We start from the raw sequence: 144,179 nt of genomic DNA on the forward strand, positions 1-144,179 counted from the left end.
CTTATGATAGCTTGGGTATTTTAATTTCAGATATTCGATTGTCATTTTCTAGAAATGAGTCTATAGTAGCTGCTTTTCTTGACATAAGCGCCGCTTATGATAATGTCTTAGTCTCAGTGTTACAAGCAAAACTTCACAAATTAGCTATACCAGTAATGTTAACCAATTTCATAATAAACCTTTTATCAGAAAGGTCCATTAGCCTTCTCATAGATGACAACAATAGGATTTCCCGTTTAGTGTGGAGAGGTCTTCCCCAAGGATCCGTATTAAGTCCTTTGCTATATAATATCTACACATTTGATTTAGAATCATCCTTAAATGACACGGTTAGAGTCTTGCAATATGCTGATGATTTATTATTATATTCGCCAAACCTTTCTATTGAACAAGCCAGTAGATCAGTCACTTCTTCTTTGGGCTTATTGAAGTTATGGTTAGATTCAAATGGTCTGGAACTTTCAGTGCATAAAAGTGTTGTAGTTTTGTTTACTAGAAAAATGTTTCCTCCTCCGATCAATGTGCAATTTAATAACTGCTCCATTTCCATTAAAGATAAAACCAAATTCCTAGGTGTTATTTTAGATAATAAATTAACGGGTCTTCCACATTGTGATTACATAGTTTCTAAATGTGAAAAAAATATTAATATCCTCAGGTGCGTTTCAGGAGTTTGGTGGGGTTCACATCCTTTTTGCATGAAACTCATGTATAATGCCTTGATAAGAAGTATTTTAGATTATGGGACATTTTTGTTAGAGCCAGGATATGTAGCTGGCTTCCAAAAACTAGATCGTATTCAATCCAAAGCACTCAGATTGATTTGTGGGGCCATGAATTCAAGCCCTATCAATGCCATGCAAGTTGAGTGTGTTGAGCCTCCACTTCATTTACGACGCCAATATCTTAGTGATAGATTTATTTTCCGTTGTTCCCAATTCTCTAATCACCAACTCTGGATTATCCTGTCTAACCTTGTGCTTCAAATAACTACTTCCAACTATTGGAAACACAAAAGTCCTCCTTGTTTAGTAAAAAGCTTTCAAAAACTTAAATCTATATCAGCTCCCACTGTTAGCTCTTCAACACTTCCCATTTTCCAATATGAATATGATTCTCTGACACTTATTCCTCCAGTTCTCCTCGATATTGGAGTCTCCAAGAATGATGTTGAACAAAATCAACAATTCCTGGGATTCATTGGAACAGATGGCCTGGGTGCTCATCATATGTACACAGATGCTTCTAAGACGTCAGAGAATGGTTGTGTTGGCGTTGGTGTTCTCCACACCCAATCTAATATTTACCAAAAAATAAAGTTGCCACCAGAATCCTCTGTGTACAGTGGTGAGTGCTTTGGAATCCTGAAAGCAATAGAGTTCATCATTATAATGCATCTCAAAAAAACAATTATTTTCTCAGATTCCCTAAGTTCACTACAGGCAATATGTAAATTTCCTTTCAAATCTAAATCTAATAACCCAATTATTTATCAAATCCGTAGCCTATTGTTAAAATGTCACATTAAAGGGTATTCGGTTTCCATTGCCTGGATCCCTGGACACAGAGGGATTAAAGGTAATGAAAGGGTGGATGATTTAGCTCGAGATGCCATTAGTTGTGGGGACATGTTTCCGTTTAAGAATGTGTCTGAAGACCTGTTGGCACTGCCTAAATTATACCTACGAAAGGAATGGAGGAATTTATGGACATCTGGTGCAGGTGCTGCTGCGTTACATTATCGAAGCATTCAAAAATCAATTCCTGCCAAACCTTGGTTTGCTAAAATCTCTCTGCCAAAACCTGCAACTAGTATGTTAATTCGAATGAGATTGGGTCACGTATGTACACCGGAACACCTCAAACTACTAAATCGCGTGGCCAGTTCTGCATGTACTTGTGGAGCTGATCCCGCTGATCTTAACCATATATTCTTTGCATGTAACCTTTATGATCGTTCTATACTATTAAGACAGCTGTCAGATTTTAAAGTTCCGTTTCCCACATCTATTACAACACTCCTGTATATTAATGATTCTTCTCCATATATATTTAAATCATTGTATTCATTTATTTCACGTCATAACATTAAACTCTAACTGCCTATAATTTACCTTTTCCTGATCCTTTTCCAAAATTCCGTCTTACCCGTTATAATGTAATCCTTTAATTCCGTTTCCCTGCTTTACTCGTCTGGCTGAATGCGCCAGGAGCGCGATGCCATAAAAAAAAAAAAAAAAAAAAAAAAAAAAAAAAAGTGTCACAACACGCACACTAACACATTTTCGTTGAAGTATGTTATTGTATTCTGAGAGATGAGTAGTCGGATTTGTCGCTCGACCGATCCGCAATTTGTACTGAGCGAGCAAAATCGATAAATCCAACAATTACATGAGACTAAAATATAATAATTGTGTTTGAATGTAATTAAACGTATGATATGTAAAAAAAAATATTACATGTGAAATGTAACACTTTCTTTTTGTAAATTTGATGTCCCCGACCTCTTTTTATAACAAAAAACCGAGCAAACAGGCATTTTTGTGCAGCAGTGTTCACGCGCGCGTCTGGACTAGGTCTAGTGAAAAATCCAAGTGCAACTAGTTTTATTACCCGCGCTAGATTAGATTGACGCGCTAATCTTGTACCTCGGCAGAGGGGAAATATTGCGAATGCCGCCTCCCTTCCGTGTTGCTCGAAGCGTCAATGCTACGAAGGAGACATAAAATGATCACAGATAAAATCTTACAACCAGTACTTTGATTTACTACTTACACTTACCCTTCTACATCTTGAGAAAATTCTGTATTCTACGTAGATGTTGATCTCGGTTATTTTTCGCTTATTCGACTTCATTGGCTCACAAGCGGCGCAAGTAGCATAGAGCCCCAAAATTTGAATGTATTCACAACGTGCACATGCAATGGGGTTGGCAACTGTCAAAGGTTTTTGTTTTCTCTCTATTCATTAATTATTATTTGTTATTTTAATTAACGTCACCATCACGAACATGCCGTTATTATCGTTTTAATTCAATCGAACTTTACTTTTTTTTTAATCTAGTCGGGATCCCGGAAATTCCGGGATTAGAAATATTAATCCCGCGGGATCTCAAATTTGCAATCCCGAGTCGGGATTGCATTCACTAATCCCTAATAGTTACCCCTTAACCCCGCTTTTGACTACAGTAACATGTCATTGTACCGTTTCTTCTACTTTCACTGTGGTACAAGCTTGCGTCGTATTTCGTCTTTTGTTTATTCGGGAGTCCAATAATAAAAGATTTGTATCCAGTTTATTTTTATTGCGCATGACATGACAAGTGCGGTGACGAATGGCCGGCGCCTGTCGGGCTGCGCGTGATTCACCCAAGTCTTTAATCCTATAATTGAGTACGGGTTAAAATTAAACTGTATCTATGTAAGAAGTGAATCACAGGAAATCTCGCCTGGATTAAAAGGTTTTGTTTGATATATGAATTTAAGATTAGGTACTGGAGTAATCCGCGGTACCTAGGTACCTACTAATAATTTCTTGAATCAAAAGCACGCTAATTCTTTTGCAGTTAAGTTTAAATCGTCGGTGTTATCTACATTGCACTTTTTTACATTTGTACACAAATGTTTCTGTAATTTGTATTTTTATTGTTTTTACCGTGGGTAGGTGGTACGGTCAACCAAGAAAGTGGTCTACCACTTTTCGACTCTATCAATCAGATGATAAATAGAGTCGAAAAGTGGTAGACCACTTTCTTGGCTGACTGTACCTACAACTTAAGTACATCATTTACTTATTAGTAAGTACATTACGATATAAGTGCGAAAAGTAGGAAATTCGCAACGTGTGGCGACAAATTGAAACACGACCGAAGGGAGTGTTTTAGATCGACTCGAGTTGCGAATGGGGTTGGCCGGTGGAAGTTTTTAGCAGATGGCGCCATCATAGCTTGCCCCGTCAATCCCTAGAATTGTGTCAAATTTTTGTTTTTTTAATACCCTGGATGCCAGCTCTTTAAGCCAAATCTCATAGAAAAAGGGGCAATCTATGATGGCGCCATCTAGGCAAACCTTTGACAGTTGCCAACCCCATTGCGAATTACCTTTTCGCACGTGTATTGTACAACGTTTTATAGAACTACATAATGGCCCTTTAAGTTTTCGACATAGGCACGTATTGTGCTAATTACCGCACTAGGGCGGTAAAGTAGCACCATTTGTACTGTGTTATGTAGGTACTTCGTAAAGACGCGCCTTACGACACTACGAACTGGGCCAGTTTGTCCGTGCGCAAGAGGCGTTTGGGCACATTTTCGTTGGTGCGCATGTTCGCTCGGCATTATATGAAAGGGCCTATCCTTACTTTTGAAATCTTTGGGGTACACGGAAGAATGGCGTTCGGGACATTTGGAGGGCGTGCGCGAAGCCAAAACTAAAAACGCCTTAGCCAATTTAATGAAATGTACTTACCTAAGGTAGGTAAGGTAATTCAATTTTATTATAAGTAACTATGTAAACTTTGATTATAAGTAAGCAATTTTTAATCACATAGGTACATAAATATCAATTGTTTGAAAGTTAAAAAACAAAGTCTATAAATCAAAGGGACATTCGAGATACTTACCACTTCCTGTATCTGAAGTTTATTATGTAAGTCAGTATACCTACTTATCTAAGTTTCACCGTGTATCAATGTGAACTAGTGGTTCTGTAACCACTGTGGTGTGTGTCTGTGTGGACCTCGCGATAAGCTTAAACATTTTAAAATAAAAAATACTATTTTCAACTATTTTGAGTCATTATCACAGGGAACTCACAATTAAATAGTCTTAAGTGCAATAGACCTAATTTTTTCATAACAAAATTGTTCTCCCAGAAGGAGGTTCGTGGGGTATTTGAGTTTGGTACGGTCGCATAGAGGGCGGTTTGGTGACCGCCAGAAAAATCCGACTTTTGTTCTACCGTTTCCGGTCAGAAAAATGTTGGACGGCCCGGCCAAACGGTCAGATCTAGGCACAGACCAACCCCTATAGACCGAGCTTATAGGACGACTCGCGGTCACCGCCCGTATGGTGTATAGGTCAAATATAAGATTGTTCGCGCGCCGCTCCGATCAGTTGCGCCCAAGGTTACGACCTGTTAGCAGTGTGCACGAGTCTAAGAAAATAAATCGTAAACTATTGAATTCATTGGGAAATCATGGGATATTGCAGCGTAAAATGGTGTGGCAAGTCATCTAAGACATCTACATACGAAACAGATGGAAAAACATCCCACAGGAAAGTCAAATTCATTATTTCATTGAATAATGTTTCTTGTCCGCGGGGTTCATTTTATACTGGTCGGAAGCAGAGGCGAAGTATGTCCGTCCCTTTTCGTCAACTTGAAAATGCAATGCGCTATCCCTTTCCCTTTCGACTAGTGATGTGACGATGATGGTTTTTCAGTTGCGGAAACTTGCTCGTGCTTCGTCATACCGTATTGTACCATTTTAGACATAATATATAGGTAACATGTCGTGTAAGTTTTTTAGAATCTTCTAGGCCAGCGGAGCAGTTAGGCCGCATGTCACGAGATGGACCTGATGATGAACTTCAAAGAAGCACGAGGGAACTCGGTGTTGGTTTGTGATAGACATATGTTGTATGGGTTATTTAGAATCCTCTAGGTGAGCAGTTAGGTCTCATGTCACGAGATGGACCTGATGATGAACTCCAAAGAAGTGCGAGGGAACTCGGTGTTGGTTTGTGATAGACATAGGTTGTATGGATTTTTAGAATCCTCTAGGTAAGCAGTTAGGTCTCATGTCACGAGATGGACCTGATGATGAACTTCAAAGAAGTGCGAGGGAACTCGGTGTTGGTTTGTGATAGACATATGTTGTATGGGTTTTTTAGAATCCTCTAGGTGAGCAGTTAGGTCTCATGTCACGAGATGGACCTGATGATGAACTTCAAAGAAGTTCGAGGGAACTCGGTGTTGGTTTGTGATAGACATATGTTGTATGGTTTTTTTAGAATCCTCTAGGTGAGCAGTTAGGTCTCATGTCACGAGATGGACCTGATGATGAACTTCAAAGAAGTGCGAGAGAACTCGGAGTTGATTTGTAATAGGCATATGTTATTGGTCCATTTGAATATGTTTTCAATACAACCTTCAATGACCTTAATAAAACGGACAAAAGAAAATAATTGTATGAGATTTTGGCGACACTTTTTTCTCGTATCGAAAGAGATTGCGATTCTGAGTGGAAATAATATAAAAATTCTAAACTTTAAAATTCATGTTCTGGGTACTTTAAACAGAAATGCCCTAATATGTTAAGTAAAAATTTCAGGTACATTATTAAATTACTTAATGAAATATTAAATTAATCAATATAATTATTAAGTAAGTTTACTCTAAGTATAACTACTTGTAACAATTTTACCACAATAAATTTCGATATCACTGGTAGCAGTACCCACTACCCACTACCTGTAATGAACATGTCCCATCCCTACACTTACACGTGTCAGCGCGCCATGTTTGAAACGACCAATTGCAACGCCGTGAGCACCCCTCCCGCACCTCACAGTTTGGTGATTTGCGTCGGGAACAAAATGGCCAATATTAGGTTTCTAGAGGCGGTGTTCTGTGGATCTAGGTGGGAGGTGCTCGACCATATGTCATAGAGGGACTCTGGCAGTTTTTGAAGCCACTATTTTTTTCAATATGGGCGTTTTTTTTTAATTTTTTCAAGTTTGTCCTAGCGCGCTGATATTTTGCTCACGGAATCTCCGGGTCCCCTAGATTCCTATGAAAGAAAAAAAAATTGTAAAAATGGTACAATTGTGGAAAAACTGGCCACTATTACTGTGTATGGCAATTTTTAAACGGTGCGTGATAGGTGGGGGGTGCTAGACAAAATGTCATAGAGGGCCTCGAGACAAAACAAACTACATTAAAAAAAAATCAAAATGGCTGACTTTTTATTTTATTTTTTCAGGTCGGTCCGAGCGAGCTGAGATTTAATTGGCATGGCGGGAGGCGGCCTCTAGATTCCTATGAAAAAAAAAAATTTTTGGAAAAAACTCAAGATGGCGGAAAATATGGCAATTTTTATTTTGTATGGCAGCTTTTAAACGGTGCAAGATGGGTGGGGGGTGCTCGACCAAATGTCATAGAGGGCCCCGAGACAAAACAAACTGCATTAAAAAAATTTCAAATGGCCGACTTTTTTTTTTTCAAGTTGGTCCTAGCGCGCTGAGATTTGGCATGCGGCGAGCCTGGGGGCTTGGGCCAGATTACCATGTGAAATTTTTTTTTGGAAAAATCCAAAATGGCGGCGGACACGGGTAAAATTCAAATTTCCAAGTAGGTTAAGCGAGCCCGAAGGGCGAGCTACAGGCTGGGAGGCCGAAAGCCGACCCCGCGGAGGGCCGTCAGGCCCGGAGCTTCATCCCGAATGTCCAAGCGTGCCCCACTCCCAGTAATTTTGGGCGAGGCCGAAGGCCGAGCTGCGGGAATAACGAACAAAGCAAAATCCTATATAAAAAGAGTGTTAAGCGAGCCCGAAGGGCGAGCTTCAGGCTGGGAGGCCGAGGGCCGAAGGCCCGGAGCCTCCACCCCGACTCCCAAGAATGCGTGAATGCGGTGCTTCCAAGCGTTCTATCAAGTCAACTGTCTTGATAAGCGGAGCCGGCGGGCCGAGGGCCCAACGGCGAAGCGTCGAGGCATGCGAAGGCCGAAGGCCGAAGGCCCGAAGCGTCACACGAGAGGGCCGAAGACGACCGAAGGCCGAAGGCCGTAGGCCCGACGTGAGCTTGTCAAGACACTTTTACTATTGGGTCGTGTTTAAGCTCCAACTTCCCGCTTAAGCCCCAACGCAAAACCAACCCCCCCAAGTGTTTTAATAAGCGAAGCGACGGGCCGAAGGCCCGGCGCTGAACTTCGAAACCCAGCGAAGGCCGAAGGCCGAGCTCCGCGTAGGGCCGAAGCCCCGGAGCGTCCGATTCGATTTCCCAAGCACGCGAGGCCGAAGGCCGAGCTGCGGGAATGAAGTGCTCGCATGCGGATCTTTTCGTCCTAGCAAAAATACAACTTTATTTCTTTTTCCCTTTGGAAAACAAACCATTACACAATTACAACAGCACAAAGAACATCACCATTAACAACAACACATAAACAACAACACCAACAATAACAGCACAAACAACAACACGCGCACCGCGGGGCCCTCGGGCTCCGCGCACAGAGCAAAATCTAGTTTATATCTAACTACCGAACCTGCTCACAAAATTTCACAATAATCTGCAGAGGGCAAACGAAAGCGTTTTTGCATTAGCCTGAAATGGTCGGTTAATAATACTTATTTACGATACAAGTGCGGAAAGTAGGAAATTCGCAACGAGTGGCGATAAAATAAATCGGCACGAGTTGCGAATTACCTATTCGCTCGTGTATCGTACAATGCTTTACAGTAGGTACATATGGCCCTTTGAACTTTCGACTTATGCACGGAAAGTGCTCATTCCTGCACTAGTGCGGGAAAGTAGCACCATAATGTAGGTACTGTAAAATAAAATAATCACTCTCAGCTTCGTCAATAATACCTATCAAAACAACAAACGGGCCAGTCTAAACTCAACTTTAGGACAAGTTCTCAACGGAAGCTCAAGAAAGAGTGCGTCAGCGGCGTTCTGGGAACGCGATATCAGCATCCCTGCCTCAATGAGTTTCCATTACGGCCGACTATTAATACGCACGTGACGAATGCACTCGTTCACCACACTAATTCATTCATAAACTCAATTAAACCGCATTAAACTGAGTAATGCATCTTTAAATAGGATATAGAAAATTGGCATTGAATAATTTAAATTATTTTATTTATAATTTATTAAGTATCTACTTAGTGCTCTGTTTTGATAGATGTTTAATTTTAATTTAGAATTGTTAGTTAGGGAAAATAGCGTTCAGTAGGTAAAAATAAGAATCATGCTCATTAGGCAGGTACCATCATGAAACTAGGGAAGGAAATCTCGATCTCTCTAGATCTCGAAACTCCTAACTGCGAGATCTCGAATCGCCAATCTTGGTTCGAGATTGCATTATGATTATTATGAAATTAATGAAGGTACAATCAAGTGTACAAATATGGGTGCTCACATTATACTCAAAAATATGTCCGCGTATAAGAACTATACATATTTTAAATAAGTTATAATATGCATAATTTGCAACCATATTTTTGTGTGCTGTTTTAAGATTTAATTTGTCATGATAAAGTAAAGGCATAAATTTTTATGAAGGTGCTACCAAAGTATAAATTAGTTCTAGTTTCGTAGATAGGTATGAGTAAGTCAGGTAAACGTCCCAGTGCTCGACATACCAATGCCGAGTAGTTGACACCTTGCTGTAACTTCTACTCGTATTACATAGATACTTACAGACTGACTAATGTAAACTTGGTCAAGCAGATCTTGTCAGTAGAAAAAGGCGGCAAATTTGAAAAATGTAGGCGCGAAGGGATATCGTCTCATAGAAAATTTAAATTTCGCGTCTTTTTCTACTGACAAGATTTGCTTGACAGTCTATATGTCCCAGTATGTACCCACTGGGACAGTGACGAGAACAAACCTTATTTGCGAGTACAAAATAAAAAAAAACTTCATTAATATTTAAAAAAAAATCTTAATTATTTAAAATAAATACAATTGAATTACGTAGACTTATTAGTGGCTATTCCCAGCTTGTAGAATTTTATTTGTTATTTATGTTTAGTGGAGTGGTAGTAAAAACTTAATTATGTAGGTATGTACATAGTTTTACCTTATTACTGTCGTCATTAAAACTATGCAGGTACCGGACAAATTATCTTCTGCGCGAGATAAGTTAATAAACTACGTTATTTTATGCACGTTTAAAAGATTATTCAGGGAAAACAGACAAATAGACCTAAGCATGTACTGATGTCAGTAGGTACAGCGAGCTTCAAAATTGTATTGACATATTATAAAATAGTTATTTCTATTACCTAGTATTTTCTCTGACATTTCGAACCTTTTACATCTCCAAATTTAATGTATTATTATCAAGCTTCGGATTTTTCATCGCAAAGGTACCTCCTGCATCCAGGCAGGGTCGCCATGTACGGACGGCGTTAGTCAAACAACAGCTTCGACGAAGATTATCATTTATTCTGATTTAATTAGGCAAGATACATGTTTTTTTTTATACAATGCTTACGTACTAATTATAATATATTACACCACAGTAAGATGAAAGAAAACTATGGAGTCGATATTAAAACTAAAATTTAACTCATATTCATACTCATACTCATTAATTTAATTAATACCGAAAGTAAATGGAGCTTTTGTTAATTTCGGATAATTTCCATAATCTGGGTTTCCAAGTTCAAACCCGTACTACTGGAATTAAGTCTATCTGTTCTCTTTCTTCCCATTTCCTTAGCTAACTAGAAAACGACAAAGTACCTAGGTAAACTACCTATAATTTTCAAAAATATTTTCTTCTTTTTAGCATGTGTTTAAGCAGGCTGTGTACCGTTTATGCGCCTAGGTCTAAGAAACTTGCATTAAATTTACGATAAAACCAATTTTACGACACTACAAGGAAGGTGTATTAAACGTTGTAATTGTAAGTTCGTTTATTATGTCTCCTTACTAATAATATAGCCTTTATTTCCATTACTTTACATAGTTTTACATATTTTTTTACGGTTAAGGCGTGTACTTAATTGAATCATTATTATCATCATCATCACATTTCATCATTTCATTTAATTTCTTCGTAACAGGCATTTTATATAAAACATATTAAAAAAGGATTAGGCTTGTAATAACTCAAAACTATATTCAAAACGAATTAACCACTAGTGATTAGGTATTCATAACGATTCGTTCGAGCATATGTTAGCGCGCGTGGCGCTCGCCATGTACGGTTTAAAGTAGTTTCTATTAACACTATTAGGTTAGAGTTTCAGGCACGGTTTCACACGATCATTTCGAGTCAGCTCTAGCTCGGTGTACACACGAAAACATATTCGGAAACTTGAAATTAATTTGCGAAGGCACAACACACTGATATTGATATAAAATAATTATAATAATTTAGGATTCGGGACGTGCCTTAGTAGGTACAGGTACTACCTACTATTTAGGATCGTTAAAATTTAATAGTTTAGAAATGTGGCCTGGAAGAAGAACTTTCACCACGCCACGCATAACAACCACGAGTGATATGTAGGTAATTAAAAACTTATTCAATTGTTTATTTGTTATAGAAAAAAATACTAATGGTTGACTTAAAGCCTAATGGCATTCTTTAAAAAAAGCATTGGCATTGGTCATAACGTTTTTTTTAGAGTTAGACCAAGAAAAGTCTGCAGCGATTTAGATAGCCCACGCAGTGCAAGTGTTATTTTAAACGTCAAACTTCTATGAAATTATGACGTATAAATAACACTTGCACTGCGTGGGCTATCAAAATCGCTGCAGTCTTTTCTTGGTTTAACACTAATAATATAAGCTAAGGTCTCTTCCGTGCACATCATAAAATAAACGGTGTTTATAGCCTAATTTTCTTACTTTATCCTTAAAAGTATGTTAAAACATTTTGCTTCTCTACAAGTTTTATGTATCCTATACCTAATTAAAGTGTTAGAAAAATGTTTCCAAATCGTTAACTTTTGTACTGTCTACATGACGTCTACAAGAAAACTCCGGTTTCCGGTTCCATTAGGAAAAAGTTGAAAAAAAATTATGATGCGTACATTTTTTGTATATGGAAGGTTGGACGACTTGGACGACCTGCCCCATAAAAAAAAACTTCTACTTTTTCCTAATCAGAACACGATACCGAATACGCCCTTAAACCCCCACTATTTTTGTTTCATCCTGTACAGTCGCCATCAGATATATCAGAGCGGCCATGGTGTTCACAATATCTAAACACGCACTCTAACGCCCTGACAATAGAGGCGTGTTCAGATATTTGTGAGCGCCTTGACCGCTCCGTTATATCTGATGGCGAATGTATGTACCTTCGGTTGATGCGTGGACTACGTGCGAGTAGTAAGTAGATGTTCAGTTGGAACAACGGCTCGTATGTCGCCAACGATTAATAAGAATGAGTGCGACGCGACAGGGGCAATTGGCTGGCGACGAAACCTAGCCAATTAGTTAATTTCAGGCTTACTTTGTACTATACACGCTTCGAGCACATCTGTTCTGCATGGCTACCGGGGATCGATTTGACTTCTTTGAATGGCAAAGCATAACACAGCATTCGTGGGACAACTTTATTGACAAATGTAAAGTCATAGTCAATTCAACATAAAAACAGTGACACCCAATTAGCCCTAATAGGCTTTGTTTAGATATTTGCATTCATAATTTCCATTTTTATTAATTTACTAGTTATACACTTACAGTAAACGATAAAAAAATGTCGACGTTGACACACAACTGTAATGCCGTGTGTGGTCGCAAAATATTTAGAAGCTTTTTATAGTTTTTATGTTACTTACAATATTTGTCCATTAATTGTTATGGTCAAATCTTACTTACTGGTAACCAGTTTCCCATGTCAAATTTGAGCTCCTTAGAATAGTCATGATGTGGTGTCTAAAGAAAATAATCTTCAATAAAAGCTTGTATCGGAAAAAATTACAATACATGTTCGACTGTTAATAACCATTTTCTCAGTTGATACGACGTAAATCAATCAGCCGAGTTCACATCTGCGACATCGAGTTCTTAGTATCGATAATTGAATAAACTCATTCATTATCATGGAGTAATAAAACTGGCAGCACAAGAACTTTGGTTGTGTTCTGTTGTTTAACGAGTTCAACCAGCTGCATATCTTAGCTATCTTTATTAGACTGCATGGTGACCCTGGGGTTTCAGTAACCTCACTTGGTTCTCACCAGGGCGCATATTCAGATATGGTACCTAAAAAAAATATTGCGGTGATTGATTCCGCTGTTATGTGTTCCTCTCATTGGGAAAAAACTCTGATATGTGATATAACTAATAGGTACCAAATAATTATCATGTTTTGAAATCTGAATGCACCTCCAGAAACTTATCGGCGTTCTAGACGACAACGACCGTTTAGAATGCCATCTGTTCTAGGACACAAAGACAAAGTCTTCGATAAGAAATATAATACCTAATTGTACAAAGGCGCTAACTGTGTCAGACTTATAATTAGTCGTTAGAGCGTTGACAGGATGCTGGGAGGTGAACACTGGGCGGTATTAGATGAGTGTGCGGATCGCAATGCGGCGCAGGGACCCTTATCTTATCTAGGGAATGTGCCATCCCTTGCAGCGCGCTGTGGGTTGCCACTTAGCGCCAACTTACAAAGGACGACAGAACTTTTGTTACACAGAATCAATAACACTTATCTCGCTCACATTGTAGACGTAACGGGTACTGCTCCTCAAAAAAAAACTTCCCTGCGCATCGTAAATCTTTGATTGCCGAAGGACTTGTTACAAAAATTATAATAATATTATGGAATGTGAGGAATATTTACAACCCGAGTGCAAACACATTTTTTCTTGGGGATCATCTACAGAATAAATTTTGCTGGCGCCGAGAATCCATTACTAGCAACTAGCGGGAAATAGATGCTACTTTTTGCTAAAGGTTTCATTTTACCCATATATATTAATATTTACCACAATCTTCCTATTAATATTTACCAATTCGAATAAGTCGATTCGACTTTGGAATCGTATAAACCTTTAGGTAGCTTTAATTTTAGAACGCTTTTTATGAAGAAATTTACAAGAATACATAGTGCGCATGATAATCGGTACGACGAGCGGCGACTGGAGCGGGGCATTGCACCGTGTGACAGTAAATCGATCATTATTTTCACTTAAGATGCTTCATTCATCTACTTTCAAAAGCGCTGTCGTTTTTTCGAAGTCTACCGACTAACCTACGGACTAACTTTATTTTTATCTCTTCATGTTCATTCATAACTTAATAACTGGGTATGTGCTAAGTTAAGTACCAGTAAAAACATTGCAGAGACGTTTCGTTTTTCATATGGCGTGAGTACATCATAGCGTCAGTATTATATTGGTTTAATTGAATATAATGCGGTAAAAAATAACTCCAAGAACGGGTATGATCGATGGTAAGGCAATTATCATCAATAATTGATCATGTAGGCCAATTATCAAATATCATGCGGTCCAAGATTGTGACTAAATTATGAATGGTTCCTAGAAGTGACTTGGTATAGCACCGTGGGACCGCGCTTCACCGAGCGCGAGTCTTCAGGGTACCGCAGGAATACTTCTGTCATATAAGAAGTGTTTTGAAACCGTACCGATATTTTAAATGTGCATTATAATAATATTTGCGGTTAAATACATTAGATGCCCGATTCGAACTTCGAACGTTTTTGTTTGAAGAAACGTCATATTTGACACTTACATATCTAATCCATATCGTATTTAGCCGTAATATTTGACGTATCATAAAGTTCGAATCGGGCCGTAATAGGTACCTATTTGTAGTATTTCATTGTATTTCAATTATACATCATCCTTATCTCGTTTACTTACTAACGTAGTCTGCGGTTCGTATTACTTAATTCGTTATTAGAATAAATATAAATGAGTCTATATACCGACTAACTCCAACTAACCTCTAAAGTTGCGGTTAGTTGGTCCAGGAAAAATGATGATAAACGTATAAATCTTCCTGTCTAATTATTCAAATTGACATTATTTGCGAGCAATAAATTAACACACTAACATTAGCCCTATTTTAGTTGAGTTGTTTTGAAGTATAGACTGAAGTGGTGGCAAAGGTCTCGATAAGGCATAATTATGTTGGTAGGTAGGATAGATAGTCTTCGGCAATAATTCGCCGTATGTGTTTGCTTAGAACATACCTAGTTATTCTGATTTAAATTAGGTTTCTGTATTCTAATAAGTTTGGAATATTTCCCTAATTATCTAGGCAATATATTTCATGCCTGCTGTAAGTTTGGTGACCTGTTAAAACAAGTACAAAACGGATCTAGAGGAAATGAGAGATAAGACGGGCGTTGAATTGTCATGTTATCACTAGTCATTGAGAGCTGAGAAAAAAGTCACGAGATACGGTGTCAACTTTGGCCTCTAGTATCATCAATGCAACATGTGCTCGTTAAAGTTGTACGTACAGTGTATTGAAAGTGAATCATTCACTGGAACAGAGAGTCTAGCCCAGTATTATTTTCTACTGTCCGAGTAACGAAAGACGAGAAATTCCTAAAAAATACGACTATTTTGTTTAATTAAATAAGAAACCAATAAGTACATTACTTAGAATGGTAAAAAAGGAAAGAATAATATAGATAAAATTAATTTATAATCTGTTTATTCGGTTCAAGTACTAGTTATCCAGTGTGATAAATATAAGAAGGTACATAATATAATCCATCTCATCACATTACGCAGCGATACGTCAAATACTGGCTTCAACATAATACTGAATTGATCTCACTAAATTATTTTTAATTTATTCTATTTTATACATAAGTTAATGGTAACGGAACGGACGCTAGAGATGATAACAAAGTCCGTTGATGTCGTCTTCGATACTTCGTAACGTAACAGCGACACTCCGGTTGCTGGCTGGCCCAGTAGGTCCACTACCGATTTAGACGATACGTAATGAAACATGTCAAAGGCTTTACTTGTAAATTACTTTCATTTTATCGCCAGAGTTTATCTAAAAATAAATCCCGCGTGACGTTATATGCGATTAGAGACTTGTTACTGTGAAAAGGGCGTGGGCGGGATTGCACACCGTATTTACCCGCGCGATCGTGCGTCAATTTGTTTTATATTGTCGTCACAAGCTTTTACAAAGACAGCTAGTACTAATAATGTTTCACCCTTTTGTTTACTGTTACTTCATTTGCTATGGCAAATTGTGAACGTGTGTTCAGAGCACCGGTTGCGTATTTGATACGTCATTCGTTTGTGACGCTGTGCCCTTACCCATACACTACATTGAATTAAAACGGCTATTGTAATGAGTTTGAAACGATCTCGTATCATGTTTTGTTACTAGTCATATGATACACTTTTACGAGCGCTGATGTAGATTCAAAATTAAAGACTGGTTTTTGAATTTGCGTAACCAATAATATTTGAATATAATATGTAATTTCATATTTAAACTATTCAGTATGAACATTTTTAGGTACCTACTATAAAGTTATCTTATGGTGCGTAGGTATTATATTATTACTCGCTTATTTTCCTTAGCTGCTCCACAAAATTTCAATGACATTATCCCACATGTAGGTACGAAACTACATATTATGTTGGTTACAGACCTATTTGTGTATTCCTCATTCGCGGTCCATCGCACAATCAACCGCCTACGTAATCGGCTGATGGAGCCATAAATCACGTCGGCACTGTCCTCAGAAGGGAAATAGACTTTTTGCTGGTTCAGTTGACCTTCCAGAACACCCACGCTTACCCTGCATTTTATCATTCTTCCTATATCATATATATTGCTATTGCGAAGGATTCATCAACATAGCCTGTCTGTTAAGTGCTTCTCAATGAATTCCATGGTGCCTCTTTTAAAGCTTTTTATGCCCGGAAAAAGCAAAAAACTACTGTGTCACGATGCGCACTAGCGATGCCAGCTTTTAATGGCTGAATAAAACAAAGCGTCGAATTTGAAACTGCGTCATTTACTTAGTACAAAAGAGGCTCTGCAAAAGATCTCCTACCTTTGTTCCTGAGTCATGGTTGTTTTCTATGTAATTAAGTATATATATATTATATATATCGTTGTCTGAGTACCCACAGCACAAGCTTTCTTGAGCTTACCGTGGGGCTTAGTGAATTTCCTCCGTAATATTAATTTTGTCCTTAATATTTATTTATTTATTTATACCTACTGACTTAAAATATCCTAGGCACAGTTAAAAAAGTTGACCTATACATATACAATAATACTGAAAAATGACCGTCGTCTGGACGCCAGTCTGGGCCAGCAGACAATTGAATAAGTATCCGTTCTGCTCATGAGCAACGAACCCGACGAAGCGTACACATTTTTATGGATAACCCAACTGCATTAAAACAAAATTTAATATTGACTTGAATTAGAACTGCAATATATTGTGTCGCACAATGACCTAATGACGTTTGACGAGACAAGTAAAATGATCTTGGTCAATTGAAACTTATCAAGGCTTCGTTTCATTATAGCCGGAGCTCGGAGTGACATAGATCTTAAGGTTAATAAGCTGTATGGGCCAATCAGCCCTTTTGTTGGCGTGTTGATGAATGCGCGGTTGGTTGACACATTTCAATTAATTATATTGCTATCAGTTACGCTAACTCCGTTGGTTATGAGATTTTGGTTTCTTCTTATTTATAATGATGTCTTATTGGCAGTAACGCCGCGTTATAACCTTCAATGACTTTTTCACAACACCAGCTCGGAAAGGCTTACTTTGCACTTCAAAAACTGATAGCAAAGTTGGATTTTATTCAAATGTGAGGCAAAGTAATCAAATGCAAATTTTGAGTTGTTTTCTTATGTTTGCTGGTAGAATTGACTTTTAAATGAATTTGGGTCAAACAGATCACTGTGTTATGTCTTTCCTGTAGACATACACAAGAGTTAAGGGCTATAAAGGTTAATTTTCTTATTTAACCCTTATCCACGTGAAAAGGTCCTCCTTTTATTTAGAGAACTATGATAAAATCATTGCTTACATGCCCACAAGCTGTTAACTATTGCCCACAGGAGAGAAAAATGTGCTGTTCGCGATAACACACTAGTTTTCTCTCCTGTGGGCAATAGTTAACAGCTTGTGGGCATGTAAGTAATGATTTTATCATAGTTCTTTAAATAAAAGGAGGACCTTTTCACGTGGATAAGGGTTAAATAAGAAAATTAACCTTTATAGCCCTTAACTCTTGTGTATGTCTACAGGAAAGACATAACACAGTGATCTGTTTGACCCATTTGGATGATAAATATTTAATAACATTCATCAGGGTTTGATTTGTTTTGATTTTGTTTGATATTTTACAGTTAATATTTGCTTCGGGTTGGTGTCGCGAAAAATTTTGTGTTTCACTCGGGGGCAAATTTTGTTTAACCCGTGCTTTGAAACCCTCGCAACGCTCAAGATTCCATTTTTTAACCTCTCGCTACGCTCGTGGTTCAATTTTGGAATTTTTCGCTTGCTCGGTTATCAATATTAGCACGAGCGGTTAAACAACAACTTTGCCCCCTTGTAAAACAAATAACTATTGCCTTCTACTTGTATACGATATACTTTAATGTACCTATTTACGTTGATTTGAAATTGTTTGTGCCTGGTTAGCGACATAAATTATTCTGTATCTTTGCATAGAGCTATAATTGTAGATTATTCGTAGAGGTAACGGGATCAGGTAAATGGTACAGTCAAACATGGTAAGCTTAGTGTCAAATATATTATATTTATTTATCGTATGGCATTACAGTTACTGGATTCAATTTAATTATTAATCTAGAGATTGAAGTTTGCACTCTTCAGATACTCGATGGCCCTTTCACTTAGGTTCGCGAGGTCTTCAATCTTATATATTAGATATATAATTAATCTTAACATTATACATAAAATAATAAACATGAGAATATTCAAACTAGTAAGTTTCAGCCAGATATTTCCACTTATCCAGGACAGCAGCAGTTAACATGTGAAATGGTTTGTGTCAGTGCTCGCGTTGGCAGAGTATACTGAGAATATTACTCTTTGGAGTGTTTGGTCACTTTTATATGCAAATGCGCGTATCATATTTCATGCACCATAAAGCAGTGATGCATGGAGGCTTACTCTAAGGCAGTTTGGGCATGGCGCCATATTCCTACTTTTTGAATTTGTTTGCTGTTAATATATTAACATGTCATGTTGTTAAACATACCTAGCACGAGTGAAATGCGTTTTCCAGTTTATGATCTGAATTACCATGACATAAAACTATTTTAAGATTTTGGGTTAAGTTACCTACGTAGGAGGTGTTGAACCATCGATTTAATTTTCAGTAAAACGGGTAAGTGCGAGTCGGAATATAGCCCCGAAGGTTCCCTGTAACGCGTAAACTCGTATTTTTTAAAGTAGTTTCTGCCTTAAAAGTTATGATATGAAAGAACCAGAGGGATATTATAGATATATATGCATCTATTGCAACTCGCGCACAGTTGCACAAATAGACATATTGTAATCTACGCGAAAGATACATCTAATCTGACACCATGTTGTTATTTGCCATATCAGGATTATATTACAGACATTACAAATATTACTTCTGAATGAAAGATTCTTGTAGTTACTCATAATGTCAATAAGAAAATATTGTAGCTCGGTAAGTTCTCCCGCCCATGGCAGCCGCCCGCCCGAAGAGGCTGCGCGGCTTGGGCGCCGCGTCGCCGCCAGCTACTGCGCCAATCATAACAACAGCAAGACCATGTGCAAACTTATTCCATTATAGACCTTGTGCTCGCGCAACAAAGTACATGTTCGAACGACTTTTAAAATGCGGTTACGATCGAATGTTATGCTAAACACAGCAGAGCCACCGTCATTCACAAGTACTCGTGAATGAATCAGAGCGCCCACGCGATTAAAGTAAAACAAAAGCGTGCAATATGGTGCCAGTAATGGCAACTAGGAAAAAATAAATTGTATAAATATAAGCTGCATTGGTGATTGGAACGGTTATTTATGTTTCAGGATGCGAGATAAAGATCTTATAGAGTACGTAAATGGTTAAAGTTAAATGACTATTTAAATATGGAGATAAAAATAAATTATGTAAAATCAAGTACTAAGCAGAACCGTTACCAAAGGACTAGGTACTTAGAAGGGAACTTTAGAGGAAGTAATAAAAAATACATCGCATTCAACGAGATTCCAACCCGTGATGTACTTACTGAAATATTGGTTCTTTAATTGAACATAAACATATTTATGTATTTTTTATTTATTTTAATGCATCTGCTCTAAAATTCCAATTTGCTATCGTACAGTGTACCTACCGTGTACTCCGTTATACCTACACATCACACAATAATAGCCACTGACAAAAACTTAAATTTTATATTGATTATCAGGTAATTCGATTCATTAGCCATTTCGATCACGGCGCGAGCGGACTGTCGAAGCAATGCACCTAGGCCGCCGATGTGATAAAATATTCTGGAGCAGCAAGAATTAATATCGGCAAATTGATCAGCTATAGGTAATTGATGTAATTAGAGGGCAGTTACGCCGCTGGGCCGCGAGCCTCACAAGTGTCGCGGACTGACACGTCGCCGCCATCCGGTTCACCACACGCGAAATGAATATATTATAGGTCTACTAAAGTAAAAACCAGTTAAATTTAATACTTTGCTAATTGTTTTGCGCTAAACAATCGCGATCAAAGAGCGCGCGAATGGTCGGTGCGCCGATCAATGTAGGCCAGTTAGCATGACAATGGACTCTAACAGTATTTATTTTATGCAATTTTTTACGAAGTTTCTCAAAAGAAGAAAGAATACAACACATGATGATGATGATTTCCATAATTCTTCTTCGTTACGTTTTTGCCATTGACTACGGGACCCTAAAAATTAAGACAGGAATATAGGCATTCGGTGATGTAACCATACATAGAAGTTTTTGTGGCATAAACGAATGTTTGAGAAAATGAATCATTGTACTAACTTAACTTAAATTACCGACAAATTTTAAGACCGCAAATCAATTACAAACTGGTACGTAATCTCTTTATTACCTATTATATTTAGTGTACTTATAAATAAAAACGTAAACTGTAGTCTACAGTGCCAAAAAAATAGAAAACTAACAAAATATCAAAGAAAATATCGAACGTGTTGTGTACTTCGCGGTAGCTAAGATGTTATTATACAGTGTTATAAATATCTATGATAAAGTTAAGGTAACATTGATAACAGACATGTCGATATTTCATTATGTCAATCACTTTATATTGCCACAATAACTTCTATATCTGCTAATAACCTAATAACAAAAAAATTGATACCTATTATTGTTAAAAGAAAAAAAGCTTTTACATGAAAATGATCGTTATTGACTGGAGTAAGATGGTGAATGGGAAAGGCATTTAAGAGATAATGTCGCGAACGTTGAAGCAGCAATGGTACCTGAAAAAGATGCTGCTTTTTATTTGGCTTTTCGACTCGTATACTCCGTGTTACAGGTTTCATTGAAACATTTTCAACATTTCTCGGTAAACAGCTTTTTCCTGTGGCGATGTCGGTCGAGAATACTAAATATTACCTAAATTGGTTAAGAGTAAAAACATTCAGTCCCCGAGTAAGTAGGTACTAAGTACAAATAAATATTTATTACAGGTAAGTTCGATTCTCGTTATATTTGTAATACCGTAAAATGGGGTGAGTAGGTGCAAAACTGACATTCAAACCTCGATAACATTTTGTTTTTACATATGCAAACTGAATGGTGTATATAATAAGTGTTCCGGGCGTTTGTATTTTAGTATTTATTTTATTTTGGGTAGTTCCATTTCATAACTTTGACGATAAACAGGAAATCCCACCTCACCCCGTAGTCCCTCGTATTTGGGGTGAGTTGGGTTTTCATACAAAGGTGATTTACATTTTACGGTACTTATATGAACAAAAGTTGAACCGCTCGATATATGATTGGTTGAATCCTAATTATCAAATAGTTATGTTGACTGAGTTCATTGAATCATATTGAAAACTCTAGTAAATAAATAAACTTATTTCATACACTTTATACTTTGGCATGAGTACACTTTTATTCTATAACTGCAGTGCTATTCTACTCGTATACATGTTGGTAAATGTTTCTATAGTATAAAGTGCCTATAGTTTAATATCTATTATATTTATTTTGTGATCTAAATTGTTCTTTGGCCCCTTACTACTTATACTATAGACATATGTATACTCGTAATTATATACCAACATATTCGTGGGAGCTCGTGTACCTCCTCATATGTATGCAATTCATCTTACTTGGTGTTTGATTAGGTGATCTGTATGTATGCCATGCTCACTAAACTGCTATATTCAAAATTTCGCAGGCATTCCATTGAGATTTGGATCTTTAGTACCTACTTCTTAATAAATGTAGTATTATGTTCTTAACACATTCCAAATATCTGTGTGTACGTGGGTACATCCTAATTGTTACAATTTATGTCTTTCATTACTTCTTTTCCTTCAAGCTTCAACGATCTTTTCCTTGTACTAAAGCCATTTTCATTCATCATTTGTCTTAAATGTGTAAAACTTCATTTTTGTACGTTAATAAAATTATATGTTAGTATTTACATTCCCTTAAACTAATATAAGAAAATATTTTCTATAAAAAGATACATAATTTAATTTATAGTTAGCACATTAAGAATTATGTTTTGCTGCGGCAGCCATTAATATGAGGGACGATCTGTCGAAGGGGCAAAAACAATAGCTATAGGTAGAATTCCTGTTTACGCAACGGAATCCTATAAAAGTATGTGAGCAGAAAATATTTTACTTTCTTATTCCAATACGACTATAAGTCTGTTAAATGGTAAAAAGCGTTGTCCTATTTCTCGGAACACAGTGCCAAGTAAAGTCGGCGCATTTAAGAGATTTATAAACATGCGGACGTGCAAATACGTTCCTAGGCGATCTCAGATTGATTGATTTGATAGGCACAATTACAGTTTGTTTAATAATTTATAAGCTGCTATATGTACGAGAAATGTCGTGTTCAGAAGTCGGTAGTTAGTGACGTATTAGCATTAGCGTCCTTTGCGCAGCCCGCCGGGGCTGGCGCCGCGTCGCGCCAGCCACATTAGTACACGGGAAATTACATAGCTTGTTGAGATAACTATGAATATTATTATACTCTTTAACAGATAATTATAGCACGAGAAAAATCACGACAGGTATTTCGACGCAATTGCAATAGTTCGTCATTCGAGCGCCCCGTTGCACCATAGATAGCTATGGGGACCGTTTTCCGCACTTAGGCCGTAAGTGTTGGACCATTGCGTTTCACCATTTATTGAGAGGAAGTCTGTCCTATGGCTCGTTATCTTACTGAACCTTACTTCCTTGCTTCGTTACATCATTTAATATGTACAAGTAACCTTTGATTAATATGATGCAATAAATAATTTGCTCGATTATGAATATGCGATTTGATTTACCTCGTATAACAAAGTGAATCGATTTGTAGGATTATCTGTAATTGGTTTGAGTGATATAAATTAATTGACGAGATCTTTTGCGATTTCCATTTATGTGTATATGTCTAAATAAACAGTACGATAGAGATATCGATTACAGTAAATGTTAAAGCGTGCCTACGTTTGTGTCATGGTATTTAATCAGGCCCAACGATGAGATACTCGTATGAACGTTTCTGGCTGGGTGCAGATAGACTGTCTGTTGCGCTAAAAGATAACAGCTGCAATTTATTTTATCACAATATCGGTGATTTATGGATAGGTAATCATCGCCGCGCTTAGGTGGAAAATTGTAAAGCAGTAATCACATCCATGCGCACGTTAAGTTAAAGGCAGTTTAATCAAAGTTTTATTGGATATATTATAGGTTTATTTCTACTTTATTGTGGCAGCAATTGCTTGCAGCAGCATTTTTTTGGCTTTCATGGTAAGTGTTGAACAAGTGTCTACAAAATAAAACTTAAGATTAATATTTTGACGATATTTCATGTAAAAAACAAACGAAGGGACTAATATACCTAAGGTGTAGCCCCCCCTACACCTTAGGTACATTAGTCTAAAGTGACGTATATGTCCAGTTAGCGAAAAAGATGTGTTGTGTGTGACTCTAGATAATAATGTAAAACATAGAAGATATTTCGATAAGTTTAAATTATCCCGCAGTCTAAATTGCACCCCTGCACCTTACAATAAATTATGTAAAAATGTTTTCCACAAACTTATTATCCGTAGTACGCGGTTGTCCACTATCGTCTTAAGGGGCCCACTGATTAACAGTCCGCCGGACGGTATCGGTCTGTCAGTTAGAACAAAATTTTGACAGTTCCGAACGACTGACAGGCCGATACCGTCCGGCGGACTGTTAATCAGTCGGCACCTTTAAACTGTTAACCTCTGGCACACCTAGTACACAAAACAGCAATCGTTAAACTGTGTTAAAAACTTTCAAGCCCATTTACTTGACAGTATAACTCTAATAAGGCATATATTATTATCTAATATGTATTACCTACATAATTATATTCTCTTGAGTCCCACCTCACGTTAAGTAAACCATATTTAGTAGGTACAACTTTAACAAGATGCTAACTGGAAACACAATTTGAGATGTGTTGTGTCAGTTTAATTATAATGTGACAGTTATGTATAGAGATGCTTTTTAGGGTTCCGTACCCAGAAGGGTAAAACGGGACCCTATTACTAAGACTCCGCTGTCCGTCAGTCTGTCCATCTGTTTGTCCGTCTGTCTGTCTCCAGGCTGTATCTTATGAACCGTGATAGCTAGCAATTTGAAATTTTCACAGATGATGTAATTCTGTTGTTGCTATATCAACAAATACTAAAATCGGAATATAGGTAATAAATATTTAAGTGAGGCTCCCATACAACAAACGTGATTTTTTTGCCGTTTTTTGCGTAATGCTACGGAACCCTTCGTACGGAGCACTTGGCCGGTTTTTTTTAATTTTCAATAATCTCACATTTCAAAACTAGTATTAGTGACGCACGCGCCGTAGCTGGCGCCCCGCGTAAACAAAGATAATAATGCCGCGAATGATCTATCTCGCTTATATCTCGGTGGCCAGTTATTATAGGGCCATTATCACTTTAGTATAGTTAATCACACCGATCGATAATGTCAGATAATGATCTGCGTCTTACAAGGTATCAGCACAAGTGATTGCTTGACTGCAGCTCGAGGATCTTAAATTAATCATAGATTGATCGAATAACCTTATCGATTTTATCTACTGTTGAGTTTAAAAAAATGGCGAAAGTTTATTTTATACCACTATATAACTATACGAATAAGATTAATTAACCTTTATGTTGTTTTAAAGATATTTTAATTTAAAAATATCTAAACTTACTGGAGTAGACTTGTTGACAGATCGTAATGGAATTTAGCGTCCAGTAAGTCCAGTAACAAATTCACAATTTTTTAATTGTAGCTTATCCACTTCTACAACTTAGTCGAAAACATTCAGGTTTGGCAGTACATGCCAAAGAAATAGGTACATACTTACATTAGAAAAATAACACGCCTCCTTATTTCTCCGCGGGGTCGGAGTTTGCAGGCTGTAGCCTTTAGTAGTGTATTGATAAACCACCAGCTATTTATATTGCCACTAACTAGGCGCCTTGTTGTATGTTTTACATGGCAGGCTACTGATGTTATTCATAATTGCTGTTATTTCTCGTTTGCCGGCGTTGTATAATTTGTTCGTATGAGTGCCCTGTATGGACATTGATTGGATCTGAATCAGGCAGCCGACTCATGCAAACTTGTTAACTTCATCAGGAAAAAGGCGTAGAAGCCATTATTTTATTCCGTGTAAACAAGTCTTAATCATGCATAGTTTTTGCCTCGGTAGTTTATTAAATAACTGTATGTACCTACTAGTGGGCAAAAGTTATAGTATTAATTAAAAAGTATTTGTATTGTATTGTTTTGTAGGTATTTGACAGTTTTTGATTGTTAAATAAGGTTCGTACCGTTTGGGCCCGCTACTAATATACTCATAGGTTTTTAGTCCTGGTATATACATGAACGATTTCACAGTTTCATACACGTGTTCCACTCATTATTTTTATTAAAATGTGTGTGTAAAATTGGTGTCATATTTTTGTTACAATTAATTATTATATTAACCTAACCACGCAACAAAAAATACAAACCGAATGTAAACTATTTCCTCAAGCACAGTAAAGATACCTACGGTTTTTAGCAGTCAGTTTTAATTAAATGGTAATGATGGATCAAATAATGTAGGTTGAAGTCAAGTCGTTCAGTGACTGATCCATGATATCTATGAATACCTACTATAAAGTGATATTTTTCTGAATAAAGAATACATGGGCTACATTGTCAAATTTTTTATTTAGTGCAGATCGCCACACTGTGATTGTAACATCCAAAATTGTCACAAAAAATTACATAACATTTTCATTTTTTGTACAAAAATATTTTTTTTGTATGGAAAGGTATAATAATTATTTCGGAAATGGATTCCCCGTCCCTAAATTATACGAAAATGATATATAACTTGCCCTAGTTGCTAAGACTAGGAAGGAATATATATAGCATAGATTGGGCCTGGGGAGCCGACCCTTTCTCCCTCCCTTTTTGGGGGTTCTGCATGGTACGATCTCCCGGCTACCGGGGCAAATCAGCTTTGTTTGACCTAAGGAACAATCGTGCCAAGCGGCATCGCCTGAGACTAAAGTGCATGCTAAATGACCTTACTCAACCTACTATGTAAGCCGCTACTGGATTAAGTACTTAAAATTGTAAGTAGGGTTTGCAATCCGGATCCGAAATGTATGAAATTATCCGGATCTGGATCCGGATCCGCGGATATTCCCATACATTTCGGATCCGTCGTGCAAACCCTAATTGTAAGAAATGTCTTTTTAAGAGGGGCACTCGAATTGTCACAAAAAAAATATTTCAGAAACCACCAACGTTTTGCACATCATTAAATGGGTCTTTAAAAATAACTGAAATTTTCTAAGAACATTTTTGGATGAATTGAATATTTTTGGAAAAAAACCGTTTCGAAAGGCCAAAATAATGTTTATATCTCTATAACTTTAGAACCAAAGTTCAGAAAAAATATGAAAACATATCGGGAGATTAGCCGTATAATAGAGTACAAAAAACAATAATTCGAACATAATCGGTTAATTATTGTGTTTTTTTTTTAAAAAAACCCTTAATAAAAGGTCGTAAGTGCCGCAAAAACACGCACTTTTGCGCGACTTGCAGTTATCTAGTTCTAGAACATCGATAGAATTTAAGTACCATATTTTTAAAGTAACCTTCTTATTTAAAACAAAATTGTTAACTATGCATTATCACAATTTGCCTCTCACTTATAATTAGCTTTTTTTCCTAAATTAAGCGTCCTATATGCTTTGTATTTTATAGATATTGCTAATATACGTTAGCACTCTTCAATAAAAGACAATTTTGTTCTTAAATCTCACTTTTTGATCTGAATCAGGATTGATAAGCAATAGTTTTTACCCACCTAAATGAGTAAATACGGGTATTTATCGGGTGCTTTGAGTAAATACCGAGTAAATACTCAGTATTTACTCATCCCTACCCATCTCTAGTTATAACTACCCGAAAGTTTACAAATTGTTTGTTTACTTTTATTTAAATACCTAAAGATACAGACTATAGCATAGTCTAATAAAACATGGTCTTCCATTCCCAGAGTGACACGGGCCTACGTCACAACAACATGGCCGCTATATATAGCGCTATCGCATATTATCATATAGCGCTGTCGCATGATGACGTAGGCCCGTGTCAGTTAGGTGACCTAGAAAAGACGGGAATGGAGTACCAGGCGGAGTATATTATTATACCATGGACTATAGTGCCACTAAAGAGGCACTGCACTGCAAGTAGCACTTACCAGAGTTAAATTATAAACGTACCGTCCCTTTGGCAGTATATCAGTGACTAAACTCCTTGTTATGCCAGTAATCAGGTCAGATCTAAATACATTCACATATAGGACTAAGTATGGCAATATGTATCTGTTTATTAACATCTAACAGTTACCTAATTGCCTAAGCTAGGGGCATATGCATATAGGTATTATAATATTTGGTTTGGTCAAAGTCCGTATCCAACATGAAAGATCGGAGTGATAGTGTTACCATAATCAATCATATAAATAATTCCAAAATACGATAAATCTGGTTTCACTTTTGATTGTTAGTTATTAAATAATATTTTACTGACATAGGTATATTATTAGCAGACATCGTGCAGCGGAGTGGTGTTAACGGAATTGGAATAAACAATTTCAACCCTAATGATTAATTAGCGTTAATTACGTTAATAACCTTAATTTAACATTTCAGTTGGAATTATCTATACCAATTCCGTTAACACCACTCCGCTGCACCAAAAATGCTATAAAATTTACGATGTCTGATTATTAGATATTAAGAACAGTGACCTTAAGAGGAATGTGAACCACCTCTATAATATTATGATATGCATGCATAGCATGCACATGATGCCTACACCGCAGTCCTTTGCTGACTGTACCTACTCACGAAAATAATGGATTAGATGGTAAATATTGAGAAGGTACATATATTAAATATGTCGGTACAAATTAAGAGGTTTTTCAGGCGTTCATAGGCTATGGTGACTGCTTACCATAAGGCGGACCATATGCTTGTTTGTATAAAAAAATCTTTTAAGCTTTGGTAAAATTGGATGGATTTGCATAGTAGTTACAAAACTAACTTATGTGTACTAGTATAGCTATAGTAAGTTTAGGTTAGACGTAAGGAAATATACTGCCTATGTACCACAAAGATTTTCAGCTAGTAGATGAAAGTCGAGGCGTGAAAGTTCTTACAACATTCATGTGAGGAGACGACAGGTCTGTTGGTACGGTTCCTGTCATTCAACTCTCGCCAGCGATACCCTCGGGTCGCTGGAGCGATAGCAGGGTGGCGGGAGGCTCTCGGAACTGGTCGCACGCGCGGGGCAGAGTCGCGCCGGCCGCCAGTCGCGGCACCGGCCATGGTCTGCCACTCAGTGCACGGGCCGCCTCGCCGCCGCAAGCCTGTGTGGCCCTCTGTGCGACCCATCCCGCTGACCTCACGTATCCCTACGAACGAACGCTATAACAAAACTTTTTGAGAAAAAAATTCGCAACTTTCGATTTAATATCCGACACGTGACACACGTCTGTTTACATTTTATGTGATATTTTATGTTATTACTTAACTGCATCTTGCTTGCAACTGTGTTTCGCGAGTGAAGTTAATATACTGAACGGTACTGGAAAACCACGACCTGAATTTAAAGGTAAAGTCATTTTTCATAACATCTTGCAGTTAAGCTTGTTTGTGTTTATGCATGCTTTTAATTGGGCACTTAGCGTCGCCTATTGAAGTGAAGAAAAGTTTATGAAAAAAATATTTATTTGAATTAGTTGAAGGGTAAGCATGTTTAGAAAGTTAGTTAAGTAACTTCAGAAATTATAGTCAGGTACATTTTCTCGCACATGTAAATAACAACACAAGTTTCTCGACTAGGACCTAGTAGCCCTTATACCTACGTATGTATTTATCGGGTACAGGACAAAATGTCAAAGTAAAGCCTACTTTAATCTTATTGCACGTGCTTGTATGATATCTCGCAATGTTGTGAGTATCTAGTTGTTTATTATTTGCTTACTGTTATGAAACCAATCAAGTTTTTTATAGCCGCAAGTTCTACGGTACACATACTCATCTCCGACCTGCCCTTAACATGTTAAGCAGCGTCCTCGAATAAGGAAAACATGTAGGTAGTAGATTTGTTGATAATATATTATTTTAAGGAAAGCGCAGGTCACCGCGTGTACCACGCGAGGCTAACTGTTGTTTAGTTTACCATGTACCTCTCAACGGCATTCGTGGGATTCCTAAGCTGGTACGTAGGTGCTTACGAGTGAGTACATGGCCATATGACCACAAACCTAATTAATGTGCCTAATATTGTTTGTGGCATACCAGCGGCAATATTTACATAACTGTAGAAATAAAAAAATCATATGAAATTAATAATGTGTCTAAAACATAACTTTTATTGGCATAGTATAAGTAGTCTGACATAGTTAATATTAACGTCTCGATTTTACCTATTAGTCTTCATCTCATTTATTTTATGTATTGAAAATTTTTTAACAATTGGCAACCGAAATCCAATATAATAAATACGGCATTCCACTTCAGAATATCTCTATCTCTTCTGTAGGTACTTACTTGTATTAACACTAAGCACCTGACAAATAGTCAGACCATTTTTAAACCAAGCCATGAATCATCATAAAACCAAAGATTGACTTACCAGCATTCACTTATAAAATAAATCTTACTTATGAATACCTATGGGCCGATTTTTATTTTGTTGTCGAGTGTTTTTTTCGTTAAATTTTGATAAAATTTAGCTGGTTTAGAGCTCTTCATTCTAGGCGAAATAAATACGGAAAAAAATTTACTTATGTAATTTTCCGTTGAGTTGCGAAAATACGAAACTTTTTTCGTAACTCAGTGGAAAATTTTTAGGAAACACTGTGAAATTGCGCTTATGTACAGAATAGGAAAATCTATCTGTCCACCATATTTGATCGAATACTGATGAAAAAAATTCGGCAATAAAATAAAAATCGGCGCTATAGCGTCTTCTAACGTAACTCCTTTACTTTGTTAGTTATGCCTTACTTTCCAGATAATTAATATAATTGGGCCATTTTATTTAAAGTTATCCCCTACACTTTTTTTTCAAAATTGAGATTTTTTATGTTATTTCTACTCAGAATCACGAGCTCTTTCTATCCTAATAGGAGAAAAAAGTGTCCCAAGGTTTTATTTCCATTCCGTTACCATTTGTTCATAGACTTTGTATGGCGGTTTCGGAATGGAAAGATCCAAAAATGTATGGAAATCTTGGGGCACTTTTTTTCTCATATTAGGATCAAAAGAGCTCATGATTCTGAACAGAAATAACATAAAAAATCCCAATTTAAAAAAAAAAGTGTAGGGGACAACTTTAAATAAAATGGCCCAATTACATAACTTAGTCATAAATGATTGGAACCCGTGAGAAATGGCTACTACTGTACTGTAGGGTTTCTACGAAAACCTAAGTGACAGATTAACAAGGCACATGTATTCAAGAGGATTACACATATAATATGTGTTACATTACAGCCATTAAATTACAATACGAACAGTTAATTGAACCTTTTAAAAAAGGTAATGTTTGCCTATTTATGTAAACATTTCTGCATCTTAAAAATATACCTAACAGAGGTTGCTTCATCGCAGTACCGGACAGTACTTAATCAAACATACTTAACTGCGTAACAGTCATAAAAAACCGGCCAAGTGCGAGTCGGATTTACGCACGAAGGGTTCCGCAAAAAATAGCGAAAAAATCACGTTTGTTGTATGGGAGCCCCACTTGAATATTTATTATATTCTGTTTTTAGTATTTTTTGTTATAACGGCGACAAAAATACATCGTCTGTGAAAATTTCAACTGCCTAGCTACCGCGGTTCATGAGATACAGCCTGGTGACAGACAGATAGGCGGACAGCGGAGTCTTAGTAAGAGGGTCCCGTTTTTACCCTTTGGATACAGAACCCTAAAAACTACAGATTGCGTTGCGGTAATCGAGGGGATACGAGTTCATTTAATAGCCGTGTTTAAGAGTTGTAACCATATTCTGGTTCTTGCATCTACGCAACAGATATTTTTCTATCCCAATTGGTATTTATATCTATAAACTCCTATACATGTTATCAATTACCAAGGCAGGTAACCCCAACAGCTTGTAGCTAAATGAGACCATACGAGACGTAAAAACCTACCGGGCAGGCAATATCTACCAAAAAGGTATATTTAATGTCACTGTTTTTGACAAGATAAAACCATACTATGAGTTGCATTTCCCATTAATAAAATTATAAATTTACTAAATTAAACTCTAGGTCCATGGGATCCTAGCGCGCACAAGTTGTTCGCAGAAACCGCGAAGCGTCTGGTTGACGTAACTGGTGACCGAAGAGCTGGCGGCTACCTCGCACAACGTATCAGCATTGCGATACAGCGAGGAAATGCCGCCAGCATCCTTGGTAAAATGTCTCAGGAGCCTATTTTAGTTTTAAGCTAGTTATTAATTTCGTATAGTAGTACCACTGTATATATCTTGTATGTAAATAAATGTGTTTTTTCCTAAATTACCTAATTACATACACGCCAATTAAATAAACCTAGATACGTAGCTTATAATTGATAATTTTGACATAACCTATTTAGAACATATGTTACAATGTCAATATTTAGATACTTTAAACTTTTTTCAGTAGGTAATTAGTTTTTTATGAACAACTGACACTACTAAAATATTTTGACAGTAATTACCACAATTTTTGTAACGAAAGCGTAGCGCAGTCGTAGCAGTATCGTAGCAAATTAGTATTAAAATTACAATTGAGATAAACATGATTTTGATTAAGTACACACTGTAAAAAAAGGACATATATTTTCAGTTAGGTGACTCACGTTAGACCGGGCCGTGTCCGTTCCGGAGCTTCCGGCGCTTACTTTTCTATGACATGACAGGCGATCACGTGATGCTTTCCATAGAAAACGATGCGCCGGAAGCTCCGGCCCGGACACGGCCCGGTCTAACGTGAGTCATCCTTAATGGTGTAAATCCTAACTTTTGTCTGTAACTTATAACATTTGTAACCATATCGTAGGTAAAAATATAAATACATAGGTACTATATTAGAATCAACGAATACCACATGTGGTTATCGTTTTGTCAATAGTATAAACATGAATGGTTTAAACTTGTCACGACTAGAACCCGTGACGTAAACGTGTGTTTCATAGTTTTCAGCGAAATGGCTATGACTCAGCCCTTCCGTTTACTCACGATTTTTTTACCTATTTCTGTCTGTAATAGCTACAGTAGGTACTTATCAGCGAGTTAGGATGTTTTGACTACCGCCATCCTGAATATGCGGTGGATATTTCAAAGTTGTCACGGTCATATTCATACCTAGGTACAGTCACCTGCAATAATATGTTACACAACGAAGACCGCAAAAATATCTGACACGATCTTATTTGTAGAGCGCGTCACATATTTTTGTAGCCTTCGTTGTGTAACATATTATTGCAGGTGACTGTAGGTAGATACATTGTTCGTTTTACATGCCCACAGTAAAACTTGTGCGGCCAGTGTTATATCAGCAGTTCACAGCAAATAGCTGGAAAAATATACATATTCTTTCTTTTTCTAAGCCTATTTGAGTGTCCCACTGCTGAGCAATTGAAAAATAATTAACCCTTAATTTATTTGAACTTCTGCCGATTAATATTGTAAGACATTTTATTGTTTAGAAAAAAAATCTTAACAGGTAAACCTTAAAAAAAAACCGAATTCTACAACGATAAAATAAAATATTATCCCTTTAATATGAAGTCGGTGCCAAGCCAAATTTTAAAAGCATCAGCACACTGTCGAACTAAATGCCTTTCCTGATGCAGTTCGATAAGAAGGAAAAGATAGCTGTCCATCTATTGTTTGGGGTATTATTGACCGGTATTGTAACTATTTAGCACCGACTTCAAACAAATCAGTGAAAGGATAATATTTCTTTTATCCTTTTCAAAGTCGGTTTTCTTTCTTTTCAGTTTACATTTTATATTTCAATTTTTGTTACGAGTGTCGCAGTATTCTGCATTACCGTAAAATGGGGTGAGTAGGGTCAAAACTGAAATTCAAACCTCGATAACATTTTATTTTTACATATGAAAACTGAATGGTGTATATAATAAGTGTTCCGGACGTTTGTATTTTAGTTTTTATTTTATTTTGGGTAGTTCCATTTCATAACTTTGACGATAAAGAGGAAAACCCACCTCACCCCGTAGTGCCTCGTATTTGGGGTGAGATGGGTTTTCATACAAAGGTGATTTTGGAAGATTGTTGGATCCATTTTTTTTTATTATGCGTATTACTATAGCTCCATTTTAAATTGGAATACATTATTTTTGTAGCAGTAGCCTTAAAATCCCTTCTCACCCCCCTCTCAAACCTTCTCTCCCCATTCATAACCCACCTCTCCCCGCGAAACCTACTTACCCCGTTTTACGGTACTTCGTTCCTGTCAGGCCAAAGATTAAAAAGTTTCGCGCTTCGGATAAGTTTCAAAGTTTTTTGTCCGGATCTGAATCCATGAAATTAACATCAAACATAGGATTAAACCAAAACTGGTAAATTACTGCTACCCAATATTTACCACTTATTTCTTTTTAATTGAAGAAAAATTTTATTGTATTTATTTCAGCAACCTCATAGCAGAAGGAAATCTTTCCTGAAATCGGCTACCTAATAAAATTATGATGATGATTAATACCTAAATAAGAACCCTTGGTCATTTGGATTAAGCTAAGACGGAACAAGGTTTTAAAGCTAAATTATGCATTCAACTATTTATTGTATCTGTTACTTTTATATTCCAATTAGTTTCAGTTTCACTAACACTAGAGAGCGGAGTTCACAGAAAGTGGAAACATTTCCCACGAGACCACGGCCAGTAACTCCAGCGAGACCTAACTAGAGACTAATTAGAGACCTATACCGTGTTAAAAGTAACATGATTCACCAGTCAATCGAATATGTCCTTTATTGCACCCACTTAAGGTCTGACACAAACTTTGGTCTCACTCTCAGGAACCTATGGCTACAGTGCTGTCGCCTGCTCAATTATTACCCGAGGAGATTATATTTACGGCCCTTTTGTTTTAGGAGTACCTACCTCAATAATAAATTAATAAATAATCATTGAATAAGGTAAATATTTCTCGGGTGATTTGTTTTACATATACTTATCTTTATAAAATGTGGCTTCGTTCGAGGAGATATTGTTTTGCGTATTACGTATACATTATGTGCGTAATTTAAGTAATATGAAAAGTGGAATAAAATATGTATTAACATTAATAAATATTACTTCCTTCATTGTTGAAATGTGAAAATAAATTCAAGTTTTCATCATGTTTTGAACAAACATAAATCGTAAATTGATTCTACAATCAGAAAATATTTTCTCTTTTTACGTGTATATAAGGTATTATGTAAACCATTTTTTTTCATATAGGTACCTACTGATTGAAAGATAATTCTTAGTAGTTAGTACCAAAAATGTCAGGTACCTATAGGTATAAGATGCCAGATGATGATGTTTGGAACGAAGCATGTTGCTGATTTGCATTTGTAGCCACCGGACGAAGCCTGCGTTGCGGATTTCTTACATATAACTGATATATATATATGGATTATATTTAACATTAAAATATAGGTAATAGTGAAAAAAAAATATGCCACAAATAGTGGTTTTAGTCGAATACCGAATATTCGGACACACTTTAGGCCGAAGCGCTGAATATTCGGTAAAACCTGTATTATTTTGAGTCACATTTATTATGAAAACTGGTCGCCTACAAAGGACAAAGATTTAAGTTTTGTTTTAGATAGGAGTCAAGTCGACTAATGATATAAATTAAATCATTTGCAAGAGAAATATTCTCTAAAGAAATCTTAATTTATAACAACTTCCTAACTTCCATTTCGAATATTAAATGTAATGGTTTGCGATACACTTTAAATAAGCAGTTTTGCTTCATAAGTAGTGTAATAGGTGTTCGGTATTCGGCTAATTAGTACGCAATATTCGGCTGAATACCGTATATTCGTCAAAGTGACCGAATAGGCCGAATACCGAATAGTTGTTGAATATTCGTGGCATCTTTAATCTAACCTACTAAGTACATATATCGTTCTAATGTGCGAGGGAAAATACAACATCAGTTTCCAAGAAGTGTTTTCTCGTTTATGATAAGTTGATTTCAGTAGAATAAACTGAATACGTCAGAACCTACCTACGATTTTACAGAGAAGCCATTACGAATTCTGTGTTCGACGTATTTAGCAGATGGCGATGGCGCCAGCATAACTGTTTTTTAGGGTTCCGTACCTTTAAAGGAAAAAAACGGAACCCTTATAGGATCACTCGTGCGTCTGTCTGTCTGTCTGGCTGTCCGTCTGTCACAGCCTATTTTCTCGGTAACTACTGGACCAATTAAGTTGAAATTTGGTACACATATGTAAATTAGTGACCCAAAGATAGACAAGTAACGTAAACAAATGAATTTTAAACATTTTGGGGGGTAAATGAGAAAGTTAAAAAATAAAGTTTTTCAAACTATATCGTGTTATATATCAAATGAAAGAGCTCATTTTGAGAATTTCATACATATATTTTTTATAATTTTAAATACATAGGTTAGAAGTTATTTAAAAAAATAGGCAAAAAATGACCATTCCCCCCTTTTATCTCCGAAACTACGGAGTCTAAAATTTTGAAAAAAAAAACACAAAATATACTGGGTTAAGCAGATCTTGTTAGTAGAAAAAGGCGACAAATTTGAAAAATGTAGGCGCGAAAGGATATCGTCCCATAGAAAATTTGAATTTCGCGCCTTTTTCTACTGACAAGATTTGCTTGACCATCTATAGTTGACACTATAACCTATAGATGACAGGAAAACCTATTAGAAATGTGCAGTCAAGCGTGAGTCGGACTTAATGTACGGAACCTTTGGAACGCGAGTCCGACTCGCACTTGGCCGGCTTTTTTAAGGAATTGTATGCCCTGGATGCCAACTCATTTTAAGCCAAATCTTATAGAAAAAGGGGCAAGCTATGATGGCGCCATCTATGCAAACCTTTGACAGATGCCAAACCCATTGTATTACTAAGTATCTGGTCGAGGATCTGAGCAAATTATTTTAAATAACTGACCCCCCCGTATAGAAATTTGTTTGTAGGAGGGGTCAACTATCTCGGCAGCTGTCTGTACCTACATCATGTGAAAAGGATGTACATAAATTACGTGATGTAATGCTAATGATGTATGATTGTGATTTGTTGACAGCTACGATCAATTTCACAATTTGCGAACAAAATAACACTATCTAGCAAATTTAAAATGATTCATTATATACAAGAGATTATCAGCCAATGAATTCACACAAAGGCGTAGTTAATTGTGAAAGTAACAGACGTAACAGTGCATATTCGCTTATCTATGGGTGCGTCACAAGAATGGCATCCTTAGAAAGATGACGTATTATCACATAATCTATGCAATTATTCGAAGAATTCGAATAGTATCGAAGCTCACACCGATTCCTTTTGATATCTTAATTGCTCTCCGATACCGTCGCATACCGAGATTACCAGTCCATTGATGACGTACAGACAGACGGTCCTTATTCGGATAGTATTGAGGGAGGCATCGCACGACAGACAGTCGAATCATTTACGAGAACAAAAGTAAAACCGAAATTGAACAGAGAACAGAAAAACAAATAGGTGAGCACTTAATTAACTAATCAGTTTATGTGAAGCCGGTGTAAATTATAATAGTGCCGCGATCAGTTTAATATAAATAGATACCCGCATAAATTAAATCAGCTTGTTATTGTGAACAAAACTATTAACCTGATTTTATGATTAATCTAGTAGGTGCGAAATAACAGTAGCAAAGCATATTTTGCGTTCAATTTAACTACTATCTGAAATATTAAATTAGTAGCATTTGGAATACTCCGTAGTCCCTGTGGGTCTGGATGAATAGTGGGTACAGTGGGTTAGGTAGCTAGTTTACAGAGGACCGACACATATGGAAATTGCTCCACCAACAAGAGACTTACTCTTAAATATAATTATATTATGATGATGTAATATAAACTTTTCATTATCATCATGATAAAGATAAATCCGGTTTATAACATTCAGAAGATCTGATGATACAAAATTATATTATCAAATCAAAATTATATTATTAATTAATTTATTTAAATTGATTGATTGATTGATTGAAATAGCAGTTTGAAAGTAATGTATAAAAATTGTAAATAATAAATAGGTACTTACTGTAAAAATATCGCATTGTAACGTGAAATCGTTCAATGTTTGTCCGAGAGGACCTGTTGAAGGTCTATCAAGGGTAAGATCGGACTGTGCAAACGTAGACCTGTCCTTTTTATCCTTTATATAAGTTTGTCAAAGTACCTTTGTGGCAAATGGACGGTTATATTTACACTTTATATAGTTCGTTTTTTTTTAGCATTAGAAATAAGGTATTAAGGTATTAAGGTATCTTGATGTGACTTTTAATTGAAAAACACATTTTAAAAATAAGTTACGGCAAATATGTAACAATTATGAATCTAATACGATCATTGATATTCTTCTGTTTTCATAAGTAATAGTTATTGATTTTTAAAAACCGTTTTGATTTAAAAGACATGTCAAGATCGCTTACCTTCTTTCAAGTTCTTTCAAGTTTTGAAGGTACGAAAAAGATAATAAGGTCGTTGACAATGGCGAAATCGTAATAAATAATAGTACATTGTCCAACATGGGGCGTAAGTTGAATATTGCAAACGTGAGTAGGTAAGTTAAATCGCGACGGCTTGCCGGAGCGATTTATAGACTCGAGTTTGCAATATTATTACGCCCCGAGTTACACACAATGTTTTTCACCACACTTGCGATACAAAAATTAAGTATAAAGACAAAAAACTGTTAATTATGGCACTAGAAACTTCATAACTCCCTAGGGAGAACGATTTTTCTATAACTCCCGCTAAACCTGCGTGCAATTCCACATTTACTGAGCGAGTGTAATGAAAAAAACATTTCACACCATCAATTAGAAATAGGCAGTAAAATAATTATAAAAAACAATGAAGTTCATTATTTATCGCATTATTATGTATTACCCACATACCTACGATCACATACAGGTAGCTTACATATCATGAGAGGTGGAAGAATTTGTTTCATATACATATCACCGTATCACGGACGGTTGTCAACGACTACTATGATAAAATTTGGTCCCAGTGACGTTCCGAACAAGTGAAGATTTTTTGCGAATGTTTTCAGGCAATATTTTGCTTAAAAATCGATGCGTATACATCAGTACCGATCAATAAATGCTGTGTGAACGACAGTGGGTCGACATATGCACATTTGGGCCGTTCCAAAGAAACCCTACTTTTTAGATTTGAGAAATAAACTCATGTTATTTAGAAGTATTTTGATTTTCATTGGGCCCATGAAATATAAAAAAAACCACAGAAAGAGACAGAACAACAAATATTAAATTAATTTATGGTACCTAGGTAAACGTCCTAATGTTTCAATTTAAATAGTTGGCGCACTCTTACTCACGTTTGCTAGGGAATGAGATTAAAGGTGTCAACTATTTGGGCTTTGTCAAGGGAAATTTTCGTTACTATTTAAGCTTTTTTTACTTTTAATTATGCTAATTGGTCAATAATATACCTACAGCTGAAACATTTATATGTCAATTTGCCTTGGAACCCTTGACACGCAGTGCTTACTTTAAATCAACGTGTTTCCTCTTTCCGCTTCAATTTGATATTATGAATAGGAAGTAAACAACCTCATTAAATTAATTATATAGTTCACTGTTGTATCCGCCTTCTTCAATCATTTGATGTAACTATATATATATATATTATCTTGTTACTATGCCATATTGGAATACATTACGTTTTTATATACCTAAACTTAATTGTACTCATAATTGTATTTAGGTATACCACAATGCCAATTACTATTTATTTTATATAAACAAGCATATGGCTAGCTTTATGGAAAGCAGTCACCGCCGATAGTGAACAACTGCAACCCTGAGGTGACCCCTTAGAAACCTGTACACTCCTTTTTTGAAAACTCCCATATAAATTTGTTAAAGCTTTAGTTTTAGTAAGGCAGGGAGTTCATTCCATGGTGTTTTAGGGTAATGAAAAATAGGGCCGGATTTTTCCGGCCGACTCAGATTACTGTGTTAAAAAAAAATCCATGGTGCTATTTATGGCCGATAAGATAATTTTATTAAATAATGCAACCTAACATTATGCAACCTGAAGCAATTTATGTAGGAACCGAAGCGGAAAATCCCCAATATCCCAACATCAGCGTCACAGTTCATTGTTAAAAAGTTATCTATAGGTTGTTGTGGAATTGTAGCGTTTAAATCAGTGCGATAGCTCCATCGCTCGGCGACAATCAGACTGCGTGGGCATATCGCTGCGAGGTCGCGCCGCTCACCCCGCTATCGCGAGCTCGTTACCTCTATAATTAAATGCACACCCTGTACAGTGTTTAAACGAACTTTAAACTTACCGATCACAAACAGATTGGGTAAACACATATTTAGGGTTCAAGTGTCGGTAACGGAATTTGCAAGCGTTGTCTGGATTTCAAACCTCAAGTAAGCTCTAGAGCACTGAAGTGTTAAGGATGACTCATGTTAATAGACCGGGTCGTGTCCGGCGCGGAGCTTCCGGCGCATCATTTTCTATGGAAAGCATCACGTGATCGCCTCATGTCATAGAAAAGTAAGCTCTGGAAGCTCCGGCCCGGACACGGCCCGGTCTAACGTGAGTCATCCTTTACGCTTATGAAAATTAACTAGGCCTTGACTAAAAGCGATCTTTGAATCTAACGGCCTGATTCGAACTTTAAGATTACATCAAAGATATGCTAAAGATACGACAAGGCATGGATCGGATATGTCAGTGTCAAAAACGTCACTTCTGACACTGATATATCCGATCCATATCGTATTGTTTAGAAAATTTTTGACGGACGTAACGGGACGTGACGGATCAGGACGTAAGCAAACAAGTGTTAAGGGTGACAGGTGAATGGGCGTGAACAGGTGGGCGTAGTGTCACCCCACCCGATGCACCCCGCCACACCGCCACTCCCAACCGCCCTGCATTCTTAATTTCATCTTAACAATACTGGTTTGAAAACCTCTTAATTTGTGTCGACACGTCATTGTGTTTAGTTTTGCTATTTTGCACGTAGGTACAGCCAACTGTAAAAATATGGGTGTAGACAACTTACTCAAAAATATGTCCCATAGTTCCTAATTCACTGACATAAGAGTTATGTGACATATTTTTGAGATGATTTGTAAACTCACGTAATATGGGTACAGTCCTATATTACGTGAGTTTTTGAGCTGCAAGTTTTCTAAGTACTTACCGTTTAGGGTGCGTAACATTTACTCAGAAAAACTCACCATAAACACAACAAGTATAAAAAATGTATTGTATCAACCAGGGCACAAAGGGTTGAAATCATTGAAAAATTAAATTCTTCTTCTTCCTTGCGTTATCCCGGCATTTTGCCACGGCCTGGGGTCCGCTTGACAACTAAAAAAGGCTTGAAAAATGAAATTATAGCACTAAAAATGTTTGTAAATGAAATGAAGTTGGCCACATGCAGCAGCGCAGGTGGTCCCGGCGTCTAACAGCCTCCCGATTTTTTCAACAGTGAAATATTCATGATGCGAGCGAAGAGCTAACAATGCGCACATAACTCGACAGCTTTGTGTGTGTGATTGTCCGGATTATGTTAAGTTGATTATATCTTTTGTTCTAACTGATGTTTCATGTAGGTAATGCATAAAATAATCGATAGTCATCAGAACTTACGGTCATGGCAAGTCATGTCAGATATCTCTTGCATACATGTTACATATATATGAATGATGTAAAAATTTAAAAAAAAAATGTGGGAACATCAAAACCCAGTTTCTTCTCACATATTCCGCTAATTCAAATTAAAAAAATACAATTAGGTAAGAAGCAAATCCGTTCAAGGATTTAAAGAAAAATGTCTAATTTAATTAAAAAAACAAAAAAGAGTTCTAGAGATATAATATCTGGTAAGAAAGCTAATAAAAAGTATGTTACCAGTTTAAACATTCAAACATCTCCAGCAAGAATGAGCGCGGCACTATAGTTACGATCTAAATAGATGATTGTCTACTTTAGGTGTATAATCTCGGCAAACACAAAATGATTACGTATTCAAATCCAATGTTTGCAGTAGATAAGTGCAGAACAGTGGCAGACGGTAATCGTTACGTATAAGGTAAAATGTTCCGTTCCATATTTCCGTTCAAGTCAAAACCATAGTAAGCAGCTAATGCAAGTACTGTTAACAAACTGAACACCTCGTCTAAGCCAACCTAAGATGACTTTATCGTTTGATGCCAAGGGTATTATCGTTACTACTATAGCGACAGCTTGGTGGCCGTGGACTATATTTATTTATATTGTTGACACGTGTATGACTTATGTACAATTAGGATGACAAAATTTCGTACCTACTAATCGTTTTTTGTCTCGCACTCGTAGGTGAGTAGGTACAATCACATCAGAAAATACTTTGTATAAGGACAATTTAAATAAGAGCATTTTTCTCATGTTCTGTATTGGATCGAGTATCTACACGTATGTAATGTGCATTATGCATTAACATTGAGATAAGATGGGGTGATAAGCCACCAGTGACTTTTAATTGGTAAGTTTTGGTTAATTACTTACTTACCTACCTGCTTGCCATAAAAGTTGATGGGCCATAATTGGTCATAAGTATTCCATCAATTGCGAGCTTTTTGTGTCTCTCGCCTTAATTATGGTATTGACTAATTGATAATTTATTTGCATTTGTTACTTTAAAACTAATAGGATAAATAATGCATGGATTTGATAATATTGACAGATAAGTATAGTTTTTACGTGTGCCAGTAAAACAGTTACATAATTAATTAAAAAGGTAATACTATCTACATTTCGTGACACTTGAGATGTTTTATGTTAATCTAAGTAAACCATATAAGAACGGATACATAGGCTGGACGTTAAACTTTCATCGGGTAGTGCAGACTAAGTGGTCATTGCCGGCGCGACTCTCTACGCGGAACTGCATCCCGGAGGTCCCGCCCCAGTCGAGCGTCGAACTTACTGAGAAAAAACCAGTGTCCACACTGTCCACCTATCTTCTTTCGTTCCGCGTGTACAGTTAGCCGCGCATTGAGTAATCGGAGCCGAGAGCGGCGAGATAATGTTGCGCACGCGTGAAATATATATCCGAGTGTTTTAATTGCGGCCGCGTTCCGCTCCTGGACTGGTATGCGCGTGTCGCTGCTACGAAGAAATTCGGTCGAGGAGTGGTTTGCCTCACGGCGACCTTGCGCTTGCACAGCCTCCGCGCGGCGCTGCGCGGTGCCTCCGTGAAAGTCGCGATCTAGCGCCGCGCGCGCATTGGCGTCTCCGCGTCTTCATGTTTGCCTCGGGCCCTTTGGCCAAAACATGCTTTCTATAAATCCCTTGCATGCTTTTCTGAGCATAAATTAATTGAAATTAACACGTAAGTATTAGACTGTTAAATATTGATAGTTTGCTTGTCAGGTTTTCCGAGAAAATAAAAGCTTGAATGGTTATGAAAGCAAATTGATTTAGAAAAAAGATATGATTATAATCAACCTCTAATTAATAAACTTTGTAAGGAAGACGAGATCGTTCATTAGTGTTTCTTTGAGAGTTAATTTTGCTATGGAGAAATATATATTGGCGAGCTAATTCAAAACGAGTGCATGTGTGACAAAAACAAAGTTTTAATTACTAAGAGATCAGCGTTAATTAAAGGTTGATATCATGAATTACACATGTACCTAATTAAGAGTTATGACAGCGCAAGTGCTGGTTGAACGTGGCCATTTAATTCCTAAAGATACGACACCAATTATAACGATCATATACCATTACTACTTAACAAACAATCGAATTCTCTGCATATTGCTTGGCACTAAATTATATTTAAAAAAAAATTGCATTTTCTTGGCCAAAATAGGGCGGAGCATTACACAGGGTGTAACTGAAGTCGCAGAAAGAAATAATCAGACTTATCGTAGTAACTGAATATTTGTATAAATAATATATAAAGTAGATATATTATTCTACAATGATATAATAATAGTTTTTGCGAACCTAATTGAACATTGTGAATCGTAAATCGTGGAACTGTAGATTTTTGCCCAGCAGTGGAACATTGAAATCGGCTAGTAATAAATTAATAATAAAATAAAGTCGTATTAATTAATCTCCCCAATATTATCGGTCACTTAACAGCGATATTTTTAAAACAAATAACAAACGAAACAAAATCATTTTATAGCGCTACTAATTTAATCCTGTTACTTTATAAATATGAACTTTGACCAGAAAATTTAAATAATGGTGCTCACCTCACCGATACTTCAAATAAATTAGGTACATTTATTTTAAGTATCGGTATAAATAAATAACTTACATTTTGATGATTAATTCTTGAAATGCATGAAAATAAACTAATACAAATCGCAAGACCAGTTGAAACTTAAGAACATCCTTTATTTAGCACATTAATCCGAGAATTCCAATTATCGAATATATGTAATTAGGTGTTCGTAAATTCATAATTAATAATGCGAAAATGCGAACTCAGCACACAATTAATATCTTGCATGGGCTCGATATGCGCATAGGAATGTTTCATTAAGAAATCTATAAAAGTTCCATGACGGCTTATTGTATTAATTTATTTTCAGTTAATAATTATATAATAATTAAGTATATTTTTTTTTAAATAAATTAAATAGTTTAAATTTGGAACGCCAGAAGTTTTAAAACGGAAATGGAATGCATATAATTGTGGTTATTTACCCTTTATATTAGGTCATTACCTATGAAATTGGCGTTTTGTTCGGAGAATTTCAACGAAACACGAATTTCCATACAATTAATTTTGCGGATATTTTTTTGATGGCTAATTCAAACCAAACAAAATTTTTCCAGTAATTTTTGACACCTTTAAGGTATGTTTTCAATATCTCCATTTCTTGAAAATTGGTACCATTAGAAAAATATAAGTAATTTTAATACTCGAACCGACAGCACATGAAAAGACCTATTTTCAAGGCTTAATTCTGAACACTTAACAATAAAAAATAACAATTAATTGCTGTCAAGCAGTTTGGCGAAATCATATTGTAGTTTTATTGTAATTGTGTATGTACTTTTGTAAAAAAAAAAAAAACTAGGATCAGACTTATATCTATGAACAAAAACGCCAATTTCATAGGTAAGGACCCAATATTAAAACACTTGTCACTTCACGGCTTAAATATTAGAAATGTATTTAAGTAGGTAACGATAAAAACTTTTGAAATAACTTCTGTATATTAGTTAGTATAATTTATGCACTTATTTATAACTTTGTTATTTAATATTAACTTTGTTTTCCGCTTACTGCTCCTACACTAGATACTTTAGATTAGAAATTATTTTACTAAGGTAGGGCACTCAAGGTCTATTAACACATATAATATTATCACATTATTTTTGTATAAGACTGTTTGTTGCCTAAAAAAAATCAATTTAAAAAGGCTTAAAAAAGCAAAATAAAGTAATTCTTTCCTTTCCCTTAAGTCACTGTAATTCAGATTTTTGTGTAATAATATTCATGGAAAATTTGTTATAAATATAGGTAATTAGCATTCCGACATAACAGCACCATTGGCATGATGTAAAGTATCGTATGGAATTCTTTTTAAACATTTGATCAATGGCTTACTCAACGAGTTAGGTGAATAAACCGGAGTACATAATGGGACTGCTTAGGCCAGGCTTCCTGGATTGCTCGGACCCACACAAAGCTTTCCCGGAACATATTTAATCAGCGATGACTCAAACTTTTTAACAAGTCATTTTAGTGCTACCACTAGTACAATGTGGAGGGATATTGAGAGACAGAGTTTTAATTCCATTTACTACAAGGTATGTAAATGATATAAAATTATTATAAATACAATTTTTCAGAAGGTATTCTATCATTGAGGTTCATTATGAAATCATTTGTGGCTAAATGGGCAATACCTACCGATGCTTGGATCTTTAATGTTACTGTTTTTTTCATGTTTTTAACGATATAAGAAGACAAATAATTAGTTTTAGAATTTAATAGCGTTTTTAATATGTTAGCTATTCAAATAAAATGATTGCTTGATAATGTCCTACCACAGCGAAATATTTTTTAATTAGAAAAGTTTCAAAAGGTGCTTTAATAAACAAATTAAGCATAAAATTATATAAACTTACTTACACTTAAATAAATATATGATAATCCTTTACGGAAAATTCACGAAAACAAGTTGTTACATTTATATAAACAGTGTTGTCAAAACTCTATTTAGGTAGTTATTTCTATTATCTGTAGGTATACGAATATTTAATTAAAGCAGTTATGTTTTGCGTCTCTTATAAGTGATCTCGTTTATGTAAATATTTCGCGATAGATTTGTTGTTTAGTAACCCACGCGCTAGGGACAGGTACCTACTTCGCCAATTGATTTATGGCCGACCGATTGAAAATCAGGATTTAATTACTTTAACTAAAACACAACAACCTAATTAATTACCTGAGTTTTACACACCTGCGCTGTCAACACCCTTCCAATGGCACTTACGGTTTTTCTTCCGAAGTATGCCCCGCCCGATTTATAATATTTTATTGGATAAAAAATTTACTTCATAGAAAATCGAATCGAAAATTTCACACGCACTGTATAAATCCTCCTTCCTTATACTGAGATGTATTATCACAAAAAATATAGTAATTTGAAAAATAATCGGATAGTGAACGTAAATGTAAATATTTCATACCGTTCAAAAAGTTATTCATTACATTTTCCGAATTTATGTAGGTATTTACCTGTACCCACTTACACTTATTAACATTTTATCATGCACATTGTTGATCTTGGTCATTATCATTACCCATTCTTAGCAAGTAAGTACTTTAACTACTTATAACTTCAAGTAAAAATAAGTAAGTATAATGTCATAATAACGTTTTATCGTTTTCTGCGTACCTACCTAATAGGTATCAATTTAATGTTTCCATTTGTCGGGTAACTTTACGTGGATAAATGCTTTTTCTTATACCCACTTAACTGTTTTATAACTTCATTCCTTGTTTTTACTCTGATAATGATCTGATGTCATTAAAAGTATTTATCTTAAACACGAAGCCAAGTTCTAGTGAAATAAGTTGATGAGTAAATTATTGATATAATTATCAGGGGTTCAAGAATCAGTTAATTATTTAACCCTTAACAGAAGTTAATTTTTCGATTCAGGTTACGACATAAAAGGCCACCCACGATTAATTAGGTATTGTAAAAAAACGAATAGTTTTCTCTGTAATGATATTGATTAAACAACTGTACCGATATTCGAAACCTAAGAATAATATTGAGAATGGCAACATTGTGTTGTCGGTCGTATTGTCCTTTTCTAGCATATACGTCCCTCTCTCTCTCTCACACATTCCCACCACAGAGCAGTTGGTTTTGACAGGTGTTTGACAGTTACCGCCAAAACAAATTTCCAAGACATTGGCTTGCTGTTTTTCCATCTGGAAGGTCGTGAAGCTAAACTGCTGGTGAGTTTTTGAACTTGTACCCCAGTTTAGCTGACTATATTGAAAAACAGTTTCTAACGGCTTTTGCCGTTCGAAATAAATATTTAAATTTAATTGTCCGTTAAACAATCTAGCAAATAAAAACGATCCGGAATAGTGATGTGCAAGTGTTTTCAAAGGCTGCCTGCGCGCACCGTGGCTATGCCAATGAAAATACTAAAACACATGTTAGAAAACACATCGAGCTGGTAAAGCGTGCACGTGTCACCATTATAATTTAATTTTATACCTACATTAAGTCTCTTCAGAGTCTTGTTAGTTTAAATCTTTGTGTGTGTGTATAATAACGGTTGAAATTTTAATACTTAAATGGTGATCTGTGGAGGCATACCCTTCAGTTTTCAAGTGATTTTTGTGTTTTCGAATACGAAAGGATCGGATAGTTAATACGTGTTACGTAGAACCTACGTATGAAGGTAGAAGCTTATAGACGTGTAGGTTTTATCTGTCCAAGTATCTATCAGCAATTTGTCTTTTTATCCCGTTCCGGGTTAATATAATATTTATTGCAAAATTTATTTTTTGGTAATAAACTTGCTGATAAATAATGTGTATCCGCTTAGGAGTCGACGAAGCCCCGCTTCGCGGGGCTTCTATTTCCGCTCTGAGGGACACAAGGTAACGAACAAACCTACATCGCAAACATTGCATTTATTTTTGTGGAAAGTGAGTACTTCGGCAGTACATAAACTTAAATCTGACTAGACATAGAGAGAGATTAGCATGGCTCTGCGCAAGAATGACATGCGAAATCGTGAAGTATTTCACTCTTTATCTACCAACTTATATCTCTCCAACTAGATCATTGATTAAAAAAAAAAAAAAAAAAAAAATGGTTAAAATGTAGGTAATAGGTACCTACTTAAATAAATAACTTAGCAGGTACTTACAGCCTAAAAAGGTTAAGGAAAGAACTCTTGCATGTAGTTGCTATATGTGCTTGTGTTATTTTGGATTTGAATAATTTGATTATTAATTCTATACGTAACTACATCCAAGAGGGTCAATTCTTAAGCCTACCTATCTACCTACATAAATAGTACACTTGTAAACGTTTCAAATAAAATCGGAAGCCTGTGATTTGGAAGGGCATTAACGATACGGGAATCTTTAGATTGATTCATTGACGAAGACGCATGGTTTGGTTCATATTGTCAAATTATATTAGTTAACTGTAGAGTTAAAGTTTAGTTTTGGCAAATCTGCGCGTCACCGTGAATGACACTGTCTAAAAGTGCCTGTTAAAGCCTGCTTAAAGCCTTTTACCTTGTCGAGCAAGGAACCCGCAACTAAGGGAATATTACCCACAGGGTATTTGATTTGAATGATATTCTTAAACCTATGTCTGTTATGGTTCCACCTGCGTGAGGTGTGCCTAAGAGAATCTTTTATTCGTTCACAAACTAACGTCATGTTATTTGTGATAAAACCAATATATTATGTACCTATCTAAGCCTGCGCAAGGCTGCCATGTTTCCACCTGCGTAAGGTGTGCCAAAGAATCATTGATTCGTTCACAAACTGACGTCAAATTATTGATGATGATATTATAACCTATGTAAGCCTGCGCAAGGCATGTCAGACATATTCACAGAAATATAAATGATATGGTTATAACACAAGCGAGCGAGTAGGCCACAATCAGAAAAATATTACAAAGATGAATTTGTAAATATCTCCTCTTAGAGAAAGTAAAAAGGGTTTAAAATAATGTTTTGAGTAAAAATCAGTCGAAATAGGCAAGGCTTCGTTATTAGAGTTTTCATTTCTGTTTACCAATCTATTCTAAGGGTCCCGAACACCCTGTTGGCTAAACCCAAAATTGGGCTAATTAACTGTGGTAAAAGTGAAAACTACTTACTATTTACAATAACATTTCTAAAATCATAAAAGGTAAAAAATAACCTACGATTCCAGGCCTATCTCGACTCATTTTTATTTTAAAGATGATAAAATCTTTGCAACCTAATATATAAATAAAATTGTGGTCTGGAGACGCTAAGCCTCATAACTTGGGCGGCATAGATAATACTAAGAAATTTAGTCGCTGAATTTCGACTATAAGCCCAGGCAGAATATTGATAATTAGAATAAGGAGTGGTCAATCCTCCAAGGTCCAGATAATCTGTGGACTCTAATTAAATCAGGCTCGGTAAGCTCACGACACGACAGAGCTTACGATTCCATTCTGAAATAAGCTATGTTTACAATATATATTACTCATAGTGTGAAACAAACAGCCTGCTCAAGGTGTACAAAAGGTCCGTTTAACGGCCCTATGAATATCTAAAAACCTTTGAAGTCTAGGCCTGCTAAGGCAGACTAGAAATAAATACATATGATCCCAATGTAAAAGCAGCTCACAGTTGCATACATTATATTTGCCTTGAGAGCACTAGTCTTTCAGTTAATATGTTTACGAGTACCTACCTATGTACACGATATGACCAAGGTTACCTACCTATTTAATTATTATATCCCTGACTGCCATGGTATGGGAAATTATTATGTGCTGGCGGTGCTGCACAAGCATGTTTGAAATAAAATATACAAAACTGGCCTAACGGGCCTTTATGAATTATGTATTTTACACCCTTATGTCTGTATTGTGACCCTGGAAGTTTTAAACCACCTGTATCGTAAGTGCTCCCATGCACGGATTAAGTTTATTATAAACTACCCATGCCCTAACCTCAAGGGCAAGTGCTTCTATGCACGGACCAGATACTGTTACCGCTTAATTCACTTATCATGACTTGTCATAGTTTGATACTACACGTTTAACAAATTTAAGAACGTGGAATGTACCCACTACAAAAGGTTTTTAAAAACAGTGACTGAATGGTTTGCACGAAAGGTTCTAGCACAACTTCTGGGCGGTCACGCCTAGGGCATGACCCTCTAGTTCTCAATTTATACAAAATTATAGCATTGTGATACTGTTCGCTTGCACAATAAAATAGAGAAACAGGAGCACGCCTTGCGAAAAGGCGAAGCTATTTTGAAACGCCAAACTTTCAAAAATGGATTGAAATATGTAAATATGTCTTTGGTGTGGAACATGTACACCCAAACAAATGCAGTCATTTATTATATGTTGGCAAAACTCTGCCAAAGTGTTAGTCTGTCTGTACAGCGTAACCTGAAGGCATCAATGCACAATTGCACATGAATCTCTTGAAACATGGTGGATTAATTAATTTACACCCCGCCTGTGTCTTGCTCTTACAAAATCCACAAGTTAAGGACCTCAACCTATCTAGGTACCCTTCTTGCCCGAGACCTGAAAAAAATGTTCACTATAATCTCATGCAGTCAAGTGTCGGAAAACTAGGTCCACACACTTAGCGCTACTGTATATCTAAAAAGTCTGCCTTCCAGGAGGGGGGATGCTAATAGACTACCCTATATAGTAGGCCAGAAATATAGTATTCAAAAGCACACTGGTCCAAATCCAGTAATATTATATGTATTTCAAAATATAAAATAATTGACAATTCGGCGTATATTTGATATCAAAAAGTTACAATTATCCTTAGTTCATAAGGAGGATAAGTATACATAAATATCAAATAGATTCGACAAAGTGTTGACTCTAGCATTGGATGAAATAGGTCCCTCTTAAAGGGCCTCTGCGCTGTTGGCTTTGGGCCCACGGGTGCCCGGCAAAAGGTCGGGGACCCCATGGTCCGCACAGTTATTGCAAATAATGTATGATCACTAAATAAACACACAAATTTGCATTTTGGTTAAAAACACATATGCGATGAGCTAAGGTTTCGAATTAAGTACCTTATTCTTAATAATTTACACACTGGAAAGAGGAAACTGAATATTCAGAATTAAGCAATGCTATGAATGGTTTACATAAATTAAACCACTTTAGCGTTCAGAACCAATCAAGCTTATGCCTACTAGTAGGCACCAGATAAGGTAAACTACTCTTACTGCATATATAGAAATTAATGAGTACAATTAAGGTCACTTGATGATAGCTAAACATGAATATAAGCAGAATGAGCCTGCACCTTTACAAATATAATTGATAAGGTTCTGTGGCATTTCTATATTAACCATTTGAACGCCAATAGCACCAAAAAGCGTCATAACTAGGCGTGCCCACATGAGTGTTATGTTATGGCTTAAGCTCTCAAAGTAACCTTCACAATTTTAAGTAAGGTTTGTTTAGGTACATTAGCTCGCGTTCGCGTTAGTAAAGCGTACAAAGGATTAAATGCATTTTATAGCTATAACCAAGTATATAGCTCACACTGACTCACAGTCATTAAAGGAATTCAGTAATTCCCTATGACATTTTAGTAAGTAGGTACCCAATATTAACTTTGTGGGTAGTGATAGTGAATTATAACGAATATTTAAAATATTCGTCTACTTAATCCCGAGGGATTCTGAAAATAAGAAAGGTCTTGTCCTTGTTATATTCCTGCAACTGCTTACTTTACTAGATGATTATTATCAAATTTGTTAATAATTGGGAGTTATAAATAAAAACTACTCGAGTACTTTATGATTTTATTCTTTTCATACTTGAATTACATCACTCCTTACCACAGATGTTGTATGCTCCTTGAAGAGTAGACTGACTTATCTCATCTTCTTTTACCTAGTTTTCACATACTAATTAAGTATAGCACCATTGTGGTGACTCATTTTTTCTCTTTGAACATTTATAAGTACATTAAGTACGTATATGAAATGTAAAGTTAGTAACATAATATAATGGTATATCAAATTGTATGCTTTACATAATACCTCTCTCCTCACAGGTGTTAAAATAAAGGGTGTACTACATAACTAATTAAACACACGTAATATAATAATATGTATTACATATACATAATAAGTACATGTATAATCACATTGGCTTGGCGTCTTCCCACCACCAGGCGATAACAAACACGTCTCAATATTATTCTTAGGTTTCGAATATCGGTACAGTTGTTTAATGACAGCGTTTTACACAAAAATAAAACGCTAATTAAATAACTTACCATATTCGAAACCTAAACTTTTAATCCTGCCTGGTGTAAATATGTATAATTTTGAGACAATGACTTGGAAATTTGTTTTGGCGGTAACTGTCAAACACCTGTCAAAACCAACTGCTCTGTGGTGGGAATGTGAGAGAGAGAGAGAGGGACGTATATGCTAGAAAAGGACAATACGACCGACAACACAATGTTGCCATTCTCAATATTATTCTTAGGTTTCGAATATGGTAAGTTATTTAATTAGCGTTTTATTTTTGTGTAAAACGCTGTCATTACCTAGCGATTAGTAATGGCACATAACTTCCTGCAGGCGCCAGTAGCTAATGTTTTATTCTCGCAGTAATGGCTAATCAATGTGTAAACAGGCCTTAAGTACTCGTACCATCAACTTTTTTGGTCTTGAGTTAGGTACAGTTTTAAGGTATATAGTATATCGAAAAAAACTTGGCAGAAACATCTTCCGTTTCTTCCAGCAGATTGTTGACACGAAGATACTATAATTATGCAGTATTATGCTCAACAATTCAATTGGAACACTATTAAAATTATTATACTCTCAATTATTTTGCACGTTCCCTATCAATGATTGATGTTGGTTGTTTTGTGCAAGTAGGCGCTCGTTTAATGTGAATGTATGTGCTCCGTTTACGGCAGGCGTTTACAAGTAACAAAAAGTATTAAATTAAAGAGAGTCAATTATTATTTTTTGTATTTAGCTCAAAATGCATTACCAAAGAGGATGTAAAACCGGAACTAGCGTAATTGACAATACGGCGAGACTTTTGCAGGCGGCTGCGTGCGATCGTGTAAACACACTTAATATGTATCACTTTTTGCTCTACTCTATTATTAATGAATAAAATGGTATATGTCCGAGAGTAGGTACTCGAGGTCATCGATCTCGCGGAATGTTATAAAAAATTACGCTAAGGACGTTAGTTCGCTATCAAGCGCAGAAACGGCACTGCAAGGGGTCATTAAATCTACGATTAACATTGAATTATTAATTCTCAATTGGGTATAAACATAGTTTGCAGTTACTAAGGATATTTCGTGTTTGATTGTTGATCAAATATCTCGCAGTCTCGTTTACTTAGATATGTCAACGATTGAATTTAGTGTTTGTACACTTTGTAAAGTGAACCTGTCTACCTAATTGTATTCTTAGATAACTTAGTCAGGTTAAAAATGAGGCAAAACATGATTACTTACATGATTTCTATATGAAGCAAAGTTATTACTTATGTTATTTATTTATTATCTATATTTTTGACTAGGGACATCAATTAGGATTGCAATGACAATGATTGTTTGTCGGTTGCACGTTGAGTGTGAGCACGTTTAGAACATGAACCTTTATGACTGTCGTTGTGGTCATCGTAGTGGTTAAAATGTGTAAGCTTGGTTTCCTAAACGTAGTTCTAAAAGGGAAGGCAGCACCCGCGTCCTACTCTATCGATCACCAACGATGTACCACATATCTGGGTCGGTACTGCAAAAAGTCCCAATAAATAAATTACTTATCGCTCATTTGAGATAATTTGGAGTTCATTGACTGCCTCGCGCTACATTCGACGCGCCAATGTTCAATAGTTTTTGTTGGAATATAATTATCACGATTTTAATTTGAAATCTTATCCCTATATGAGCATTTGTTTTTATAGATTCAGGTGCCTAATTAAGGAGTAGTTAAAATATGATATAAATCTGCACGTTCTGTGTCCCATGGCAAATCACCACTTCTCCGCGCTCTTCAATACCCATATTAACGTGCTCTTCGAATCAGCACCGGAATTTTATGTCTTAGCAAATAGTTGGATGGAGAGAGTGTATGAAGTTCTGTGAGATGATGGATAAACGTGAATCTTCTGTCTTGTATTTTTTTATATAATTATATTTAAGTCCTAACCTATCATAACGATTGATTAACATATTGATCAATTAAGTTTCAGTTTTGACTACATATTATTATTTATGTAGGGCTGGGGCTGTACCTTAAATACATCTTCTTGTAATAAAATTTCGAAAATAGTACACTAAACATTGTTTCAGGTGGTGCGCACTCGTGGCGTAGCGCGAGTGTGTGATGCGAGGGAGGCGGCGCAGCGGGCGCCGGCGCCGGTAGCTCCGATCATGCTCGGCCCGCGCGCTGCCGCTCTCTGTCTGCTCGTGCTAGCCGTCATCGCCGACACCGTGCAGGCGTCCACCGCGGTCATCAGTAAGTAGCATCTTTCCGCACTGAGCGTCGGCGCCGGTATCTTAGGGCTGACTTAGACGGCGCGCGAACTCGCATGCGATTTTAGTTACATTGCGGACTGTTGGTGACGGCCAATTCAACCGACCGATTAAAACCCGCAATGGAATGAAACTCGCATACAAGTTCTCGCATAGTCTAAATCAGCCCTTATTTGTATCAATAATATTAATATGTTTACGATTTTTTCTTGCATCGATTTCGCTTGAGGTGAGAATTACTACTTTACAATTACGGTTTAATTATCACTAAGTGCCTACGTGTATATTTTGTGGTGACCATCAGACACCTCCGACCCTTTCGTTTGATAGCGAATCGCTGACACGTATCGTCCATCAAACCATCTTGATCGTGTTTTAAAAATTAAATATGTATCTACTGAGTTTAAATTTTTAAATTCCCTGCCTGCATGTTTTGTCCATAGGCCGTCGTAATTAACTAGTAGGTTACTTTTTTACTCAATGCTACGGCGTAGCACCTGTAGCGATCAATTACTGATTTTTTGTATTTTCATTAACAAAAAAAAAACACTTTTTTTGTTGCGTTGTTCGAGTAAGATTGAAGTGTTTAGATTTGTTATTTTAATAAAAACGAAATAAGTAACGTTAGGAAAAAAGGATAAAAAAACTCACGACGAAACTGACAACATAAGTATTAAGTATGGCATAGTATTTCCCGTATATTAATAAATGCTGTTTCCCTGGTAACATTCGGCTTTATTGGATTTAAGAGTAAAATAATTATTGTTACATCTAAGTGGTGTTATCTTGCGAATGTTGGTTCCTAAAATCAGATACAAAGGGAATGGTTGATTGTAAACAATAGGGTACGTTTTAAATCGTATGTGCGTATACAACATATGCAATCCAGTGTTTAAGACGGCTCTTGATTAACAATAAATGTTGTTAAGGTGCATACTTTCATTGGTTGGGTTTCACAAGGCACCTCACAATAAACGGGTTGCTCTCGGCGGTTACCGGTTGCACAATGCACAAGGTGCTCGACGACAATTCTTCGGTTGCGAAACCGCGCGGTCCCACATAGATCACAGCCTCAGTGGCGCCCGCGCGGTGAATGGTTCCATTAGATACTACACACGTTTACTTCAAAATCACGATTTAAGATCAGGATTCAAGGATTTAGGAGCGCTTCGTGAGCGAGGCCGTTGTCTTACTCGTATCTTGTTCGTTTAATTATCCTTTGGTACTAAAATTTGTCCTATCTACTGATACTAACCAAAACGCGCTAGGTGTTCATGTGGTAGTACAGCCAGCATGTAGGTAAGTAGTGAATATAGCAACACACCAACAGTATGGTGGTGGTATTAGTGCTCGACGCGGTCCCAGTACATGTCATCTTGAAACTTAAGTCATTGTCAATAGACGTGACAGTAGGGTGTCATCTATTGGGCATTAGCATGTCGAGCACTAGTTACCTTATCAGCTTACCTAAATTTACAAATAGAGAAAAAATCTGTCCGGTTTGTAGGTAGCCAAAAGCATGTGTCACATTCTAATTGTTTTAAATAGGAAATACTACTAAAGTCAGTCCATGAAAAGTCTGCAGCGGATTTGATAGCCCACACAGCAGATAGCATAACGCACGTGTTATTTTAAACGTCAAACTTCTATGAAATTATGACGTATAAATGACACTTGCACTGCGTGGGCTATCAAATCCCCTGCAGACTTTTCTTGGTCCGACTCTATTTGTGTAAAGCTATTAGGTAGATAATGAGTGTGACTGTTGTCGTGTAGTGTCAAAGTATCATTCGCTACTGTTCATGCTGACTGTACCTTCGTTATTTTCACATGGAACGGAAATTGTGGAATTATGCACTTATGCAGTGTATTTACTCTGTCCCTAAGGCAAGTGTATCTACAGGAGCAGCTTTCTAAAACTTATCCTCATCTAGCCGCCATTACTAAAATGACCAATAATCGTGCAGCTTATAACTATTTTATGGATATTTTACGCGAGCCTTTAAAATTAAAACACCGCAATCATACTGCGTGTAAAGTGTTTAAAGCGCCGTATATTTTCAAGATTTACATAATTTCTAGTAACTAGCGTGTGTAATGTAATTCTAACCGCTACAGGGATATTACTTAAGTAAATCGAGTCCTTTAAAATTTAATGTACTTTTATGATGAAAATACGCATATACGTCTACGTTTTTATCTGTTCTTTCGAAGATTAAAGATTCTCGCCATGTTTAGGTTATAAAATTGGTTAAACCACAAATAATTATCACCCTTTTTTCTGCCAAAATGCTTTGCCTAGCTTTCTCGTATCAAAAAGTCAATATTTTATTCCAACTGTGAAGAATACGTAGGTACTTTGCTATATCAACTTATATAAAAACTGACACGTTTGAAGTTTATCGACTCCTTTGTTATAAAAAATTACAACCATATAGATACCTATTAAAACTGGTCGACAAACTATAAATGACCTTCGCGTTATCAAATTAGACATAGTAACTTCAAATCACGTATCGTTGCCTACAATGCTATATTAACGACCAAGTTCAATGTCAATTCTATATTGACATTGATGTGCGATTAAAATTCGTTTATCTATGAATGTCAGGCCTTATCTATAGCACTCTTTCAACACAAACGGCAAAGGCCGGCCGTGCCGCGAATTTAATCGGCATGGAGCCATATTAAGAAATGAAAATTTATACCAATATAATACCAATTCGATATGAATATTATTACGTCGCGCTTGCACATATTACACACGTGGCTACGGAGCAAGCGAACGCACACAACAAATAAGTATTCAATGATATAACGAAAATAAGGCCTCTGGATGTATGTGTATCTGCCAACTATTAAAGGAACACTAAATTAGAAACCACTTCAATATGCCTGTCGCCCGTGCCGCATAATTTCTACATATACATTTGTCAAAACGTCCAGATACAAAGCAAATATTGCCACAACTAATAGTCCGTATAATCTCTAACAATACGAATTACTTGATTCGTTCATTTACTGATTTATTCTTAAATTCGTTTGCCTTGAAAACCACTGGTTGCTATGGGATTAAAAGCGTATTATGGAATACAAATCTGACCACGCACCGAGAAGATACTGGCCATAATGTATGCGAAATATTACGGTTCGTATAGCCAACAATACATATTATTATACTTAATGTCAATCTGTTATAAGTATTCCACTTCTTATTTAAATATAGTGCCTGTGCATAGAATATCGGTAACATTTACATATGTTATAATAAAATATAAAAAATTTAAACAATATTTGACACATAAAAAAAAATCTTGATCATACTATGTATACAACCGACAGTACAGATAATAAGCAATATTCGTATTTATTAAGAAAATATACAAAACGAGCTTACCCTAAACAAAAACAATAGTGAACAACAGGCAGTACCTATTGTATGTACTTAGCTAATAAGCGGTTTCTCTCGCTTGTACGTTCGTGAGAATTATATTAAATCTGTGGGCACTTTTCGTACCTAAGCGAGCACACATTAATTACCAAAATATTGACGCAGGACAGCCTCGGCCGGTGCTGGAGCCGGCTACGTAATAAGAATGCGGATACGCAACGACGCGACGTAACGTCTATGTCATCTCTGCGATACACTGCCAGAGCCAGTGTTTATACTGTGCCACGTGATAGTGTGCTGTGATCAGTATTCAGTAGTCATTGCTATCGAATGTGTATTTTTTGCTGACAAATAAAATCAACTTAAAATGTAATGCAGAGAAAAAAGGGAACTTAGCCCAGTATCAGTAGTCAAACCTATAAATAGACAATCTGCCCGATTCGAACTTTAAGATACGTCGATTAATAGATCTAGAAACGATATGGATTAGATGTGTCAGTGTCAAAAATGACGTTTTTGTTTGAAGGAACGTCACATTTGACACTGACATATCTAATCCATATCGTTTCTTGATCTATTAATCGACGTATCTTAAAGTTCGAATCGGGTCGACTACTTAAGTATTTATCTATTTGAGGAAAATTCGAGGCACTAATATAAAAATATCGTAGGTATATTATAATACCATAATTTTAAGTCGAAATAATCTTACATATATTCTTACTAAACTTTCATGTTGCTTTTTTATAATAATTAAATTGGTTAAATGCGAGGAATAAAAATAGGTTAGCGACTTGATTTATATAGTATTACAATGTATCTTTCTTTGAGTATCCGTGTTTACAGTAGAATACCTACTTTGGATCATTATGTTTATTTATATATTACCGCCAGAGGCAATATAATACTACTGGCGATACAACTTCTTTTACTTAGCGCCGCTCGATTCGCGCGTGGGCGTATTACTACGTTCGATAATTATATTCTATGCATATCATTTGGTTTCCTTGTAGCACACGGAACGTTATAAATTAATACAATATAATAATATGACCAAATAATCGATGCTCACGGAGAACCGCAATTTTAAGAAAAGTAATTCGATGATATTTTCCTTAACACGTTCCGATTCGATAAGTATAATAAAACTTGACAGAAGCTGCTGTGTGATAATTTTATGACACGAAAGTTACTGCCATAAACATTTCAACATTTATTCACCTTATGTCTTTGGAATAAGGAAAAAAGTGTTTACATGTTTATGACGGACGGGACATGGGATCATGTTTGTAAGTAATATAATATAAGAAAAAACATATCCCTGGAATCGATTTGAAATAAAAATCACGCCGTTAAATATTTTTATGGGATTATATGTAGGTAGGTATATCATAAATATTTAAGTGCTGGATTGAATTACCTTTTGTCCAATATTTTTTATGAATGTGGGTATACTTACTCGTAATTCGTTAGAAAGTTTATTATTTCATCGAAGGTAACTAACATGTTTTGTCAATGTCAGATAAACTGTGTTCAAGGTCGGTTGTAAATCCGAACCGTATATTTGAAATGTAAACTTTGGAGATTGGATAATGTTATTTATTTGACTTATCTACATAATCCTATAACACCGATGGTTAGTAAAGACGCAGAAGACAGATCCAGTAAAAGATTTTTTATCAAATATAATAAAGTAAGTATGTTTGTTAATGCATAGGTACCTATATGTAAAATGGAGTTCAATAGAAATGACAAATAATGTAACATATGCATTTACCTTTTTTACTTCATAATATCGCACTTTTTAAGGATAATCAGGATATTATCCATATTTTATCTTAAGTACATACCAATACCATAACTTAAATCTTTTATTTATATCGATTTTTAGTTAAAAAAAACATATCGGTCACGCTTACGCTTACTGAGAGTGAGAGAAGAGCACGAACTCACTGGGCCTTAATAGATCTTCTTCAGTTAACTTTTACACGAATAAAAACAATTGGTGCTCAGAGTCGGTAGAAATTACATTTGACTAAAATGTTGCATTGTTGAATACTTAGGTACCGCATCGATCCTGAAGGCTCGATGTTTTTTTTGTTGTTAACCAAAAAAGTAGTAAAGATAGACGTAAATAATAAATAAAATATGGCTGTTTTCAAATTGTGAAAGAACGCGTCTAAGGGGGCTTTGATTCCATAAATCTATTAATCGATTGCGTCGTAAATGAAATCCTTAAGGCAGAATTGTTTATACTTATCTCTTGTATGTAGACGTAATTAATTAAATTCTAAAAGTTAATTGCCTCAACATCGAAATGATATTATTTATGCACGATTTAACACTTTGAAAATGACTGTTGCATTTAGGTGAACACTTGAATAGGCTTCGACAGTGAACATATTTCAAACGATTCATTTCACAAATCCATGTAACCGCAGCCGTCCGGTATTTGCGTCGGCCAGTGCGGCTGGTGCAACGCTTGCCTGCTATAATAGGACATTCGCTTCCCACGCCGCGACCGCACTCCTCCGCGTGGTCACTGCTAGAACTCACTCCCTGACCTAATCGTGTCTGTCAGCATAGATGGCTCCACGGGTCACTGAATACGCTCTTGTAGCTAAAGGGTTTCAAAAACATGTTAGTTACCAGCTAATACAATTGGCTAAAACTTTAAACAAAAAATGGCTGACTGTCTTTCCAAATAGGTAATATTTAAGTCCTCAAATTTTACAAGATAGTAAGTTTATTCAAAATTATCATTAATGATATACATTTTGTTAACAATGAATGTACCTAACTTAATAATTGTATTAACCATTAAAACCACGCCGGAAGGTTTTTAATTAAATGCTTCAGAATTACTATCCCGTTTGCCAAAAAGTCGGCTAGAGCAGATATCTCGGGTGGAGAGTGTGATATGTTATCGTGTCACTTTCTCACTTTGCATGTCGAACTGCTCCCCAGATGGGTACCTATATATTTTTTTGGAGATCTAAGTAGCTGTTTCAATATTACATCTCTTTTAACTTAAACATGCATCTCGTAGTTATAGACGGTCAAGCAAATCTTGTCAGTAGAAAAAGGCGCGAAATTTACATTTTCTATGAAACGATATCCCTTCGCGCCTACATGTTTCAAATTTGCCGGCTTTTCTACTGACAAGATCTGCTTGACCTTGAAGTTTAGTTGTGCGTGCACTAATGTACGACTAATCTAAGGCTGTGTGCTTGTGTTACAGAGGGTCGGCGCGAGCCGTGCTCCAACGAAGGGGAGCCAGTGCGTCTTAACGACAAGAGGCTGGACCAGAACTGGGGCAACTGCTTTCGGTGCCATTGCAAGGTAGGTAAAATGGCATGCCACCATGTGGACTTACCATGAAATCTTGTCATAACACAAATACAAAATACAAATACACACAACATTAACAAACAGTAAAATAAATCTTTACGAGCGATTCACAACGTCACTGTGACATTATTTTATGATGGTCTCCGGGCTTCACATTACTACATATTTTATAACTGTATTGGGACCTATCTTACATTCAGCTGTGTTTTCTATAATACTGGGCACAGGGCCGGATTAACCCTAAGTCAAAGTAGGCAACTGCCTAGGGGCCCCGGCTCGGCTAGGGGGCCCCGGCGGCTCAGCGCACACCAAATAAAATTTTGTTAGGGTTCCATTAGGGTCAAAATTCATGAGTATATTTTTTATTCTTATACCTAATAATGAGTATTATTGCCTGTATTATTGAGCTTTGTTATTGTTTTTTTTTTCGATCCATTCTTTAACTTTAAATTAATGAAATACTGTAATAAAATTGAAGCAATAGGTACGTTACAGTATACGGCGCGTATTCTGCGTTGTATAAAGTTCTCCTGTTATATAAAGTTGTGAAAGTGTCCCCAGTTTTTTAATAGGAATGCTCGACCTTCAGCCTCACTTTTTACCTCAATTTACCATTGGTTTGTGTTCCACATCTCAACTTCAGCTTAGCCTTTGACCTCGCTGCGCAAAGCTCGGCCTGCGGTCTCGCTTTTTAATACAATGGACATTGGACATCGTGTCTGTGCTCAACTATTTATCCTGAAGCCTGATGAAGCACGGCTTTGACTTCGCATGAAAGCTCGCCTTACTGGGGCACATCGGACTTTTAGGTCCAGATGAAGATCGGTACCCGGCCTTTTAACACGCTTTTGTTAACAAAAAATTTCGCGCTCGCTGCGCTCGCGTTTATTTTTCGTATTTAGCTTGACTGGTGAATGAATGGAGTTAGACCAATAAAAGTCTGCAATGATCTTGATAGCATACGCAGTGCAAATGCTAGTTATACGTCATAATTTCATAGACGTTTTGACGTTTTGCGAGTGCTATCAAAACTGTTGCAGGTTTATTTTGGTCTAACTCTAGTACTTAATAATAGGGGATATTACTGCAATGTTCTGCCGCCAGAGTGCAGCACTACCGACTCAGTAAATTCATAGACTAACTTATACATACTGTGCCTTAAACTGATTTTGACAAGTTTTCACAGACAATAAAATATGACATTGATGCATCAAGGCGGTTTGTTAACAAGGGCCTACCGGTAAACGCGAAAATCGAAATTTAGTTATCTGCCTCTTTATCGCTCGAATATGTAAGAGTGATAGAGAGATTAGATAACGAAATTTCGATTTTCTTGTTTCGCGGTAGGCCATGTGATTGACGTGACGTGTGATGTGTCAATGTGGTTTGTTTACTGTATGTGCCACAAAGGTGCCACCTACGCAGAGCTTTGCCTAATATTCCCTATTTAAGTAATTTTAACATATGGAAATTCTTTTTAATCCTTATTTATTTCTCCTCTTAAGTTAGGTTATTTATAATATGAATATAAAAGTAAAATATAAAAACACTTACAAAACAATAAAAAATACATATAAACACATTATAAAAAACCTAACCTAGGTTGCCGCCGGCAGCGGGGCTTGGCCCAAGCTGCCGGTGGTCAGGGCCGCAGAGACCGACAGGAACCGACGTACTATACGCGCCGTGTCCAATATTACCGCCTTCTGCATCTGACCCTTGATCCATGAAATTCTTTATTATTAGGTTGATTCTAATCATGTGGCTCGGCGTTTGGTCTTATAGTCGGACAATCGCTGTTCAGTCTCGAAAAATATTAACTATTGATAAAATCAAGTTTATGGCACTAGTTGAGCTTAGCCTTTAACCTCGCTTAAAATTTGCCATTAGAGGTAGATAGGAAAGTGACGCTGAAGCTCACATCTTTGATATGCCACTGGGAATTGGCCTTAAGCCTAAGGGCTCTCCCCATACTTGACGAGACGCGGAATCGGCAAAAACCGATAGAATAAAGCTTTATGACAACGCGATAAGAGCGAAAAAGACATCGTTCGATTCGGATCGGCTCGGCCGACGCCTGAAGATTGAAATTAAAAACACAAACTTATTTCCCTGTACTGAATATGCTGTGTGGAGAATTGACTGTAGGGGGCCCCGAGCCTCGCACTGCCTAGGGGCCCCGACATGCTTAATCCGGCCCTGACTGGGCACTGTAGTCATTATAAGCATGTAGTTTATTTTGTGATTTATTATATTTAGGTAATATTATAATTATTATAAACAAACATTCCGTCGTATTTAGGAGGTTAAATAATATCCATGTCATTAAAAGTTTTGTGTAAATTTTTATAAGTATCTACATTGATTATAAATTATAACCATCTTGTTGACACGCTACGCGCTACCTCCAATTAGCAATGAGGTGAGATAAATGGCGTCACGGCATATAAGTACAATATAATTCATAATATCGATAAATTAGAAAAACTTGTCACAGGCACCTCGATGAACACAAAAACATACCTACGCTTTGAAGGACCTAACCCGTCGTAACATATTTAGTAAAATAAACATAATTGTTTAGGAAATATGACGACTGACTGTGATTGTGTCATATTTAAATTACGCAATGTGAACTTTCAGTTTTTTTAGTTAAGTCCAGTAACGTCGCGTCGGTACGTACTAAATGGCAGAAGTGGCCGTGCGCGAATCATATGCTTCACTCAGATCATTGACCGAAGGAGCATAAAGATGATGATTTGAGTATAAATAATTCAAAGTACCGTAAAATGGGGGGGTGAGTAGGAATTGCGAGGAGAGTCCGGTTATGAATGGGGAGAGAAGGGATGACAGGGGGGTGAGATGGTTTTTAAAGGCTACTGCTACCTAAATAATGTATTCCTATTACAAGTGGAGCTATAATAATATTCATAATAAAAAAAATCGATTCAACAACGTTTCAAAATTACCTTTTGTATGAAATCCCATCTCACCCCAACTACGAGGGACTACGGGGTGAGGAGGGATTTTGTGTTTATCGTTAAAGTTGTGAAATGAAACTACCTAAAATCATAAAAAAAACTAAAATACAAACGGCCGGAACATTTATTAATAAAATTAAGTTTGCATAAAATGTAAAAATAAAATGTTATCGAGGTTTGAATGTCAGTTTTGTCCCTACTCACCCCATTTTACGGTAGCGACTTTTTAAAAATAGTTTGGCTTCAACCTAAATCAAAAAATAAATTTGACACTCAAATAAAAAGCTGTAAACGAATTTAGCAAAGCAAAAGAAGAGGCATATTCGACCGTCTGATCATTATGACCCGCTTGGCACTTTCGCAGACGCACTGTCGCCTAATAAATTTATCACGCTTCGTGTTAGGACAATGTGTCTAAACAATACGTGCGACAAATTCACACCCAGACAATAAACATATTTAAGTTGATTAGCACCTATCCACTTCTGGAAAATTCTGTAAAAAATTTGCACAACCCAATTTAAGCATTTCAAATAACGGTACAAATACTTCGCCTACCTTATCAGTCGTAGGTCAATCTTTTTCAGTCTGCGGCGCACTTGCAATTTTAAAATTTAATGACGGCGCTCTAACCTAGCTAGGCTATTCGAAATAGATAGGTAACATGGTGAGGTTTATTGCCCCACCGCGCCCCTCTTACTGTTTATGGCTCACCAAGGCACCGCAGCGCACAGTTTGGGAACCCCTTTTCGTAGGTGGTAGAGTTTTAAGGCTTTGTTTAATATATTGGCGAAATATACCAACTGATTATGCTGGTAGGTTGATCAATTTGCATTTGGAAGCACTGAGCATAGTAAAAATATTTCATGCATTATTTTTTTACTGCATGTCACTAAGACAAAAAATTAAAAGAAAATTAGGTAACAAATGTCATAGTCATATATTTATTAAAAAAAACAATACAGCTCCCATTTTTTATTTGTAAATATGTGTATATAGTTGTTAGAGTTTAGTTTTAGTTTTAATTATAATGTTTAGTTTACTTATTTTGTTAATATTTTTTTTAATAAAATATAATAGCATACAGGTATTGTGTTTGAAATACATGCTTAATTCTTAAAAATTTAATAAAATGTAAAGATAATAATATAACCTAAATCCTAAATCTTAAACATTATCATAAATTTCATACACTGTGTAACAACTACTTTTACCTTACTGTGTAGTGCACAGGTTCGAAGAACTTACCTTACTAGTTACTTAAAATCAGTTACAAGGTAAATGTCCTATCGATAATGAAATGGACCCTATCAATGTACCAAGCCGGAATGAAGGTATCTTACATGGATATCAATATTAAGGGCTATAAGTCCTTCTGGTAGCATTGTTCAAAGCTACGGCGCGATTCGGGAAATGAATTAGACATTAACTAGATACGATATAGTAAAGATATGTGACGTCCCACGAATAAAGGTACCTTATGGCGGTTGGCGCTTACGCTATTATTAAAGCCGCTCCAATATTATTGCTGCGCTATGCGACGTAAGCGCCGGCCGCCGTAAGGTACCTTTTTCCGTGGAACGTCACATATCTTCACTATTTCATTTTTAGTTAATCTCTAATTCATTTCCCGAATCGCGGCGCCTGCCGCAATAAGGTACCTTTTGTAGTGGAACGTCACATATCTTTACTATTTCATATCTAGTGAGTCTCTAATTCATTTCCCGAATCGAGCCGCTAGTCAGTGAACCGGCGAGGTGCCGGCGTGGCGGGCCGGGCCGGCGCGGCGCGTGCCGAGCCGCGCAGCGCCCGCGCAAAAACTCGCAATGCGGAACCGCAATGAACCGCATACACTAGCAATCCGACGCAGCTGCTCCGAGCATTCCATTATTGCTTGGATTCTAAATGCTACACATGTCTAGATAACATTATTCTTATAAATAGTGCCGCTATCTTTTTTACTCTTTCTGTTCAACTAATAATACATATATAGATGTTGTTTTAATCAAAATAAAGGTTAATCGGACGCATCAAATCAAGGACATCGAACGCATTGTTAAATCATTCCGTTTCAGAGCAACCAACAAATCTGTGTTGTCCCAACAAAATCAGCTATTTGTAATCTTACAATATCCTCTATTAAGCATGGATATCTCTTGATAAAAATCAATAGTTCTATAAATCGTTGTGATTAATTTTATTCGCAAATGACACTGTCACATATTAATTCGTTATCACTGCATAATTGTCAGCGACACGACATAAGTATGTATGAGCAAGGTTGCGTACGTAAGTACCTACACGCGAGTGGTATTTCCCAGCCGATCTCACCTCGTCGGATGACTTGCTCGGAATTCGAAAGCCCATCGCGAGATTTATCGCTTATTCTGTATTAAAATATACATTTGCTTAATGGGCTTTTTTGTCGCGTGCCAAATAACGACGATGGGACACCGTACCGTAGAATTTTTATGATTTATCAAGCTGCATATTAGACAAATGCAATAGAAGAGTAAACTCATAAGTTTAAAGCTCAAGAGATTATTTAATTTATACATATATGCCACTAATATGGTTTTTATGGCAACAAAAATTACATTGGTGAAGGAAATATTTAACTTTAGGAGATGGAATCAAAATGTATTTATACTGAAAGGTATGTAGTTAATTTGCGTGAGATCGGTGCGCTAGCGCGGCTGCGTCGGGGTCAAGTTGACCTGGGGGTGCCATTAGCCTTTTTATATACGGCTAGTAGCCGGTTGATAGCATCTCGTGGCTCCCGCGCACCGCTTACTTTAATGAGCCGTGTTATTTATCGAGGCGCAGTTTTACTTCGCGCTGTGTTAAATTCTCTAAAGTTAACGCCTCGTTTTCCATCTCGTAAGCCATATGTATGTTTAATTACTGTTTAAAGTCAAGAATTTTAAGAAGGTGCACGGGATCTAATTCTTTAGTACGAGCTCATTTTAAACTTGATTGTACTGTTAGAAATAAGTACTTACATGCCTCAATGACTTATTTGATTTTAAAAGCGGTTAGCAAATTGCGTTGCAGAATAATTTTAGTCAAGCTCTTGCAAATACAAATTCTAGCGACCACGACAGCTATTATGTGCAAATTTATTTTATGCAACAAAAAGCGAGTTCATAATTTAACAGTAAAATGCCGCTACCGTAATAGTAGTTCTCGGAACCTTCATGACAATTTAATTGAATCCAGTAACCCGGCACGGCAATTCTAACGTTAGATGTGGCTGACGGGGCTGGCCAATAATTAAGTAATGTTCAGTGTCCAACTATTTTTATCGAGGCCCTGCCATCTATTAATATCTCGTAAATTGTACTTTATAGTTACAAGTAAATTGCTAAGTCAAGTACCTGTAATGATCGAACTGCGTTCGCAGACTACGCTTAGCCGCTTCGTAGCTTGTCGTAGGGTACACACTTAAGAATATCTTAATTTAATAATTAGTACATCTAAATATAAAAAAATTACCTACTTAGAAAAAAATCCTCTCTTCTTCTCATTCGACTTTCAAGCTTCTGGCTTTACAGTTTCAATTAGGTCCATGCTTAATTAAAATCTCCGAACTGTATATTTATTTGGCTGCACCAATGTCTTTATTGACGTTGGCACTGTCTGGTCATAATACCTAATTGTTGATGGTTGCCACGCGCTGCATGTACTGCAAGGGGATATTTCGGGAAATTAGTTCTTATAATGTGGAGTGTAAGGTGCAGAAGGGTTTAAGTGTGGAGCGTATGTGGATGTCGGGTCCAAATGTGAAAGTGGGTGAGTGTCGAGAGCGGGTGCGCAGGTGCCCGCGTCGCCGCTGAGCGCCGGGCCTTGCCGCAAGCGCGCGGTATGCGGTCGCACCGGTTCTTCTAGCAAAGCGTATTTTTTACACACCACACATCATCAACATTGTTATTATGTTTTGCTATGATGCAAAAAATCAAGTTTAATGCAAATTCTTTGTATATTAGGATGGTTACTTTACTTATGGCTAGTAAATTATGAGTGCATGATGGTGATGCACGATTTGCCTAATCATTTCGGTGAAGATTTGTAAATCTCATGAATCCTTATTTTCTAGCTCTGCTGCTTAATTTATCTTTCATCGTTTTGCAGAAAATGGATGAGCATGGTGAATAAAACGATTCTGTTAAATTTACAATCAGAGTAAGCTCACGTGATAGGTATATTTGTTCGTATGAGGTATGTGTAAGTAGTCATTAATAGTGTACCTAGGTACTACTTTGTGTCCTTTTTATAAAACTGTTAGCTAATAGGGATTCAGTCACCACGAAGCTTAATTATTACCATTACAAAAAAACATATTTGCATGTAATTGCATGTAACTAGAAGTTTATCACGCCTATTGAACACGTTTAACATTTTCTTCGAAAAATGTAAGCGCCTGAGCCCCTGCGTTCATCATAATGATGGATGGACGTGCGCTAACGAATAGCTTCCTTAAAAGTCTGTGCTATTACCCTTGATGAAGTCGCAGCGGTCTTAATACGATGTTAATTGCTCTGTGATGAAGTGTATAGAATCGATATGCCGCGCGTGTGTTGTGCAAAAAACGTAGTGTCGTGGTAAGAAGCGAGGCGCCGCGCTCACGGAGCCAGCCCACACTCGGCCTTGCGCTGTCGCCGGTCGGGATCGCTTACTTGCCTGGATACAATTACCTCTACTTATTTACCTTTAAACGTATACAATTAGCACTCCATTTAAAATCTGTATGAAGCACAACGAGCTTTGTGCTATCGCCGTAAATATATTAAAGGCAAAATAAAGTTTTCAATAGATAATAACTAAGTACCTACATAATGATTGCGGATTAGTTTTAAAGTGCAATCAGGTTTGAACATTATCAATTTTCTGACTTGTGATATCAAGGCATAGGACTCTAGAGGTACATTCCGTTACTTCTGTACATTTTCAATACTGGTATTGCAAATGTCGGGTTATCGCAGGTTCGAATAGCTTACGAATTTCGAATCTACAATTTCCCGTTCAGTTAAAAATGAAAAATTTCAGTTTGGTTGCTTGTTGAGTATTTATTCTAACCAAGCTTTCAAATTGGTACAAAACAATGTACCTATACCTACTTAATGTTTTTATCGGAAACACCTTTACTTTTGTTTTGGACATAATGTATTTTACTACCGAAAGATAAGGCCGACATTTCGGCTTGAAATATTAGGGTCTATAATCGGAACCGCAAAATATTAGTATGATATCGGTGCCATAAATAAACCTAAAGATATTTACCTACACATTATTTTGTTAGTGTTAAGTAAAAAAGGTATGGAAAATAAATGATGTTAATAGTACAAAACAATTCTTATTTACAACGGTTAAAATAATTATAAGGGAAGGTTTAAAAATCCGCTGAATGGTGGGTTTAGGTGTGGGGATTAATTAGAATTTTGATATAAGATTTATTTATAAATTGATTATGAGAATACACATTGAATTTCGGGCTTGTCATCTCACTAGCTTCTGCCTCATTTCATCTGGGTAGAATGATGATTTTCCTCGAGACTGATACTATCTTCATACCAAATATCATAGAAATCGGGGTTCAGAGGTTTAAGCGTGACAAGAAGTAACATAATGTATACAGATAGAGTCACTTTAAAATTAAAAAAAAAAAAAATAGGAATATTTTACGAAATATTATGGTCAATTTCCTATCGTAACGTGATTGATATTTGGCTTCCATCTGATTACAATGTTGTTCACCGGGCGATTATGAACAAAAACCTGTCTTTAAAGATGTTCTCAAAGTGCAAGTAAATTACTTACAAAATAAAATTAACTTCTATCAAACCAATGCAAATAAAACCGGAGTTTTTAAGTGTGTGGGCAAATTATCTTGCGTCCTTCACGAGATACTGGTGTACGAAAATCAAATGCAGGCGAATATTATCAATACTTAAGTGCTCGAAATGCTACATTAAAGATAACACTTCCATGCATGTGTGAGAAAAAAGCTTATACGCTGAATGTGTACTTATCAGGTATTTTAAATGTATTAAGTATCGCAAAAATACAGCCGGTGCCTAAATGGATATGTGTTCGCCAAGCAGGTATAAGAACCATCGTCCCCGAGCTGTCTGTGCTGTTATACTCCGTAAACTTCATTATGTATGTAAATTGAGAGATAAACATTTAAAATGAATCTTAACTTGCATGTTTAAGACAACATCGTGGAATGCCGAGTTAGTGCCCTGCTACGTGTATCGTAGATGCCACATTATTCAAATTTAACGCGTTTCTTTCTCATTTTATTTTTCATTAAAAATTTAAATTAATCATGTTGGATATGGGTGTTTTAGTTATCTACAAAAATTGTTCAGTAGGCTAGCAACTAGAGTTAGACCAAGATAAGTCTGCAACAATTTTGATAGCACACGCAGTACAAGAGTTATTTTAAACGTCAAATATATTTACGTACCAGTCGCTATAGGCCTGTAAATAGATAAATTAAATTAATGGAAGACCGCATAAAAATCAATTTAGGTAATAAATGCAATTTACACAGCTCATGGGAGCCTGGGGTCCGCTTGACAACTAATCCCAAGAATTGGCATAGGTACTAGTTTTTACGAAAGCGACTGCCATCTGACCTTCCAACCCAGAGGGTAAACTAGGCCTTATTGGGATTAGTCCGTTTTCCTCACGATGTTTTCCTTCACTGAAAAGCGAGTGGTAAATATCAAATGACATTTCGTACATAAGTTCCGAAAAACTCATTGGTACGAGCCGGGGTTTGAACCCGCGACCTCCAGATTGCAAGTCGCACGCAAAATTTTTACAATTTATATTATATAGCATTAAATGATTAATCCAGATTGAAGGTGCCACGAGGCGTTGCGCAAGCTAGGAAGCGCTGAGGACAGAGTTATCACCGCAACGGGAAGTGGCCGGGCGGTGTCGCCCGAAAACAGAGATACCGCGTGCTCGCGTACGCATCATTTCAATTTATGAATTAGCGAATTCTGTTATTTTAACGTAAAATAAAATAACGTAAAAAATAACCATGGTATAACAACATTTATGTTCGCGTATATTGAAAATCCAAAGATTTGCATTAACTTACCTTAGTTGTGTGTAGAGTTTTTAGTTTAGGGACATTAGGGAGACTCAATAGGTGAGCGAAGTCAGAAAAATTATCGAAACTTTTTCCCATATACAAAAGTGAAACACCTAGGGTGTAATACCTAGTTAGTGTATGTGTGTATTACCTATACAAATTATTAGTCAAATACTCCTAGTAATTGTACTCCAATCCAATACAATTTGGCAATAGAATCGTATTATTTTATCAGTGAGGCTGTAACACCCTTTTACATATGCCCATGTGTTTAGAAAATAGAGCTATCCTTCTTACTCTAAGTCAATACATAGATGACAAAAATAATGAGATTGTCCGGTATGGCAGACAAGGAAAATTGTTTAGGAGTTAATAACCCAAGGAGCGATAAGTCGGCCACGGTGCGCCGCCTCATTGGAGCTGTCAACGTGTCATAATTATTAATTACTCATAAATTGATCCGCTATTTTGTCTCCAATGAATGACAGCTCAATCAACTGAAAAATCCATTACAATTTTCAACAAGTGAATTTATGTGTAAAATATAATATTTGATTTCCTAATTAACACATGACTGTATATAGATAGTTATTTACACTGATTTAATTACGTCATTAGGTCTTTGTTGAATTAGCGTGTAACTGTCTACCTATTGCGGTTCTTGAGATACAGCCGGCTGTCAGTCAGGAACGGACGGATAGATGGACAGCAGAGAATTGTAAGTAGGTATGTAAGCCTAAACACAACCCCAACTTATATTATCATTATCTACAATCTGAGTGGAAGGTAGATTAAAATGATATAATTGATAGGTCTTCTTTTACGACTAATAAGGAATAGAGCAGTCTGTTTATGTTTAGTTAGTTATATACTGGACCATTGTAGTAGAAGAGCCGGCCGCAAATTTTGTAACCGACTTGATACCACGATGAAATGCACTAACTGCTGCCATAACTATTATTTCGGTATCAGATGGGTTAAATCGGCCCTTTTTTTCGCACCGGAAGTGGCCTACTTTTTCGTACTTTCGGCATGTTCCGCCGTGGCAGACTATCGAATTCGGACTTAGCATCACTTTTATGGGAAACCATTGTGCATTTCATCGTGGTATCAAGTCGGTTAGAAAATTTGCGGCCGGCTCTTCTACTATTGCTGTGTATCGCTAATTCGCTGGGTGGGTGGATGTGGTGTGAATACAAAGATCTAATTCCCACTATTTATGACCAAGGTAATCGGTCAGGCCTGCTGCTGCGCTGAATATGGAACAGTATGGCATAAAGTAGCGTAACGAATATGTATGTTAGTTGCATTTTAAATATGTCTGAGTGCACGTTAACAGTTATGCCAATTAAGAAAGGATACGTTTATGTTACTTTTTAACTTAGTGATTACTAAATTGCCAAGTCAATTATGGGAAACAATTCTTGGAAAGTGACAAGACTTTGGAAATTGTTAAAAGACTTGGACTTAAAAGATACCTTCGAATATGGGTGTTTATTGTTGTAATTGTATTGGACTTTTGTAATACCTGACAACGGCAGTTTGATAAGACAACCATTTTGTGAAAAGTCGTGACGTCGCGTCGAACAGTCAACTTAAGTACTTTCTACTGTTTCTATTTCAATAAAAATGCAACATTATAAAATTTAAAAACAATCACAGACATATTGTAATATGAAAATCAAAATCAAATAGGTATTGTATATTTATGCGTAAACTGTACTTAGTCTTTCTTCAAATCTTCGCTAACAGCGTTAATATCTGTATATACCGCAATCAACATCTGAGCACACACCTTAAGCTCACCATGATTCTTGAGAATTGGAGCCATGTAATCTGTTCTATTTTATTTGCAGCACGCATTATAGCAAGTAATGGCCAGTCGACAGACTTACAGTTATTTTTATCCGACGTGTAACGTAAATATTTCGCTATGTGAGGGCTAGTTCAAAGAGGCGGCTCATGAAATTCGGCCGAACTATCGAAAAACAATAAACAACAGAGAATGGGTGACCTCGCGTAAAGCATATTAAAACTAAATAGAAGGCACTTCTCTGGAGTTTAGGCTACCGCGTGGTTTATTGCTTGTTATACTGAAGATAGTGAAGATTCGGTTATTCGACCGTCGCTATAGTTCAATGAAATAATCTGGCTAGATACATACTTATAATAAAATTGTTAGCTCTCTGTTGGCTTAATTTAATTGTTGTGTGATGTAGGAGTATTAGGAACTGCCGAAGTCTGTCCTTACAAAGCTCGTAGTCGTGTCGTCGTATGTAGCATAGGGTCAATCCTAGAATTTATCACCAAATTATTATTAACTATACCTAGGGCCCGTTTCTCAAAAGCTTGTAACATGTAATACAAGTGGAAGTCCCTTTGTAACAAAAGCTGTCAAAAAGTAGTATCTGTCTACTGCCATGATAGTATGGCTATTCTTTTGTGATTAATTATTATTGCTTGTAAAACAACTTCACGTGAAAAAGTGCCCTTGTGGCCTATTTGCGAATAAATGTTTGAGTTTGAGATCGCCATAATGTTTGTTATCATTATCAACTAGAGGTACCTTACACCCAGCTGTAAAAGTGTACGGCCACCTTATGAATGAATTCCATTCCATTTCCTTTGCGCTACGATATGGGGTTCTTCAAGAAGCGGGTATTCAGGGTTCTTAAGAGTCGGCAACGCTTAAGTGGCTCCTCTGATGATTATGTGAGCGACGGTGACCGCTTGCCATCAGAAGGCTCGTCTGCTCGTTTCTTGACAATCACATAAAAAAATCTGTCCATACAATTTTACAGCTCGCTATAGTTATATTTATCACGATCTTCAAATACAATAGTCTTAACCGAAGCTTCGGTGGTATCTAATTATGAAACCGAGCGAAACTTGGAATAACCCCATAGAACCACGTAATAAGTCACGCCAGTTGTCAGGTTGTCCTGCGCTCACGCCGGCTCAGAGGCCAGGGCCACATACAAATTAGGACGCGGTTACTGTTGGGTGTTAAAACGTATGACAAGTGTACAGATTCGTGCAAATATTGATAGTTAATATTTAAGAACCATGTCTGGCTTGTTGCGATGGGATATAAGGAAATTACAAATTCATCGTAATATTTTTTTGTCAGGCAACTGAGTACTGTTTAGGCTTGTTTATAGTCTGGATTAGGTAGATTATTTGTCTGAATAAGTATGTCTGGAATATAATAGATTGGTTTTCAGGAACGAGAGGGCCTATTACCTGTATCTAGATTTAATCGTTGCTTTCTGTGTATTAGCGGTCTGTTTAGGGGGATATGTGCATAAAAATATATTTAAGACTCCGTAACACAGGCGCGTTTAACGGGCGGCGCGTGAGCGGGGCGCGCCGCTTTTACATATAAAACGCTGACGCCGCGTTCACGCTCCGCCCGGAAAACGCGCCTGTGTGACAGAACCTTTACTTAGATGTTTTTATCGTATCATTTACATATAAAAATAATAGGTAGCGAAATATTTAATACCGATTTCGTTGAACTTTGACATAGTTTTCAAAGTGAAAAAATAAATTAGTAGTTTTTATGTCAGTACATTTCCTACGCAGGCGTCTAATTATGAAGAAAAGTGATTAACATAATGTTTAATAAAGCACGTTACACGCAAACTGCACACGTGCGCCTGCGTTGAACAAAGAGCCGTTAAAAACTCGTTAAATGTACATGAGCCGATCTTATTGCACTCCGAACGGGACGTATACGCGTTTGCTATTTTATCACTCCTACTAATCAATAGAATTATCATCTCGCACTTAATACGCTAATTTGAATAAACCTTCGGAGCCACCATTAACGCGATAACTACTTGATATCAATTCAGATTATAATATATATTTTTATCTTACTCGTATAGTAGCAAAAATATGAATTTGTAAGGGGTTAAAAATACCCTATTATTTTTAACCGCCTTAAAAAAAAGGTCCCAGTTTGAGCCGTATGTTTGTATGTATGTATGTTTGTTAGCGATTATCTCGCATTTGGCTGAACCGAGTTTGATGCAGTTTTTATTCAACTAAAATGTTTCAAATAGCACGAAGAGTTTCATGAAATCCCACGGACTTGATTTTTGATTTTATTTAGTTCTTGGCAACAGAATTGCTAGTAATGAGACCCAGTTGTAAAATTCAGTACCTATTGTGTAGGTAATGATACGCATACTCTTATATACCCTGCAGTTATAGCCTGTCCGCTTTTCTAAGATCAATGTACGCCAGTCTTACTATGGCGAACTTAATACACTGCACTTAATATAAGTATTCATACTGTAGAGGCGGGATTATCTATACGTATAACTTTGTCTCTATAAGTACGTGCTTTATTACTACGTGTTATGTTTAATCGTTAAATTCTTTAATAGAGTAATCACAAGCACGACATGCCTGCCCATGCCTCCTACCCATTGCTTATAATTCAATAGAACAATGCGGTCGCAAAAATGTCAGTGTCGCGCGTTTTTATCTACTAGAGCCAGCCTCGAGAACAAGTACCGCAATGTGGAATACATTAATGTTTTCTTAGTACCAAGCTAGTTGAGGGTCCGTAATAAGACATTTTGATATTATATTGGAATAATATTAGTCAGTGCACACATTTTTCGAAAACGCTCATAATCTAATTAAATATATTGGATTTGAATTAGATTTATACCAGCAATTGGAAGAAAACATAATAGAGCCCCAGAACATGGAAAAATCGGTGCATTATATAAGGTGTATTCGGGTATTACCGAATGTCGGATAATTCCGAAATTCAGATGAAAATCACCCTTAATTCCATCATAATAAAAGTCTCTTTTCGGAATTATCCGACAGTTTTCGACATTCGGAATTACCCGAGTAAACCTTATTGCTTACCAATAAAATAAACACAATAAAATAAATTAAGCCGAAAACGAAATAATAAAAATAGTAGAAAGTCAATTTAAAACTGAATCGAATCGGCATTACTTCTAGTATAAGGGAATCACTTGGGAACAAATCAAATTATTTTATCAAATATTTTGATTGGTAAACTAAAATAAGTGAAATACGAAAGAAAAATAACCAAAGCTTCCCTCTCTTGGACAATGGAGTGCTCAAGGCTGGAATCGAAACAGCATTCTCTGCAATCGCGGCAAATGCCTAAACTCCTCGACCGCCTGGGTCACGGCGGCATGGATTGAACTTACTCTCAGTGTTTTTATTTCAGTTTATAATTTATATACCTAGTAGTGATTCTACTTGAAATAACAAAAATTTAAATATTTTCATTAAGATAATTAAATTTGTATCCTCCTAAATTTGATTTGTGATTTTAAGTAGTCTAGACACTACTATAATATGTAAATTATATACTGAAATAGATGTCATGAACTAAAGAAAAAGTGATCAAGCATTTCACCACTGGGAGGTTACTTTGTCTTTGGTATATGACATCTATTTCAGTTCACATTTTATCTACATAATAGTAGATAAATATATAAAATAAAAATAAAAAATCCTTTTGCACTTCCATGCAAAAATCTCTTTACCAGTACGTGAGTACGTTTTGTAATTGATTCCATTTACGTTTCATTGTATTTTAAAAATTATATTTTATTAAGAAGATAAATAAATAAAAATAAAGAAGTGTTTTAGTTTACACACCTATAAGTACTTAGGGTACTTAGTAAAATAGTCAATAAAATACTATCTCATCGTCACTATCGTCACGCCTGGCTTATTCCCATTATATCCCACGCGTAAAAACCCTCAAATTGAATTAAATAAAGTCGTATCCTTTAGGTTTTCAACTTATCACGTAACGTGCGCTAGAACTTGAGTTTTTGTTAGTTTAAGTCGTGGGATAGAAGGCGTGGGATCAAATGGGAATAACCCAGTGTACCAGCCACAACGTTGCCTTACAAATGGAGGTAATTAATACTCACTGTCTGGCGCGCCAGCTAGGGGTGTCATTCCATTTTCTTACCGAGTGAGGGCAAGTTGGACACTGAGGCCGAGTTGGCTAACCGCTGTAACGTAACCTCGGATCTCCATAACAACTGTGACTATGTACGAAGTACGTGGTAGGAAAAAATATGTCAACACATGTTTTGGCTAAAATGCAGGCTTAAATTCTCATACTTGTTACTTAGTAATTATTTAACGTGTGTCAGCTGAAACATGTTGCCATTGTGGTCCTGCACTTTCCAAATACTCCTGATTCTTAGGCTCGCTTCTGCTTTGCAAGCGATGGGAATATCACCCCAGAAGACTGCGATGTATTCATTTTATTGTGCTTTTGGATTATGCGAACACCACGGTCCTGCACATCTGTTACCTTTGAAATGAATAAAACAAAAGAGGACTAATAGGAAAACGACATATAAAAACTGTTCCGTACGTATCGCTCAACCACAATCGCGGTTGCCACCTTGTGTAGGCGTAATTGACACATTAAAGTTTATTGTTAGTAATGAAACATTGTTTGCTTGTACAAAAAATCATTTAATTGTCTTTGTGTTTTACGAACACATTCTTTTGATCTTTAACCAACAGTTTTTTGCTGAACAACCGCACGCTACTTAGGTAGGTACATTGTTGTGTTTATTTTATTTAACAGACCGCAAGTCGATTTTAATTTTCCATTTAACTCCATACCTATTTACTAATCATTATGTACCTATTATATTCTTAGGTACTAATGTGTACCTAGTTAATTCTAGTTTTTATAAATAGGTACTTATTGTGAACATTAACGTTTGTGTAGGTAAAAGCGTGGATCCTAATTATAGTAATTATCAGGTTATGTATAATATGAATAATATCTCATCTCCGAAAGTTTTAAATCCGATTATTAAAATCCCGAAATCTTCATTTGAACGAACGTGTTTTTCTCAAAACCGTTGAATTTTTAGAAGGGTCACCAATCTTTCCTAACCTAACCCAAAGGTTGTGTGATGTCATTTTCAAAAGTTTGGAAAATTTAATGGATTTGAAAAAAAAACGCGTTCGGTCAAATGAAAATTCGGCACATGAAACATCGAGCAAACGTATTTCGAAGTTAAGATAATGTTGCCTAATTATCATAATACATATACGTAAATAAATAAAATAAATATTATTATTAAATAAAATAAATTGACTAACTGCCGTATTCGAACTTCAAGATATTCACAAGAGACGACACGTACTAGATCCATTCTAGATACGTTATAGTTTAGATATCAACTAGTTCTCTTTTGCAGCGCAATTCGGGCAACCAATGTCACTTTTACGTTAGATAGAGTAAGATATCTATTAGATGTGAATTGGATCTCTATGTCATATCCTGTGGAAATCGTTCAACAGTATCTCCAGAATCGCGCAAATGTCAAATTTGACAGGTTAGATCTTAAACATATCGTTATCGTATCTTGGTGATGTCTAAAAGATGTCTAATAGATGTCTATTTCAAAATCCGAATCGGGCCCTAAGTCGCACAGTAAGCTAGTGGGTACTTAGACAACGATAGATATAACATATAAATATTAGTAATAAATACTTAAATACCCAGAAAACACTCACGACTCAGTAACAAATATTCGTGCTCATCACACAAATAAATAAATGCCCTTACTAGGATTTTAACCAGGCACCAACGGCTTCATAGGCAGGGTCACTACCCATTAGGCAAGACAAGGATTATGCAATTTGTGTTGTGTACGATGTGGTCTAATAATAATAATATATGAATTTAACATAGACGTACAGGCCTATTCGGATTTCGAGATAATCACAAGATCTTGAGACGATTTCAACGAGATCAACTAGATCTACATTAGATATCGACTAGATGTGACTTGGATATCTAAGTCATAACTTGTCGAAATCGTTCAAGAGGACCTCCAGAATCGCGGAAACGTCAAATTTGACATATCTATCTTACAAATATCTTTAAATTATCCGTATCGTAACTTGTTGAAGTCTAGTAGAAATCTAAGTAATTCATTTTCCGAATCGAGCCGCATGTCTCTTTTAGACTACGCCAGATCGAACACGATTGAGTATTGAGTGCATGCGAGCACAAGCAAAGCAATACCATTTTAATCTAAATCGAATAAGGTATTGTTCTAAAATTTAGCCACTGCACCCAAAATTCTTATAATAATCATAAATTATATTTACAACTAAATTGTAAGAGTAAAATAATAAAAATGCGTGTTTATTTTCAGAACGGATACGTAGAGTGTAGCAACGGCGTAGAAGAGTGCGGACAGGTGGAGGACTGCGCTGTCTCGATGCCCCGCAAGGGCTGCTGCGAGCGCTGCAAGGGGTGCTGGTACAACGGCACTGAACGCGCCTCGCACACGGAGTGGGACGAGGAGGGCCGTGTCCTGCGCTGCGAGGCCGGCGTGGTCACCATTTCGAGGCCGGAGTGCTACGCGCCGTGCGACAAGCCAAGACACCAGCGGCACACGCATTACAACTGTCCTGTCTGTGGCGGTAAGGATTTATCAGATATCTGTTGCTGAAAACAATGATATGGCTTATGTTACGGCTGTTTAAAAGTTTAAGAATCATTGATAAATTGAGTGTTGAAGTTCCATAAATGTATGAAAGAGCGGAAATAAAATCATAAAAAAACACCTTTGAAATTTAACTAAATGTTACATGTTACAAGGTAAACGTACTAGTGCTCGTCACGGTCCCATCACGGTCGTCACATGTCATCTTAAAAACTTAAGTCATTGTCAATAGAGGTGACAGCAGCGTGTCATCTACTGCGCATTAGCATGTCGAGCTTTAGTACGTTTACCTCATAGCATCTTTATAGGTCGGCTGAAAGCTGTGTTGTAAAAAATTAAATGTTCCTCAATTTTAAGCTAACTATAAACACACGGGACCATTAACACGCAGCAGTAAAAGAAATATAATTTATAAGGTAATACACAGACAAAGGAATTTTCAGATCGTTTCACACTGACGCCTTTTCCCACCGCGAGTGCTATGCACGATACTTATATATTGAATGTTTATAATTGCTCGGCGTGCAGCGGGTCTCTGCCCAGGCGCAGCCGTGTCTCGCGCAGCGCCCACCCAGACGCATGCGCGGCAAAAAACAACCAACAAGCGCAATCTCGGACAAAAACAAACACAACCCGACAACAGATCTAATAAAACCAAAACGGACCAACAATTTACCTCCGAAACTCTAACAAGTTTATTAATTCCATAACAAATAATAGTAATTTACAAGATGACGACTCCAAATTTCTTTTGAAAATTGCCGACGCATTCCGAACTATGGCTGTATTGGTCGGTTTTTATGTTTTATTAATTGCGCGCGCGCTAGTTGCTATGTTGGGAGTTTGTCGCTTAACTTTTTATTAATTATTAATTTCGAACAAATTATTTAGCACGAATCAGGGGATGTAAATGCAACGAAACGAAGCAAAGTCGCTGGAGAGAATCATCATATTAAATTCCTACAGGTATAAATAATAGTTGTAGATGGTGATAAATGTATAAGTTTACTGTTTCCTCCTACCTAAACGATAGCCACAACTTAAGCAAAAGTAATAATTAACTATAAAAACAGTTTAATGTACACTTGGAAGGAGCATCCAGACGCCGAGCCGTGGTAGCGCACGCCCACACGCGCGTGGACAATGAGGTGAGGACTTGTTGCGCAGTAGTCTGCACCGCACATTCGCACAATAGCTCGCCATTATACTCCTTCGACCTTATTGCTATAACTATAATAGTGATGACTGCCATCAAAACAATGCAGTGATTGATTTTTTATGTTCTATCTATATTATATTACATCTTTAAGGTCAAAAAGGTAACTAGCAAGTCATTCTGTAATCGACTTTTTCATTCACATTTGTTTTTCCTCAAAAAAAAGTGAAAGTTTCAACTAAAGAAAATATAAATTAAATACTACGACGATTAAAAGTAATAGTAAGTGTAAGAGAAAACAATAAACAGATACTCGCATTGCTCTACCAAAAGGTTTAATGATTGTAAAGTTTGATTAACCATGTTTATTACTCTCCGACAAATAAGAAACTGGCAAATCGAAAAGATAATTTTCTTATTTGTTTAATAATGGAAGGCTGCAAGATTATTTATTTGTGCAAAGCGGACCACCCAGCGCAGGCATTCGCCACAGAGTCCTGCCCTTACCGCAGGATACGTACAGCAAGGCTGCAACTTTAACTTTAGGGATGGAAGCCTTAAATCCAACAAGATCTTATTATGTGTTCACAGGGGTTCATTAAAATTATATATTTGTGGTGGTCGAAAAGTCTCCCACGGCGTTGCGGCTCTATTATTGACCATAAATCAAAAAGTTAACAACCTACTTAAAAGGTAAAGATGGGAGGGTTTTTGTGTGCGGGTCAAAGCGGCCGACGTCGGCGCGGCTGCTCGGGCGCAGCGCGCGGTGAACCCCGTGTTTGTTTGTTTTACGATCCCCACGGTGCATTAGCTTTTTTGCTTCTTCTACTTACTTATTATTTCTTCATAATGTAGAGATAATCGTGATGCCTTATCAGCGCGAGGCTTTTTAGGATTTCGACCGTCTGTCTCGAGATGTTTGAGTTCATTGTATGATTGTTTTAACCTCGGTAACAAACTCATCTAAATTCTAAATGTGTTTGGAGGACCGTCTTTATTATTAGGTATGCTTGCGACGACAATCTGAGAAATTGAAATAATTAGCGAGTGATGGACGCCCGCTGCGTGCTGTGAATTGTTGATCGAGTTGTGGGCTCATGTGCATAATCCTCGTTTCATACTTACGTATAGGTACATATAATCATACCTGTCCGTAGTTATATTCATGCAAGGTGTCTTTAAATAAATAAAATCCAGCAGTAATCTTTAGCCGTTAGTATTTCATCAGTATAAATCTTGTTTGTATAATTAAAACTTAAGTCGAGTCTTACATGAATATAGCGGACTAACGATGAATAGTTAATTGTTTGTGTACAAAAGGACAGCCTACTTTGTGTAGTCATCTCTAGTTTTACGACAGACACTTGAGTGTCTTCCTCCATTGTTAGATTGTGACACGCGCTGACGCAGCGGGCTCGAGCACGCTCTTAGAATTGAGTGTGCGTCGCTATTGAAGCACATTCATCTACTGACATATCCAAACACTTCACGACAGAAGACTGAGGGCGAGCCTAATGAATGCCAAGCGAGGACAAGGCAATCTATTATGTATTCATATTTGTAATTATCTTAAAGAAGGGAAGTGTTACTAATGTACGTACGTGCACTTACACGCGTGGAAAAGTATCGGTGGAGCCTTCAGGGTCCGTTCGCGGCGGTGGGCGCGCCGTGTGCGGCCAGACTCCGTCATTAGGCCCTGATTGATTCATCGTCCAGTCATAGTAATTTATGGACTTTACGCTTTGTCGCAGCCAAGCCGCTGATCCTTTCCATTCTTATTTGCTAAGGAATGGCTTGCGCTTTTGTTTCAAATGTTTATTTTGCTGCCATATAAAAAGCGGCACAATGAAACGCTAAGAGGTGTTTTTTTATTGTATAATTAATTGTATAATATTAAAAGCTTATCTAAAAATTATATCAAGACCGTCCAAATTAACTATTAACGGAAAGGCAAGTATAAACAGCCTCGTATATATACATATATGTAGTTTATAAAAGTTGTCAACTAGCGTTTGGGTACCTACCTAATTTGAACTTAACAAAGTCCCCTTATTATTAAGTATATTTTAAGTCACACGCACCCTCGGCTAAATAGCTACTTCTATACAATTTAAGTTACCTACGCTCTCATTTTAATACGACATGCTTAAATTACTTGAAACTTGGCATGAACATTTACGTACCTAACATAACGGCACCACTTTGCAGCCCGGCAACATCAGGTTTCTTGTAGCCTAGGAGTCCTACTACAAGGATCAGAAGTCAAACTGCGGTCTAACAATTATGCATACGACACTCTTCTAGAGATCCCGATCTAATATGTAAAACTTCTACTAGCTCAAATTTCTTTGTATTACAATATTTAGCAAAGTTAACTAATAGTATCAGACATAGGTTACATGAATGTTACTCTAAGGTCCACTTGCGCCATCCAGGGTTAGCCACTAACTCGGGGTTAACCGGTTAAACCCGGAGTTACCAGTACAATTTAACCCTGTGTTAACGGTTAACTCTGAGTTAGTGGCTAACTTTGGATGGCGAAATAGGGAATATTAGGCAAAGCTCTGCGCAGGTGGCACCACTAGCAAATACAGTAAACAAACCTCATTGACATCATCAATGACACATCATGCGTCACTAGGTCAATCACATGGCCTATCATGAAACACGACAATCGAAAGTTCGGTTCCTGCCTCTCTATCACTCTTGCTTATTCGATCGATAGAGAGGCAGATAAAGAGATTTCGATTTTCGCGTTTCGCGGTAGGCCACCTGTAAACAAACCGCCTTTGTTGCAGTAATATTCCCTATTGGGCCTTAAGCGTTTTGTTCCGAATAACATTTGTGTACCTTTCTGTAATAAATAAAGTCTAGGTATTCATGAGGTTTCTGGATATCTGGATATCCCATAAAAGTCCAGTACTTCTACTATGTAATCGGAAATGTACCTACTTATTTCCAAAACTGGAAGCGTTTGAATAACAGTAGTCGTGAGAATTCGAAGAAAATTACATGATTTTGTAACAGTGAAGGAGGGGAGTATTTTTCCGTGACCCGTGACGTGAGGAATACGTTCATGAAACATTATAAAACTTTCAAGACGACTACACGTGACTGAATAAATGTCCCTACTTGCAAAATGTCCCGTTTCTTTAACATAATGTGAATTTACTGAGTATGTTTAATTTGTTCACAATCAGATAATGGAATGTTGCTGTTCTTTATTCAACCTCGCTTCTCCTCGTTTCCAGAATGCGTGATAAACGGCCAAAGAGTGGGCGAGGGGCGCGACGTGCGCATCCCGGAGGAGCCGTGCCTGTCGTGCCGCTGCGTGCACGGCGCGCTCTCGTGCGCCAAGCGCGCGTGTCCCGTGCTGCCGTGCGCTCCCGCGCAACAACACACGCCGCTCGGCGAGTGCTGCCCCCGCTGCAATGTGCCCACAGTAGACAAGATGCTGCCCAGTAAGTTCATATTCTGTAGAAGCCCTTCTTAAGTACATTTTTGAAGTGAAAACTTCTTTAGCGGCGCTGTGCACTTTTTGTGATGGGGAAAAAATGTTAAACTCGCGACAGGTCACGTGATCGTAAGATTCGTAAGACGCTTACGTTTTACGAATCTTACGGACACGTGACCTGGGGGCCGATTTCTGAATTTCGATCGCTCGATTTCGTCACTAGAAAATCGGTGGAATACGGCGAAATGCAAATTTTTGAAATACGAGCGATCGAAATTTGGAGTCTAGTGGTATTGACCACTCGATTTCAATACTATTAGTAGAATTTAAATGCCTAGTAGTGGAGATATTATTGAACGAAATACTCGAAATCGAGCGGTCTAAATTCAAAAATCGGCCCCCTGATCGAAAAACTGTTACAATGTCATTGAGTTTTCACTTCTGCCGGCACTCCCGGAGTGCAACCCGTTGTTTTTTAATATATTGTATGACCTGTAATACACAGAAGGTGCTAAAGATTCTATAAATTTATTAACTCTAGACAATTATGATCATTAGATTAATAAAATTATGTCTTCTGTTTTTTTTAAATCCTCATATTTAATAGGGGTACATCGCTGTGCGGTACCTTAATATAACATTTTAATGTAATGTAACATCATCCGCAAAAATGCATGGCGATTTTATCAATGAATTCATTCATAATTTTTCCATGCAATTTTGCAGCTCACTGTACATTCAGCTGCAGAGATAACTGATCCCCCCACCTGCATAGATATTTGTTAACAGGGGAGTCAACTATGTAGTATTGTAACTTACATAGGTACAGTCAGCTGCGGACTGACTGTTCCTATGTAAGTTACAATAATATCTTCAAATTCCAGGTCACACTTTCACAAAGCCGTGCATAATCGGCAACAGCCTCCACGCGGACCAGGCGTCGTTCCGCGTGGACCCGTGCACGGACTGCAGGTGTGTGAACGGCACGGTGGTGTGCGCGCGGCACACGTGCCCCGTGCTGACGTGCGGAGCCCGCGCGCGCCCGCCCGCGCCGGGCAAGTGCTGCCCCGAGTGCCCGCAAGTCGAGGAGGCGAAGGCCGCATGTGTTATAGGCGGGAATACTTATCAGGTGGGCACAGCTTCTGCTAGACTTATTTTCTTAATGCGAAAGTTACCATTTTCTAGGTAAGTAATTTGTAATTTAGACAAACAGCATTGTGTCTGACCAGATTACTTTTAGACCAACTAATTTTGATGGCAAGTGAGAACTTGGTTTAGATTTATGTGTTGGGACTTTACAAGCATGACTACGAGTAGGTAGGTGGTGATATCAATTAACATGATATAGTAATAAATTGGGTGCAGGACGACAAAATTGCCCATGGACACTGGACAGTCAGTATCAAATAGACACTGTCGGCCAATGAGGCCAAATATATCCTAACAGGCCTTTGTTATCATAGAAATAAAGATGTGTTTCGATACGTTTGGCCATTTGATGCTGACTGGCTAACAAATAAAAAGCACAGTTATAGTATACTAGTAGTTCGCCCCGAACTGAGAACTCGCGGTTAACCAAAAATTATATAGCGATTGACTTTGTTGCACCTACTTAGGTACTCGTATAGTGCGACATAAAATAATAGAAAATAAATGAGGGCGCCACTTTCTACGTAACTGTCACATTTTTGACGTAAAATGCTTACTCATGGCAACAATTTAGTATGGATATTTTTGAGTTCCATTTTATTTAATTTCTACTATTTTATGTCGCTCTATAGGCGGCAATGGATCAAAGATCGCGTGGATTTATTGCAAAGTCTGTGGAGCCCTTAACTGATAGATTTAAGCAAAGAGTAGTATGTATAATATAGTTGGCCAAGCAGATCTTGTCAGTAGAAAAAATGTAGGCGCGAAGGGATATGGTCTCATAGAAAATTTGAGTTTCGCGCCTTTTTCTACTGACAAGATTTGCTTTTTTGCATCAATTTTGAAGCGCCATTTACAAGTTTAGCGTTAAGTAATATAGATGGCGCTATTTTTTCGAATAAAGGGCTTCGTATACGGCTGTCCCTCCCCTGGATTTAAGTCACCATGTGCACCATAGAGATTAAAATAAACTATATCTGTGCTAAGCCGAAATATTTCCTGTCAAATGTCAAATACATATATTATTATGTTTATTCTATTTTATTTTTATCTTGCTAATTATTTCAAAATGGTAAATTTAAAAACGATATTATAAAAGTGTAAGTCGAGCACTTTCATTTGATACTAAACTCGACCATGTTTCTTGCAAAAAAATGACCAGAATAGCACAACCTCTCACAAACAGCTTTTTGGCCTTCTAAGCTCTTCTAGCTCAATAACCCCTTGATCGGGCCTGCTCATAATTTAATGACTAAAATATAATGCCCTCGACTACACGTTTACCCAATTTCATTTAAATTAGAACAAATTTACTTAAGTTATTGAGTATCAAACTGTCTTCTGACAGTTCAGCTTAAAAACATCGAAATGCCGGGACGTGCCGCTAGCCAGCCGCGTGTTCAAAGTCGAATGTAAGAACTTCGCTTCGCTTCGCTTCGCTTTGCTCGCTCGTTCGATTATACAGTAATGTTTTGATCTTGATATTATGTGTGACTTGCCACAATTTATATGAAATTATTATTATTATTTCAGGATGGTGAAACATGGCAGCTTGATGCTTGCAAATCCTGTGAATGCCACGGCGGTGAACCTCGCTGCGCCATGGAGCGCTGCCCCGTCGTGACCTGTCCTCCCGACCAGACGCTGCGGCGCGTGCCGGGACAGTGCTGCGCGCGGTGTGTCGACATCGACGGCATCTGTACCGTCTTCGGGGATCCCCATTACAAGACCTTTGATGGAAAATTCTACAGTTTCCAAGGATCCTGTAAATATCAATTAGTGTCCGACTGCGCAAACGGCTCATTTTCGATAAGAATTTCTAACGACGCTAGGAATACTTCACATTCCTCCTGGACACGCACGGCCACTCTTCGGATAGGGTCTACCAAAATTAATATGGGGAAAAAGATGCGAATCAAAGTAAACGGCAACAGAATCAGCTTGCCCCACAGAGAGAGCGGCGTAGCGGAGATAATCCGCAGCAACGGTTCCGTGCTTTTGAAGGCCAACATCGGAGTGCAAATGTTATGGGACGGAGACGGCTTCTTGGAAGTTACAGTGTCGAGTGTGTATAAAGGAAAATTGTGCGGTTTATGTGGCAATTTTAACTCTATAGCAAAGGACGATATGAGATCGCGCGACGGTAGGATGACGAGCGATGCGTGGGAGTTCGGTTCGTCGTGGCGGGTGGGCGGTCGGCGAGCTTGCTCGCGCCGGCGCGAGCGCCCCGGCCGCTCCCAGTGCCGGCCGCGCCGGCGGGCCAAGGCGCGTCGGCTGTGCCGCGGCTTCGACAAATACGAGGCTTTTACCGAGTGTGCGGCGAAAGTGAATCCTGACAATTATAGGGAGGCGTGTGAATTAGACGCGTGCAATTGTTCTGGCTTTCGTTGCCACTGTGCGGCGTACGGCGCGTACGCGCGCGAGTGCGCGCGGCAAGGCGCGGCGCCGCGGGACTGGCAGCACGAGGCGTGGTGCGCGGGCAGCTCGCCGCCGTGGCTGACGCGCGGACGCGACGCCGCGCGCGCCGCGCCGCCCGACACGGCGCTGATGCTGCCCGGCACCATGCCTAAGCCGGGGTCCGGCCGTCGCCCCCCGCCGCCGATTCTGCATCCTGATTAACTTTGTTAGCGGCTCCGCATCTACTAGTCAAACCTGCCAGTGTGGTGAAGTGAGGTAATTACTTTTCAGTTGTCAACACTTTTATATTTAACTTCAAGGTGTCTTTAAGAAAATTGAATAGATAATCATTTTTGTAAAAGTTTTTACATTAGTTTCTGCCAATTTAGGAATTAAGTTTCCATACCTACATTATGTCTTACCTAAGTTAAGAAAGTCAGAACTTTTAGTTACTTTTCTCATTTAGGTATGTAATTTCTACAGTTGAGATAATTTTGTGTACCTATGTAATTTACATGAAAAAAATAGTTATGTCGCTTAAGGGTACCTAGCATATTCTTATCCGAAATTCATTACGTCATTATGTGTGTGTATACAATGTATATTATGATGAAGTACCTAATGAAATATTAAATACGGTTGCGGGAATCACCTGCAGCTCCTGGATCATCTGGAACTATTTGCAAGTTACAAGTATGAAAGTCATTAGCTTCCTAACCTTCTCATACTGTTTACATAAAGTCTTTCCTAATAATGCGCCATCTACCAGGTTAAAATTTAATTTAAGTATAATATAATCAAATAATATTGTGTATTTTTTGTTTACAGTATTACGAGGACGCAAGAAATAAGATGAATTAGGAAATACACCTCGACAAAGGTGTAAACAACCACCAATGGAATGATGATCTTTCTACAAGAACAGTATTCAATATAACTACTTATTATAAGATGTACGTACATAATATATACTAAATGTCATAGAATAACTTTTGACCGTCTATATACAGCTCACTATTGCCTCGCGAACATCAACCAGCATGAAGTGAAATTTGAGACAGGTTTTGGAACTAAATTCCCCTTTAGACATTCAGTTAACTCATTCCATTATTTTAAGACCCACGATCAACAATCGTAAGTTAAATCGCGAAAATGATCGTGATTGATCAGACATCGTAGATTTTGTAGACTTTTGAGCGCAGCGTCGAAATTGGGTTAAAATAATCAATTTTGAGGTCAATCATGGTTCAGCTTAGAGTTCACATTGAATACCTCGATTTTCTTATTGAGATATTGTTATATTACACAACAATAAAAATCCTACAAAATCTACGATATATGGTAATGATTGAGTATCTATTGGTGATTCTCTATTTAATTTGGAAGGAACGCTGGTTGTTATTTAAATGCTGTCGCTTTAAATTTGTAGCAATTCATTAAACTCATGTAATGCTTACTTAGCGTATCTAAAATGTGATAATTGATTATGACTTGTGTTATGGAAGTGCGTTCGGTAAAGTAAAGTTCAAATTGCGATCTCATCAGTACCTAGTTGTTTACAAAAACTTAGTTAACATATTTATCCGAAGCCAAGAAGCTATGAGATTGAAAGTAATCTACATAAAACCCTGAAAGTAGTAACAGATTCGTTCGTGTAGTTAAATATTGTTTTAATTAAAGACTCGTTTTAGAGCTTAGTTGTTAAATACGTTACCAATGAATTGTATTCTTGACTTTTAAATCTATGTGTACTTACTTTAGTTTCTGACATGTTCACTTAATGTTAGCTGGTGACAGTACTTTCTATTCTGGAATGATTGAATGTGTGTATTCTACTAGACATTGTACGAGTAGGTAGATGTATTGAGAGATGGCTGAAGTATATCTACTTTTGATTATTTATCCTATAAGGATAAACGCAACCAGCAAAATAAAAGCAGCCAGTGTCTACGTGTCATATTATTGACTAATTTTCTTTTTTAATTGCCTTTGTATAAATGTCTTCTTTATTCTCTTTTTATTTATTACGCGAAATATTTTCTAAAGTATTAGAATTTATTTCAAAAATCACTTCTTATGTTTAATTTCTTCTGTTTTGGCCGCTTTCTGAATGAAAGCCGCCCAAAAGAGTGAATTAAATTTTTTAATTTTAGTGTTTTATTTCAAGGCTTACGTTTTATGTAGGCTCGTAAGTTATTTGAGGATATAATTTAGCTATCTTTATTTCTGACAATTTACTTAAGGTAGGTATTACAAATTATTCCTTCTTTTACAATTATGAATACTTTCTTACGACAACATGCATACTATGATACTATTCTAATCTAAGTATAGTGTAGGTACCTTTTTGGGTAAACTTTACCTACATGCCATAAATTTAATTATTTATTGATATAAAATGGGTCTTGTGTCTTTATTATGGAATTATATGAAAATGTAAAAATGTAATGTCTTTACTGCACAACGTTACTGGTTCTATTTTAAGTACCTACGTAAATATATTATTGGCTCCACTAAGGAACTAATAGTTCACAGTAACTTGTGAGCTTGCGAACAAGGAATAAATAAATAATGCAATTTTGTTGAAAAGCCCTTTTGTTTTATTAACCCAGATCGCCGATGATCGGTGATGTACCTACGTCTGTATGGCGGAGTTAAGTCTACACTTATAGACAAATTTAAAAGAACGAAAAAAAAAGTTAAATTTACTAATTTGAAATTACCTTACGTCCTGTAATGTTTTTTTTTTTGCGTGCCTCTATATTTGTCCATGAGTATATTTAAATTCTACCAAAGCGCTATAAAAACTGATTACAGAACCTTTCAGACAAACGTGAGGAGGTAGATTGATGAACAATAAAATAAAAATAAATAATTTATATCATACCTACATTCATTATTAAATAGTCAAAATTGAATAATTTTTCGAACATTTTTTTCTGCTCTATACAAGCACTATCGAGGTTTGAACCAGGGATGTTGCGGATGCAGATTTTTTGACATACGCGGATGCGGATGCGGATATTTAAAGGCTCACATCCGCGGATGCGGATGCGGATGCGGATGTCATGATTAGGTAATTAGAAAACGTCAAATATTACATTTTTTTTATTAAAAAAAAAACGAAACGTTTAGTATTTGAGCAAGAATATAGGTGCGTTATATTTAATAAACAGTAACTTGGCCGACTTTTCTGGATCTAGACGATTTCGTTATAGGTAATGACGAAATTACGTAGCACTTACGCCGCCGCTAAGATGTTCCTTTACCGACTTGTTCGACATCCGCATACGCATAAGCTCCGCATCGATTTTATGCGGATGCGGATGACGATGCGGATGTTGAAATTAATGCGGAAGTTCCGCGGTTGCGGATGCGGATGCGGATGTTCGCAACATCCCTGGTTTGAACCCACGATTTTTGACCATCACCACATATGATGAGATTCATGAGGGAAGTCACTCATTATAAGGTATACAGATGACCATTTTATTACAAACAAATTAGCGGGCCCTTAAAATAACTACTGTGGAAAATAAAACTCATTCGTATATTCCACTGCATATACCGCTACCTTAATAATTACCAATATTTATTAACCTTTTATATGTGGTGGTCTGGCGGTGGTCAAAAATCGTGGGTTCAAACCTCGATAGTGCTGTATAGAGCAGAAAAAAATGTTTTCGGGAAAAAATGCAAAAATATGACCAAAAATTCGTTCAAATCCTTATCATACACAGAAAAGAGGTTAATGTATTTGAGGCGTATATCTAAAATAATATTCTTATTATTATTTCCAATAGAAATTAGACTCCATTAATAGTTTATATAACTCTTTGCGAGTTTGCTTGCTAGAAAGTGGATATTATAAAGCACTTCAAATATATTCATTACCCTCTCTGGCTAGAAGCCAAATTTCCTCAATTTGATGTCATCAAAATTATCTAGGACAATTTGGCGTCCGCTTTAAAAACACGGGATTCATTATTTTTATCTTGAGCACAAATCTTCACGCGAATTATAATAAATATTTCTCAACTCAAATGATATTTTTAAATTATTTTGAAACATTTCGTGTAATAAGTATATAATCAGCGGTGACAAGATATAAACCAGCGTCTTATGACTCATTCGAGCTAAATAAAAAATAGATAATTAGAATAAAAGATTTATTAATAAGTATATAAACATAGCGCAGTCACACACATCAAATATTACAAGATTATTTTGTACAATACATACATAATACTTTCTTGTTAACCAATGAAGTTTAGGTGTATACTTCCATTTTGCTCCTGTTAGTCCTCTTGTCCAATGTCTCAAGATTCGAAAGCTTGAAGGACCGAAATAAAGATGTAAAGAGATTTCTTATATTAAAGTAAAAGTTTATAGAGAAGGGAGCAGCTGTTTATTCTCCGGTCATCATCTCCATGAATTCTAAAACAAAATAAATTTACTTGAGACAAAGTCTGAAGGTATGTGACATGATGACAGGCTCTCGGCACTGTACATGGATGTTTTCAAAAGGCGCTGACGTTAAAGACAATTACTGTGATCCCAGACACATTTAAAATTTAGCTTGTAAGTGTGGACTGAATGTAGATGTAGTGACAAAAATTTAAAAGGGTATGTTGAGATGGTTTGGACATGTGGAAAGAATGAGTGAAAGAAGGCTAACAAAGAGAGTGTATAAGGGAGAAGTGGAAGTGGGAGTTGGAAGGGGTAGACCTCGGCGGACTTTCTCTGATCAGATCGGGGAAATCCTGAAGAAAGGCCAGGTCAAGAGCACCCTAAACCGGCGAGCGGTGAGGAATGTTATGAAAGTGAAGGAAGCGAAAGAGGTATATATGTCAGGATCGTAGCAAGTGGAAATCCGTGGTCTCTGCCTACCACTCCGGGAAATAGGCGTGATTATATGTATGTATGTATGTAAATTGAATTTTGAAGTCAATCTGACTTACCATCGAAGTCTACGGTACCGCTGCCGTCAGTGTCGATCTCCTGGATGAGTCCCTCGAGCTCCTCCTCGGACAGGGCGTCGTCCAGCTCGCGGAGGATCTCCTTCAAGCTCGACGTGGGAATGTAACCGTTGCCTACAAACAAACAATAATATCATCATTCTCCTGTCCTTGTCCCATTCACTTGGGGTCGGCGCAGCATGTCTTTCTCTTTCACACCTCTCTGTCGCCCGTCATTTCATCATCCACTTGAGTTCGTTTCAACAAACAATAATATATTCATAAGTATATAATCGCGCTGGTTTTCAGCAGGGGCAACAACAAAGATTTCAGGTGCTTGCATTCCTGTCATAACACGGTCGTGTGAAAAAAAAACATAAACACGGTCGTGTACTTAACAATAAAAAAAGTCCTTTGCTGAAAACAGGCGTGCCCCAAGGATCTCCACATTATGTGGTTGAGAGCTCTCCTAACGCCCTGAGATCTCGACCAAATCGCCGGTCCTCGTTGATATTATCTTAAGGGGTCTTTCACAATATGCATGTGTTTAGCGATGTGCTTGCTTCCAAGACGACAACTTAACAGGGTTCGGAAAATCGCAGCTTGCGAGCCGTAGTTCTATTTTCATGATATACCTAGAATGCAAACAAGCAGACGCGCAACGCCAGAAGGGTTGCAAGTGCGTTGCCGGCTTCTATTATAGGAGTACACTATTTTCTTGAAGGCATGAACGTTGTATCGGTCCGAAAATACCCCGATGTGACAACTGAAATCAATGTTTGCGGCTCTTTGGTAGCCCTAAAACTGGTGATTTTTACAGCGGTTAGTCTTTCTTCTTAAAAATTTGCCGACCCCTGATTTAACATGTTGTACATATTAGAGTTTGTTCGGAAAAATAAGAGTCGAGGAATGTATTGGGCCTGTAAGTACATTCCACGACTCTTGTCTTTCCGCACAGACTCTACCGGTACATAGCCGCTACTCAAAAACCTACACACACTTTATCTAAGGTGGTGGTACTAGTGCTCGACATGCTAATGCCCAATAGATGACACCCTGCTGTCACCTCTATTGACAATGACGTACGGTTCAAGATGACATGTATTGGGACCGCGTCGAGTACTAGTACCACCACCTTACTAGTAGGATAAGAAAACCCACCTTCCTTGTCGTACAATCTGAACGCCTCCCTCAACTCTTTTTGCATGGCTTCGGCGTCCTCTTCTACGATGAACTTGGCGGCTAAGGTTACGAATTCACCGAACTCAAGGCGACCAGACTCTGAAAGTAACAGATATTTCTGATGTAAATAAATTTACTTACTCGCTTAATCATTACTTATATCGCTTATCTTCTGTTATCCGGCGTAATATTGTCCTTTTGACCATTGATGCTAAATGATAATATTGATATTATATTAAATTTGGGTCATAGACATCAATTAGTCACACTCATATTCTCCTAATGTTCTGATTGACCCCAGAGGGTAGGTCCTCCTTTTGTATGAACATGTGTATGTGTAATATAATCATTATCAGTTAAACATTGTATACAGGACTGTAAATCTTTTAAAAAAATCTTATCGCCCGCTTCTGTGTTCTATATGTTATACTTAGACATAATTATAGTAGTCTACAAAGTTTAATTCTATGCACGATATCAATGTTATCTTATTAATATCTCTGAAAACCAATTTCAAGATTACACAGATACAGAAAGAGAGGGAGAGAGAGATAAAAATCTATTTTTGTAACTTCACAAAACAAAATGGAGACTAGCAAGATAAAGTCGGCAGGCAGGTACTAAAATAAACGCTTGGGAGCTTTGAATTGACATACACTACGAGTACATTTGTCATCACGTAATTTGCAATACAGTCGACTATTATACTTTTAATTTCAGAACGAAAGTAGTCAAAAGTTTACACATTAAAATATAATAATCGTCAACTAAAAGTTTAAAATAACATGTACCATATTAAAATCATTAACGTTTGTTAGAATTTCAAAAGTCGCTCTTGCATTTTCGATAAAATTTATCCATCGCGGATTTGAAAGGCGAAAATTCCATTAAGCAAATATTTTGAGGAAATTATTTATCTCTCTTTTTAAACAAATACCTAATAAGAAATGCCTTTAGGTAGGTATTAAATAAGCAATTATTCATGAAATAAGCAAGTAAACCTCGGCTGCAATAATAATTTGGTATTAGGTACCTCTACATATCTATCTGCAGGTGGACAAAACACTAATTATTATTTTCACGATACTTACTGTCAGCGTCGACTTCTTCAATGAGCTCTTCAAGGATGGATTTATTGAAGGGCTGACCCATCATCCTGAGGATGTCGGCGACGAAGTCGCAGGGAATGCTGCCCGAGCGGTTGTGGTCGAAGCCATCGAAGGCCTTGCGAAGGACTGGAATCAACAACACCAACTTTAAAACTAAGAACTTATTACGTAACTAAACCCCTAAACGTGTCTATGAGCTTTTCTGGCTGCGTACCTTCGATATTCAAATTATGATGGGCCATATTAAGGAGAGTGAATTAAAATGTACACCACTTTTAAATATTTTCAGTCCCTTAGTTACACAAATGCAATTTGGAGAGCAGTAGGAGATGCAGTTGTCGATGTTGCACTGGCAATAAAAAGAGCCAAACTGATCGTTCAACGGAGTGTGTTAGGATTAGGACAGCAGTTCAATGCTCTGAGATGCACCTAGTGCGAATAAGTTGTGCAATGCAGCTATTTCTGTGCAGCAACGTGGTGCATCGCCGGCGCGGTCGTATAGCTCGTATGTAGGCCGACAATAAATAACAAACAAACCACAAAGTCCACATGTATCCTAATAACATATATTATTTTGTAGATCATGAAAAATATAGTCCCCCTTTCACGTCAAAACATCACAGTGTAAATTCTTAATGTTCAAATCATCCGATATTACGACGATTAAGCGTCCGGTAGATTATTTTATGAAGTAATAAAATTTTCTTGGTAGTTTTCTGGAATTTGCTGTATTTTTAAGCGTGCGTCATTAATTTATAAAAACATGATGTTCATAAGACCGAAATAAACAGCTTTAATGATGAGCTTTAACAGCTTTAATGATGAGCTTGATAGATAAACGGACTGCATAAAATATTGACGATACATGTTTGAACACAAAGTGAGAAAATATCAAAAACATAATTTGTTATGTATTACTTGTAAGGTTAAATCGTATCGTTACCTAATGACAAGAAGTTGCGTTGTGGAGTTTTAAATGAATTTAGTTTAATTTGAAAGGAATTTAGTCGAGAAATTGCAACCATAATTTAAGAAAAATACATAGACTCTATACTATACGACTTGTACTTGTATATAATTTATCGCGACGCATGATGTGTTACAAAAATAAATGTAGATTTGCGTCAGGAACATCTGCATTGATGTAACATTAAACCTTGCCGGGGGCATATAATGGCACTTTTAACAGTTTCCGCCTCTGCACCACCTAATTACTGACGCAAGACCGTGTTCAATTTGTCGACAGGAGTAATCGGAGTCAAGGCCGTAAAGCGGTCTGAACCATCTGATAAGCATCTTGAACTAATTTTATTTCTCAGTAAAGCGACGCGGAACAAATGTCGCCCCTTCAGCACCGCACAGCTGTCCCACAATATTTTGGCAACAAAAAAGTTTTCAAAACACAATTTTTATTTCTGCCAGCATGTTAATTTTAATCATCAAGACGTCTTGGCAGTTGTCTCAAAGACCCACCCAGTTTTATTGCTATTTTTCCTAGATTTTAGCTGTTTATTAATTACCCACGCACGGGACACGCACGAATGTGAAAACTTCGGTTTCGAAATGAGTCCGAGCTTTTACACAATTGTGTCTGCTTTTAATTAATCTGTTGGCAAGAAAGCTTCCTGAATAATAAATCTTTCCCATTTCTTTTATCTATTTGACATAATTTTAATTTTAGAATGTCGAAGCCAGTTTGGTAAACAATAATTATGGACCTATTACAGTTAATTTGCGAAGATTTACGTAATTAATGAGAATATAAATGCAACTTTGTTTTTCTTGGCTCGTATTTGCCTGTTAAGTTGTCAGAAGTTTATTATTAATGGTCTTACAAACTTGTTGGTGTGTTTCTTTTTAATTTAAACAGGACTTCAGCGTGACAACCGCAATATTCCACAGGTTACGCTGAGCGCTTACCATCAGGCTGGCAGTAAGGAGTATTTTCATCAACATTGTATAAATTTTAAAAAGTTTATGAAATCACCGTTTCAAGCTACTCTCTTTTTTTGTAATAGCAAATAGACGTTACTTTATAACCATGAAAATAGTTATTTGTTTTACAAGGGGGCAAAGTTGTTGTTTAACTGCTCGTGCTAATATTGATACCCGAGCAAGCGAAAGATTCCAAAATTGAACCACGAGCATAGCGAGTGGTTCGAAAAATGGAATCTTGAGCGTTGCGAGGGTTTCAAAGCACGAGGGTTAAACAAAACTTGCCCCCGAGTGAAACACAAAATTTTTCACCACACCAACCTGAAGCAAATGTAAAATATCAAACAAAATCAAACCAAATCAAATCCAAATGAATGTAATTAAAAATTTATCATCCAAAATCATCATTTAAAAGTCATTTCTACCAGCAAACATAAGAAACCAACTCAAAATTTGCATTTGATTACTTTGTCTCACATGTGAATAAAATGCAACTTTGCTATCAGTTTTTAAAGTGCAAAGTAAGCCTTTCCGAGCTGGTGTGGTGAAAATATCTTTGGAAGTATCCAAAAGTATCTGGCCCTCTGGCCGTTTGTTTACAAGAGCGAATATATTTGTCGGGTGACTCAGCGAATAAGAGCATGATTTGTAATTGAACAGCGATTTGTGTGTTTGGCTTACATTCATTTAATATTTAGCGGCAGACCCGCATGATTTGTGCCTCTTGGCAAATATCTGTAAACTGACAGTCACTTACAGCATATTAGTGGAAAATAAATGAACCACGTATGAATGAATGAATCAGGTGAGAATCTATTTTTACCTACGGCGTATGAACTTTCACGTGATTTAGTACCTCAATGTAAATTAATTCATGTTTTTATACTAGTTGCAAACAAGCGCACAGCTTACCGGATAATAAACTAACACAGTAGTATACGCAATGTTTTTTTTAAATTAAGTAACTTTCTCAAAGACATGGCCACTGTATGGCCACTTGCAGTTTCAAAGGTGTCACGTATACGTTGACTATGTAAATGTATTGGCAGCTAAATGAAAAATGTAGGTTATTTGCTGTCCCCACAGTGTATCCTCAGGAGAGGAGGCCTGTTGTAAGATAATACATAAATATAGGAACGTTTTGTGTAAATAAGGCCTGTTTGGATATCATAGATTGTCAGGTCGTCATGACATTTGAATAGATTTATGAAAAAACGGACATAATATAGATTGTAGATATACATATAGCTATGTCACTGCTGTCATTGTCGCGGGTTAAATCGGCCCGTGTGTGTTTGTATTTATAAACCGTTAAACGAATGTCAATCAGCTATTAACGATCTAGAAGTTTCAATTGGATCAATTGTGCATGTTCTCAATCTCGATATGGGACGGTTATAATCGATTGCGATTAGTAACAGAAATAGAGCCGTAGCGAACATAAAACAATGGCGGTGTGTAGTTTATTTTAAGTAAACAACGAGAGTACAGTCAGCATCAAAAGTAGCGTATCAGACTAACGAATAAGAAGAAGACAGAACAATTACCCCCTTATTAAATATAAAACTTTATGGGCCTGATTTAGTTTTATTATGTTTTATCCGATGCGGTGGTGGTCGCGTAGATATGACGCCCGACTTTCAATCCGGAGGTTTACCACTAGCTTTTCGGTGAAGGAAAACATCGTAAGGAAACCTGCATACATCTGCGTAGAAATTCAAAGGTGTATGTGAAGTCCCCAATCCGCATTGGGGACTATATCCCAAGCCCTCTCGCGCATGAGAGGAGGCCTGTGCCCTGCAGTGGGACGTATATAGGCTGAATTATTATTTGTATCTCCGTTACAAACTCTCGGGTTTTCAAGCCCGGTCATATTTTGTAAGGCGTGCGTGGGCATATATAGATCCAACGTGACACGCAGAGGCCGTTTGGAGAGCTTTATTGTCATATAGAACGCCTGCTGGAACCCATTTACGGGTACATACATACAGAGCTGGGCACCGTTAATCAAAAAGTTAACTTCGTTAATCGTTAATCCGTTAAATAAAAAGTTAACTTCGTTAAACGTTAAAACGTTACTTTTCAAAAGTTTTAACGGAAGTTAAAGTTAATCGTTAATCGTTAACTCGAAATCGTAAATATACGCAATAGGAAATAAAATAGACTAGTAGAAATAATCATACGTTTTGATTTTTAGTAAACACTAATATACTAATTAACATTAGTAGTAGTCAGTAGTACAAGCGCGCGACGATTCGCGCTATGTAAAGTTGCACCGCATACAAACCTAACGCAAACTAGTCGAAACGTGATCGGCGCGGCGCGGCAGCGCGCGGCCTTGGTGTGAGTAGGTACTTAGGTATTAACGATTAACGGACTTAAGGAAAGTTAACGGAAGTTAACAAGTCCGTTACAGGTTTTTAAAGTTAACTTAAAAGTTAATCCGTTACTCGATAACTTAACTTCGTATTTAACGATTAACGGATTAACGGACTTCTGCCCAGCTATACATATTATTATTATGTTTTATCCCTCTCTTACAAATATATTAGACTGTAACAAATACTTTTGAACGCGAACTGTGGAGCTCTAGAAAAGTATTCCAGGATGGCAGATACTATTGGCGCGTTGTTTTAAGCGCTGTATGAATCGGGGGTAGATCACATTAAACAACTGTATAAGTATAGTTCGTTTTTTTAGCATTAGAAATAAGGTAAACAATCTTGATGTGTCTTTTAATTGAAAAACACATTTTAAAAATAAGTTACGGCAAATATGTAACAATTATGAATCTAATACGATCATTTATATTCTTCTGCTTTCATAAGTAATAGTTATTGATTTTTAAAAAGTGTTTTTCAATTAAAAGACATGTCAGGATCGCTTACCTTCTTTCAAGTTCTTTCTAATGCTAAAAAAAAACGAACTATAAGTGACAATTAAATACTGACATAATAGTTTACCGTATTTCAGTGCAATAAAATTCAACTAATTCTCCAATATCACGACTTTTAAGTTTTAAGTGGTGGGACAGAAAGTTTGCACTGCATGAAATTATTATATTAGCCCTAGCGTGTTAGCAAATTATTGTTGCAGGGTCATGCACTGAATTGCATACATACCGAGTTGGTAGTGCGTATTGGTGGATGACTATCAAATTTATAACTGTACTGATGTGATACTGATTTTCTGGGGGGCAGAAATGGTAATAATTCCTGCCATTGTTTTGGAAACGAATGGATTATACTGATTTTAATACCAACTTTCACAGCCGGGGACGAATTTATCTGTTCCCACTTTGTTTATGTAGTGCAAGAATAAATGGGAATACAGCGAATAAAACTTTATACAAGTTCTATAATCCGGGGTAAAATACAAAAAAAAATGTACAGCGAACGAGAAGCTGAAGTAAAAAAAAACTTTCGTAAAAAGTTCACAGTTTTTTTTTCGTAATCAAAACCACAAGTTAGATTAAACAATGACGATACGCTGAATCCGATTCTCTAGTTGGCCTTGCTCCAATCGTGTCGCCATGCCGCCCGCCCAAACAAACTTACATTTATTATCATTTCGTACGGCATTCAGATTTATTAAATTTAATAATTATTATTATTAATTCCGCTCCTACAGGTCTCATTGCAAGTTCCATTTTATGCACAAGATGGATTTGGCTATAGTTAGTCTAGCTTTTTAAAATTTGTATGTCGGTTTTGTTTCTGTAAAATTATTTACTTTCATAAATGTCCAAAACAAAATTGCCACGATTTCTTTAAATTCTTAAATGAAATTCTAATTTGTTAATATAACGACCTATTTATTGGCGAAGCAAAATAAACAAATGAACCCATCTGGGATAGATTAGACACATATGTATACATATATATTATGTATCTCTTTGACGTAATCGCTGTTAAATCCTATCTAACTAGATACGATATCGTTTTACAAGATCAATATTTGGCATAAGTGCCTAGGCATGTAGTCTTTAACTTTTCTCATTGACGTGTTAGGCTTGCGTACAGCGTACCTGGTGAAAATCATACCTACATAAAAAATTTGGCTATTGATATGCTTAAAAAAAACTAGACTTACCTACGTAAAAACGATTTAAGTCGACCCTAAATTGAAGTTTATTGATCTTAAAAGTCTCGGTTTTACTCTGTATCTTTTAAAAAATAGTTGCAATAAATTTATCAGGTCACGCTTACAAGGTGAATGGATGGTTATTTCGAGATGGTTCATTAAGGCCGGAACATATTTGAAACTGTATACACTTACGGCTCGATTCGGAAAATGAATTAGATTTCTACTAGACTTCAACAAGTTACTATACGGATAATTTAAAGATATTTATCTTGTAAGATATATCAAATTTGACGTTTCCGCGATTCTGGAGGTCCTGAACGATTTCGACAAATTATGACTTAGATATCCAAGTCACAGTCATCTAGTCGATATCTAATGTAGATCTAGTTGATCTCTAAATCGTCTCAAGAGCTTGTGATTATCTCGAAATCCGAATAGGCCTGTTAGAAACAATTATAAAGTGAAAGTTTTTGTAAAACTGGCTGCAATTCCAGATGTTTGCAGTTTTCATCAACAACTATGTTTTGCATGAAAATAAGACCCTGTTTATAGTTCCATAATTCTTAGTTATAAATTGAAGGAATACGCCGTATTAAATCACCTTGGGTCCGAGATGCAGTCGGGTTTTATTATTGTGCAAGAGCATAAATCGTGTTGTTTGAGCATGAAAATAGGTCTTAGTATTGTAATTAAACAAGTAAGCGACTCATTCACCTATTCTAGATGCGTCGCCAACATTATAGGTATTGCGGGTAGCTAAATCATTTTTAACCGACTTCAATTTCATAGAAGGAGGAGGTTCTGTATTCGGTTGTGGCTATATTTTTTTTTTTTTTTTCTATGTACGTTCACCGATTACTCCGACATCCGTAGTCCAATTTGAGTAATTCTTTTTTTGTTTGAAAGGAGCTACCTCCGAGTTGGTCCCATTTTAATTTGGTTCTGTTCTGATGATGGGATCCATGAGGAATTGAGAGAACTCCTCAATTTTTAAAGGCACATGCATGGTGTTTTGGGCGTTTTCTTAAGCAACTCGAGCATTTTCTCCCGAAAACCACTAATTTGATGAAGTAGACCTGATGATGATGATTATTTTGATGATAATGATGATGATTTCTTTAAATGTAAGTATGTTCACCGATTACTCCGGCACCTGTGATCCGATTTGAGTAATTCTTTTTTTGTTTGGAAGAAGTTACCTCCAAGGTGTTTCCGTATTATTTTTGGTTCTGGTCTGATGATGGAATCCATGAGGAATTGAGGGAACTCCTCAATTTTTAAAGGCACGTGTTAAGTGATTTCGGGGTTTTCTAAAGTAACTCGAGCATTTGCTTCCGAAAACCACCAATTTGATTTACTGCAACTGTAGCCTTACCACGAGTTTGACATTGACATATTCGCTAACGTCTTATGCATCTAAATGTAACTTTTTATGCATCTCGCTCACACTAAGGTTAGTACGAGCGAGATGCATAGGAAGTAAGTTACACACATGCTAGCGAATATATCAATGTCAAACTCGTGGTAAGCTGGTAAGGCTACTGATCGGGGGTTAGGGTTAGGAGTTAAGGGGTCAGAGATTAACGGGTCGGGGAATGGCGGTTGAAGGGTTGCTGGTTCAGGATCGAGGGGTTCCTGGATCAGGGGTTGATGTGCTGTGAGGTTGAGTGATCGGGGGGCTGAGGGATTGGGTCAGTGGCGGGGCGGGCGGATGGATTTAGTTGACAGGAATTATAATTTCCCAGACGGACTCGAGAAAATTCCTGGTTCAAGGTCGAGGGGTTCCTGGATCAGGGGTTGATGCGCTGTGAGGTTGAATGATCGGGGCGTTGAGGGATTGGGCCAGTGGCGGGGCGGAGGATGGATTTAGTGTAGTAGTGACAGGAATTATAATTTCCCAGACGGACTCCAGAAAATTCCTGATTACATACATATTTATTAAAATAATAGGTACACGAATTTAGTGTTAAACATGATCTTGTTTTTCATTCATGCGTCGCGCTCTTAACAATGCGTTAAAACTAAAAATGGAAAAATAAAAACTTTTTACAAAAAAAAGCAAACCGACTTCAAAAAGGATGAAATAAAATATTATCCTTTTTGAAGTCTATGCGTTACCAACTGATATGTTTGAAGTCGGTGCCAAGCCAAGTAGTAACAATACCAGTCAAAATAATCAGCTTTATGGCTATAAATCCCATTAGAACTGCACTAATAACTATTACAAATGTGTAAGTAATTTTGTCTGCCTCTTTGTCGCCTTTTCAAGGCTAAACAACTAAACCGCTTTAGGTGAAATTTGGCAAGAAGGTAAATTTCTTAAATTGTTTTATATTTTGAATTGTAGTCCTCTGGATAAGGGACGGGAAATTACTCAGTCCCAATCTCACACTTGCGTGTTATAGACTGTTCGAGCATTAGTAAGAAATGCTCTTTAAAAAATACGACAAAAAAAAATGCATTGGATTTCCACTAATGTGCCGGCAAACATGGTACAGACTGCGCCAAGAAGGTTTGATCGTGTGTTCTGAGGTGTGTTCTTAAGCCTCCTCCACACTCGTGCGCGAATCGCGGCGCAAAGCCGCGAACGCGAGTCCTGAACGCAGACCTGCGAAATCGACTCCACACTCGCGTTCGCGGCTTCGCCCGCGATTCACGCGCATAGTCTGGAGGGGGCTTTAGATACAATCGACGTCAAAGATATATTTACACTTTTGCACCTTACTCCTTTGTAATAAGGCGAAAAGTGTAAACATATTTTTAACGTCGACTGTACCTACAGAAAGTACGTTCATTGTCGTCGTGTAAGGCAATCCAACGTAGGTACATCCTTATCGAATCGCACCAAAATCATGGTATGCTTCAAAATTTGGCTTGGCACCGACTTCAAACATATCAGTTGGTAACGCATAGACTTCAAAAAGGATAATATTTTATTTCATCCTTTTTGAAGTCGGTTTGCTTTTTTTTGTAAAAAGTTTTTATTAGTATTTAATGTTCCCTTGTAAACCTATATTATGGAACATTATTGATGGACGCTGGAAAGGAAACATGTTTAGCTTAACTTTGTTTTTTTAATATTTTTCTTCTCACTCTGTAATTTATTTTGGAAAAGGCATATTTTACCTAGTATAATGTGTAAATACAAAGTCTTTAATTGCTCTTCGGTCGGTGCAGGTCTTTCCAATCTCTCCTACATATTTAATGTTCCTTCGCCTCGTAGTTTTACATTCGTATCCGTTTATTTATTTGATCCATGTCACTTTTACATCAGAATTAAAATTTAGTCTTTAAAGCAAAATGGAGGTTCAGTTTATGTTAATGTCGTCTCAAATTATGCAATTGTACCTATAGGTAATCATATTTTTTGCAATATCCATTTACTCGTAGTCTTAGCTTAAGCTTCATGAGAATTAAAACAAAATGTGATTAAAATTAATATTTTAAGCGTCAGTTTTATGTTACCTACTCATAAAGTAAGTATTTCAACGATAGGTATATACTCGTAAATAACTCATCTTTATCCAAATGATCAAACATCTCTCACCGTGCATAATTATGTACAGGGTTGGGCAGATTAAGTGTCCTAGTTTTGTACTACCATTTTACTTAAATATAGCGCAACTTTTTTAACTATTTTTTTTTTTTATTAATCGAGAATTTATGCGTCTTTATGATTTTTAGACGTCAGCTTGATATCTATTGTTATCAACATGGACGCGGAACGCCAGCTCGTTGTAAATTTATACAAGCAAAAATTCCGAACGTGCAAGATATTATTTTTTCCGACGAAAAAATGTTTCAATTGCAAGAAAGCCACAATCAACAAAATTATCGCGTTTAAGGGATATTCCAGTAGACAAATTAGCCGTACAGCGGTTTCAAAGCGTTCGTCGGCTGTCATGGTATGGGGTGCCATATCACCTAGGGGCAAACTACCACTTCTGTTCATTGACCGGGGAGTAAAAATTAACTACGACTATTATATTCAGAACGTGTTGCAGGGTCATATGCTAGAAAATATCCGAAAGTTGTTTGGGGGTGACTATTATTGCTTTCAACAAGACAGTGCCCCGTCTCACAAAGCTAAACGTACACAAGATTGGTGTCGAACAAATTTGACAGATTTTATACCGTGGCAAGAATGGCTTGCATCTTCACCAGACTTGAATCCGTTGGACTTTTCTATATGGGGATACATGCTCAGCAGGATTGGCAGCACACAGGGAATTAATTTAAATTCATTCAATCATCGGTTGGTCAAGATATGTGACGATATACCAGATGAGGTAGTGCGTGCCGCGTGCAACTCATTCTATGGTAGAATTATGCGTAAAGTTATACAGGTTAAAGGAGGGCGATTTGAGCTAATGAATTATTTTTTTAAATATAGAGTATGCTTAAAATAAAAACAAGTTTAATATTCAGATTTGAAGCTTTGTTTTAATTTTATGGTTATTTAAAACTAGGACACTTAATCTGCCCAACCCTGTAAATATGTAAAATTATTTTGATACTTACCGGCAATCTGTTCCGGAGGGAGCTCGTCCGCCTGTAATATGAATATATCTATGTATAATGTGAAATGTAGGTTATATACATTGCAAAAGTTTTTTTAGAAAAAATGAAAATTAGATTAAGAATTTAAGAGTTAGACTAGTTATATCACAGAGATACTTCTAGCGTGATTGATAACACTACTTAATGTCGAATTATTGTTATTATGATAAGTTTGCCATAATTTAGATTGTATCACAATATACTCGCACGCCAGGCTGAATTAGCCAATAAAGTAGTTGCATGTCTAGTTATGACTAATGATCATTTTCAAACCGGTGTTTGCACTCGGTCTGGTAACGGTGTGTTTATCACCGTTCGGTTAGTGGTTTCACACCGTACGTATGTGGGGTACATGTGCATGTTGCACTCAATGGATATTTCTTGATATCTAGATCTAGTTCAGTTGCAAGGGGCTGTGGCCTGACAGAATGAGTAGTACAAAATGAGAGGGACTAAATTTAATAATAAAATGAAAAAAAACCTTAGGTCGTTATTCGAACAACCAAATTTCCATAATGTATTAGATATTTGGACCCGTTCTGTTTTGCTTTTGAGGAATTACTTTAGGTAAAACAACAATTTACATTAATTCATCGTAACCTCAGGTCTGTAACTATTCGACTAATATGACTGCCCGTTCCAAATGCAAAGGGCAATAAAATTATTTTATGTGTTATTGGAACAAAAATAGTTTAATAGACGATCAACTCGCGAAATCTCTGTTTATTTTTTTAGATTATAATTTATACGAACGAGTTATAATGACGTCAAAACGTTGAGTTATAAAAGTAGTGGATGTGTGGTGTGTGGGTTATTATGTATGTAAATTATGTTCATGTAACTGATATGCCTACTATTCATCGGAGTATATCACGAGTACTATAATTATAATTTAGTTCTAAATGGATTACAGCAAAATAAGAATAACCTGCTATTTAAAAAGTTGAAAAAAGTAGGACAAGCGTTAAACGGTCAAAATCATATTCTCCAATACAAGCCAGAGTATCAAAAGAAAACAAGAAAGCTGGTGAAACAATATTTCAGCCGTCGTTTCAGCAGGTGTCTCATGTCATCGCCGCACTTTCGTCCACATACGTCACGCTTACAGGGCGAGTGACAGCTCCTGTTAGCTACCACTCATGCGCATCCACAAGATCCAAGGCGATTATTTACACTTTCCAGAATAAAAATAAATGCAATGTTTGAATAAACAGAAAACACCTATAGAGTTTATATTTAATTAATTTGTGTTTTTTATACTTGATTTGTTAAACACAGAGAACACGTACCCAGTCTTCTGTGTTTACCATGTTTGCAGATCACTTGTTACCACTTTGAGACGCACAACACGACTGGCCGCGGTTTCTCAGCTTCCAGCGTTCAGGGTTATTTCTGCTGCCCCGCAAGTTTGTGTGGCTTTTCATGAGCGGGGCGCGGGGCCCCTCCGTGAATCCTCCCCGGCTTCCTGCGCCAGCGACCAATGGCGGGCGTCCCAAACGGCAGGATGCTGACGTATTTTTAGTCAGAAACGTGAAAGGAAAAACGTAAACAAGCGGAGCGTGTACTCGGGAAAAAGGTATAATTTTCCGTCCGCACCACGACCCCGCCCGCTGGGTCATTAAGCGTGCAACTGGCTGTAATCGTGAAGTCATTTTTTGAAACAATAAGAGTGTGGGGTCATTGGAAGCGAATTTCGTAAAATATGTTACTACTTTCTTTTATCAGTAACGTGTATGAACAAAGAATAATTATATCTCTCTTGGCTGGTTAGTAATCGGAAAAAAAAAAATAGAATACACTTTTACACTTTGGATTATGATAGGCAATTAGGCACCGTAAAAATATGAAAGTCAAGCTTTGCATAGCCGTCATCTTCATCGATTTCATTTTATGAGATTAGGCTGGGGATGTCTCAATCATTTTTGTACTAATGTTACAGCAAATCGGCCGAATATAATAAATTGATTATAAAATAGGGCACACATAGTACCTACCTACCTAGTTAGACTTATAAGTACTAACTGTACCTATATGAAGTTAAGTTCAGTAAAGATTTTTTTTAAAGTAGGTATAAATTTTTGCTTTTATGACACACAGCGGTGTTTAGATATGTGTCATATTATCAAGTCATGATAAATGGCGGCAGATTTACTTTGATGTTAAAAAATATCGTAGAAAATTCAATTCGAATTGATAAAATCTTAGCTTCTTTTATATATCAAGGAAATTCGATCCGACAAGTCTACACAACCCCACAAAATTAAAAAAAAGCGTAGAGTATAATAATCGGGGTCGGGCTACGCTCAGTATAGGGTTCCGTAACGATAGTTAGTATATGCTTGGCTTGACCGTAGGTACCTATAGAAAATTTAACTTCAAAGCTAAAACTCCTTATGGATCTTTGATTGGAAAAATTGTTACGAATATGTACTCGAATATACACACGAGATATAAAAAAAAATCTAACAATTAATATGTTAATCTCTATATTAATAACTTACACAGAAAATTGAGCTCCGATGTAATTCTTTATAAAATGCATACCTAATCAAATCTCAGCGACGCTATCGATCCGACTGCGTAAATCCAATATTCGTCATTTCCATCCGTAATTTCTATAGTGAACTATAGTTACCATTAAACTGTTGGGTTTGCAAAAGTTGTGTAGTGCTTTTTACCTACTACTTTATTGCACATAAAACAGGACGTAGATTCTAATTTAACAATTTGTTATGGCTTTGAGCTGGTTTTGATACGACGTTGACAATCGACGCACCGAGACGATTGGCGCGCACCTCGCGCACGACTTTCACTCGATACTCGTATCGCATGCACCAATTAAGTTAACTTGCATGACATACAATGTATAGTTTGTCAAAGGACTGTGTCATTTCAACCATAGGCAGAGAGAATCATACTAAAAAAAATCACCCAAAAGAAAAGGATGAGTATAGTTTTCCTGGTTCTTACTGACTGACAAATTGGTTTGACCAACTATACATCTGGTCTCCCGCGACACAGGCCTAGCCTAGTGCGGGGACTCCTGGAATCTCCAAATGTCAAGTCAGTTATGGTAACATTCCATTTCTAACCGCAGCTGCACTACTGTCAATTTTACTATGGAAATTGACAATGACAGCGACGCGTTCAGTACCGGTAGTGCAGCTGCGGTTAGAAATGGAATGTTACCATTATGCACCAACTCTTACCAGAAAGTACCTACCACTGTACTTATTCTTTCTGTGCAATAATAAAAAAAAAATTATCTTATCTTAATTAGTGTGAGCGATCCTCAAGGTCGTATCGAAATATCAATCATGATGATGATGATGATGATTGATGGATTGATTTCTAGAAGACTTTTAGACAAAATAATGACTCACTATTTGTGTTGTAAGATGAAAAAGGCGACGCGAAATATTGTGTTGTGATGTGTGATACCCTAATGTTTCACATCTTTCTACAACGTAATTCACTTTGTTGACAAAGTAAACTATTTATATGCCGCTCGTGTATGTAAACTTTAATATGTAGGGTAATGTGATTAATAAGATTCACCGAAAATAATTCTGGAATGTTATATTCATGTATAACTTTTTTTTTAAATACGTAAACATTGAATATTTTCCTACATCATAAATTATGCATATGTACATAGATACTAGTGTACACTAATACCTACCTACTTTAGTTATTTATTAAAAGGGGGCTAACACAAAATTATAGTTTTTAACGGACTTCCAAATCTCAAAAGGAGGAGGGTATCAATTCGGTTGTATGTATTTTTTAATGTTTGTTACTCCACATCTCCGTCATTAGTGGACCGATTTTGAAAATTCTTTTTTTGATTGTATGTACATGCATACAGTTGGTCCCGTTTTTGTTAAAACCCAGTTCTGATGACGGGATCCATGAGGAATCGAGGGAACTCCTCAAATCTTAAAGGCATGCATACAGAGAGATTTTTGTATTTTCATCAGAAAATCAAGCATTTTCATTAAAAATTGTCGCATTTGATGAAGTGGAACTGCTGATGATGATCAGAACAGAACTCTTCAACGACGCATAGTTCACGTTTGGCGATTTGTCCTCTTCGTTATGTTTGTTAAGCAAGTTAAGTTTTTAAGCCACATTTTTGTGGCAATTTCATTCAAAATGCCACAAAACTGTGGCATTTTCATTAAAAACTGTCGCATTTGATGAAGTGGAACTGCTGATGATGATCAAAACAGAATTCTTCAACGACGAATATATATACGAACATACAACTTCTTACCACTGTATATATATTGTATGTAAATAAAGTATTAAAAAAATTAATAAATGCGACGCATAGTTTGGCGATTTCGATTTTGTGAAACTTAGAGAAACGAAATGCTACTAGAAAAGTGGGTAAGGTTAGGTTAGGTTAGAACTGCGACCCTTACAGAAATGAAATATAATGCTACCAGAAAAAGGTGACCATTACTATATCTGCAATGGTGATCAGTTAAATACCATTATTAAATTGCACAACAGGACTTAATCGCGCATTTAAGTTTTAAGATTTACCTCCGACGTTTCGAGGACGGCGTTGTCCCCGTGGTCTCGGAGGAGTCCCGTTGTGCAATTTAATAAAATCGTGAAAGTTAAATACCAGCCAATAATTTATATGGCATTTCAAACTATTTTGAGAAGTCGTTTTTTTCTGTAAAAGATTGCTATATGGTTGGGTGGGGTAAGATTAACTAATGGAGCAAGAGAAACACTTGTAGGGAAAATATACAGTTAGAGATAGGTATGACTTAATTCACCTCAGTATTTGGGTATTTGTATAGAACTTAAGCGCATTTTATTTTTTAGTGTGCATTTTTATAGTGTGCAGTCTCATTTAGTGAACTGCTGATGAAGACTATTAAAATGTTGGCATAGGTTATGTTTTGTGTTGTGAAGTCTTTTTTTTCGTTAGAGAGAGATTATTTTTATACCTACTCGGTTTGTCAACAGAAAATATGGGAGTCATAAAACTATTTATGAAATTATATATTTACCAGATCTAAAAAAATACGTGGTTCTGAATTTATGTTTGTTTTTGTCTGTAAATGTGTATTGTTTTTTAACGTTATTATTTACCCGATTCCGTGATTTCTATACCAGTTGCGGAGATTTTTTATTTACCTATTTAATGGTTTGATCCCGTGTATAGAACCCATTGACTTTTTTTTCATGTATTTAGTAAATCCATAGTTGGTTTAGAATTTTAGATTAGGTACTTGTTAGATATTGAAACAACTTGTTTTAAACTAAAAACCACATTTCACAAAGATAGTCATGTCTCGTTTTTTTTTATACATAGTTTGTCAAGCCATTTCCGTCAGTAGAAAATGGCGGCAAATTTAAAATAATGTATGCGCGAAGGGTCAATCTTCTATACTAAATTTGAATTTCGCGCCTATTTCTACTGAAAATATGGGGTTGCCAGACTATATAACTAGTTACAGCTTCAGCAGAATACAGCTTCAGTTGAACAACCGACTAAAATGGAACATAAATAACAATCACAAACATGCTTAATTACACTGCATAAATTCAGTGGCAGTAAACACGTATTTGTTAATAATATTTTCTGCAAAAATATAAGGTTAAAAGAGTCATTGAGAAGCCACTCCGGCGCATCATGTATCTGTCAACGCGTCATACGTCGCACATCGCGATGCCTGTGCCGGAAAATTGGCACGCGATGAGGCAAATATCCGATCGACCTTACCTTTCCTTAGTTCAGAAGTCAATGACTTAATAATCGTTTGTTAATATTATGTATATGTGGACTGCTTCATAAAACAAAAGAGACACTACGATGTGATTTTTCTCTAAAATCTGTGGCTTGAATGCAAAGCTGCAAGCTGTAAATTGAGGAAAACCTCAACTTGTAAAAGCACTCACACTCTTAAAGTAGATGTCGCTGGGGACCCCTTGACCCGTAATATGGTGGAAAGATTTGCTGGCTATGGATGAGGTCTTGGTGGCTCAGATGGCAGAGCGCTGGAGTATCAATCCAGAGGCCGTGAGTTCAAGTCTCACCCAAGACAGTGATTTTTCCACTTTTAAATTTATTCTAAGCTTAGTAGCATCGTTAGCAGACGTTTCTGCTATTTAAAAAATAAAATTTGTTAAAGTTAATTTCATTTTATAAGTAGGACATCTACCTACCTACCTATAACTACCTACATATTTACTACTATAATTAGATATACATAGTAGCTTTTGTATTTGTAGGTACATATTTTCAAAAGAGCGGTCTCTAACGCAAAATTGTAGTTTTTTTAATTTATAGATTTAGATTTAGATTTAGATATTTATTCTCATAATATTAAATTACATTATAAATTATGCTAGACTAATCTACATGAATTTATATTATGATCGTCATTCATATTTACATAATATTATTTAATAGATACAAATAAAAAAATGTCTTACAATAACTAATTAATCTTATGTCAACAATTTATCCATTCATGTCAAAACAAAATACGGGAATAACTAAGTACGAGTACCTATCTCTTAATGATCGTCATGTTTTAAATAAAAACTAGGTACACATTACATTATACATAAATCAATAACTGAGAACATGTCAAATTTATATAATTCAATTTACAATTTAAAATGTCAAGGTCATATAATCATTTACAGAATAAAGTGGATTATCCAATAAAAGGACTCTCAGTTGACGTTCAAATGTTTCGTCAGATGTTTCCGTACGAAACAGACGTATGTTTCCGTACGTATATTTACAGATATTTAATTATTACACGTTTTTACAAAGGCAAATGCCATGAAAAAAATCACACATTAGTAAGGACAGACTGGAGTCCTTAGTAAGGACTCCTTACTAGGTTAAAGTTGGTTCGATAGAAAAACCATGTAACCTCTACTTACTTATGTTGTAATATTTATTTAATTTAAATTGCCTGCCTACCGGTAGTGATATAGCCGAGGAACGTGACGAGCAACATTTAAACAGAAGTATCAGAGTTATTGAGGTACCTAAGACGTAAAAAGCCGGCACAATGGCCATATCTTCCGTCGCAAGTTTCGCGTTGCGCGCTATGGCGATGGCGCCGTCTTTTATTCGCTTCTAATTTCCTGGCTTTCAGCCCAGTCTTAGACCGTGAAAATATTTTGCTAATGACTTTCCATAATGGCTACAACTTTTAAAACAACAGAATCAGTGGATATAGGTACTTACATTAGGTACCTACTTATGTGCTTTATATTTAAAATTAGTTTAGACCGCCGCGCCACGCGCCAGCAGGATTACTAAGTGTAGGTACCTACTTGGGTCTTGGGTCTAGTCAAGCGGATCTGTTGCCGAACACCAATAACATCTAATGAAAACTTTATAATTTCATCGTTATCCTTTATAATAAAGCCAATGCAGCTGACACAACATAATCTTGACGTGTAGGTATAAACCATCAATCTCGACGTGTCTTTTTACAGAAAAACACTTTTGAAAATAAAGTCACAGGAAATAATATATGTAATAATTATATAGCAAGGACATATACATTCTTCTGGTTTCATAAGTAGGTACTAGTTACTATATCACTATTTTAGAACTAATCCACTAAAAGCATTTTATAATGTTAGAGTGAGTACCTATAATAATAGATATGGTACCTAACTAAATTGATTATTTACTCTGATTGCTTCAGTTGCCATTAAAACAAATGTAGTTTGATACTGCGCGGGTACGAGTATCAAATAAATCAAGAGTATTTTTGTAGGTATGGTGCCGGTTATTTTCAGCTTCAGTTATGAACTCACCAGTTCGTAAAACTGTATAAATTCGGGACGGTTATAAAGAGACTGGGTTTTGATTCGAGAATACCAATAAGCACGAACATGCGTACAGTAAATAGTTTATGCTTCTACATACAGCTCTTTAACTACCACTTTTGCCGAGTACTAGGTAGGTAAGGTAAGTGTAGACAGGTATTCAAAGGAGTAGGTAGGTAGGTAGGCACGTAAAGTCAGCTGCAGCAGTAATTGAGCCCTTCTGCGTAGAAGTGTATTTGCAGGAAAAGTGAAGTATCTTTGACCTCTGGACTACATATTTGAACACCTGCCCAAACTGGGGACGCGGGTACGTCCTTAAACTACGTTCAAAAGAGAGGTATGGGCACTGTGAATGTCATCTTGCTTTGTGTGGTAGACCACAGCACAGCGGATGTCATTCCAGGTCTACACCAGAGCCCAACTGGGGAAGTACCTCCACCCTACAGAAAACCGCAGCCAAATAACACTAGTTCTGCCGGTGAGTACCTAAGGTTGCCAGAGCTCAACGAGGGTGCGGAGTGTTAGGGTCGCAGCGCGCATGTAACAACTCTGTAGTTGCAGGGGTCCATAGGCAACGGTGATTGCTTACCATCAGGCGGGTCGTATGCTTGTTTGCCACCGACGTAGTATAACTGGATCCCTAATTGCGAAGGCAAGTAGAAAATCTAAATGTGGCTATTGTGTTAAGAAAGCAGTAAATTTTATAAGAACAGTTGCTACAATTCAAAAACAAAATAAATCTGTTATCATTGCCGATTGGTTGTTTACTTTAAGCTTTTTGGTTCCGTACTTTGTAATACCAGTAATACCTCAATTTGTAGTTATTAGTTTAGGCAAGTATAGTAATAAAAAGCATTGACCTCTTTCTGAGAACTTTATTTATCTAATCGTAAAAAAAATATTGTTAATCTTGTTGTTGTATTTTATTTATTTGGAGATGTAATTTGTACTACGTGAACAAAATTCATATAAGGGAGCTCGCCATTTCATAACAGAACGGCTTATAAAAACAATCTAATCGAGGAGTGAAACCCCATCACGCCCCGTTTCCCCGGCGAGTCACCGAACGCTGAAACTGCGAGTTACTAAATCCCTAATGTACACACACACCCACGCTCTGTCTCGTTTGTTTATAGAATTGTGCACGGCTGTGGAATAATATGTTTTAACGTGAATATAATGCCTCTACATCTGAAGCTATAGCCCGGTTGTTTTATTGTGTGTAAGCGATTCCGAGCTTTATCTCGTATAGCTGGTTGCCGGATAATCGTGTATAAATAGCAAACTCTGCTGTCGATGTCTTGCGGCCCGCCTTGCTTATTTTACGAGCATTCTATACCATTGTTCTATTTTACGCTTCCATCAAACGTTGTTTAGATTACTCTAAACCGCGATCGCCGACTGTGATTGGCTAACGAGTACTTAGTCGGCCGCGTACAATTGAAATAAAGTTTTGTTTTGAGACACTTTTTCAGCTGATTTCGTTGAAGATTTTAATTAATGGTCCTGTTTTGTAGAACGGACAACGTAAATAGTACCAATTACACAGACAATTAAATAAAATAGATAGGTAATTAGGCACTGAGAGATAAAGTTTAGAATATAATGGTCAGAATGTTCTGCATTCCACGAAATTATATTAAATGTAGTCAATAGATAAAGTGTTTCGCGTCGGGACGGGACTGTAAGCTTATAAACTAATGCTACAGAAAATATGGCACTACCTACTTGAATCAAAAATAAATATTTGTGAATTCCCCCTCTCTCTTTCTTTCTTACAAGTGTTCTGTCTTGTTCTGTTTCTGTTCTGTTTTAGTTTTAAGTTTTCGTTTTTAATTTTGGGTGCCCTGAACACCAGCGCCGTGTCTTACACTGCTTAATGCTGAGCGGCATCCTGTTTGGTGTACATACGTGTCTTTATATATAAAACTGGGTCAAGCAGATCTTGTCAGTAGAAAAAGGCGGCAAATTTTAAAAATGTAGGCGAGAAAGGATATCAACCCATAGAAATTTTGAATTTCGCGCCTTTTTCTACTGACAAGATTTGCTTGACCATCTATACCTAATTTTTTTGTAGGTATGTTTTTACGCCAAATGCATATGTGACGTCCCACGGTCAAAGGTACCTTATGGCGGGTATGGAGTTATGCATACCCCAGTAATCTACAATAAATAAGCTATCGATAACACAAAAGATCAACCTTCTAGGTTGCGTAGTTACAGAGATATGATTTTTTGAAAATAATGTTGTGAAATGAGCAACTTTACGATAGAGAAGTTTTAAGTTTAGCCGCCTAAAAAACTATGTTCCTGAAGTAAGTTACATAGTTGACTACAAATAATAATACCTTATATATCTGAGATTAAAAAAATATTGCGACTTGTTCTGTAATGCAAATAGAAACTTTTGATATCGACTGATTTATGTGTATACTAACCAATCTCTTGAAAATAAAGTTTTATTTCATTTTCACGATTGATTGCAATGAGCTCTGAAGATTTAAATTTTATCTATTAGAAAACGACACTGACAGACAGACAGAAGCAATAAACAATACCGATTTAGAGGTGAAAATGTATTTTCTGACTTTTTCATATAAAATCACAAAATTGAATATTTTTACTTTTAATGTGACACACAATCAATTTTTCTGAGCACATATGAAAGAAATTCTGTCATTCAAATGAAATAAATCCTAAAACCCCAACTAAATACTATATTTAACCCCTTATGCCACTTTAAACTTACATAACAATAACAGTATTTGCTCCATACATTTACGAAAAGGTACCTTATGGAAATAAATCTAATAATACATCACTACAAAATATCAATCATATTACAGTTTATCTTTTATGAATAGAAAATATTAATTTACATTAAACTGCCCCCATTTTAATTAGTTCTTCGTCATAATAATCTTAAAAAAGACCAATAATTTGTATGTAATGAAAAGGTACCTTGTGGTCAAGTTACATGATGAGGCATGATGATGATGGAACAGTTAGGATAAACTAATAATATTTTGAGGTTAAGATGGTATAAATCGTCTATTTCTTATCAATAATATATTTCGGTTGCTATTGAAGATAAGCGGCATTGAGGTTCAATGACCTCAGATATTCCATAAGGTAATGCGTCGGGTATTGGCATTTTTCAGCAAACCAATGGCTGATTTACTGCATGCGACCAAACCAAATGAAGATTATTCTAGTTAAGAAAGACTTGACGAGAGTAACTTTGGTAAAATAGCAGTCTACTTGGATTTGTGATGTCGGTCTATGTACGGTTATAATATTTGCGAGGCGCCCCAACCAGAACTGAAATTATCAAATTAGTTTTGCAGAATGCTAATACAGTTCTCTACCAAACTTCTTTTCCCGTATTGGCTAGTTTTTTTGGGAATTTTCAATCTTTTTTCCATAAGGTACCTTTTCTACTAAACTCTGAGACGACATTACTAGGCTTATAACTAACTTATAACAAAAATAAAAACAGGTAAACAAACGTTACGCATTAAGGTTTCAGATCACACAATAAAAAAAATTGAGCATTTTTTCACCTCTTTACAAAACATTTAATATCTCCGAAACTAGAAACCCTCATAAGGTACCTTTTCCCGTGGAACGTCACATATTTTCTATTTCTATTCTTCTATGTACAAGTATCCAATAATACAATACTAGTATTACAGAGTCTCCAAGGTTACAATAAGAACTACTGGATTAAGGGGCCTATCAATGACTTACGAAGTAATATGATAGGTCTATGGGGCCTATTATGGAGTTAGGATGTTTAAAAGGCGTTAGTAATTGCGAGAAATTATACCTACTTAATCGTCAGGTTCAGTATATGTATATGAAAGTTTTTCGTGGAGTAATTAATCTTGAATAGCGATCATTATCAATTTCTCTTCGTGCGTTAATAAGATAATGAGTGACTCAGACCAGGCTCGTAAAGATTTTATTTAATACCTTTAAGAATTCGAAACCAGATGCTGTCGTCCTAAAATCTTACTAAAAGTTTTTATTTGAAATCAAACTCAAAAAATACCTACTTACTCATTGTATGGTTTTATGTATGGGTTTTCAAAGGTGGTACAAATTTATTCATGTTCTCCATATCCTGCCTTACAAAGGCGTACAATATTTATTTAGTTTTATTTTTTTTTAGTCTACGAATCGGACGCAAGATAGCGCTGTTCCGTGTATCCTGAATCGCACTACCAACATTTTGAACATTTTTCGTGGAATAACAACGGAGGGGTGAATTAATTAGTGCAGTGTTTTAAAACAAGACTCAAACAGAAATAGATACCAGATGTCAAGTATGTGTCAAGACTCAGACTGTCAAGTCGACATTGACAGCTGACAGATTCAACAAGAGAGCAACAAGCAGTTTGTTATTGAGTATATTAAACTTTTGTGTACATTTTTTTGCAAAAGAAATGCTTCATTAGATTTCGAATTAAGCTTAAAATAAATCAATTAGTATGGAGAACTACGATATAATATCATTCGTAGGTGAAGGGTCATTTGGTCGAGTGTTTAAGGCAAAGAATAAAGAAACCGATGTTGTAGTGGCCTTAAAAGTTATACGCAAGGTATCGTATGTCACTTTGTTGTGATTTAACCATAAACCATTACAGAGAGTTAAATTTCTCATGACAAAATTTACTTTTTTCAGAAAGGCCGCTCGTCAAAAGACTTGAAGAACTTAAGGCAGGAATGTGACATTCAGCGTACACTTGAGCACCCGAACATTATACGAATGATCGATAGCTTTGACACGGAATCAGAGTTGGTGGTAGTCACAGAATATGCTGAGAAAGAACTTCACAGTATATTGGCTAAAGAGGGCTGTTTAAATGAGGAGCAAGTGAAGAAGATTACCTGGGATTTGGTGTCTGCTCTGTACTACTTACATTCACACAGGGTTTTACATCGGTAAGTATGCATTTTTTCTAAATGACTCATAAATTTGATATCTAAAATCTTAAACTGAAATAAATGTCATATACTAAGAAAAAGTGACCAAGGCCTCCAGTGCCCCAGGCTGGAATCGAACCAGCGTCCTCTGCTATCGCGGCAGGTGCCTGAACCACTCGGCCACCGGGCCACAGCGACATTAGTCAAATTTTCCAAGTATATGCACTTCCTACTGAAGGCTTGTGGCGCCCCCTGGCCATCTCTAAGGTAGAACAGTATGGTTCGAACCTTCTATCTGGAAAAATTTTATTAGATCTAAAATCTTGTTATTATTTATCTGCACAAATGGTCTTGATGTAGGAGTTTTTATTTAAGTTTCATGCTATATCACTATGGTAAATATTTTATTTTTAACTTTAGCTTGTGCAGAAAGTAAATTGTGTGTCAGACATTAATTTAATGCAAATATTCGATAATATTTAATATTGATTTCGGATATAACAATGATGAAGGGACATCTGTAATTTTGTTGTTCATCCATAACTCAGTAACAAAATATTTGTGATAAACATACAAATAAATTTCCTTATCGGTATTGGAACCGGGGACCTCCTGCTTCATTGGCAGGGTCACTACTGACTAGGATTTGGAGGCTGTTACATGTTACCTTTATTGATATCAGATTTTTATATAAAATTACTTGTTTAATAACAAAACTTCCATGAGAAACATATTAAAATATTAAGAACGAACGGTTCACTCACGTATTTTAAGTCGAAAAACGCTCGCCATGTTTCACTCCGTACTGAGGAGGAGGGCTGCAGCCCACAGTCCGTCACTGTAAATGCAAGCTACTGATGACACTCCTTGGTAAGTACGGAGTGAAACATGTCGAGCGTTTTTCGACTTAAAATACGTGATTGACCCATTCTTAATATATTTAATAAAATTACTTGTTATAATAATGTAGCTATTTCTTATTTTTACAGGGATCTGAAGCCCCAGAATGTATTGCTAGACAGCAGTGGCTGCGCTAAGCTCTGTGACTTTGGATTGGCTAGAATAATGACCAACTCCACCCACATTCTAACTTCCATAAAGGGGACTCCGTTGTATATGGCTCCTGAACTCATTGATGAGAAACCTTATGATCACCAGGTATTAATTCTGACATCCTAGTACACGGCAGAAAAAAGTTGAAGAAATTTGAACTGGTAGAGAATTCCTCAAGGCGTTAAGTCCACCAATTGTACTCTTTTTTTGTAAATTTGTGCAGTAAAGTTTAAATCAATAAATAAACTTTATGTAATTTTATTTTAAGTTCAAATTTCTTCATTAAAATATGTTGAGTTATCAAGTTCTTCCCACCATGTACGGCTATAATACAATGTGCTTTTTTAAGCATGAAATAAAATAAAAAACAGCTTTCAAGTAACTAAAATTGTTGGTTGCAGTATTGTCTATAATTACTGTAGATGAACCTAATGGGTTTTAAGCATCACAAATTTTAGGTTTTGCTGTTCCCTGTTTTATAAAGTAAAGTTATAAAGAGTCTTCTGTTAGTATTAAACTCTTTTGTGCTGCGATTATTTTTATCAAATAGTTTCCTCATATGTGGATAAATGCATTCCGGCATACATGTGCTTAACAGTGACTAGCATCATGAAACAGATCCATAGTCTACTAAACCTCATGCATTACAATTTACACTCCATTTTAATATAATTAGAACATTCCAATGCTCCGCTCATTCCACTGGATGCGGGTGGCACAGGACCGGACATTGTGGCACTCTTTGGGGGAGGCCTATGTCCAGCAGTGGACGTCCTCTGGCTGATATGATGATGATGATGATGATGAGAACATTCCAAGAAGCAAATAAAGTGTTCTTGAGTTCCATTGCTTTCTCTAAAGACAAAATTCATCCCTATACCTACAACAGGGTTCCAATTAAAAATAGGAATATTTTGTATGCCTATTATTTGTTTCAGGCAGATCTCTGGTCCCTTGGGTGCATAGTGTACGAGCTGATGGCCGGACAGCCGCCGTTCTGCACCATGTCAATCCTGCAGCTGGTCAGGATGATTCGCCACAAGCCGGTGCAGTGGCCAAGCTTCATCAGCAAGGATGCACGCTCTTTCTTACAGGTGCAACTTTGTTAATTTCAATTAAGCATAGTTTATTATACATTCGATTTACTATCTTATGATATAATAATCATAAAGTTGCTATTGATTTAAATATAGGGACAGAAATGACAGAATCAAATGGATTAAATCTATCTGTCAATTACAAATTAGATGTAATTTACGATTGTTATACAATATTTTACAATTAGCTGCATTTGGACATTCTCTTAGCGTAAAAACCTACATGAAGTGTGTGTAGGGATTGTAGGATTTAATGAAACTTATTATATTTTATAAGGTCAATAAAGGTAAGTGTTGAATACAAGTAAGTGTGCCCTGCCTTGTTTGCCTTATTCTACAGCCAGCTCATGTGCCTTTTACTCCTATTGACTTTATTAAAAGAACTTGTTGGTTTTATCTGATGGTCATATCTTTTCATTTTAATTGCAAGATCATTTCTTTGTGTAATATGAATATGACTACTTCATTTGATAATCATTATGGAATCCAAGATTTCAAGATCAGTTTCGATTGAGCAGATTTTGTTTATTTTGCATATCTTTGCAGGGACTGTTACACAAAGACCCCATGAAAAGGATGACTTGGCCAGATATACTGGCGCACCCATTTGTAGTGGGCCACATTCTCATTTTGCCCGAAGACGTGCAAAGTGAATCACCCTTCACACAACCATTGAGCCACAGCCAGCAGGAGGCAAAGCGGCTACAGCGGGATAAGATTAGCAGCAATGCAAGGTATTAACAAATGATCTTAGACTTCATACCGTTCCTAAAAGGGCTAGAAATCATCAGGTAATTGTGTCGACAAAGTCTACACACGAGCTCTGTGCAGTTTCAAGCAGCAGAAAGGGGAGGGTGTGTGGAGATACTTTTTATGTGCTTGAAAAACTATGCAAGAATAAATCTGACATGATATTAATTTATTAATTCCCGCTACCTAAAGGTTGTCTGATGGAGATAGCTTTATTGGGATAAGATCGCCTATTGTTTATCTCTTTTTGAGGAGGTTGTTTTCACTGTTTTGTTTTCTTTATTGAGGTGTACTATAGTGAGTAATGGTATCGTATTGTATTATATAGCAATGCATCTAGACCTATATCGACAGATAGCGTGTGTACTGACGTTGATACATCACCATCCCATCAACTTTTGTACGACGAACCAGTTTGATCAAAGTTTAGCTTGTTTAATATTGTTTCTAATCTTTCTTATGTTTTCAGGGCAATGAAACTGGACAATGAACCTTTAAAAGTAGTAAACAGAAGAGAACACGACCTCCGTCACATACGTGGCGTAACTCAACCCGCAGAGTGCGTGCCCATGTCCGACGACGACAGCGTGCGGGCCACCAGCGCGTTCAGCGTGCGAGACAGCCTCAAAACTGACGACGAAGACCAGTCGCAACCCATCACTGTCGCCAACGCAAAACTACTAAGGCACGAGTACAACGTCATGAATAATTCTAATCTTGTCGTCTGTAATTTAGAAAATAATATGGCGCAACTTATGGCAACTAATAAAAAACATAATGCAGCTGTCAAGAATATTCAAATGGACAAAATTCTTGAGGAGAAACAGACAGAAAAACCTAAAACAGAAGCCTCAAACGCAAGTGAGAAGATTGAAGCTGTTGATGTGAAACAGAAACCGAAAAGTGTAGATACCGCGTCACACAGTTTAGAGAATCCTAAAAGTTCAACGAAATGCAGCAGTGAGGTTAGTTCCGGACTTAGTAAGAGCGTGCCGCCGTCTTATAAGCAAAAGTTGCTGCAGTTCTCAAGAGATAAACTGAGGTTCGCCAGCGGCGGGAACAGATTGACAAGAAGCATCAAGCGATCATTTCATTTTAGTAGGAGTTGGGATAAGAATAAGTCTGAAAATCAGAGACGAACTAGTGAACCAGCCATTGAAATCCCAAGTATTGACGTGGATCAAGAAAAATGCTCAAAGGAGACCAAGGATGAAGATATTGAAAAGATAGAATTGATTGAAGAAGTTTCTGATAAAGAGGTAGCTAATAATGATGAAATTGTCATACCGGAAGAAAAACACGAAGGTAAAATATCTCCTTACATTCTTAGGTACTAATTATATTTTATCGTCGCTTGCCGAGTTAATCATGTAATCCGTATGTGAGTTGTCAAACTAGTTAGACTACTTTACTTGCGCGAGAAAAAGTGATACACATGCTATAGACTGCCAGAGATACACTGTAAGGGCTCATTTAGACGATGCGAGAACTCGCATGCGAGTTTCATTACATTGCGGGTTTTGATTGGTCGGTTGAATTGGACGTAACCAACAGTCCGCAATGTAACTAAAATCGCATGCGAGTTCGCGCGCCGTCTAAATCAGCCTTAATGTTTCAAATGCGGCAGCTCAGTAGTCCACTTATTTGCTGATTTCACTGAACTTAATCCTTCTTTTGCTTTGTAGTCAAGGAGCCGTCCGCCATTGAGCTGGAGGAATGGGAAGCGTTCCTGAATTCCAATATTAGTGAAGTAATGGATGGCGACGTTGAATCTCTCACGCAGCTGAATATGGTTTGTATCAACATCTATTTTTATACCTAATTTGTTTGATTGAGTGTAGACCAGTTAGACCAGTTAGACCACTAGACCGCATACGCGGACTCTCCACGGTATAATATTTAGGCTTAGTCCGTATCAAGACTAAACTGCGCAGACTAAAAAAAACCGGGCAAGTGCGAGTCGGACTCGCGCACGAAGGGTTCCGTACCATAATGCAAAAAAAAAAAACGAAAAAAAAGCAAAAAAAAAACGGTCACCCATCCAAGTACTGACCACTCCCGACGTTGCTTAACTTTGGTCAAAAATCACGTTTGTTGTATGGGAGCCCCATTTAAATCTTTATTTTATTCTGTTTTTAGTATTTGTTGTTATAGCGGCAACAGAAATACATCATCTGTGAAAATTTCAACTGTCTAGCTATCACGGTTCGTGAGATACAGCCTGGTGACGGACGGACGGACGGACGGACAGCGAAGTCTTAGTAATAGGGTCCCGTTTTACCCTTTGGGTACGGAACCCTAAAAAGCTTAGAGTAAAAATTATACAAATAATGATGTCAACTTTTCTATAGGTGGTGAATAAAATTGCTCAGTTGCAGTCTCAGGTTTATATACAATAGGGATGTTTCCTGTACCTATTTACAATAAATTATTTCACACGAAATAAAGCACCAATAATTATTAGAAAAATTAAATCGGATAGAAAGATAAAAAGTAGGCGAGTTGACCGTGACGTCACTATATTAGTTTTCTTATAAATTCCCAATAAATTCCATATTAGCAAATCGTTTTGACAGTTTTAAAAAAGAAACTGATTTAACTAGTAGGAGAATAGCCTATTCTACGTACTCAGAATTGAAGCTTTAAGGCTACTGTCGATGAAATCATCAAATCACGCATCGTGGGTAGCCTGTATCTATCTATACCTAACTCATCGCCAACCCAATGTCCCTATTTAGTAGTACCTAGTAGTAAAACACTTCGCAAGGTACATATAGGTACATAACATAGAATACAATAAATGTGTACCAAGGCAAAAAAGAATCAATAATGTAACATCTATACAGATGCAGACATATACATGGGCTTGGGCAATGTTATAATTATTTGACAGGTGAGCATGGTGGTGGGCGTGGTGGGCAGCTCGGGAGCGGGCGCGCGCGGCGGGCGCGTGTGCGGCGCCGTGGCCGCGCTGCTCGCGCTGCCGGCCGTGTCGCCCGCGCTGCCCCGCCACACGCTGCTACACATACAGGACGTAAGTTATCATCATCAGAACTCGTCCTTGACAAAAGTGATGCTTAAAATCCTTACTGAAGAAACTTAACGAAGAAGACAAATCGCCAAACGTAAAATTTTCGTTAAGGAGTTCCGTTCCGGTCTTCATCGGCAGTTCCATTTCGTCAAATGTCACTTATTGATCGTATTTACATGCTTGAGTCATTGATGACAATAATACAAAAATCAAAAATCGCTAATTTGCCTATAAGATTTGAGGTGCTCCCTCGATTTCTCACGAATCCCATTATCAGTATCTGGGTTTTTACAAAAGTGGGTCTATATAGGTAATTCAAACAAAAAGTAATTTTCCAATCCCTTGAGAAACAACGGAGTTCAGAAGTAACGAACATAACGAAAAAATCATACAACCGAATTAAGAATTCCCTCCTTTTGGAATTAGAAGTCGGTTAACATTTGAATGGTATTTATAATTGTTTCAGGTATATCTCGAAGCTAAAGTTGTGTACGAGTTCATCGCAGCCATTAACTCGTTGATGAAGGACTGCAAGAACGATGACGACATGGAAGACAGGTATTTTAATCCCTCAAACGTCAAAATTGCAAAGTTTTTCATATCATGTTTGGATCTTGAACTTTAGTCAGAAGATGCCGGTTATCACAGAGGTTTTGTGGTATTCTTGGCTAATCTAACGGCCCGCTACACTACCACAGAATAAATAATAGTACTATCGTAGAGAAAGGACTCTTCCTACAAAACCGAACTTTGACAGCGATTCAGGCACAAATCATGCTATCCCTTTCTAATGTATGGCACTATCCCTTTCGGCTATTTAAGGTTGTCAAAATTCAAGTCATTATCTTATCTGTGGTCGTGCACGCAAAACGACGTCAAGTGGTGCCAACCCTAATAATTCCTCGGAGCAATGCTGAGACGAGCGGAGCCGAGTTTGCCCGAAGTCAGGAGTGTCTCCCCACTGACACTACTGTCGGTTCTTCTTTAGGAATTAGGATGGAGATATTTAATTTCACAATTTGAATCAGCTCAGAATAATTTCAAGGAACCTCGGTACCAAGCGACATCTTCCGCAAGAAAATCGCGATTATAAAACGCCGAGTAGGTATAAATAGTTGACCTTATTATTTGACGAGAGGCATTAAACTAATGATTAATGTAATAATGACAGGAGTGTCCTTGTCGATAAATTTGTTACGATTATCACCGACATAAAACATTTGGCTGTGTATTAGTAGCTGTTCAAAGTTAATGGCTGCTGAAATATCATTGTTAAACAATTTGTCGACACTTTTTTATATATTTTCTAATATTTCTCGAATACGGCTGGAACTGTTTTTATTAAACTATTTTTTTAAAGGCCTCTGAATTTCACAGTGCGTCCAATTGTCATCATCATCATATGGCCCTGAGAAAATTTAGTGAAAACTTAGTACTTATTATAGGCACACCTACCTGTAGTGATTCAAGTATTTCTTTCCCCCGTGCATTCCCTCTCGGAAAACAAATGTCGTGTGGTGAAATTGAACTGCTTATAAAGGCCAAATAATTCTGTAAAGTCGGTTATTGTTTGGTTAGTGGTTATTCTTTAACAACGGTTCATGTTTTCTAAGGTACCTAACATGCAAATACAAGAATCCATATCCAAAGTTAATCTTGAGTGCATCGCGCTCTGATAGACATTGCTATAGTTCGTTTTTTTTAGCATTAGAAATTGTTTACCTTAAACAATCTTGATGTGTCTTTTAATTGAAAAACACATTTTAAAAATAAGTTACGGCAAATATGTAACAATTATGAATCTAATACGATCATTTATATTCTTCTGCTTTCATAAGTTTCATATTTACTGATTTTTAAAAAGCGTTTTTCATTTAAAAGACCTGTCAAGATCGCTTACCTTCTTTCGAGTTCTTTCTAATGCTAAAAAAACGAACTATAGAGTGAGACGGATATAGTAAGAGTGTATCGCGCTCTAATAGACTTCAACATTGTTTCGCTTCTAGATTGACGGGCACGGGTCGGATGCTGGAGGTGTGCGCGTGGCTATGCGCACGCTCGTGCCGCGCCGTTCGGCAGCTGGCGGCGGCCACGGCTGCGCACCGCGCCTATGCTGTCTTCACGCGACTGCTGACCTTGTGTGAGTAACTACTTACTTGCTTTTTTAGGGTTCCGAACCCAAAGGGAAAAAAAAACGGGGTCCCGTTATTACTAAGACTCCGCTGTCCGTCTGTCCGTCCGTCTGTCTGTCACCAGGCTGTAACTCATGAACCGTGATAGCTAGGTTAAAATTTGCTGACATGATGTATTTCTGTTGCCGTTATAACAACAAATACTAAAAACAGAATAAAATAAATATTTAAGTGGGGCTCTCTTACAACAAAGGTGATTTTTTTGCCATTTTTTGCGTAATGGTACGGAACCCTTCGTGCGCGAGTCCGACTCGCACTTGGCTGGTTTCATTATTGATGAAGTTGAACGTGTCAAAACCAATCGATCGATCATATCACATTATTGAACGATTATTACTTAAATGTTGTCACTTAATTTTGTTTACACATTACGTCAATGGGTAACACCACTAGCTATCTTGTTTCTAAGCAAAATTAACATTAACAACTGTCCACAGGTTCAAAAACACCTCGCATAGTTCTTAACATCGTGGGCCTCCTCATCACCATACTCCAAGACCTGCCCGAACACGCTGACGTCGTCGAGAAGATTCTATTCGACGACAAAAGCTTCAATTTCATGTGTCTCTTGGAACAACCTAGCGACGCCTTGAGAATGCGAGTCTGTATACTTATTAGTCTATTATGTACATTTTCGTGTACCGCTTTCTCGGTTGCCATGGAGACGAAGTGGAGTAAAGCGGAGAGCGATTGTTTGGAGGCGTTGCATACGCATTGCAATGTGACGCTGAACAGGGCAGCCAGGTTAGCTACTAAGGAGCTTAGTAATATGCCGTTTTATAACTAATTAGCTTATATTCAGTATCATACCGTCCAATTTCTTTATACTTAAGAACAAATGCGACTGTTTAAAGTATATTTAAATGGTAATTTAAAAACCCAATTTCATAATTTTGCAAGGAGCAAAATTATTTTAGTCACCAGGACAATGATGGGCAGTTTCAGGGTAGTTGTTTAACCCTTAATTGGGCATAAGGAGTATATTTCCCATCCTATTTTGAACTTTATCTTTTTTTGACAGGTTTCAGAATTGACTAGGTAAATTTTGAAATCCTTTAGGGTATAGTGCTGTGGTCCGTTAGACGTTAGAGTATAAGAACTAATAACATCGACAATCGACAATGTTAGTTAGTTGAAGGAATGCCGAGATTTAAAACACAAAATCGATTCTGGTATGAACTGTCCTGAAGTGGTCCTGTATAAAGGAATGAAGATATTTCGCCATAAAGTTAACATTATCTTTATGCTCCTTCAATGCTCTAACTATACCATGGTCCACACTGTCAACCGACAATTCATGAACCGTATTACAAAGACATAAGGTCAAACGATGGTTAGTTAAGACTGTCTGTTATTACCTACCCACTCCACATTTACGAAACTAACTTTTTTATTGGAGTTGAGGTTTGTTTGATTTCGTTCAGTTCGAAAAACAAATGAAACTCTGTCAATTTACTTGAATGAGGCTGGCTGAACGATTGACTAAAATATTGAAGCGCCTATAAATACACCAGAGCAAAAGCTTCTTCGTTAGCGATTACTATAAGCACTCCTAGGTGAATTGCAAAAAAATTATAGATAGTTAAACCCAGTTAAGCGACTTGTAGTTAGACTTAAGTTAATTGATCCATTGTGTTACGAAAATTAACTATGTAAATTGTATTGTCTTTAGAGATTGTTCTTAAATCATACACATATAATGTTATGCTCCAACACACTTTTGTACCTACATGTAACTTTAATAGAAACTCCTTAATTGTCGTAACACAATGGAATCAATAAAATCAAAGGTCCTTAATTATGTACTTTTTCTGCAATTCGGGTCCCTCCTGTTGTTTGTTGCAAGTTATACAATTTATTTTAAGTCTCCTTTTTTGAAGTTATACCCCGGATCCCGGAACTACATATGATGTATTAGAATTTGTTATGTGGTTCCTTATTTAGTGATAGGTATTTCATGGCATTGGATGCTAAAAAATGTGAAGATAGTGGAACTTAAGTTGATAACTAAGAAATCTCTTTTTACAAGACTGAAATATAACGTCATTTTTAGAATTTGCGAAAGATGACCAATTTTATTGATTAGGTACATGTATTGTCTTTACATACACGATTTTAATACCTTAGACCGCCTTTATATTTTATTATATGGTGGTTCCAATCACTACGCTTCTCCGGCTTCTCATTAAAAAACCGTTCAATCTTATTCCAACACACCTTACATAGATTATGCATACGTACCTAATGAAGTAATTTGTATGAGACTATGTAGGTAAACATTTATTATTCACCTGAGAAAATAAGTGCCATAAAAATCAAGCGAACTATATTGTTGTTTCATTTGTCGCATATAAGTTAAAGCAAATACCTATTACTTAGTACTAATCTATAACTAAAGATCACTGACTTACAAGCATTTGTCGGAGAAAATAACAATGCTGCTTGTCCCTGAGAGGAATATATTCCGGTAGATGTTGGAGCTAACTAAGAGAGAAGATAGCTGCAGAAACCAGGAGCTGGAAGACTTGGTGTCTGAACATTATCGAAGAGATCAAGCCACCAAGACCTCGCCGGCTATAACATCTCAAGAGGATGCCGGCAGATAGGGCAGCTAGAAGGGTCTACGTGGGATGCTATAGGTCGACGACCAACCGGTCGCCCTAAAGTACCGCTGAAGGGACCAGGTTGAGACATATATATCTACTCACCCTAAACGCAAGAAACTATATATACGGGCAAAAGGTAATTAAAATAACATTTAGGTAGTTAAAGTTTCCAAACAAAAGTGGAATCACAGGAGAAGAGCTCATAGTTTAACTTTGGGAATATCAATGTTATATGTCTCTCAATTCTTAAATTACCAGTAGAGATGTACCGACTAGTCGGGAAAGCCGACTATCCGGCCACAATTGTAGTCGGCGATTAGTCGGCAAAAATGGCCGATTAGTCGGCACTTTATTATTGAAAGAAAAACTGAAAAAGGAATCAACAGTCAATATTTACCATATGTTTTATGTCTATTTTACTAAAATACCAATTCAGGATGCAAATAAAAACTTGTTCAAGTTATTGACCGTTTGATCGTTATCGTACGTTGGTGGGCTAGTGTTTTCCTCTACAGGTCGATCTCAACTGATTCTCGTGTAATTTCATGGGCAAGTTCGATAGTAAAATAGTTTTATTATTATTAAGTTTTTTTTTTTTTTTAAATGGTGGAGCCATGGGGAACTATTAATGTTATTGCAAAATTTAGGGTTGTACGTTGTTTCATATATATACTACATTATCGTAGAATTGTGCTTCATAGAAAATGTTTCTCATATTATCATTTCATAGAATGACCAACTTCCAGTGCACTTACATTGTAGAAGCTGTACTTGTAGATTTTTTATAGTTCAGAAAATTAATGTTTCGAAATTCATGTCATAAAATTTCAGGTCATATATCATTAATCCTTATAATATTTACTTTATATAAAACTTGTTTCCAAGCCTGCATATTCATAGAATTATGTTTCATATTTTATTAAACGTAATATTTTAATTTCATAGAAGACTCAGTAACTCAATACTTACTTTGTCAAAAATTTAATCATAGATCTTTATCTAACTTAACCTAACCCACTTTTCTGGTAACATTTTTTTTTCTGCGGGGGTCGCAGTTCTAATCTAACATAACCTACTTTTCTAGCAACAGTTTGTTTCTGCGGGGGTCGCAGTTCTAACCTAACCTAACCTACTTTTCTAGCAACAGTTTGTTTCTGCGGGGGTCGAAGTTTTAACCAAACCTAACCTACTTTTCTGGCAACAGTTTGTTTCCGCAGGGGTCGCAGTTCTAACCTAACCTAACCTACTTTTCTACCAACAGTTTGTTTCTGCGGGGGTCGCAGTTCTTACCTAACCTAACGTACTTTTCTGGCAACAGTTTGTTTCTGCGGGGATCGCTAACCTAACCTAACCTACTTTTCTGGCAACAGTTTGTTTCAGCAGGGGTCGCAGTTCTTACCTAACCTACTTTTCTGGCAACAGTTTTTATCTGCGGGGGTCGCAGTTCTAACCTTACCTAACCTACTTTTCTGGCAATAGTTTGTTTCCGCAGGGGTCGCAGTTCTAACCTAACCTAACCTACTTTTCTAGCAACAGTTTGTTTCTGCGGTGGTCACAGATCTAACCTAACCTAACCTACTTTTCTAGCAACAGTTTGTTTCTGCGGGGGTCGCAGTTCTAACCTAACCGTATTTGAGTTTGAACCTGTAGAGAGCACCTTTTAGCCCAGCTAATATGATGAATAGCGTAATCAAAGGAGCAAAACTATTATTTTTCACCAGAACTTATACGAAACTAATGATCTGGCCGACTAGCCGACTAGTCGGCCGACTAATCGGCCATTCGAGCGCCGATTAGTCGGCTAGTCGGCCAAATCAATAGTCGGTACATCACTAATTACCAGCAATAAGAGAAAACTTATGTACACAGTCACAACCCGCAGGATCACTTGGGTATATATTGCCTGGTTGTGCATTCATTTCCTCTAATAAAACACAAGGAAAATCACAGTTATCTAGAGATAACTGGAATAACTTGAATCACTTAAAAATGTTCCGCATAGGTTATAATTACCTATAGCCTAACTAACGTAAATTCCCTCTTACATGCAAGGAAATGCTCGCTTTTTCTTTGAAAAACAAACAATGGTTAGTTAATTCACCTTATCGAATTTGAAAATTTAAATTAGAGCTATCCAATTATTAATAAGCTCAGTAAAAACAAATGCTGCCCAAATTAATCAGCAGGTACCTAAATCATTTTCGTTAAAAATATTTTGCTTCATTTTCCTGATAAATTTAAATTTTTGTCCTTGGAAATATCTCCAATCTCCACAAATTCACCCAATTATCCAAAGACTTGCTTAGAAAACCTTTATCTGCCTAGATTATTATGTTCTAAATTTCATGCATATGTTTTTTCATGCAAATACTTCCCTATCTGTGTTACAGACAAACAGGCCTATTCGGATTTCGAGATAATCACAAGATCTTGAGACGATTCAGAGATCAACTAGATCTACATTAGATATCGACTAGATGTGACTTGGATATCTAAGTCATAACTTGTCGAAATCGTTCAAGAGGACCTCCAGAATCGTGGAAACGTCAAATTTGACATATCTATCTTACAAATATCTTTAAATTATCCGTATCGTAACTTGTTGAAGTCTAGTAGAAATCTAATTCATTTTCCGAATCGAGCCGAAAGTGTTGTGGGGGTTTCCGTTTTTGCCACATTGGCTACGTAACCTTAGTCACGTGCTTTGGCAAGTGTCTGGACACGCGTTGGCAATGGTAAGTTGGTAAATAGGTTCGCATTGAGATGCAATGCCCCTAAGTCCGAGTGCATGCAAAACAAATGTTTATCTTCAATAAGCTTGCGGCGCATTCGCACTAAGATCAAAGACCTGTCTAGGACGCAGACATATATCAGAGTAGATAATTGATATGTATGCTCTACAAAGCACGTTCAATAGATTTGTACTCAAGCGTTCGATGAAAAGATATGGATTCATTAGATACTTACCTAATTTATTGCTACGTAAAACAAGCAAGTTTTTTCTCAGTCTGTTTTTATGTAGGCTGATAGAAAAGAATATGAATATTATTAACATGTTGTCGTGACTATGACTTGTTCTTATACACTCGGCGTCACGGAAATCGCACACCCACGGATTTTTGTTTCAAGCCGTTATAAACCTTATGTTGTTGAAGGTAAAGTATGAGTGTGTGGGATCATTTTAAAGAGAATTTAACCCTTCATTTAAAAACAATGCAATAGTTACTAAAGAGTAAAAAAAAGGCACCTTTTTTAATAAGAAATAAAAATCGTATATTCATGCAAAAAAATCAACAAATTAAAACACAATAAAATCAACAAATATCGGAATACAAATGCCTAAAACTAAACTTAAAACCTAGTGTTGCCTCCTCTGGCCTTAATGACTGCCTCCATGCGAGCCTTCATGGACCTCACGAGAGACACGACGTATTCTTGAGGAATAGCATCCCACTCTTCAATGACGGCATCTCAGAGCTGTTCCAGGGTCGCAGGTGCAGGATTACGTGACCGCACCTTCCGTTTTAGCTGATCCCAAAGGTGCTCTATGGGATTCAGGTCCGGACTCCTTGCTGGCCACTGCATGACGGTGATCCCAACCTGATCAAGGTAGTCCCGAACAATCAACGCTGTGTGGGAGCGGGCGTTATCCTGCATGAATGTGAATCCAGGACCGACAAATTCGGCGTATGGAACCACATGGTCCTCCAGGATCTCTGTGATGTACCGATGAGCAGTCATGGATCCCTGGCCTCGACCACCACCAGTGCGGGAAACACAAACGAGCTCGGTTTTGCCGGCGAGGGAAATGCCACCCCAGAACATGCAGGATCCTCCTCCGTATCCGACGGTTTCTTCAAGACAGGCCTGTGAATAACGTTCCCCTTGCCTCCTGTACACTTTTCTGCGCCTATCGTTGCAGAACAGGCACACCCTGGTCTCATCGGAGAAGAGGACAGCCTTCCATTGGTCGACCGTCCAATCCTTGTGTTCGCGAGCAAACTCACGTCTGACTCGCCGATGCTCTGCCGTCAATTTGGGACCCGTAGCCGCTCTATGGGGCATGATCTTCTTCTCCCGCAACCTTCTTCTTACTGTAGAGACACTCACCACCGTTCTCCGAACTGCTTGCAGCTGCTGCTGCAGCTGGACAGCGTTGGAGAAACGGTTCCGCAAAGACGTCGACACAATAAAGCGGTCGTCTCTTTCGGAAGTGCAGCGTTGTCCTCCGGATCCAGGCTTCCTGGTGAAGCTTCTAGTCCTCTGGAATCGATGAACTGCTCGGAGAACTCGGAAACGGCTTATGTTGAGTTGCCGAGCAACCGCAGACTGCGTCATTCCTGATTCCACCAGGGCTACTGCTTGAGCTGCTTCTGCTTCCGTGGTATCCATTTTCTTGGGGTGTTTTCTTTCTCCAGCTGTTCCGGTGTGACCTCTGTGAACTCTGGATACCGAATGACCCATATTCCACTTTTACCCCCCCTTTTAAACCTATCCAAGGTAACGCAACTAGCGACCCTTACAACGCGTATTGTAGGTGTTCTTTCAGAACGCCGTAATTTCGTGATTATTATTATTTTTCCCAAAAATGCTTTACTCATGTTTTAATGCTTATTAATTGTGCTTTTAAATGATGTATATATTGTAAGGGTATAATACATATGATAAGAGCTATATTCGCTTAAAACAAAAATGGGTGGGTGTGCGATTTCCGTGACGCCGAGTGTATATGTATATAAGTGTCTGGTTGCCTAGCGGTAAGAGCGTCCGACTTTTAATCCGGTGGTCGCGGGTTCAAACCGGCTCGTACCAATGAGTTTTTCAGATCTTATGTACGAAATATCATTTGATATTTACCAGTTGCTTTTCGGTAAAGGAAAATATTGTGAGGAAACCGAACTAATCCTAATAAGGCCTAGTTTCCCCTCTGGGATGGAAGGTAAGATGGCAGTCGCTTTCGTAAAAACTAGTGGCTACGTCAAATCATGGGGTTAGTTATCAAGCGGACCCCTTGCTTCCATGAGCCGTGGCAAAATGCCGGGATAACGCGAGGAAGAAGGGGAAGTGTCTAAGTCCGGCCACATACATCGCTATACACATTCATAGCTTTCTCTCCCGTGCACGTGTCATTCCTCATGATCTTGTCAGATCGTGTTCGCTGTAGTTTTCCCTGAAAGTCTTTACTAAGCTTCAAAAGTTAGATGGACACATTTTTGAAGTGAAAACTTCTTTAACGGCGCTGTGCACTTTTTGTGATGGGGAAAAAATGTTAAACTCGCGACAGGTCACGTGACCGTAAGACGTAACTGACGTAAGACGGATACGTGACCTGATCGAAAAACTGTTACAATGTCATTGAGTTTTCACTTCTGCCGGCACTCCCGGAGTGCAACCCGTTGTTTTTATTTTTCTTTCAGAGCGATTATTTCCCTAAATATTATGTTGCCGAAATGTTATGTTGTTTTTGAAGACATGGGTCTCCAAGAACAATTCAACGAATATGGATTAGTTTTGAAAGACCTATCTAAGGACACCCATAATTATAGGGTTTAACCCTAAAAAAATGCGTAACTGATTTATAGATCCATGACAAATTTCAGCTTTCCAGCACTAAGGATCACGGAGCAAAGCCGCAGACGGAAAGACGGACATGGCGAAACTATAAGGATATAGTTGACTACGGAACCCTGAAAACGAAGTCCAACAATGATTTTGTTAAGTACTGTTTCGTGTGGGGTGCTTTGCCAGTTGAGTACGGAATCCTAAAAATAACGAAGTCCAACAATGATTTTGTTACTGTTTCGTGTAGGGTGCTTTGCCAGTTGAGTACGGAACCCTAAAAACGAAGTCCGACAATGATTTTGTTACTGTTTCGTGTAGGGTGCTTTGCCAGTTGAGTACGGAACCCTAAAATCGAAGTCCAATAATGATTATGTTACTGTTTCGTGTAGGGTGCTTTGCCAGTTGAGTACGGAACCCTAAAAACGAAGTCCGACAATGATTTTGTTACTGTTTCGTGTAGGGTGCTTTGCCAGTTGAGTACGGAACCCTAAAATCGAAGTCCAATAATGATTATGTTACTGTTTCGTGTAGGGTGCTTTGCCAGTTGAGTACGGAACCCTAAAAACGAAGTCCGACAATGATTTTGTTACTGTTTCGTGTAGGGTGCTTTGCCAGTTGAGTACGGAACCGTAAAAACGAAGTCCAACAATGATAATGTTACTGTTTCATCGTGTAAGGTGCTTTGCCAGTTGAGTACGGGACCCTAAAAACGAAGTCCCAACAATGATTTTGTTACTGTTTCGTGTAGGGTGCTTTGCCAGTTGAGTACGGAACCCTAAAAACGAAGTCCAACAATGATTTTGTTACTGTTTCGTGTAGGGTGCTTTTCCAGTTGAGTACGGAACCCTGAAAACGAAGTCCAACAATGATTTTGTTACTGTTTCGTGTAGGGTGCTTTGCCAGTTGAGTACGGAACCCTAAAAACGAAGTCCAACAATGATTTTGTTACTGTTTCGTGTAGGGTCCTTTGCCCGGTGTACTTATTCGAGTTTACCGTGTGATATCTATCTAGATACATGTCTGCGGGGATTAACGTGCTGCGTTAATTACGTCTAAGTGGGCATTGCACTATGGCGCAGTTTAGGTTACATAAGGGAGGGGAGGTGAGCGGCCGGCCTCGGGCCGGTCACCGTGTGGGTGAACCCACTGCAGACCAGCCGATTTTAAGATTCGGCGGATTGGATAAGGTACCTTAATTGATAAGTAGGGAATACAATAACCGGCCAAACTTCATAACCGGTTTCGGTTACGGTTATGCCCGAAAAATAACCGAATATCGATGATAAGGGAAGTAAATTTGGTGCATTTTAATTATTAAAGTACACGAATGACAAAAATTATAGTCACAGGCGTCACAGTCAATAAAGGCAGGATTTTGTAGTCATTAGATGTCAAAAACATAGAATTTAATTCATAAATAAATAACCGTAACCGGTTATTCGAGTTTCCAATAATCGATTATGAAATTTTGTCAAAATTATCGGTTATATTCTTCGCTTCGAGCAACACGGAAGGGAGGCGGCATTCGCACTATTTCCCCTCTGCCTAGGTACAAGATCAACTAATCTAGCGCGGGTAATAAAACTAGTTGCGCTCGGATTTTCAACTAGACTAACTGCCGTATTCGAACTTCAAGATATTCACAAGAGACGACACGTACTAGATCCATTCTAGATACGTTATAATTTAGATATCAACTAGTTCTCTTTTGCAGCGCAATTCAGGCAACCAATGTCACTTTTACGTTAGATAGAGTAAAATCAAAATCAAAATCAAATATTTTATTGCATTTCATGTGTACATTTGATGCTTATTTAAAAATAGCTTAAAGCTAAGTACAGTCTCAACATGAACCCTGAGAGGGTATAGCAACATTAAAAATATGAATAGACAATATCAACTAATTCAAATCTTAATAATAACAATAATTTTCACAATAATTATAGCGACTATCGACTTATACAACTGAATAATCTATTACTCGCTTAAGAATTCTTGTATGCTATAGTAGGATTTGCTGATTAAATATTGTTTTAGTTGTGTTTTAAATCTAAGGATGTTGGTTTCTACCTGTATCGACTTTGGAATTTTATTGTATATACTAACTGACATGGCAAATGGACCAGAGTGTATCATTTTCATATTTGAGTTAGGCCGTGCTAATCTGGTATGGGGTCGTAAATTTGACGGACGAGAATACTGCGGAAAAAGGGAAATATTGTTTTTAACAAATGTGCTTACTTCTAAAATATACATTGAAGGCAGAGTTAAGATTTTATGGTAAATGAAGTATTCTTTACAGCTTGTCATAATGTCTAAATTAGCAATAATTCTTAAGCACCTTTTTTGCAGCACAAACAGTTTAATTGTATCACAACTGTTACCCCAGAGATATCTATTAGATGTGAATTGGATCTCTAAGTCATATCCTGTGGAAATCGTTCAAGAGTATCTCCAGAATCGCGCAAATGTCAAATTTGACAGGTTAGATCTTAAACATATCGTTATCGTATCTTGGTGATGTCTAAAAGATATCTAATAGATGTCTATTTCAAAATCCGAATCGGGCCCTAAGTCGAGACGCGCGCGTGAATACAGCAGCAGAAAAATACCTAATTGCACGGTTTTTTGTTATAAAAAGAGGTCGGGGACATCAAATTTACAAAAAGAAAGGGTTACATTTCACATGTATGTAATATTTTTTTTTACATATCATACGTTTAATTACTTACATTTAAACATAATTATTAATCATAATTGTTAAGTAAGTATCAAAAGTTTATCAAAAGTGTTTTTCAATAAAAAGACACGTCATGATTTTTCAGCCCACGACTATAGCGGCCCACCATACAAGGAAAAAAGTCTTCCCTTCATAGTAAACAGACGGTGCCTACAAAGTCCTGTGACGGTACTCCCTTTTGCTTGTACAGGTAATGTACAGTCAGCAATACTATTCGCTTAGCACCTTTGCATACAAAATTCAAAATTCTATGCAGCGGGGTACCTTTTCTCTGCAGCTGACTGTACATGTACATGATACATACTAATAGCACCCGTTCAAGGTCTATCGTGACGAACAGGTAACTACGGAACCCTACACTAAGCATGACCCGACATAAGTACCTACTCTTGGCCGGTTTTTTGATAGGTAAGTATCTAAACACCTACCTAAATCAAGGTCCTTACGGAAATCACGAGATGTTTTTCTTGATATTATTTCGACCTTATTGTGCTACCTATTTAAAATGTTGTTGACCTCATAAAGGTGATTCTTCGCCATTAAGCGAGCAGGTACCTAAGGGTAGATGAACTTGTGAACTTGAATTACGCCCACTCATTGTAATAATATTCTAACAACACAAGTATTATATTTATTTCGTGGTAATGATTAGCAACGGCGATTTAGTAAAGTGCACTGATTGTATAATAAATGCAAATTACTGACTTTGTGTAGGTAAGTATTTAGATTATTAAGATCACATCACTTTACATTTGTTTGATCTTTGCTCTCTAGTATTTATGTTTATTTATATGTGCCTACTGCGTCAATTTATTAGGTACGTAATCGGATTGAGTCTAATAAGATACCTTATGTACAATACAATACAATATGCTTTATTGCACACCTCACATACACGTACCTACATTAAAACTCTTTGTTTTTTGTAAGATTTACGTACTTACTACGTTTTATACTATACTAAATATGATGTCATGCATAAGGTGTTTTCGAAAGTTTGACTATCTATACGTATTACCACTATAGTAGTATACCCTATAATGGACACGGAACCAGTAATGGGACAAAAAACACAATTCCTCTAAAATAAGTATATAAAAGTAGTTTATAAACACTGGATATATTTTTATCATAAATAAGAGTCCTGGAGCCTCGGAGTAATTAACAATGGAGCCGCCATTAACAGGCGTTCCCCTCTGTCGAAAATAGGCGGCCAATGGTCAACAACTTGTCAACCATATGTATGGACTGACGTTTATCTGACATGACGTACCTATACATTTGATGTGCCCCTCCCCCGCAAAAAACGGCAGACTATTTTGTACCGACGATTTGAGACATGGCGTCTCCGTTGGTTATATCCTCTAAGCCTGGAGCTGATTATGTTTGAATTTTTATTAAATTCGGTTATTTTTTAAGAAATGTGCGTCAACCCAAAAGTTGTCGTGCCACTGAAGAAAAAATCACTAAAAATTCTTAACAACTTCGCTAAGAGAAGTGAGTTAATTTATTAAATTTTAATTAATTAATACTTGATGAAAACTAGAATGTGTTTTGTTAATTGCATTTACCATGAGATAAGGTATACAATACACTATGTTGTGACTCCACAGATGTAAAAAAATAGTGGTATTTGGCCCAATCCCATTATAGGAGCTGTAAAACTGCATACCTCCTATGATGGGACAATTGACATAATGATGCTTGCCATGCCATAATTTCATGTTTTAAACAATACAGAAGTAAAATGTAGTTACGAAATATGTCAACCAGGAGGTATTCTCGGACTTAGGATAAATTAATATCGTTTTTTCAAACTTTTATTTAACTTGCCTTGTTAGTTAGTGTGGGTCAAATCTTGGTAGCTGAATTTGACCCACTTTTCGATTTCCGATTCAGTTGAAATTTTGTGTAAGTACGTAATTAAGTATGCAAATCGGATGATAATGCAATATTATGATAACATGGACTTGATCTGATGATGGAGACAGGAGGTGGCCATGGGAACTTTATCGCAATAAACCCTAACTAATTGTGTTTGGGAATATTAGAATTGTCTCGATGAATCTAATACAATAATAATTGGCTGTGGAAAGAAAAATACATTCAGCGATAAAAGCTAAAATTGTTTTTTTTTGCCATAACTTATTCCCCATTTCAATATTTTATACTGATAGAGCAATGTCCATTATAGGGGGCCCATTACTGGATCCACGTCCATTACCGGGGGCCCATTACTGGAGCTTTGGTGTCCATGACTGGAGAAAAAAAGCATAGTTTTAATTTGTTAATTATGTGGAAACTCATTGCAGTATCTTTGATACAACACGCCTAAAACATGAAAGGCGGATAGGACTTTCATCTTTTAACACGCTAAGCGGAAGACCATTTACATGTACAAGGGAAATATCATAAATACTCCAAATTTCCTCTTAAATGTCCCATGACTGGTGCTGTTACTATATCACCTACTTCAGGTGCCTATAGTGTCTACTGAAAGTTTTCTACTAAGTCACCAATCCCTAAATCGCCTAAAAGTACTTGTAGTACCCACTGTGTTGCTTGGTTTCAATACATACAGTATACATATTACACCCATATTCAACGTGAATGGGCCTCTGTGCATGCTTTGCGGGTGTTTCGATAGTTTTTAGATATATTGTGATAAGGACCAATTAACCAGCACCGCACCATTGTGATGAATTAACCAGCATTTAAAAGAAGGACCTGCAATTATCAGAAAATCGTGACTTAGGTCTTTAAACAATGTAACTTGTCTCAAAACTGTTGAGACATCTAGTAACAACTCTTCTAATAAACTATGGTAAGTAATGTTTCGGTCATATAGGTCAGGCGAGTCGGCGGAACACCCACTGCCATTTAAAGGTAGACTTCCGTATCCAGTACTGACTGCAGCAAGAGACAAGTTGCTATTGCAAAATTTGTTTGCTTGAACCAAAGGTAAGTGTCAACGACCTCAACGTCGCGTTAAGGTTTGTCTTCTAAATAGTTAGGTAAGCGAATGTGCTTAAATAACTCCGAAAATGGCATAATTGCGGAATAAGTTGTCTAGAAATAAGAGTAGCTTTAGTCTGTGATATTTTTCAATTGGGAGATGTACGTTATCTAGGGTTGCCAGATGGTCGGGATTTGGCGGGATTCTCCCGATTTTTAACATGTGTTCCCGATTCCCGATAAAGTGAAAATTGTCCCGAAAAAGAGCTTCACGTTATAAAACAATAATTTCAAGTTCAAAGGCGAAAAAATGGTAAAATCGGTAAAAAGTAACACAAAATACATGTGGCAAGGGCAAGCTAAGATATAAATTAGTTATATATATTTTGTTGATTATTGATACCTAATAAGTATAAGTATGATAATAATATAGGTAGATAATGACAAGATATTTTTTTTTGTTTGTTCAAGATCTCAAGGAATTTAATAGTATTTTTATATTAAAAACGTCTATGGGCAGAGCAGCTGACGTAGTGGCAATAACGTAAAATATCGTTGTTTTTAATACAATTACTTTAATTTGAATGTTTTTTTTTTCCGACTTAAGTCCCAAAATCCCGAAAAAATTATATTTTTTCCCGATAACAGCGTCTTTCGATCTGGCAACCCTAACGTTATCCCAATTGAAAAAAGTCTTCCAATAGTTATACTGTAATTTTAGCAAATTTTCTTGTATTATTATATTTAAGTGCATCCTTCAATGTAGCGACATTGCGAGCATTGATTATGCGAGCGCGATTAGGTGCTCAATCACATCACACTCAGAACACTTGTGAAAACACTACTTATATACTACTTTACATGATACTTACACTAGGTACCTGTTTATTATGTTATGAATAAATAAATATAATATTACTTATTAGATACAAGAAAATATTCCTACCAAAACTGTCATTATTATTCAACGTATCAATATAATGGAATAATCCAACAGTCCTACCTTGTATTATTTCCTAAAGTACTTGTTTGTGAGTAGCTCACTCCTAATGCTAAGCTTCCGGATGACCTCAGCTTATCTCATGAAAGTCTATTAGCGACAGCTTCTAGAAGTGGTCAGTTAAAAACACTAGGTCAAGAGTTACTCGCTTGCGATCGCTTTGGGCGGGAGGGTGCCTTTACGTTTCACTTTCGCCGCAGCTCAGGCGCAGCGGTCCGCTGGGTCGTTGCCCCCGTGTCCTCGTCCGCGTGCCGATTAGATAATTTTTCGCGCTACGTTGTCAAAATACTCATGACCTAATGGTACAGTGAGCGCGGCCGTTGAACCCGCGAGCGCTGCGCTCGCGCCTGGCGCTGCGAGTCGACGCCGAGTACGGATTAGGAATACTTATCGGCTTATCGGTAGATATCGGTAATCTCGTTTCAGTTTCATGGCAGCGTGGCTGTCAAAATAAGGATTCAGTGGAAAAATCTACGCTGACATGAAAATGAAAAGAGATTAGGTAGGTAGCATTATTTATTTGTCGTTCAAATATGTATCGCGTCCTAATAATCGATATCGTTAAAAAACTTATAAGTTTTAGGTTTAGAGGTAGGTATGTTAGGAAAACAAGTAGGTACTTATCAGATGCTGATAAAAATGAAAAACAACCTCTCATTAGGTACATAATTTAACAGCTAATCTACATATAATACCTAGATTCTTACCTATTTATAAACTGGTAGCTCTGTGAGCTGTAGAACTCGCGAACCCCCATGGCTCCGCCATTTTGAAAATCATCCAAAATCTGAATCTACTCAATCTACAAAAATAATCCATATAATTATCTAATGCTCACATAATTTCACGAGAATCAATTTTGTATTTAGCAGAAACGTCAGCAAATAATACCAAAAATTATTCACCTTTCTTTTATTTCTATGTAAGGTGGTGGTATTTTTAGTGTTCGACATGCTAATGCCCAATAGAGTACACCTTGTTGTCACGACCTCTATTGACAATGACTTAAGTTTCAAGATGACATGTACTGGGACCGCGTCGAGCACCAGTACCACCACCTTATTCAAGAGAATCGGTTTGAATAAGAATATATGTAAAGAAGAATAGCTGCAAAACTACCTTACGTAGCATGGTCTAATAAAACATGGTCTTCCCATAGTCTAATAAAACATGGTCTTCCATTCCCAGAGTGACACGGGCCTACGTCACAACAACATGGCCGCTATATATAGCGCTATCGCATATTATCATATAGCGCTGTCGCATGATGACGTAGGCCCGTGTCAGTTAGGTGACCTAGAAAAGGCGGGAATGGAGTACCAGGCGGAGTATATTATTATACCATGGGTCTTCCATTCCCAGAGTGACACGCGATTACGTCACAATAACATTGCCACTTTATTTCAACATAACATGTTACATGGGTACATTATACCTATGGTTAATAAGTTAAAATATTTCTTTATAATTTTCATTTATATGTATTTTAGCTTAAATTTTACAATAACAGGTCATTTTTAATTACTCGTTAGCAATATCTTCCGATTCACGAAAGAAATTTCAGACTTTCGGGTAATTCTGTTTATACTACTGGCAACACAGGATAGCGCTGTGGACATTTGACAATTCGGATCTAGATAACTTCATGCCCTGACCGTCATCCTTGTCGAACGCGTGTTAATTGTTATTTCCTTCTCGCTCAGTGTCAGCAGTCGCAGTGTTTTCCAAACTTTTCACGTCGTAAGCTTGGTAATTAATGTGTAACTGTGAATTAGTTTTTTAAACGTTTGTCTTGTATAGATAAATAAAGTTTAATTTAATACATTAGATTTGTTTTATTTTACTATGTTTCTACATGAATAACTTAAAATTAATGCCGTTAAAATAATTTTCACCGTTGGTTAAAATTCTCCCACATTTCAAAGTTTGAGAACCTGTAAACAGCATGATGACGTAGGCGCGTGTCAGTTAGGTCATACGCGAATCTCGGAATGGAGTACCAGGCGGAGTATATTATTATACCATGTTACGTAGGTAGTTTTGCAGCTGTTTTGCACCTGCCGCGACAGCAGAAGACGCTGGTTCGAATTCCAGCCCTGGGTACTGGAGGCCTTGGTCAGTAGTTATTACACGACTGCCCAAAAAAAGGAGTGTATTGTTTATTCTTCGTAAGTAGGTTTATAAGTCGAAAAAGCATTTTAACCCAAGCAGCAGCAGTAGTTTTAAACTACCCTGAGCTGAAACATCTGACAGGTGCTCCTTATAATAGGGGTTTCAAACTATTCAGCGAGAATATCTTCTCTCTGTAGGTTCGGTAATGTGTGCGGCGCAGAAAGAAACAGTGGAATGAGGCCAGCTTTACAAACGTCTTACTTACTCGGAGACGCAGTATTGCGGGCTCGGGAAGCCTTTGTTTTTTAGCAGTTGATGTTTCAAATACACTTCATACACAGAAATATAGACATCATAGTTCAACAGAACTAAAGGACTGAAACAGACTATTTCGTTGCGGTTGTAACTTATATAGGAATTCTTCCCTATGGATATGTTT

General features: G+C 37.0%; 3 protein-coding genes, 1 long non-coding RNA gene and 2 other non-coding genes across 7 annotated transcripts; 4 read left to right on the forward strand and 2 right to left on the reverse strand.

Moving 5' to 3' along the window:
* Window positions 1–649: 649 nt before the first annotated feature.
* On the reverse strand, window positions 650–1,986 carry LOC134792778 (uncharacterized). The gene is made up of 2 exons (XR_010144476.1): window positions 1,774–1,986; window positions 650–1,364 (listed from the first exon to the last, which is right to left on the reverse strand). It is a non-coding gene; the product is annotated as an uncharacterized LOC134792778 (long non-coding RNA).
* A 26,685-nt stretch (window positions 1,987–28,671) lies between these two features.
* On the forward strand, window positions 28,672–90,648 carry LOC134792786 (BMP-binding endothelial regulator protein). Its single transcript, XM_063764126.1, has 8 exons — window positions 28,672–29,143; window positions 54,389–54,554; window positions 61,204–61,304; window positions 79,610–79,880; window positions 84,311–84,520; window positions 85,398–85,642; window positions 87,196–88,335; window positions 88,888–90,648. Exons 2-7 carry the CDS (start codon window positions 54,470–54,472, stop codon window positions 88,279–88,281), a joined length of 1,998 nt encoding a protein of 665 aa, XP_063620196.1. The 5' UTR covers window positions 28,672–29,143; window positions 54,389–54,469; the 3' UTR covers window positions 88,282–88,335; window positions 88,888–90,648.
* LOC134793294 (U6 spliceosomal RNA) lies at window positions 47,995–48,098 on the forward strand. Its single transcript, XR_010144534.1, has one exon. It is a non-coding gene; the product is annotated as a U6 spliceosomal RNA (small nuclear RNA).
* A 1,566-nt stretch (window positions 90,649–92,214) lies between the features above and the next one.
* On the reverse strand, window positions 92,215–107,306 carry LOC134792796 (troponin C-like). 2 transcript variants are annotated; one of them, XM_063764145.1, is made up of 6 exons: window positions 107,179–107,306; window positions 105,851–105,881; window positions 95,291–95,434; window positions 94,179–94,298; window positions 93,021–93,152; window positions 92,215–92,496 (listed from the first exon to the last, which is right to left on the reverse strand). In XM_063764145.1, the coding sequence occupies exons 1-6, from the start codon at window positions 107,197–107,199 to the stop codon at window positions 92,468–92,470; spliced, it is 477 nt and encodes a 158-aa protein (XP_063620215.1). In that variant the 5' UTR covers window positions 107,200–107,306; the 3' UTR covers window positions 92,215–92,467. The 2 variants fall into 2 exon arrangements, with proteins under 2 accessions (XP_063620215.1, XP_063620216.1); XM_063764146.1 differs by lacking the exons at window positions 105,851–105,881; window positions 107,179–107,306 and adding an exon at window positions 95,523–95,689.
* Window positions 107,307–111,884: 4,578 nt separating this feature from the next.
* Window positions 111,885–111,957, forward strand: Trnad-auc (transfer RNA aspartic acid (anticodon AUC)). The gene has a single exon. It is a non-coding gene; the product is annotated as a tRNA-Asp (tRNA).
* Window positions 111,958–118,138: 6,181 nt separating this feature from the next.
* Window positions 118,139–129,084, forward strand: LOC134792779 (serine/threonine-protein kinase fused). Its single transcript, XM_063764114.1, has 11 exons — window positions 118,139–118,317; window positions 118,401–118,660; window positions 119,632–119,800; window positions 120,634–120,789; window positions 121,339–121,526; window positions 122,012–122,847; window positions 123,228–123,334; window positions 124,436–124,576; window positions 125,040–125,131; window positions 126,580–126,713; window positions 127,203–129,084. The coding sequence occupies exons 1-11, from the start codon at window positions 118,207–118,209 to the stop codon at window positions 127,550–127,552; spliced, it is 2,544 nt and encodes an 847-aa protein (XP_063620184.1). The 5' UTR covers window positions 118,139–118,206; the 3' UTR covers window positions 127,553–129,084.
* The last annotated feature ends 15,095 nt before the right edge of the window (window positions 129,085–144,179 follow it).

This window comes from Cydia splendana, chromosome 8 (assembly GCF_910591565.1).
Source record: "Cydia splendana chromosome 8, ilCydSple1.2, whole genome shotgun sequence".
In the NCBI taxonomy this organism is placed as follows: domain Eukaryota; kingdom Metazoa; phylum Arthropoda; class Insecta; order Lepidoptera; family Tortricidae; genus Cydia; species Cydia splendana.

Bases quoted from the DNA above. Each gene is read 5' to 3' on its own strand.
- LOC134792796 (XM_063764145.1), bottom strand. From the start codon at position 107,199: ATGGTAAACACAGAAGACTGG. The intron at 95,435-105,850 runs GTAAGTATCAAA...TGTTGATTCCAG, and splicing joins CCCTCCGGAACAGATTGCCG to TCCTTCGCAAGGCCTTCGAT. The intron at 94,299-95,290 runs GTAAGTATCGTG...TGTTACTTTCAG, and splicing joins TGAAGAAGTCGACGCTGACA to AGTCTGGTCGCCTTGAGTTC.
- LOC134792779 (XM_063764114.1), top strand. From the start codon at position 118,207: ATGGAGAACTACGATATAATATCATTCGTAGGTGAAGGGTCATTTGGT. The intron at 121,527-122,011 runs GTATTAACAAAT...TTATGTTTTCAG, and splicing joins AAGATTAGCAGCAATGCAAG to GGCAATGAAACTGGACAATG. The intron at 126,714-127,202 runs GTGAGTAACTAC...AACTGTCCACAG, and splicing joins CACGCGACTGCTGACCTTGT to GTTCAAAAACACCTCGCATA.
- LOC134792786 (XM_063764126.1), top strand. From the start codon at position 54,470: ATGCTCGGCCCGCGCGCTGCCGCTCTCTGTCTGCTCGTGCTAGCCGTC. The intron at 61,305-79,609 runs GTAGGTAAAATG...GTTTATTTTCAG, and splicing joins GCTTTCGGTGCCATTGCAAG to AACGGATACGTAGAGTGTAG. The intron at 79,881-84,310 runs GTAAGGATTTAT...CCTCGTTTCCAG, and splicing joins CAACTGTCCTGTCTGTGGCG to AATGCGTGATAAACGGCCAA.